The 144,179-nt window shown below is 36.6% G+C and overlaps 6 protein-coding genes, 1 long non-coding RNA gene, 2 other non-coding genes and 2 pseudogenes across 10 annotated transcripts; 4 read left to right on the forward strand and 7 right to left on the reverse strand.

Annotated features, from left to right (window-relative positions):
* The first annotated feature begins 17,294 nt into the window (after nucleotides 1-17,294).
* TRNAW-CCA (transfer RNA tryptophan (anticodon CCA)) lies at nucleotides 17,295-17,366 on the forward strand. The gene has a single exon. It is a non-coding gene; the product is annotated as a tRNA-Trp (tRNA).
* Nucleotides 17,367-17,459: 93 nt separating this feature from the next.
* Nucleotides 17,460-21,494, reverse strand: LOC127788286 (uncharacterized). Its single transcript, XM_052316411.1, has 7 exons — nucleotides 21,328-21,494; nucleotides 21,116-21,205; nucleotides 20,732-20,886; nucleotides 19,607-19,727; nucleotides 18,168-18,287; nucleotides 17,999-18,069; nucleotides 17,460-17,908 (listed from the first exon to the last, which is right to left on the reverse strand). Exons 1-7 carry the CDS (start codon nucleotides 21,445-21,447, stop codon nucleotides 17,644-17,646), a joined length of 942 nt encoding a protein of 313 aa, XP_052172371.1. The 5' UTR covers nucleotides 21,448-21,494; the 3' UTR covers nucleotides 17,460-17,643.
* A 1,799-nt stretch (nucleotides 21,495-23,293) lies between these two features.
* On the forward strand, nucleotides 23,294-31,125 carry LOC127789059 (protein trichome birefringence-like 35). Its single transcript, XM_052317815.1, has 6 exons — nucleotides 23,294-23,561; nucleotides 23,927-24,206; nucleotides 24,357-24,528; nucleotides 24,721-24,917; nucleotides 25,019-25,171; nucleotides 30,678-31,125. Exons 1-6 carry the CDS (start codon nucleotides 23,312-23,314, stop codon nucleotides 31,006-31,008), a joined length of 1,383 nt encoding a protein of 460 aa, XP_052173775.1. The 5' UTR covers nucleotides 23,294-23,311; the 3' UTR covers nucleotides 31,009-31,125.
* On the forward strand, nucleotides 25,180-30,362 carry LOC127789061 (uncharacterized). Its single transcript, XR_008020481.1, has 2 exons — nucleotides 25,180-25,771; nucleotides 25,808-30,362. It is a non-coding gene; the product is annotated as an uncharacterized LOC127789061 (long non-coding RNA).
* LOC127789060 (protein trichome birefringence-like 34) lies at nucleotides 31,081-33,462 on the reverse strand. Of its 2 annotated transcripts, none has more exons than XM_052317816.1 (5): nucleotides 32,854-33,462; nucleotides 32,521-32,692; nucleotides 32,173-32,364; nucleotides 31,919-32,097; nucleotides 31,081-31,549 (listed from the first exon to the last, which is right to left on the reverse strand). In XM_052317816.1, the coding sequence occupies exons 1-5, from the start codon at nucleotides 32,943-32,945 to the stop codon at nucleotides 31,204-31,206; spliced, it is 981 nt and encodes a 326-aa protein (XP_052173776.1). In that variant the 5' UTR covers nucleotides 32,946-33,462; the 3' UTR covers nucleotides 31,081-31,203. The 2 variants fall into 2 exon arrangements, with proteins under 2 accessions (XP_052173776.1, XP_052173777.1); XM_052317817.1 differs by having other exon boundaries at nucleotides 31,919-32,077; nucleotides 32,168-32,364; nucleotides 32,854-33,457.
* A 33,659-nt stretch (nucleotides 33,463-67,121) lies between these two features.
* LOC127788895 (protein trichome birefringence-like 34) lies at nucleotides 67,122-70,453 on the reverse strand. Its single transcript, XM_052317566.1, has 5 exons — nucleotides 69,938-70,453; nucleotides 69,119-69,290; nucleotides 68,805-69,001; nucleotides 68,534-68,692; nucleotides 67,122-67,680 (listed from the first exon to the last, which is right to left on the reverse strand). The coding sequence occupies exons 1-5, from the start codon at nucleotides 70,267-70,269 to the stop codon at nucleotides 67,329-67,331; spliced, it is 1,212 nt and encodes a 403-aa protein (XP_052173526.1). The 5' UTR covers nucleotides 70,270-70,453; the 3' UTR covers nucleotides 67,122-67,328.
* Nucleotides 70,454-105,191: 34,738 nt separating this feature from the next.
* Nucleotides 105,192-108,142, reverse strand: LOC127788098 (uncharacterized; annotated as a pseudogene).
* A 17-nt stretch (nucleotides 108,143-108,159) lies between these two features.
* LOC127788099 (uncharacterized) lies at nucleotides 108,160-109,440 on the reverse strand. The gene has a single exon (XM_052316212.1). The coding sequence runs from the start codon at nucleotides 109,438-109,440 to the stop codon at nucleotides 108,160-108,162; it is 1,281 nt and encodes a 426-aa protein (XP_052172172.1).
* A 453-nt stretch (nucleotides 109,441-109,893) lies between these two features.
* LOC127789381 (small nucleolar RNA R71) lies at nucleotides 109,894-109,998 on the forward strand. The gene has a single exon (XR_008020557.1). It is a non-coding gene; the product is annotated as a small nucleolar RNA R71 (small nucleolar RNA).
* Nucleotides 109,999-131,235: 21,237 nt separating this feature from the next.
* Nucleotides 131,236-132,901, reverse strand: LOC127788100 (protein trichome birefringence-like 34; annotated as a pseudogene).
* Nucleotides 132,902-133,578: 677 nt separating this feature from the next.
* On the reverse strand, nucleotides 133,579-138,570 carry LOC127788309 (protein trichome birefringence-like 34). Its single transcript, XM_052316443.1, has 5 exons — nucleotides 137,964-138,570; nucleotides 137,515-137,686; nucleotides 136,361-136,557; nucleotides 134,263-134,421; nucleotides 133,579-134,161 (listed from the first exon to the last, which is right to left on the reverse strand). Exons 1-5 carry the CDS (start codon nucleotides 138,392-138,394, stop codon nucleotides 133,810-133,812), a joined length of 1,311 nt encoding a protein of 436 aa, XP_052172403.1. The 5' UTR covers nucleotides 138,395-138,570; the 3' UTR covers nucleotides 133,579-133,809.
* Between the last annotated feature and the right edge of the window lie 5,609 nt (nucleotides 138,571-144,179).

Genomic DNA, 144,179 nt, shown 5'->3' on the forward strand with positions numbered 1-144,179 from the left:
CGACTATCGAGTAAGGATAGTCGACTATGCCTTCTGATCTGTCGACTATTTTTGTTCATGAAATTCAAAAATTTCTTCACATTTTAGCAACTGTCGACTATTCAAGTATGTCTGTCGACTATTGGATTTTTGTATTAGAAATAGTCGATTATCAGTTTATGTCTGTCGACTATTCTTAATTTTATTTGTAAAAATAGTCGACTAATCTTTTTCTCTGTTGACTATTGTGTTTCACAGATTTTATAACGGCTAGTTTTTTGTTGCATTAAATGCTCGCCAACCACCCACAACGGTCCAAAATTCAAACATACCCACCATCAACTATAAATAGGTGGTTGAAGATGCATTAAAGGCTGCTGAAAAAACCATTGAATATCTTGAACGATCGTGCCTTCACTGTTACATCGAATTTCATCTTTTTTCTCTCTGTACTCTCATTTAAGAGGCTTTGATATATACTGTTCTATTACTTTTAAGCCTCGTTTATTTATTTAAAGAGAGAAAATTGTAACTAAGAGTTGTACTCTTAGATTCTCTACTTCATTGTTTGTATTTCTTCCTAGCAGTAGCTAGAGGGCCCATTAAATTGGGAGGTTGTACATTGCCTAGTCAAGGACTAGAGGACCTGCTCATATTGAGTAGGGGGTTGATAGTGATATTGGTTTTAAAATCCTTAGTGGATAACTAAGGTAGTGGATTAAGCTTGGAAGGCTGAACCATTATAAATCTGTGTCTTCACTGCTCTTTATACTTTCTCTTTTAAGTTTGCATCGTTGCACTTTTGACTTTGTGTAATCATCAATAAGACCACATAATTATTCCTCTTTACACAAACATATTTTCACTTTCCAAAAGAATTTTTTTTATATACCAATTCACTCCCCCTCTTGGTGGATACCACATCAGCTCAATTCTATCAGACGCCACTCCCAATAACGAGATAAGAAGTTGGAAGATAAGTTAGATTTGATTTACATAAGTGTTAACTTGATAAAATCTGAAAGTTCTTCTAAAGAACAAGAGAAAATCTCTCAAATTTGCCTTCAAAATTCCCCTCTTCTGTACACGTGAATGTATCCTTTTATAGGCAAACATAACCCTAACCTAATCCTAAACCTAATGGGTTTTAGTTAAAACAAAGATGGGTTTAAGTTAAAACAATATTTTAAACCCTTTAAGCGCAAACTGGAATGTTTTAGCCCAACTAAATATAAGTTGAAATAATAAAACTAAACATAGCTAAAATAAAAATTAAGGTTAATCTTATGTTAGAGCCCATGGCCCATTGTATTTGTATATATATATGTGTGTGTGTATAGTCTATGAGTTTAATTAAGTGGTATGTACATATTAAAAATTAGGGTTTTCTTCCCAAGCTTCACAGGGTCCTAAACACGCAGTCCATTTGGAAATAAAATAAGTGCATATTAAGTTCATAGTAATTTAGGCCCAAAACGTGCAAATAATGTGGCATTCTTGTGTTTTTGCCCAAATGCCTTTAATTTTGTTGTACTTGGACTTGAATGATGTTTTTGATATTTTGGCCCAATTGCTCTTGTGATTCCTTCAAGTTGTTCAATCCAAATTGCTTATGAATTTTGACCCAAGTCTCATTGATTAGTCCATTTAAAGTTTCTTTCATCTTTTTATCTTCGGCTTGAAAGTAAAGTAAGATCGTTACGGAGTAAGTATCGTAGTTCAAAATTTTGAATCTTATCTCAATCTCAACGATTGGATAAATGTCAAAATCAAAACAATCATACATAATAAAATAAATCCAACCTTTATATTTCCTAGTTGTTTGCAGATTTGAGCCGTCCAAGCCTTCAATCTCTAAATCGTGATATGTGACACGCATCTGTTGGCGAGGAGAGCAGAAATGAGTGCTAGCTTTTTCTCATTTTCACGGCTTATGTATGGACGAAAAAGAACGATTTTTCAACTCTTGAAAACCATAAAATAATACCATAATTTGGGCAACCCATAAAGGGGTATTTATAGAGCAGCATGGCCTGCTAGGGTTTCCAAAACCCTGGTGGATATAGGCCGACTCATTTATCCTAGTCTAACTAGTAATTAATAAGTGATCCAAATCCAATTATAAATTTAAATAAAATATTTAGTTCAAATCTAATTTAATCCAAATATAATATTTAATTTAATATTTAATAGTGTTCTAAAACGCGGCCTAGGCGACCGCCTAAGCGTTAGGCGGACCTTTGTCGCCCCGAATACATGCAAATCGGCATCCTAAGCGTCGGGCCCAGGTGGCGCCTAGGCGACTAAAACGCCAAAATACAAAATAATACCTTGGCACCATTTATATATATATATATAAATATATTGTTTATTATTTATATATATATAAACATATATATATATAAATCTCTCTGTCAACCAGTACATCTAATCTGTTTATATAAGTTTCATTTGTCTTTAACTTTGATTTATCTAAAACTAACATGAAATTACATCAAAAATTAAAAAAAAAACAACAGTCTGCCTAGGCCCCGCCTAGGTGTCCTAGGCGCTAGGCCCCATTCCGGCGCCCGATTAGCGCCTAGCGCGTTTTAAAACACTGATATTTAACCTAAATCTAATTTAACTCAAATATAATATTTAACCCAAATATTTTATTTAGTCAAAATATTAATTTAAGTCTAAATATATATTATTCCTTAATTGTCACTCAAACAAATAGAAAATTATTAAATTAAAAATTTCTTTTTAATTTAATTAATTGTCATTTTAGGATATTCTTTCCTTTATGACTATCCCTCGTCATATCGATGTTATTACATCTATTTGTTCTTTTTTCGTGAAAACTTACGACGGCACAACTTCTTACCAAAGTGTTTCACTTAACCATACGTTCGCTTTCCTAGTTTAAGTTAGGGACCATACATTTTGTGTATGACTCATTAAGCTTCTGAATATGTTGGCAATATGTCGGTATGAATACATAAGACATGATTAACCTCTAGTAAGGCATCATGCCTATCCAATTATTCAAAAGAATTCATAATCCGTAAATAACCTTTCACGAATATGGTTATCGTGTAATTTGATCATTTCGTCAATGTATCTTATGTGATCTCAAGTCTAGTGATGTGTTACTTCATCATGACCATAGATTTAAAGTGAATATTCATCGAAGGTGCCTTAGATATATCATCCTCTATCAAGGGATAGACGAGTCCCATCTTGGTTATGCACCCATCTCCATAAGCCTTACAATATGCCCAACGATCTCCATGTGCAGCCTTTATCTAAGCCCATTGAAATGATGTCAAAGCATACCGGTCTTCTTATGAGATAACCGTGACAACCTCAAGTCCAAGGATTAGTTATACCCATCTCATATGGGAATTCTATCAACATATAACCAAAATGAATTCTCATGGGGAGTTATGTCCAGTGATATGTTATCCAACATTGGTCACCTATGTACTTGTCTAGGCATCCCCATGCCTATGGGTGTGAGACCCCCATTACTATCACATAGCAAATACATAGCACATACAAGTCTTACTGTAATTGTCAATGTCCATTTTTGATATTACTATGACTTGAGACATTTAATGATGTCTAGAAACTGTGATATATCATCTTACATTTTTATAGATTAATCACAATATACATCATATAGACTTCTATCTAGTTTCATCTGGTCATTACAATAATAACAAGAAACTAACAGAACGATTTCTTGTGAAATTAAATAACTCTTTATTCAATAATAAATATGATTACAAATGTCAGTGTACAATTTGCCCAATTTGATTGGGTTTAGAGCACCTACACTAACAACCTTGTCATTGGTCCACCATGGATGTGCAATGGATCATGGGTGTTGCCTTGTCATCCTTCATGACTGCTACCTTGATCTCCATCATTCCTCTTCTCCTCAAAAGGATTTGTCCTCAAATCATCACCAGCATCTAAAGGAGAAATACTAGACACATTAAATGTAACACTAACATTATACTTACTAGGTAAGTCGAGCTTGTAGGCATTGTCATTGATTTGTGCAATCACTTGGTATGGACCATCTCCTTGTGGTTTTGACTCAGATTTCCTTTTCGTTGGAAACCGTTCCTTGTACAAATGCACCCAAACCCAATCACCTGGGGAAAATATCACTTTTGTATGCCCTTTGTTAACTTGAGTGGCATATTGCTTAGTTTTTCTTTTGATGTGTTGTTTGACCTTCTCCTGTAGTTGTTTGACAAATTTAGCCTTTTTCTTCCCATCCATACTGGCATGCTCCTCAATAGGTAATAGCATTAAGTCTAAGTTCAATAGGTAATGGATTGTCCTTGGCAATCCATGAAGTCGCAAAACTTCCCTGAAGAATAAATCAACAATGTTTGTTGCATCATCGATCTTGTGACATGGTATGAAGTAAGCCATATTTGAAAACCTGTCAACCATAACAAACACAGAATCTCAGCCCTTTTTGGACCTAGGTAAACCCAATACAAAATCCAAAAAAATATCAGTCAAAGGTTCATTAGGTATGGACAAAGGTGTATACAAATCATGAGGCAAAACTTTAGACTTAGACCGTATACATGTTATGCATTTATCACAAATACGTTCAACATCTCTTTTTAGGTGTGGCCAAAAGAAATGCTCATTTAACACCTCGAATGTTTTCCTAACACCAAAGTGTCCCATTAAACCACCCCTATGTGCCTCTCTAACTAACAACTTTCTTAAGGATCCACGAGGAATATGTAACTTATTTTCCTGAAACAAGTAACCCTTATGTCTATAGAATTTCCCAAAAGTAGCCCTCTCAGAAGCACTAAACACATTAGCAAAATTAGAATCATTAACATATAAATCCTTAATGTGCTCAAAACCTAATAATTTTGTCTCAAAAGTAGATATCAGGGCATACTTGCGAGATAATGCATCTGCCACAATGTTTTCTTTTCCAAGTTTGTACTTTATCACATAAGGGAACGTTTTTATGAATTCAACCTACTTGGCATGCCTTTGATTTAGCTTACCTTGTCCCTTTAAATGCTTCAAAGACTTATGATCAGTATGAATTACAAACTCCTTAGGCTATAAATAATGTTGTTATGTCTCCAAGGCGCGAACTAAGACCTATAACTATTTATCATAAGTCGAATAGTATAATGCTGCTCCATAGCTGCACTCTCACCATGCAATTAAAACAAAAAACAAGACACAATAAAATTTTTATATTTTTTTCTTTGTTTTGGTGAGAGTTTTATACTCGTCAATGTACGAGTGCAGTTATAGTCTAAATTTAAATTTGTATTTTCTGGATGAGTCCAGGTCGTCCACTGAGAGATTTATTTATGGCAAAAGAAAAAGAATGTCACACACACGCACAAGCATTTGGACAAATTGGCAACAATATTTTTTTTTTAATAGATTTTTAGATAACAGATACTAGGAAATAAAACATGACAGAAGTTGAAATAAACGCTAAAGGTGAAAATATGAAATTGGATAGCACTTAAGTTAAGACAATTTCAGCACTAACCTGTTGATTCCCAAATTTTAGCAGAAAAGATTAGCAACATTAATTTAACTTCAGATATGAGGGTTTGTTATTAACTGCAATTAGAAATGATATAGTTCTAGTTTAAGCAATCCCCATACATGATATGCGGGATTCTAATTTAGGCAATTACCATAAATCTAATTGCAATTAATACACAAAACAACTAAATTAATCATCCGGGTTTGGGTATGATAGCGTTTCCAGTTCTAGTGACTCTCATACATGGCATGAAAGCTCTAAATTAAGCTTACGCTCCAATCAAAACCTAGTGATTTCTTAATAATTACTACACATCCATACTGGAATTTAAATTAATGTCACTCATTTAAAGTGCAGCTTTCTTTGGGAATCATTGGCGTTGGACACTGTCCTTGCCTTAACTCAAGATTGGATTTAGCTACTCATCTCCATTTAAAAGTTAATTGACAGAAATTTAAATGACGTAATTTAAATAACATAATTTAAATGACAGGAATTAAAATAGCAAAAACTAACCGGCCATTTAGGCGGTGGATAATTAAAAGACAAGAATTAAAATTACAGAAATTTAAAGACAGAAATTAACCGGCCATTTAGGCGGTGGATAATAAAGTAATAATAAATGACATAAGAATTTAAAAGAAGAAAGAAAGGAAATAAGATCACAAGAGAAAACAATAGAGAAAATAAGAGAGAACAAAAGCAATTCTCAAAGAGAGAATTCTAAAAAAATAACTAAATTTTTATTCAAGAATAATAATCACCCTTACAAATGCAATTAAGTGAGTTATTTATAGTCCACAAGATGCAATACAAACCATACAATTTCAATTATTCAACTAGACATAATTATATCTAATGAGCACTCACACACTTAAAGTTAAATGAATTTTAGTTATAATACACACCTAAAATTAAATTGATTTTAGCTAAAATACACACCTAATAGTTAAATGGATTTTAGTTAAAAAACACACCTAATAAAGCACTCATAAAATAAATATTTAAAAATAAAAAATAAATAAATTTCTACAATTGAGTTTTTGGTCTTCATTAGGATTAAAAAAATGCTTTGGTCTTCTCCAAATAATGTCTTCCATGAGCTTACTCAAGTTGAGCTTTAAACATGTGTTGAGCCTTGGGCATGTGTTGGGTTTGAATTCTTCATGGGTTGAGTTTGAATTCTTCATTTTTCAATCCAATTTGAGTTTCTAGGTCACCTTCTTTATGCCTACAAGCAAGCAATTGAGTGTTATTAAATCATATATTATGTATATATTTATATGATATATTATAGGGTATATTATATACTTATATATTATATAGATACTCCATGCATGCACTCCATTGAGTATATGTATTATGTTATAATATATATATTATATTTACATGTTTATTATAATATATTATATTATATATATATTACACATAACTATTCAATTAAATTAATTTAAAATTAAAACGGGGGTTATAATTATAACAAAATTTTACAAAATTAACCATTAATCACTCCACTAAGCTTTTCACTAAAGTTTGTTATAAGTCTCTGTTCCTGCAACAAAACAACCCTTATTCCTATATTAGAAGCATCACATTCAACCTCATAAGTTTTGGTGAAATCAAGTAAAGCAAGTAATGCTGTATAATATAATTTCTCCTTAATCAAATCAAATGCATGTTGTTGCTCTTGATCACATTTGAACCCCACATTTTTTTTTTAATAACCTTAGTTAATGGGATAACTAGTGTGCTGAAATCTTTAGCAAATCTCTAATAGAAACTTGATAACCCATGGAAACTATGCATCTCACTAATATTCTTAGGTGTAAGCCATTTCTTAATAGTCTTAACCTTTTCCTCATCAACTTCAATTCTCTTTGACGTTATCACATAACCCAAAAACATAATTTGACCCGTGCAAAAAGAACGCTTTTTCAAATTAGCATACAACTTTTCTTTCCTTAACACATCAAGCACATAATGCAAATACCTGACATGTTCATCTAGATTCTTGTTGTACACTAATATATCATCAAAGTAGACAACAATAATTTTTTCAATGAAAGCAGGGAAAACATAATTCATCAATCTCATGAAAGTACTAGGTGTATTAGATAAACCAAAAGGCATTACTAACCACTTATATAAACCATGTTTAGTTTTAAATGATGTTTTGCATTCATCACCCCCTTTCATTCTAATTTGATGATGTCAACTTTTTAAATCAATTTTAGAAAACACACGAGATCCATGCAATTCTTCCAACATATCATCTAATCTAGGCATGTGATGTCGATACTTTATAGTGATTTTGTTGATGGCACAACAATCGACACACACTCTCCTTTTTAGGCAAAAGTAGTATTGGAATTGCACATGGACTCATACTTTTCCTCGTGTACCTTTTTTTTAGTAACTCCTCAACCTGCCTTTGAAACCCTTTAGTCTTCTTAGGAATACTTTTGTAAGCGGGTCTGTTTGGAATTGTAGCACTAGGTATGACATCTATTTGATGCTCTATTCCCCTCTTTGGTGGTAGTCTATTTGGGATATCTTCAAGGAACACATCTTTGAAGTCCTGCAAAAGAGTTGTAATTACATTAGTCATATAATTGTTAAGCTCGTTAGTAGAAAGATAAACATCTTTATATAATAACACATACATTTGTTGCTTGGCTAGAAAAGCAGTCCTCACATCACTTTCTTTTGCATAAACACATTTTTTTTTTCTCATTATCTCTGTTTTTCATGACCGACTGTTAGGATTTTTAGCAAGAAATTCTAACTAGTCTTGAAGATTATTTCATATTTCCTTATATTGGTTTCCTGTTTAGTGTGTAATCTTATTTACTAGTTTAGTTGTTAATTGTTATTAGGTAAGAAAACCTTAGCCTTGGTGAACAAGAAAACATGTAAATATGATGTTTGGCTTGTTATTTAAGGTGTGCAAATCACTTATGAAAGACCAATGAGAGATAATAATTGAGTGTAATTGAGACTTGGTTTTAGAGAGAGAATATTGAGGTTTGTAATTGTAAACTTTACTACATAGTGATATTTTTTTTCTATCGTCCTGATGGTTGTGGTTTTTACTTTTAGGGTTTTCTATGTAGATATCTCTTGTGTTTGAATGTGATTTGATATTTTGTTTTTCATCTTATTTTTTCCCAACACCACTCTTTTTTTGCACACTTTCAGTCTCTCTTTCTTTTCTAGTTTCAGCCTTTCCTATCTTCTTTTGTTCACTCTCTTTTTCTTTTCTATTCACTACCTCTCCTCTCTTCTTTTGTTCATTGTCTCTTAATCTCACTTGATCCTCATAAACCTGACTTGGTATTAACGATACAAGAGTGAATGTCCTTCCTTCCATAAAAAATGAATATTTGTTTTTGAATCCATCATGGATAGTCCTTCTTTTGTATTTCTATGGCTTCCCTAGTAACAAGTGTCTAGTATACATTGGTACAATATCACATAGGACATCATCCTTGTATCTTTCAATAGAGAATGATACTAGAACTTGTTTGTGGCTTTACTTTCCCACAATTGTTCAGTCACTGTAATTTGTATAGCCCAGGATGTTTCGTAATAGGTAGACTCAATTTTTTCCACTAATTTGATACTAGTCACATTAGTATAACTCCCCCCATCAATTATTACACAACAAACCTTATCTTTAATATGGCATCTGGTATGGAAGATGTTGTCATGTTGCACTTATTCATCTTCCTTCACTTGCACACTTAAAACACGTCTTGTCACAAGTAATTCGCCATTAGTAGGGTACTTCATATTTTCTTTATCACTAGCATCTTCCAAATGTGGCATTTCATCTTCATCACTTTCCCTTTTGGGCTCTATATTTCCATCTTCACTTAGGATCATAGTTCTCTTATTAAGACATTGAAAAGTTATGTTCCCTCTTCCCAAACATTTAAAGCATTTGATGTCTTTGTTTTTCCCTTGGAATGCCTCAAGCTTGCCCTATCCTGGCTGTCTCTACTATTTTTATGCTTAGTAATGCCGACTTTAGGCTTCAAAGATATTTGATCTTGCTTTTTACCCTAATTCGGCTTCCATGTAAAGGTAGAACTCGAATTGTTACCAAATTGAGCTATGGATCCCTTTCTTTTGAGCTGTTTTTCCACCTTCATGGCCATATGAACCATGTCCTCAAGCTCCACATAATGTTGCAATTCAACAAGATTGGTAATGTCCCTATTCAAATCATGTAGAAATCATGCCAGAGTGACCTATTTATCTTTCTCCACATTGGTTTTAGCCATGATTATTTTCATCTCTTTATGGTAGTCCTCCACACTCTTAGACTTTTGTGTAAGGCCTTTTAATCGTTGGTATAGTTCCCTATAATATGAATTAGGAACAAATCACTTTCTCATGACAACCTTCATTTCCTCCCAAGTGTTCATAGTGTTGAGTCAACTTATTCATATTTATTAAGTTTTGAAAATTAACAAAAATGGTAATTTTAAATATACTAATTGTATTATTAAATTATTTTTTATTAATTTATAAAATATTTTTCATATTATATATATTACCAAAAATATTATTTTTCATTAAAATTATTTTTTAAGTAATTTTAAAATGCATAAAAATTTTATGTAAAAATATTTTACCGTTGTTACAGTAATTCGACTGTTGCTATAGTTTTTTTCAGAATGCTTATAAATAGCATTTAGCTTGTTTTGGAGATAAAGAATTACACATATTGTATATTCAAAGCACTCACAAGGTTCCAAACACTCTCAAGCAAAAATCCAAGTAATCCAAGACTCTCAATGCTTCGTTATACATCCACCGAAGAGCCATTAAGTAAGAGGAGAAAAACATTTCAAGTCTTTTACGACAAATCCAAATTTCTCCAACCATGGTCACAGATTTATTTATTTACATTTCATTGCCTTGTATATTTGTTTTTAATTATTTATTCATTTGTGTCCAAGTGTGGACGAATATGTAAACCTTGGTGAACTAAGGTGAACTAATATGTAAACCTTGGTGAGATTATTGAAATTACAATGGTGGTTGAGACTTTGGGAGAGTGGAGTAGGTATGTGTAGAGATACTGAACTATTATAAATTGTCTTGTGTTTCATTTATTTATTTTTGCTATATTTTGTGGCTTTCATTATTAATTTCAAACTTACATATACATATTTACACAAAAGTCTAATTTATATAAAATTACACAACAAAAATTTTAATTAATAGAAAATTATCAAAAAAATTTAAATACTCAATTCACCCCCTCTCTTGAGTGGTCATTTCCTAAGGGACCTATATATAGGACGTTTCCTATTTCTTCTTACATTTATCACTACTTGATATTACTGAACTATTGCATAATCTACAAACTCAACTGCGACTAACTTCACTTTTTTTCTCTTCGAAAAAGTTGACACTTGAAGACTAACTCAACTCAATTTTCCCATTCAAGGTACATATTAGGATCCGTTTTTCCTTGAAAAGAATGTATTTTCATCTTAATATTGCTATGATCCTTATCTAGCTTATTATCCTATCTTTCTTTATCATTTCAATCACTATAAAATCTATCATTATCATTACCTCTTCGACCATCTTTGATGTAATACCTGAAAAGTTTTGTACTTAGGTGTTATTTTTATTGGGGCAAAAGTGTAGTTTTTCAAAGTTATCAGGCTAAAAGTATAATTTTTAGAAATTTGAGGACTTGATGGCAAGAGTTGAGGGACTTAATAGCAAATAGCAATGTGAACATTGCCAAGTTGTTGGTAGCCGCATTGTGGCTGCCGGCAATGGACGTCAAATCGACATTCGGAGGGAGGTTAGGCCATCATGGCCTAAGGTAAGGTCGTTCAATGCAAGGGGCAACCTGATTGGCCAAAAGATCGATAAAAAATGCCTATAAATAGTTTAGTTTTGGCCGAGGGTTTCATCGATTTTCAATTAAAAAATGTTTGGATCTCCAAGGGAAGGAGAAGATTTTTGGATCTCCAAATGATCGACTTTCATTTAGAAAAATTGATAGAGGGGTTTTGATCTACAAGGGAAGAGGAAGATTTCTGGAGAATTTGAGAGATTTTGGTGTTGGTTTGAAAAGGTTTCGAAGCTTTGCCAGAAAGTTGAGGGTCGTCGGAAAACGCATGGGAATTAGTTGATTTGGGTTGTTTTGGTCGGACTTTCAAGCCACCATGGGGTCCATCATGTTCGGAAGGAAGAATAGAGCAAGAAAGAGAAAGAAAAACAAGAAAAAACAAGGCGAATCAATCCCTGCCCGTTGAGAAGTAGGTTGGAGAAGACGACTGGAGCTCAGGTGCATGGGTGTTGGCATGTAAAGGTAAGAAAAAATAGAAAAAATAAAAAATAGAGGAAAAATGAAAAAAAAAAAAATGGGAACAATTCTAAAACAAATTAGGGAATTTAATTTTTATTAATTTTCCTTGAATTTTGGTTAGAAAAAATATTAGGGCACTAGCCTCGAGGTAGGGCATGAATTTTGAGGAAGCTTAAACAGTTAGATCGAGGTGAGTGGTTTTTTTTTTTTTTTAAAAAAAAAATTATACGTGAAATGATTTACTTAAATTGAGCGTGAATTTCATGAGAGTTGCCAAAATATATGTGATTTATGTGCATCTTGTCATATATGTGCATGTTATATTGCCTCGATAATTGTGATATTGCATTAGACATGAAATTATTGGCATATCGATAATTGTGTCATCCATGTTAACCATGGTGGAATGAGATGTTGCCCTACTAGCATAACTTGCAATTCCCCAATTGAGTTTTATCGGAATGACCGTAGAACTATCCCGTGTCGTGTGTGATTATCAGGATGACTGTTGAAGATTTCGTGTTGGGGCTAGAATGTTAACGAAAGCTACCCTAGGGTGTCGGTTAATTCATGTCCATGCATCATACATTCATGAAAATTATTTTAAACCCTCATTTAGAATATTCATCTTCTAATTTGGATTTTGTTATTGAAATATTCAACGCTCTAGGTGAGATGAGCAGAGGGAAAGGAAATGAGATTGTTGAGATGTGATTGTACTGGTAGTCATGAAATAATTCCTACACCCGTACTAGGAGAAGTTGTGAGAGTCTTAATAATAGGTGGCATGTTACAACTATTTATATGTTAATTTATTTGCTGGATATTGTAATTTTTATGGTTATTGAGAACAATATTGTATAGTTTGATTTCTTTTGCGATTACAATATCCCATCAGGTTTCAATTCTGCTTTCGCAAGTATTTAATTTACCATTCCTTAGTTTATCATTTGGAATGCTAAATATATATGTTTAAGAATTTTTAAATATGGGATTTTAGGAATTTTGAGATAGTGTTGCGAGAAAATATATATATATATATATATTCAAAAAAAGTATCCCAAAATAGTGACACGCCTTGAGAAAACGGGTTGTTATATCTGAACTAGCCCTTACTACCATTAATAACACTATCTTCAGCTTATAAATCTTCCCCATAGTCGACCTCATATTCGTTAGTGTTACCATGTAATTTGGATCTCTCCTTTACTACCCACGTTGCAAATTAGTTATAGCAACATCTTATTTCTCCAATCTATCCCTGATTTCTTCAAACATGATGTTTGTCCTTTCAAATTGTTGTTGCATTGCTTGGAACATGAATGATTCACTCACTATCTCGCCCCTGCCTTTATCTTTATCTTTGTCAATTGATATGTTTGAACCCCGAAATGACTTGTTAGAAAAGACCTCACAACACTTTCTCACATGTTTCACTCCACTTGTGTATCACTCTTTAACCTCATAACATTCTCTCACGTGTTTCATTCACTCATTTATCACATTCTTTAATGTTGGCTTTTCTCTTGTATGAACAACAGATGTGGGATACGAATGGGTAAACACAGAATAAGAATAGGTGACGCGGAATATGAATGAATTTACGCGAAATTCGAACAGTTTATATGGATTACGAACAGTTTTCTTGAAAGGCGAATAGATGTTGCAGAATACTAACAAATTAGAAAGCAGAATATGAATAGTTCATACGATTTTTTTTTTCTATTTTTTTATTTTTTTTCTTTTTTTCCCCTTATTCTAACTGATAATTTGCAAAAACACGAAAAGAACAATTCATACTATCTTTTTTACTTGATAATTTGTGTCTGAGATTACAAATAGATGATGATATGAACGTAAAAAAATACGAATAGTAAGATGATGAAACAAACGATACGAAGACGATGAATCAAATGATATAAATCACAAGATTATGAAATGAACGATATGAATAGCAAGATGATGTGAACCCCATATATCAATATGGCACCCACAAATCAAATCGAAAACAAAACCCCATGAAAGATCAAAATAGATTTATAAAAGACAAAAAAAAAAAAAAAAAAGAACTTTGACTCGATGATTTTAGAGAATCATGAACCAAAGATATAGATGCCATTCCCAAGAATAAGATGAAAATGTGAAAGATAAGTCGGATTTGATTGTCATAAATATAAGCTTGATAGGATCTGAAAGTTTTTCAAAAGAAAAAGAGAAAAGCTCTCAAATTTGCCTTCAAATTTTTGCCCTTTTCTTTACATGTGAATGTAGCCTTTTATAGGTAAACATAACCTTAACCTAATCTTAAACTTAATGGGCTTTATTAAAATAATGTTTTAAGCCTTTTAAGCCCAAACTTTAATGTTTTAACCCAACCAAATAAATAATTAGGGCCCAAAACACGCAGCCCGTATGTAAATAAAATAAGTCCTTATTAGGCCCATAATAATTTAGACCCAAAACATGCAAATAATGTGGCCTTCTTGTATTTTGGCCCAAATGCCTTTAGTCTTGCTATACTTGGCTTTGAATAATATTTTTAATATTTTGGCCTAATTGCTCTCTTGATTCCTCCAAGTTGTCCAATCCAAATTGCTTATAACTCTTGGCCCAAGTCTCCTTGATTAGTCCATTTAAAACTTCTTTCATCATTTTGACTTTGGCTTTTGTCATTGGTCTACCATGGATATGCAATGGATTATTGGTGTTGTCTTGCCATCTTTCAAACTGCTACTTTAATTTTCATCAGTTTCTTCATTCACATGTTTAACGACTAATTTTTGCAGGCATTAAATGTCTTCAACTGCTAGTTAATTCAATCTTAAGAAAAGTCAAAAAATACCAATTCAAGGATGCATTAGAGAGGTTAATGAAGTGATAGAAGCTTACAAGTGATATTATTCTTCTCACTAGTACTTATGCTTTTATTTTTTTCCTCAACCAAGGCTATTTATCTTTTGTATTATTTTGTATAAATCTTGTTGTAATTTTTAGACATCTTTATAACTGAGTATGTCAACTCTTAGATTATTGTTTTTGTATATTGTGTTGTATTTCTTAGAGGTTGTGCTAAATGGCTTATTTGAGTATAAGTAAAGGTTGTAAATTCTTAAGAAGTTAAAATAAATTTTGAAATCTCTAGTTAGAAGATTGAGTAGTGAAATAGGTTGGATTGAGGCGAATCATTTTAAATTTTTTGTGTCTAGCATATTTTGATTGATTATTTCTTACTTATGTTTTATTGTTTTAATATTTATTTGTAAAACCTTCAAAATTTTTAAAATTTATAAATACCTAATTCACTCCCTTTTTGAGTGTGAGATGTTATATATTACACAAATCTCATAGCAAGTTGCTCAAGAGTTTATAAGTTTTCTCAAAATTACACTTTTACATCTTAAGTTTGCTAAATTTCATTTTAGCCATCTTGTTTTGTCCTCTTACCTTTGTAAATTATACCTAAACCTACTAAAATTTGAGCTTTCAATTAAGCCTTAATTTTTTTTTTAGAAATTATGCAAAAACCCCAATAATCTTTGAAGAATTACACTAAGGCCCTCATACTTTGAAAACTTACATCAAATGAAACCTCGTGACAAATTACTTAAAATACCCTCAAATTAATACAAAATTTCTATTAAGTTCATTTTTGTTTATTTGAAATGGCAAGCCTAGATTTTTCAATTTATCTTAAAAATCCAAGATATTACAGTAACGAAAACCACCGACATTGAACTTACTAATCTCTCAAGCTAGTCGTTGTCAACAATTTGAAGTTGGTTTCAAGCCAATAACTAATAGTTAGGGTTGTCAATAAGGTTTGAAACTCAATTAGCGATGGAAAACCTAATTTTATCAGGATTCTTTACTTTTTTTTCTTGCAAATTTCATGATGGGGATCGTTATCTTCTTTGATAAGCATAATAACCCCATCATTGTCGACAGAGTAAAAGACTAATGTACTAATTAATTACTGTTACTACTTTTTAACATCGTTATTTTTTATTCTTTATTGCTTTAGTCGTTACTCCACCAATTCAAAGCCTTATATATTTGTTTGCTTTTCTATTGATGTTGCAACTTTATCTTCTCTATTATTGTAGGATCTCTAATTTTCTTCAACTTTAGGTCATTTCTTTCTCTTTTTCTCTTTTAGGCCACCATGTTGGGTCAATAGAGCTTTTTTAAAAAAAAACTTTTTAATATAATAATCATATGTATTTATTTGTATATATTTCTATAATATTTTCTATGAAAATATACTTAAATGTATATTTTTCTTTTCAGTTTATATATAAATATTTTGAAAATTTTTTCTATAATTAAAATATAAATTATGTAATTTTTTTTTAGTGGTTTAATTAAAATTATGTAATTTATAAATATATTTTAGGTTTGATATATACTTTTTATAATTTAAAACTTGATTTATATTTATAATATAATATATTTTAGTTTGAAATATATGATTTTAATATTTTTATCAAAAAATTGATATATATATATTTGGTTTAGAGAAAGAGATAAAGATAGAGAAGACAAAAGAGCTAGAGGTAATATATCTTGAGTTGAGTTTTAATGTACGGATAGTTTTTGTTATTTTTAAAACATCAAGAATATTTTTTATAATTTGAGTAAATCTCGAGAGTTTCTTTGCAATTTACCATATATAGTTCAACTAAAATGTATTTTAAGGGTATATATATACATAAATATATTTATTAGATTATAATTATATTTTTTAATTAAAACATATTTTTATAATTAAAAATATTAATTAATTAACTTAACTAAAGTTTAATTAATGCCATTAATAATGGAAGGGATATTTTTAAATGAGAAGAGATTTCTTTGTAAATAATCCAAACTATGAGGGATTTGGAATAATTTATCAATTATAAAATTAAAACAAAACTCAAAATTTGGTATATTATTAAAAAATTAAAAGTTTGTTATAAATTAAAATTAAATAAAAAATTTGATATATTATTGAAGAAACTTTAAATTTTTTTTTTTATAAAATTAAAACAAATCCAAAAGTTCAGTATTTTTACATAATTTACCCCCCCGAAAGGGATGAAAACTTAAAAAAGAGGTTTCCTGGCTAATACCATAAAAGATAATAAAATGGCATATAAAAAAATTATTAACAAATTTTGAAGAAAATGCTTATAGAAAAACAAATTTTAAAAATCGTTAAAATACTAATGAAGGAGGAAATGACTTTAAAGTAATAATGAAAAGTAATATTTAAGAAAAACTGGAAATAGCACTATATTAAATTATACTTAAGAACTAAGATATATTAAAAAGAGTGTTTTAAAGTGGTTTATCAAGTGTATTTTTATTTTTCAGATTTTATTTTTTAAAAAAAGATTTCTGCTAAATAAGTTAGTACATATAATATATTTGCGCACAAAACAGCAGAAGGGATCTGTGGCGCAATGGTAGCGCGTCTGACTCCAGATCAGAAGGTTGCGTGTTCGATTCACGTCAGGTTCATTCCCTTTTCTGTTTTTTTTTTATCGTTAAAGTGCTAATCAAAGAACCATTGTTAATTATATTTAAAATTACAATATATATATATATATATAGAGAGAGAGAGAGAGAGAGAATCGAACATAACTAACAAACGTGTTTTCACAATTTATTGATGATCTTTGGTTAAGCATAGAAGAGCTTGGCAAACAGAATTGGAGCTCTCCCGAAAACAATTTGGCGACTACTTACTACCCTTTCTGCTCCTTGCATCCTGGAGCAAGGGAGACACAACTACGGATCATTCTCTGAAGGCATATGCATCATTTACAGTGGCTTCATCTTCCTCTGGCTTCACAAAGAACTCGATGTAAGCTATACGACTGGGTTGCTGGTAGCCAGCAGAGTCGATGTGTGGGTGTGCATTAGCTGCCCTTGCAACAGAAACCAGGTGCTGGATCTTTAACATCCCGCCTCTCCCAATACTCACTTTGCTACCTCTGTTATCCTTTATGACGCTACCGGGTATGTTTGAAGTTGTTGCGTGAAGGAACTTGTACTTGTACCTGTCAAATTAAGGAAGCAAATTGGATAAGGACTTTGAAAGAAGAAGTGGGTGGGTGCTTTACTGCTTTTTTCTTTGGATCAACAGCTACCTGTAGGAGACTTGGCGATCGCAGTGGAAAGCGATCAATAGATCAGTGTTTGCATAATACAGGAAGCCTATCTGCAAGGAAAACAACCTTCAAAACAATGAAAGAAATAATAAAATAGAACAGGTTAGTCTTGGCAACAAATGCTTGGCGTTTTGGAGTCGAACAGCACCTGTAAGTCACCATGGCCTTCACCTCTGAAGGTAACAGAAGGGGGATCTGGTTGTAAAGTTATCTGGATGCTCGATCCTGGCCATTCAAGATCATCAATAGCTTCTTTGAGAGCTGCTGACTGAGAATTGAAAACCATGATTTAGAAAGATTGGCGTTCTAAATTGACTAACAAATATCAGTTCTAATAAGGATATGAAAATAAATTGGCAAATCAGCAAGCATTGTACGCATACCCTATGAGATTTCCTTCATACTGCTTTAAGAAATCAAAGAAACCTAAATTATCAGGATTTCTTCAGGTTGATTTAAATAATTTGTCCAGAAATTTCATGACAATGTTAGCTGCAGGTTCTTTGCACTGGAGAATATTGATATAAGTTTTTTCTCTTGCACAAGAGCACAAATCGACTACGAGGCTGCAGACAGGATCAAATCAAAGTGTTGTCATCAGATATGGTAACAGGAAGTAGTAATTGGAAAGCCTTCCAGACTTTTTTAATTTTATCAGGTTGGTAAGAAGCTCAGTCTGCTGCTGAGAGGGAAAGCAGAAAGAAACAGCCTTGATTACATACTAAAATACTAACTCCCAAAAACAAAAACACTAGAAAATAAAAGCCTCAACTTCAGTAACTGATTTTAACAAATAATATCTTCCCTACAGTCACACATCTTACTCATTCCGGCTTATATATTTTTAAAGGCATATCTAGATCAAACAGCTCAGGTTGAAGATGCAAAGGAACAAATATTGAAAAAAGAACAGCAGGCCCAATAAAAATAGTCACACGAATTAGTATATATTTACTTGAAAATCAAAGAACCTTTACGTACACCTTTAACCGAATCTTTAGATGGTATAGGTAATGGTATGGCACACATGAAAATGATAATCATACTTGCCATGAAATTCTCATGATTTAAGATGTGAAGGTAAATATTTACGGGAGGTGGTATGAAGAACATGAAAATCTCATATTAGGTAAACAGGGAAGGCAAAAAATGTACTTCTAGAGTACGGTTATATAATTGAAAAAAAAAAGGGGGGGGGGGGGGATAGTGATAAAAGAAATTATTGCAACAAAAATGTTGACAAAATGGAGAGCATAAATACGTAGTTGGCATTCACTTCTAAAAACACAAAACTGAAGAAAGATACAATGTTGAAGCTATAGTTATGATAAATTTCTAAGTAATCACAAGAAGGAAGTCTGTCCCAACCATGAGGGTGGCCAAAGAATCAATTTTTGCCTTCTCTACTCAGGATGTAATAAAAATAGAAATAGTCCTGTGTTAAAGCACATTCTTATCTTGCACATCCTATCATGAAACCCACCTATATTCTGGTTAAAAAATAAGGTCCTGAACAGTTATTTATCTAGGCTATTACACGGGATAGGATAAGCCCTGTAATTGCTGCTACAAGGTGAAAAAAAGCACCTTAACAGTAAAACTAAGTGGGGTACTTCCTGCAGGCTCAAAGTTGTAGTCCCATGAAACCATTTCTGGAATCCTTGTTCTGATCTCAGCATAAATGCAACCACCCAACGAATCTACAGATCTAATAAACAAGTAGAAGAAACATCAGAGAATAATTAACAGTAATGCACACAGACAGAAGAAACATAATATCACTTGCATCATAAAAATTTGCACCATAAAAATGTTATTAATAACTCCCAATTACCAGGTCATTTTTAAGTTTTAATTTAGATATTTCAGGCAACCAAAAAAGAAACCTGTTCTTTAAGACTCAACATATATATGGTGGTTTAGGGGTAGGCAGCCAAACCAGTTTTTGTCCAGACCACATTGAACCCAACACAAGTGACTGAGCTAGACAGTTATACTACTCGCATCAATTGGCCACCTAGACTATACATCTATACCTAAGTTATTTCCTGCTTTATTCTGGACCCATAAAGTATGTTAACATGGAAAACAAAAAACAGAAGACTCATACAGGTGGTTCAAACTTATTGCCTAATAAGATCATAAAGAACATTTCAGCAAAAAAGAAAGATTGTAAAGAATTTTTTTCTTTTTTTTCAGCTAGTCTAACAACAAGGCTTTAATGGATGAGATAGATAGTCATTGTTTATAAAAGTTAGCACTTCCACAGATAGTCTAAACAAAATCAAAGAATTAGAGGACAGCTTTAGTGCGCCAGATTTGCTGCTTGGAAGAACCAAAACAACTTTATATCTGAATAATTGTTAAAGCACGGTCCAAACTTATCCAACAATAAAGGTAAAGCTATGAGTGTAATACTGTGACTAATCCTAGGATCTCGTTAACCTTATCTATACAATGAAGATAGACTTGTGAATTTAGAAAATACCCAGGAAACCACCCCGAATGCAACATTGACTGTAAAATAAGCCGCTGCATGCTGTTTAAATCCATTAATATAGTTGAAATACTTTGTCCTGAATATCCAAATAACCAAAAAACCATTTCTTCGAAACTGGAGGGAAAAAGTAATGATTGACGAAATATTGAAAGGAGAAATGTCTCAGATGGAATGAGAAAATGAATTAAGAGAAAAAACAAGGGGACACTTACTTGAGAAGAAGCTGCATATCAGGACCTGGGTACCGTATTTCAATTGTGTTTGAATGTCCAGGGACAGAAAATGTGTTGAGGCAGTCAACGAATAGCCCCAAACTCAGCCCAAAACGAGGCCGTCCGCGTGCACCATACTCGTATCGAATGAAAAGCTGCAAACAAAAATGAAAAGGCCCTTGAAGTTGCCAAGGAAACAACAATTGCGGAATCAATTACACTACTTGCTTACTTTCCTCTCCTCTTTTCCCCAGTGGTCGGTAAGGAAAAGTTTTTACATACATAATAAACCAATCTATTCAAATTTCCCGCATTTTTCTCAGCAACCAAACAGGGAGAGTTCGAACTTCCAAAGAATGAACCGAATGGAGCTGAAATCAGTACCTCGCGCTGTAAATACACTTTGGCCTGAAGACATCTGGATTCCTCAACGATCAAGACGACGCCGTGCTCGGACAATTCCAAGACCGCATCCTGGATGCAAAAGAAACCAAAGAAGGTCCATATCAGATCACGTTGAAAGAGGACTGCGGGGAAATGTTTGGTTCGAGGGAAAAAGTGGAGAAAGAAAAGGGAGAGAAAGAGAGAGTGACCACCTGGTGGCGTTTCCAGCGGACGGAAGTGAGGGCATCGACGATGCCTTGGACGTTGTCCAGTTGGCACACCAGATCCACCGCCTCCGCCTCCGCCTCCGCCTCCACCGCCGACGAGCTCATCCCCTCCGTTTTCCCGCCAATCAAAAACCTTGCCCCCTGCTGCTATTGCGGTGATGCTCAAAAATAAAAATCGAAAATTCAGAAAAAAAAGGGGGGCCCAAAACAGTACTTTACGTCATGTAGATGTAGACTCGAGAAATACTAAATTTTCTTTTCCAAATTATTTACTAATTTTTAAAAGAAAATATTTGTAGAGTTTATGTTTATTAAAAAAATTACTTTCAAAGTTTAACAAAAATATATAGAAAATATCATCCATCTTTACTAAGATGTTGCAGTTACCCCCTATTATTAAGTAGTCATTTAAAATTTCTAAAAATCCTTGCTAATGTTAGCCTCAATGTGTATTAACTTTTCAAAATATGGTGGTGAATTTGTTATATTCATTTTACACTTTTGATAAATAATCAAATTAATGTCAATTTGCTTTGGAAACTATTAAACAAGGTTTAAATATGGATTTTGATGGATAAAGAAGAATTATACTTGCTTGTTAGTAAAATTTGATCCCTTCCTTAATGCCCAATATTTAAAGATATGACAGGTTAAGAGTCTTTTTAAGGATTTAGATCATGTTGTTTGTGAGTTAATATAAAATCAAAATCTTATTGGCCATTTTCATTATAAATAAGGTAAGTAATATGATATAATTGTGTTGTGATGTATTTGTGTAGATACTTAATAAAAATAATCAAATAAATCTAAAAGAAAATTAAAATTTTGTTTGAGTTTTGTGTATGTCTAGTCATGTGAAATACTAAAAATTAGAAGAGTATTTTGTGCACATCTTATGAAATTAGGAGAATACTTTGTGGGTATTTTATGAAATTATAAGCGTGCTCACTATTATTCATTTTAAAAAGTAAATAAATAAATAACTCAAAATCTATTTTTAAAAAACCAAGACAAATTTGTTATTTTGCTGTCTAATTTATCCTTAAATTGACCAAGAGATAGTTTTTACTATGTTCAAATTTTTTTTTTTTTTATAATTGTACTAAATTTCAAGAGCGTTATTTGCAATTTATCTTAAAAAATATTATTCTTCCTTTTGTTAGCCGCTAATCATTGGTTGAATGCCAATAAGTAAATTCCTTAAATGCTAGTAAGGTTAATTTAATTTCTCAAACTAATACTTTGAATGTAATCATGAAGTGTGTTTAGTGACTTTGACGTAGTGATTAGTAGTGAGGTTAATTTTGGATGCTTAAGAGATTTGAAACATTGATTTTGATTGTTAAGAGTGATACTGACAGAGAAAGACTAATTTATAAAAAAAAAAAAAAAAAAAGATGAGATGAATTTAATAAAAGTATTTTTAAGCTGATAATAATAATAATAATGTATCATAAGTGTATTTTATCTAAAAATAAGATGCATTTAATACACCTTAATTGTTAATTTTAGGAGGATGATTAGTATTAATAATTAGCATCAATTGTTAGTTAGTTAGGAGAACAAGAGAGACAAATTTGTAAAGTAAAGAATTCCATTTTAAATAATAATAATAAGAAAAAAGTTCTAGAGGTTGAAGCGACAAATAATAAAATAATATTCAGAATCTAAATTGGGGTTTACTTGGAAGAAGGAACAGTACTGTTACAACAGTAGTAATAATTCCTCTCGTGTACTGAGCAACAGTTGACGTTATGTTAAAAAAAAAAAAAAAGATTTAATCACTCTGTGTTATGCATAATAATAATAATAATAATAATAATAATAATAATAATAATAATAATACATAGTCAACAATAGATTATGTCAGATTGATCTCTTTGATTACAGTGGGGGCCACAAGCGAGATTATTGTCGGGCATGGAAGGCCGGGTGGGGTAGATTACCCTGAGAACTTAGTCAATGTCCGATGAATTTCCTCTTTCCCTGCTCTCTCTCTGTCTCTCTCTTCCTTTCAATTTCTATAATGACTCAGAGATGGCACAAGAAGAGAACCCAGTTGCCTCTGCTTGCACTAGTCTTATTCGTCTTCATACTCTCTACAATTCTCTACAGTGAGAGCAATATCCATAGGATTCACCAAAACCATGCCCACCCTGTTGATCATCATCGCCAATCCACACCTCCGGCAAATTACAGCATCTTGAAGAGACCTCCAGGTTACTCCTCCTCCTCCAAACTCATGAAATTACTTCAAGTTCCTCTTGTTTTCGCGCATAAATACGCACGCACGCACGCACACGCACATAATGTGTGGGTGTGTGTATATACACTTGATCTAGTTGAATGGAGGAGTACTGGGTATACTTAATTTCTTGAGGTCCGTGGTCTTCTTTTGATGGATTTACTTTACCTTTTCTGTATGGGTTTTTCCCTCTGTCTGAATAGCTTGTTTCTAGTATTCTGAACAAATGGATGCATTTTGTCAATTTTCTTGCAATGATTCTTTTGGGTCTCTTCAAAATTTTGTTTGCTTTGGTTTAGTTTGGTGAGATTATATGGATATTTTGGGGTTGTTTTGCAGTGATTTTGGATAGATTCAGTAAATGTAGATCCACCGTGAAGTACAGTGGTCGTAAAGCAAGGTGGGATACTGGGCGGCTGGACTTGGGTCGCCCACAGCTAAATGAGGAAAGCTGTGACCTTTTCACCGGAAAATGGGTTTTTGCTAACTCTTCCTACCCTCTCTATAATGAGTCCGATTGCCCATACATGTCTGACCAGTTGGCCTGCCACAAACATGGAAGGCGTGATTGGGGCTACCAGCACTGGAGATGGCAGCCCGAGAATTGTAATCTTAAGAGGTACTTACATAGGATTCCAAGCACCATAATAGGTCCTGATGGTTCACCATTACGTGTTTCTTGTGGTTTCATCTGTTTATGTTCGTTCTTATTCTACAATTTTTGTTTTTGGTTAATTGGGATTTGGTGTTTGTTTTTGTTGGTAAATAGATGGAATGTGATTGAAATGTGGGAGAAGTTAAGGGGAAAAAGGCTAATGTTTGTTGGGGATTCACTTAATAGAGGGCAATGGATATCCATGGTGTGTTTGTTACAGTCTGTTATTCCGGCAGATAAGAGGTCCATGTCACCAAATGCACCTCTCACCATTTTCAGAGCAGAGGTGAGGAAGTATTTCATCCAACAACTAGGAACTGTAACTTTTAAATAGGCTAAAAGCTTTTTCATATGGTTCTCTGTGGCTTTGTTATGTTCTTTGTATTTCTTAGGACACATTTCAAGTTGGTATAGCTTTGTACATGTTGGCATTCTTGTCTTGTGACTATCAATTCTGATGTATTTTTATGATGTGAAGGAATACAATGCCACTGTGGAATTTCTCTGGGCTCCACTTCTCATTGAATCTAATTCAGATGATCCAGTAAATCACAGACTAGATGAACGGATAATATGTCCAGATTCAGTTTTTAAGCATGCTGCTCAGTGGGAACATGCTGATATACTGGTCTTCAACACATATCTGTGGTGGAGGCAAGGGCCAGTAATGCTGTTGTAAGCATATGAGACCTCAGTCCAGGCTTCGCCCGGCCGAATTGAGTTTCAAATGCTATTAAGAATTGCTTTCTTACTATATTGAACCCACTATTTTGCAGATGGAGTAGTGAAGCTAATGGGGTTTGTGAAGAAATAGATGGGCTGGGAGGCATGCAGTTGGCCATGGAAGCCTGGGCTAATTGGGTGGCCTCTAATGTTGATCCACTCAAGAAACAAGTCTTCTTTGTGACCATGTCCCCTACGCATCTTTGGTAAGAAATCACCAGTGCCCCTCAACTTCTTCCATTTGTTTATCATTTTGATATTTTAATATCTGCACATAAAATTTGCAACTTCGTATAACTGCTTCCATAATATAGGATTGTTGAAGTTTTGCTAGATGCTCTTTTTAATTTCTCATCAACATAAGGTTTTAGGGATAGTTTTTGTTTCCAGTGTTATATAATTGCAACATAAACCAAGATTAGTGGTTCATCTATTGTTGGCATAATCTGTTGTTGATTCTGTTCAAGTTTGCTGACTACTTCTTTGATTTGCAATGTGGAGCATTCAGAGTAGTCCAATGTTCTAATTGCATTAAAAATTGGGAACCTTATATATTACATGGTTGTTTATTTAGATTAGTGCTTTTTGGACATGTGATGATTATGTTGATGGACTTGCTCTTTTCAAAAAAAAAATTGTTGATGGACTTGCAATTGGGGTTTCATTGTTAATGCCATGGGATTTGATTTGTGATGGGAAATATGATTTTGATTTATGATTCATATTTTCAATCTTTTGTTTTATTAAGATTTGATTAGGATTAATATTTAGTAAGATTTTTTACTTTTGGCAAGATTAATATTTTAGTAAGATTTGTTACTTTTGGCAAGATTAATATTTAGTAAGATTTGTTACTTTTGGTAAGATTTGATTAGGTTTTATTTAGAAATATTTCATTTTGTTTTATGATTAACTGAAAGATTGCTTTATTATTTTGAATAATGTTGAGTTTCTCTCTTCTTATTCTTCTTCTTTCTGCATTTTTCCCTTCCTCTCCCCCATCAACTTTGGCATTAGATCTTTTTTTTTTTTTGGTTCCACATATAAAAGAAAAATTGGATTATGAGTTTTCATTAGCTTCAACATTCATCAACTTTTTGGAGCATTGAAAATTTCTGAACAGAACTCAAGTTGTTTGGAAGTCTTTGCAGCCCTAGAAGATCACTGAAACCCATTGCTGCAACAATTAGCAGAAATCAATCAAACCAGAGAGCCATCCTTGCAAAGGCAGTCGCTGAACTGTTGTGAAATCACTGGAGCCACCCGCATAGCTTTTAGAGGAGCTCTAATTGAAGACCTCAAAGCCTTCAACAAAGTTGGAAAGCTAGCCTTGGTGAGCCTTGCTTCAGATTCTCACCAACCTCATCAGCCATCTCCTTAGTTCCTTGCTAGGGCTACTGATAACATTGGCACATGTCGATACCTCTGTTGGATTTAGAAACCTTACTATGATTCACTTCTATAAGAACAGTCACTGGGCTTCTCCTCTTATCAAATTAGCCCTTCAACCTTTTTACTCGATTGTTTTCTTTCTGTTTGCTCAATTTCCCACTTGTAACTAGCAACCCAATTTCAATCGACCACCAGCTTGTAGGGATGGAAATGGGCATGGTGGGGCTAGGGAAGGGTAGCCTTCCCCATCCCCCCGCCTTGACATCCTAGACCCCACTCCATTCCTGCCTCATACTTCAATGGGGGCAAGAAAACTGAACACCAACACTGCCCCCAATGGGGTAGGGTTGAGGATACCTGTTCCTCGAAGTAAATGGAAATCACTAATAGTAATGCAATTCTAATACAACTATCTAAGAAATGCAAGTCTGATACAACTGCAAATTTGACAACTGAAAAAGCTAGTTGCATATTATAAACAACAGTCAACACCACAAATCGCAGATTGTGATAAACAACCAACTTTAAACAGTGTTATACCTTCCAATCAACGCAAAAAAGAGAGAAGTGGGTCAGTTGGTGGGAGAGGATGGGGGGAAGGAGGGTGTGGAGGTCGGCCATTGCTTTGTTGGCGTCGACATAATCTGCTGAGAGAGGGAAAGAAAGAGACAGGGAGATGGAGGTGGGTTGGCCAGGGATGGCGGTGCATAGTGATATTTGAGAGAGACCAAAAAGAGAGATTTCTATGCTTTTGGGATGGGAGGGATGCAATACAGCTATGCTGATCCAGTGAACAATAGTGAGATTCGAGGGATGTGGCCTGCGAGTGACACAACTGTGATTTGAAAGAGAGATGAGAGGAGAGTGGACTGTTGTGGTGCCCTAACTCTAATTACCTAAACATTATATATTATATAAACTGAAAAATACAGTAATTTAAAATTTATATATTATATATAGCGGCGCAGAGCAGGGACAAACTGGGGCAAGCAGGGACTATAAATCCCATCCCCACCCTTCCCCCCCAAAAACATTTGAGGATTTCTCAATCATTGCCTCCTCCTGGTCGAAGGGCATTGACCCCACCCCAATTGGGGCAGGGCCCTATATGGATGGGTCATTTTGCCATCCTTAACAGCCTTAGATCCAATTTCATGCTGAGACCCATCACCACAGTCCAAGCCTAGAATTCTACAGTCCTTCCACTCTTTATTCATTTTTGAGCCAAATTTGTTTAATCCAAGCCCCTAATTAAACAAAACCTATGTTTCTACAAACGCAAACCTCAACTACAACCCAAATCAGAAAACATGTTTCTTTCCATATCTTTGGGATAATTTTCTATTGTCTAAATTAATGTTAATTTATATTGTGTGTTTAGTTTTTCATGGACTTATTTGCCCCCTTAGCCATGTAAGCCCAACTTGTCAAACTTTATTCCCCATCAAAGCTCATATACTATAAATTATCCAAGAGATGAGACGAGAAATACATGCCCAGAATTGAGCTATACAAGCCCAGATTGCAGCCTTGGTCACTGGAGTTGAAGCACTTGAGATGAACCATCACTACAATAGCAAGTATAGGTTACCTCATACGGGCTATAATAGGTATTGGGATAACTATTTACCATACCTCTTCTATGAATCACAAGTTAATGCTAGGTCATCTTTTGCCTGGTATGCCACGTTCAATTGTTTGGTCACAACCAAAGTGTTCTAACTGTGGATCTACTACTCACTTGATTAAAGATTGTGCGTTCATGCCTTTGGATATATGGATCAAAGGAAGAGTAGGTAAAGGAAAAACTCTAGAAGTAATCATCATCATCAATTGCTCCTTATCCTAATGAAGTTAGGGTCTGCAACATGGCATTTATAATGTCAATTGATCTCTAAAAGTCGCATTGACAATACAAATCCATGCAACATAACAATGTGGCAAAATTTTAAGTAGGATGAAACAATTATAGATGTTGAGGAAGTTCTCAAGGATGAAACGACAATAGCATTTGAGGAAGCCCCCAAGGATGATCGAACATAAGCCTAGTTCTGGAGTTTTCCATAAGGAATTCCCAAAACCTCTTTGCCCTTCGCCAGCTCCTTAGCTTTCCATTGATATTGTTTCACAAGTAATCCTTCCTAGTCCGTCTCATCATAAAAGGAAACATATTGAACCTTTGTAGTTAGACAAAGCAATCAACAAACTCAACAAATAGCCTTCAGTTCCCTTCAATTAACCTCTGGGTGGCCTATTCTGTTCCTCCCAACAAACTCAAGCCCCAGTACAACTACCTTTCTGCTATGCACACAAATATAAACTTCACATCTTTTTATTTTATTTTTTATATCAGCAGAATATTTTTGGCAGGGATGGACAGATTCATAGTTTTCTTATTCATTGGGTGAATCCTCCAGGTTGAGCAATGCAGATTTGTGAAACTCTAGGATGAGTTTTTTCCAACTAGGGGAGAATGATAGAAAATGTGATCTTGAATTCTGATTTGTTTTGATTTGGAAATCAGATTTTCAGCATTTTGTTTTAGTAAGTTCTGATTAGGATTAATATTTAGTAAGATTTGTTATTTTTAGCAAAGATTTGATTAGGATTGATATTCAGTAAGATTTGTTATTTTTAGCAACATTTGTTAGGTTTTTTATGATTTGTCTTTTGCCTATAAATTGGCCTTATGGATGTAATCAGAAGAAGCTAAATGGCTCTTTAGCTTGAATTTCTCCTGATTTTTCTCACTCGGCTTTTCTTTTTCTTCCTTTTCTTTCATAAGCTTCTTTCTTCTAAAATGTCTACTTCTCCTCCTCTTCTTCTTATTCTTCTTCCTGCTTCTCTGCTGTCTCTCTACTTTCTGCAATTTTCCCTTGCTGTGCTGCATCAACTTTGCTACCAGAGCATTCTTTTTTTGCTGTTCCACATCAATATGGCTCCATAATGCATATATTGACACCTACTTCTTATAAAAGCATTCACTCTCTGGAAGGGAGAACAAAGTTAAAAAAAAAAAAAAAAAAAGAAGTGTAAAAAGAGTCCTGTTTTTTCATTGATAATGATGGTAATCTAGCTGGCTTTGTGGTACTGAACTAGTTATTGGTGCATAAGTTGCCTGTTTGTAGTTGGCTTTTCTGTTCCTGAACATTCAATGTTATTTAATCATGTAAATATTGGTCAGTGTGCTGACTTCTGTTGCTGATGGTAATAACTTTGTTGCATTTAGTAGAGTTGGGAGCAATAATTTCATTGGATGAAACAATTAAGAGAAGTAACAGAAATCCAAAATTACAATGATAATTGCATTGTTCATAATAATAGGATATCCAATTGCAACCTTTGTATATGCAATAGATCCCTTCCTTGCACCAATCAATATTCCTACTAATTAGTTATCAAAATTAAGGATTGTAAAGCTGTTATGAATGATGTATGAATGATGACAAGTCTAATATTTTTGAACACAATGAAAAACACTTAGGATCCATCATCCTGTCTTCTGTTTACTCCATGTTGAGACTCCCTGTTCCTCGCACGGCATGGGATTTAGAACCAGCATACTGATAAGCACCTTTTTCAGAAAGTCCACTTTAAGCAAAAGGGAGTATCTGTTAGGAATATCTAGATAGGTAGTTTCCTCTGCAATAGAAATGTACTTGTAGATCCACTGGACCATTCTTTCAACTTGATCTTGGTGCCTTTTATCTTTCTTAACAAATTTTTTTCAAGTTCCTTCTTTCTAATTATTATCATGTTGATTATATGTCTGTCTCTGAGAAACTAATTGGAGTGGTTGCATAACCCTTTAAGTTAAAATTTTATGCCCATACTTTCTTGCCAATTTACAGACTGCTGACATTTCTTTTGTTGGCTTTTGACATTTTCTTGCCTTCATGGCAACTTGTTGCATTATGTTTGCTTACATTGAGACGCCGGCAGATTATGTTTCAATGTTTTCTTACATTGACTTGTGCAAAGCGGACACTTTTTTTTTTTTTTTTTTTTAAAGTAAGAAGATGCTATTTTCAAGGCCAGTCAGGGTTGCCTCTCACATATAGCCCCCGTAAAATAGTGGTTGAAAGCAGTCATTTTGGTTCCACAAACTGGTTCGTCACCTCAAAAATTCCTTTATTAGACAGAATGTTTTCTAACTGCTTGTGCACTTTTGTAATCTTCAAGCCCGTTGAAACATAAAGATACTTCACATATATCTCTTTTCTTTTGGAAGGTGCATATCATCAAACAATGTTATTTATTTATTTATTTTGGCCAAGTAACCGATTCTAATTTTTTGTAAACTTGCATTTAATTGTGCAGGAAGCGAGAGTGGGAGCCAGAAAGTGAAGGAAACTGTTATAACGAGACAAATCCCATTACTGACACAGGCTACTGGGGAAGTGGTTCCGACCTGCCCACGATGAACATGGTGGAGAAGGTGCTGAGCAGCTTGGGTTCAAAGGTCACTGTTATCAATATCACTCAACTCTCTGAGTATCGAAAAGATGGCCATCCCTCTATTTACCGCAAGTTTTGGGAGACCTTAAGCCCCAAACAGTTGGCTAACCCCGCTAGTTACTCTGATTGTATACATTGGTGCTTACCTGGCGTGCCTGATATATGGAACGAGTTGCTATTCCAGTTTCTGTAGGTCTGCATATATTTATACATGTATGTATCATGCGACAATATGACTGCAGGGAAAGGGAACAATGTCTTTGGATCATTGAATGAAAATATTTTCAGGATGAAGCATGTTTTCTCATAACATGAGATGTTCCATCGCTAAGCCTTGATAAATTTTCAATGTTCAGTTTACTATGGTTACTGTCTACATTCATTAGTATCAATGGAGAAGGTATGCATAGAGAATTTCATTCCAAGTATCTGGAACTCCCGGAAGACACCAGTGCCCACAATCTGCAAAGCTTGCAGGATTTGACAATTGCTCTTCAGTTAGGGCCACCCATTGCCTTCTGTAGATAGATGGATGGCCATCTTTTCTGTACTCTGAGAGCTGTGTTATGTTGAGAATTTGCACCTTCACGCCACTCATTCTCAGCCTATCAATCGTTGCTTCCACTACCTTCATCATTCTGGGATCAGACATGCTCCCCCAATACCCTTCTTTCAAAATTGGCTCCGTTTCATTGTAGCAGTTTTGATTTGCACCCATCCCCCATTCTTCTCCCCTGCAATTTTTGGGTTCCCCTTGGAAAGGTTAGATGGAGTTATTGCTTATCTTTGGCTGCTGCTAGTATTTCTTTTCTGAAAGCTGAAATGCCCTTGTTTTCATTTTTATAATTAACGCGCTGACTGGGTAAAATAACCTAAATGCTCTTGTTCCGATGTTAACAGTCACAGCCATTATTAAAATTAAAATAAGGGCATTTCAATTATTTTGTCCGGTCAAGAAGGAAACCTCTTCTAGGACTAGGTTTCAAACTTCTCTAGAAATAAAGTCATATATAAATTGTAAATTGCTGAGCGTTTGGTGTGTGCATCCCGATAAATATACCTAGTACGGTCTCGAAACTAAAATTGAGCAATGGATAGGATACCTGAGGTGAGACGATGACATGCTGGCAAAGAACAACTTGGTCTTGGTGAGGTTCACATGGGTCTCCAAGAAATCTGCCCAAGTCTTCAGGCCCATCTCATATCTTCTCAGCATCTCCACATCTTCGAGGGTTCCATTCGATTCCTCTGATGGTCCCGACCTGCAGATTTCGTGTAATCTCTGCATATGAAAATTAGCTGCAGGATGTGATGAAAAAATGCTTTGAACTGGGTTCTAATAGCTCACTTACGAAACCTTAATCTTCGAATCTAGCCACCAGATATAGGAATCAAAGACTAGTATGTCTGAGTCAGTCCAGTGCCTGGCGTGGTTTTCAATGGCCTGAATTTTCACCGTCCGAAAGGGTACATGATGGTGCCATGGATCATCGCAGTTTGATTCAACAAGAAATGGAGCCCAGTAGAAATCAATGGAGGCATTGTATTCCTTCACCAAATTGAGAAGAAATTTTTCATAAACTGCTATTAGTGAGTCTAAAATCTAAAATTTGAGTGTTTCATATCTTAATTACTCGTCTATTAAATTTTGGGAGGCGTTTGAGCATTCAAACAAGAAGGATAGAAAATTGAAAACGGGACTCACTTTGGCTTTGAAGGTGAACAAGGAGCCATTGAAGGTCCTCGATTTCTGGTCTTGAGATATGGACGACTCGACCAGACAAACCATTGATACCCACTGGTTCCTGTTCAGGGAATCCCCAATAAAAACGAGCCTCTTCCCCGTCAGCTTCTCCAGCAATGCTGTGGCATTGAACCTTCAAGAACTCAAGAAACACCAGCATCAAATAAACGAACCGAGGTTTTATGCAGAATGTGATTTATTAAAAGAAAATTCAAAATCGCCATTGTGGCTTCGTTTTCAATCATCTTCCTGCAACCTAATGCACCAGAGAAAAAGAAGAAAGAGGAAAGAGACCTCGGAAGGTCACAGCCATGGGGCTGCCATCTCCAATGCTGATACTTGAACTCCTTTCTCCCAAATTTCTCGCAGGCAAAATCATCCAGCATGAACTGACACTGTTTCTCCCTATATAGAGGGTAGGATTGGTTGTCGAAAACCCATCTGCCCGAAAGCAAATCGCAGCTCGGTGAGGAGCTCTGACTCGTGTCGTTTTGCAGTATTCGCCGGCTGTCTCCCTGTTGTGAGGTAAACAGCAGCGAGGATCAAAGCTCCGGTGAGGATGGCCATGAGGGATAGAAATCTCCATTCAATTGCCCAGGTTGCTGCAACAATCTGGTTTGTCTTTGCCATTTAGCTTGGCCTGCGGTGCTTGCTCTTTTATGCTTACATGAAATAATTAAGTAGTAGTAGTTGAGCTGACAATTGTGGTTGCAAGTTCTTGTCTACGCAACGACTTTATTGGAGACTCACTCACTCTGCTCGCCAGACCGAACGCAACTACGAACAATCAATCATCATAGGTCAATAATTGTCCAGATTGACCCTTGCTTTCCTGTTTGTCCTCGGACTGCACAGCTACTCCATTTAACGTTAAATAATGGTATTAGCTGCATTGCTCTGAAAACTGAAAAAGTAACATCCCCCATCCTAACCCAGTTTTGCTACTTTCCTAGAGAAAGTTATCCAGAAGTATTAAATTGACAAAAATGTCTAAAAATTGCTTCACCACCTCCTTTCTCTCCCCCTTTTTATAGTCATCTCCAATAATCCTCTTTTTTTACCTGTTCGCATTTTCTTGCGTGTCGATTGTCACTGCATCTACTTCGGTAGAGAGAAAAGATGTAGCGGCGATCAACACGCGATAAGCAAGGCAAAAACGATGAAAGAAAAGTGATTAGAAACGGTAGTTGGAGATGACAATGAAAAGGAAAGAGAAGCGGTCAAAAACTTTTGTTATTTTCATCATTTTAACCGCTCCCCCTCCCCCCGGCCGACAAAGTTGCATTTAGCTCATGACTCAAATAAACATAACTGGCGTTGACAACTGACAAAGCACTTGAGAGGTTTTGCTGCTACCATAGAAGATTTTCAAATTAATATTCTCTGTCACAGTGCCTCCATAGGCTGACATGGCAACAATTTTTAGTGCCATTATAATCTCAGTTGTTGGAAAGTGTTAAAAGTCTAATAAAATTTTTAAATGGAACGATATGAAAATTCGATATAAGAACAGCGACAAGTTCTTGAACTGCGTCCTCTGCTGGACCTCCAACTCAATAGAAGTGACTCACAATTAGTTGGAAACTTGACTCCATTAATATTTGTTGAACTTCATTTATTTAATTAAATAAATTAACAAGTTTTGGATTAATTTCTTAACTTATTTAATAAACCAGCAAAGTTTAAATTTTAGGATGTCGGTTTGTTCAATTTAATTTGTAAACAAACTCCTTTAGAGATCCTTCAAAAAAAATAAAAACAAAAATAAAAAAAAATCTTGATCATCCAGGCACATTCCTGATTTACCTCCATCGTGATGAGTTTGGGAATGGATTTGGCGGGAGCGTGAGTGATAGCATGTAATCTAAAAAAAATAATGTTTGTTTGTTGATGATTTTGTTTTTTTTTTTTTTTTAAATTTCTTTTATGTTATTCAAAATTTAAATATAATATTAAAATATACTGATTTTATATGCTTTGCATAAACAAGTCTAAAATGAGTTTTAAATTTAAAACTTATGAAGAGGCTTGTTTGAAGTTGGCTTTTAAAGCTTGTCTAATATAAATGAGCCAATTTCGAGATAAAAGAAAATTCTAAATAAATGAGTTGAAACCTCATTTTTGAGTTCAACTCAATTCTGAGTCTTGATCTTTTATAGGCTCAACTTAACTCGACAAGCTTGCGATGTGGCCCTTTGCTATGCCCCTTTGCTATGCCAGCTGCTCTTCCCAAGCATCTTTATTTTGCTTCCTAAATCATGAGATTATTGATTGATTGATATATATATTTCTTTCTCCATTATTTAGCATAATGTAATTCCTTTTCTTCCATATTTTTTCAAACACCATTGTAGAGAAAATGATGAAGGCGAGGATCCACATCCCAAAGACCAATATTTATATACCTCCATCCCAGATGCCACTATTAGTACAAACACCTCACTGCATTGATACACTGCCCTATCCACTGTTAGTAACATGCCCTAGCTCACCCTTGGACAGTGCAAATGAACCAATCTTGGCTCGCGCCGACTTTCCATAGCCCCTTGGCAACACGCCTTGGGTCCCCACTAACAATATGCCTTGGCGATGGTCCCTACGTACTGTCAGCTTCGTATAAACAATGGCACCTGTTGTGGGTGAAGCATCAAAACGCTACCTTCTTGATTGGAGGGAAATTTCGACAACCTTAGGAGTCCATATGGACGGCTGATGGAAGGCCACATTGCAACCATCAAGGGCCTCATCTCTTTGTCCGGCGCCTCTTGATTGCCCTTGCTCTGCCCGACGCCCTTTTGCTTGTCCTTATTGCTTTTCTATTAATCATGCTCTACGATTAATTGATGGTCATCGATGATGCCTTTATCAGATCCTATCTCAGCCGTTCAACTCTCATATAAATGGAACAGTGCCTCAGGATGGTAAATGAGAAGAAGGAAAATCACAAAAAGAAAAGAGGGAAGAAGGGATATCAATCGGTTGAGGGTTTTGAGTAAGCTTTGTCTTTGATTCATATAGCTTATTTTCTCGTTGTAATCTCTGGTTCTTAGGTTTGCTTCTAATCTGTATTTGATGATTGTGAGGCCATTTTGTTAGGAGAACCATTGATGTACAATTTGTTTATTCAGATCTTTGTAACCCTACTCGATATAGTACAGTGAGCTCTTTCTTACTGAGCTCAACGTAGACGTAGCCCTTTGGGTGAACCACGATAAATTTTTGGTGTCCTCTTCCTATTTTCTGTTCTTTTCGTTCTGATTAGCTTACTGTTTTTGATTGCGTAAATGTGTTAATATTTTCTTGTTCTGCTAAAGTATTTGGATTCTGAAATATCCATTAAGTATTATGTTCTTTGTTGAGTCTTTCGCTCGGTCCAATAGTGGTATCAAAGCCCGGTTTCATAAATCGTGTTATAGGGTTTGAGTTAGAATCTGAGTCATTTGATTTCTGCATTTGGGTGTTCTTTGTTATTTGCTTTGTAAAGCAAACCGAGGCTCTAGGGTTTCTTCGATTCTTGGCCAGTGGGTGTGTGCTGAGAGAATCTCAATCTAGAGGTCTAGGTTACCTTCGTGCAAAGCGAAGATGTCGTCCACCCGATTTGAAATTGGAATATTTGACAGAAAAATGAGACTTCAGTAGTTGGAAAAAGAAGATGTGAGTCCTTCTCTCTCATCACAAAGTGCTGATAGCACTGGAACCAGATGATCAGAAATGTTCTATAGACCAGATTGCTCGAACTGAGGAAATCAGAGAGAAGGCTTACAACCTCATATTTCTTCATCTCGGTGACAGCGTTATAAGAAAGGTAGATGGTATGTCTAACCCTATTGATCTCTAGAACAAACTTGATTATTTATTTTCTGTTATGACTGCTCCTAATCTCGTATATTTAAAAGGCATGCTGTTTAACTTCAAAATGGATACCTCTAAATCAATTGATGAAAATGTAGATGAATTTACTAGATTAGCTCTATTGTTAAGAGGTACTGACCAAGCACTGGGAGACACCAATGAGGCAATGATTTTATTAAATTCTCTGCCTGATGAATATGATGTTGTTAAACATGTATTACATTATACTGGAATAGTTCCTAGCTTAGATCTTGTAATCTCGGGTATTAAAGCAAGAGAACTTGAACTAAATACAACAAAGAAATCTGGTAACAATCTGTTTATGAAAGCTAAAAGTGATAAAAAGAATTACATAGGAAATAGTGATCAATCTAGTGGAACAGGTTTTAAAGGAAAGAAAAAGGATAAGAAGGGAAAATATAAACAAACAAAATGGAAGTGCTACCACTGTAGAAAAGAGGGACACATCAAAAAGTATTGTTATAATTTTATTAGAAAACAGAAACAGGGGGGTAACACAAATGTAAATGCAGGTAGTTCAAACTGTTTAGCTGAAGTTCTTACTGTCTCTAGCTCATCTATTGAAAATGAATGGGTAATGGATTCCGGTTGTTCTTTTCATATGTGCCCTAATAGAGAATGGTTTCAAAACTTTAATCAAAAGGAAACTGGTACAGTTTATATGGGAAATAATCAATCATGTAGTGTACAAGGAATTGGTGATATACCTTTAAAACTACATGATAACAAAGTGAGAATCCTAACTAATGTGAGGTATGTACCAGGCTTAAAGAGAAACTTAATATCTCTAGGCACTCTTGATGAGTTAGGTTTTTTATATAAAGTAGAGAATGGTTTCATGCATGTTCTTAAAGCTGATAATCTAATCATGTTTGACACTAAGAAATATGGTTTGTATATTTTAAATGGTTGCTATCATCCTTCTGTTAATATGCATTCTGCTTGCATTATAAAATTTGATGAGACAGATATATGGTACTTGAGACTTGGTCACATGAGCCTAAAAGGTCTGCAGGCACTGAAAAACCAAGGCTACCTTGGACCAGTGTTTGCCGGATCCTTGGATTTCTGTGAGCCATGTATTCTGGGGAAGCAACACAGGTTGAGTTTCCATCAAGGGACTCACCTGGTGAAGGTATGCCTAGAATACCTGCATGCTGATTTGTGGGGACCTTCCCAGGTTCCCTCCCATGGTGGTAACAGGTATTTCCTTTCCATTGTAAATGATTACACTAGAAAAATTTGGGTATTCCTACTAAAAACCAAGGATCAGACATTAGAAAAATTTAAAACATGGAAGATTTTAGTAGAAAACCAAACTGATAAGAAGATTAAGGTGTTAAGAACAGACAATGGATTGAAATTTTGTAATAGAGAATTTGATGCATATTGTAATTCTCAAGGCATACTTAGGCATAAGACTGTTAGAAATACACCCCAACAAAATGGGGTAGCTGAAAGAATGAATAAGACCTTACTTGAAAAAGTTAGGTGCCTTCTTTTTACCTCAGGTATGCCTAAATCCTTTCGGGGTTATGTCCTTTCAACTGCATCTTATTTAATCAATAGAAGCCTTTCAATAGTCCTAAAATTCAAATGCCCTGAAGAAATGTGGACTGGTAAGAAAATAAATTTTGAATACTTAAGAGTTTTTGGTTGTGAGGCATATGCTCATCAATCTGAAGGAAAGTTAGAACCCAGATCCAAAAAATGTGTGTTTGTAGGCTACCAAGAAGGTATTAAGGGATATAGGCTGTGGGATAGGCATTCAGGTGGAGTTAGGATAATCATCAGTAGAGATGTCATATTCAATGAATCTAAATTCCCTTGTAAGATAACAAACACAGAAGAATCCAATGATAAGAGAAAACTAGATGATCATACTATTCTAGAGGATACTCAAATTCAGGTGGAACAACCAACTGTGGGAAATAACACGTCTGGTGCTCCAGCCTCATTTGGACCAGATTTGGGGAATGTTCCCTCCTCCACTAACCATACCTCTGATCAAGAGGAACAAACAGAAAACCCTGAGATTGAGGAGGAACAAACCAGTGTTCCCCAACAGGATCTTAGTGACTATCAACTAGGCAGGGATAGGAGCAGGAGGGCAGTGAGACCACCCTCTAGATATGCATATTCAGATTTAGTGTACCGTGCTTTGGTTGTTGGGTATGAATTGAGGGATAGTGAGCCTTCTACGTTTGAGGAGGCTATCAACTCTCAAGACAATATTAAATGGCAGCAAGCTATGGATGAAGAAATGGCATCTCTTGCTGCAAATAGAACTTGGGAACTTGTTCCCAGACCAAAGGATAAAAAATTAATCCAATGTAAGTGGTTGTGCAAATTAAAAGAGGGTATGTCACCCTCTGAACCAATTAAATACAATGCAAGGTTAGTTGCAAAGGGTTTTATCCAAAGAGAGGGAATAGATTATAATGAAATATTTTCCCCAGTTGTCAAGTTTAAAACTATTCGTTTAATGCTAGCTGTTATTGTTCATTTTGACTTAGAACTTGAACAACTAGATGTTAAGACCGCCTTCTTGCATGGTGACTTGGAAGAACAAATATATATGGTACAGCCGGTTGGGTATACTGACTCAATTAAACCTGAGCATGTCTGTTTATTAAAGAAATCATTATATGGCCTAAAACAGTCACCTAGACAATGATATAAGAAATTTGACCAATTTGTCTCTAAAATTGGCTTTGTTAGGAGTCAGTATGATAATTACTTCTATTTTACCCTTTATGATATTCCTATTTATTTGCTGCTATATGTAGATGATATTCTGTTAATTAGCAAATCCAAGTCCAAAATTAGTGAATTAAAATCTATGTTAAATATGAAATTTGACATGAAGGACTTAGGGCAGGAATGAACATAGAAAGAAATAGAAGCAACTTCAATTTAAAAATACAACAACATGATTACTTGTTAAAAGCTGTGCAAAGATTTGGCATGAATAATTGTAAATCTGTATCGATTCATTTAGCTGGTCATTTCTTGCTTTCAAAAGATCAGTGTCCCATTTCAAATTCTGAAATCATCAAGATGGAAAATATACCTTATGCAAATTCCATAGGAACCATTATGTATTCTATGATTAGTACCAGGCCTGACCTTGCTTATTCAATTTCCTTACTAAGTAGATACATGTCAAACCCTGGGAAACCTCATTGGGATGCCTTGAAATACTTGTTTAGTTATATAAATGTTTCTGTTGATATTGGTTTGTGTTACAAAAGAATATATGATAATCTTGATCTTATGGGATATGTAGATTCAAATTTTACAGGTGATAAATACTCTAGAAAATCCACTACAACTTACTTCTTCACATTGGGAGGTAACTGCATCAGCTAGAAGTCACAATTACAGCCTTTGGTTGCATTGTCTTCCATTGAGGCAGAATACGTGGCAATCACTGACGCCTTTAAAGAAGCCATATGGCTTCAAGGCCTCCTGAGGGAAATCAATTTACTTCAAAGAAAAGTGGTGGTGTTCTCGGATAGTCAAAGTGCTATCCACCTCTGTAAAAATCCAGTATATCATGAGAGGTCTAAGCACATTAAGATAAAGTTTCATTTTGTCCAAGAACTGGTAACAAATGGAACTGTGATGATTAAAATGGTTTCCATTGAGGAAAATCCAGTTGATATGGGAACTAAGATTTTGACCGCAACCAAGTTCAAGCTTTGCTTGAGTTTGCTGCACATTGATGTTGGTTGATCCTTCAACTGACTAGAGCGATGATGGTAAGAAATTTAAGCATGCTGCACTATTTTTCTGAGTATTGGGTTCATTCTCCTCTTGATGCTTCAAGGTGGAGATTGTTGTGGGTGAAGCATCAAAACGCTGTCGTCTTGATTGGAGGGAAATTTCGGAAACCTTAGTAATCCACGTGGACAGCTGATGGAAGGCCACATTGCAACCATCAATGGCCTCATCTCTCTGTCCGGCGCTTCTTGATTGTCCTTGCTCTGCCCGACGCCCTTTTGCTTGTCCTTATTGCTTTTCTGTTAATCGTGCTCTACGATTAATTTATGGCCATTGATATTGCCTTTATCAGATCCTATCTTAGCCGTTCAACTCTCATATAAATGGAACAATGCCTCGGGATGGTAAATGAGAAGAACGAAAATCGCAGAAAGAAAAGAGGGAAGAAGGGATATCGATCGGTTGAGGGTTTTGTGTAAGCTTTGTCTTTGATTCGTATAGCTTCTTTTCTCGTTGTAATCTCTAGTTCTTAGGTTTGCTTCTAATCTATATTTGATGATTGTGAGGCCGTTTTGTTAGGAGAACCATTGATGTACAGTTTGTTTATTCGAATCTTTGTAACCCTACTCGATATAGTGAAGTGAACTCTTTCTTACTGAGCTCAACGTGGACTTAGCCTTTTGGGTGAACCATGGTAAATTTTTTGTGTCCTCTTCCTATTTTTTGTTCTTTTCGTTCTAATTAGCATACTGTTTTTGATTGCGTAAGTGTGTTAATATTTTCTTGTTTCGCCGAAGTATTTGGATTCTGAAATATCCATTAAGTATTATGTTCTTTGTTGAGTCTTTTGCTCGGTCCAACAACACCTCATATCAAAAAGAGAGATAAAGAGTCTCAAAAGGCCTCTTAGGCTGTTAAACGCTAAGTTTTTTGGGCATATTTCTGCTAAAGCGGATCGGGCCAATAAGGAGTTGGAGGAGGCTCAGATGATTTTGCAAAATCAGCCTTTTAATGTGGAAGTTCAGAATTCAGTGGCTAATTTAAGAAAGAAGGCTAGCTTTTTATTAGAGGCGGAAAGGATGTTTTTTTGGCAGAAAGCTGAGTGTAAGTATGTGCTACTTAGTGACAGGAGCTCCAAATTTTTCCATGATGTTGTTAAAAGGAATGTTAGGCGCAATATGATTCCTATGGTGCTTAAAGATGATGGGGAGGCCACCACTTCATGTGAGCAAGTTGCTGAGGAGTTTATCAGATTCTATAAATTGCTCTTAGGGTCTTCTTCTCCCTGTGAGTCGATAAATTTGGATGTTTTAAGTTCTGGAAATTTATTATCGCAGCAGCAAGCGGATGGCCTTATAGGGGTTGTTAGTGATTTGGAGATCAAGGAGGCGTTATTTGCTATTGGTGAGGATAAAGCGCCTGGTCCAGATGGTTTCTCATCCTGTTTCTTTAAGAAGGCGTGGCATGTTATGGGTGCCTAATTTTGTCAGGCCATTAGAGAGTTCTTTGTTTCGGGTTGCCTGTTGAAGCAGCTTAATCATGCTGTGATTGCCTTAATCCCCAAATCATCTCATGCTTCTTCGGTGGAGGACTATAGGCCAATTTCATGTTGTAATGTTATTTACAAGGTTATTTCAAAGATCTTGGCTGTTAGGTTAACTCCTGTTCTCAATTCTATTGTGGACCATGCTCAATCTGCTTTTATTGAAGGTAGGAGTTTAATTGATAATGTTCATCTTGTTCAAGAGCTCCTAAGGAAGTATAGTCGTAAGAGGATCTCCCCTAGGTGTTTAATTAAGGTTGATTTGCGTAAGGTATACGATTCCATGAACTGGGATTTCATCCGTCAAGTGCTTGAGGGCCTTGGTTTTCCAATAAAGTTCATTTCATGGATCATGGAGTGTGTGACATCTACCTCCTTTTCAATTAGCATCAATGGCAGCATGTGTGGTTCTTTTCAGGGAGCTAAGGGTCTTCGCCAAGGGGATCCCATCTCTCATTACCTTTTTGTGCTTGGTATGGAGTATTTTTCCAAATCTTTAAACTGTGCCACTTCTAATTCAGAATTCAATTTTCATCCAAAGTGTAGCAGGTTGAGGGTTTCCCATCTCGTGTTTGCGGATGATCTTATGTTGATGGCCCGGGGAGATCCCATATCTGTTCAGATTTTGATGGAGTGTCTCAGGGAGTTTAATTCTGTTTCGGGGCTGAGGGCTAACGTGCTGAAATCTAGTATTTTTACTGCTGGAGTTCAGGGGCCTGATCTTGCGGATATTCTTGACATTTCAGGGTTTCAACATGGTAGTATGCCATTCAGATATTTAGGGATTCCCCTTGCTGCTAAAAAATTGAGAGTTTCTTTTTATGCTCCTTTAATTGGTAAAATCTCGGAGCAGATTAGTGGGTGGACTGCTTCCTCGCTCTCTTATGCAGGTCGTGTGGAGCTAATTAGAGCTGTGTTGCAAGGAGCTGAATGCTTTTGGCTCTCTATCCTTCATGTCCCAGCTGCTGTCATTTATGTTATTTATCGTATGTGCAGATTATTCCTCTGGAATTCTAAGCACGCTTTGGTTCCTTGGAAGGAAGCGTGTCTTCCCAAAAGGGAGGGTGGTTAGGGTCTTAAGGACCTTAAGAGCTGGAATTCCAGCCTTCTATCAAAAGTTCTTTGGAATATTCATAGTAAGAAGGACTCATTGTGGGTCAAATGGGTTCATAATGAGTACCTTATCTCTTCATCTATTTGGGAGAGAACGACTAAGAAGGACGACTCCCATTTGTTTAAGAAGTTGCTGGGTATTAGGGATGCCATATGTATGGCTGGAGGTTCTTTTGAGGGTGCTACCCGTATGTTATCTGGTTGGACTGATGCTAAGGGATTAAATTCCAGCAGTGCGTATGATTTCTTTCGGATTAAGGGGCAGAGGGTGCGTTAGGCCTCTGTGGTTTGGAACCCCTGCCTTGTTGCAAAACATGCATTCTTTTTGTGGTTATGTGCCAAGAGGAAAGTGTTAACTAGAGACAAGCTATATTTTCTGGACATTGATCGCCATTGTCCATTTTGTAATGCTGTTGAAGAATCTATGGATCATTTATTCTTCCAATGCTCTCTCAGTTCGTGTATATGGAGCCAGGTCCGTAATTGGATGGGTATGTCTCGTCTTTTGTTGTCCATTCACAGTGGACTTAAGTGGATCTCGCGGGAAGCTAGGGGTAAGTCTTGGCAGAGTGCTGTTAAGCGTATTTGGCCTGGCAGCTACGGTTTATTATATTTGAACTGCCAGAAATAGAATGGTTTTTGAAAACTTGAGGTCGAACTCTGAGTCCATTATTCATAGGATTAAAACATTTGTATACAGGACTATTTTTTCTATGTATCCTTATGTTCTAGTTTAGAATGAGTCTCTAGCGTGAGGCCTTTAGTTTGTGATCTTTTTCTTGGCTCTCGGGTATGCCCAGTGTATACTGTATATTTTGATCTCAATAGATATTTATATTTTGATCAAAAAAAGAAAAAAGAAAAAAGAAAGAGAGATAAATTGGGTATTTATGATTTTTAAAAATTTGTAGAGATTTTCAAAGTTATTATAAAAGTGTGAAATCTAAGCAAAAGAAATAATCAAAATATGCTGGAGACAAAGAAATTTAGAATAATTCAATTAAACTTAGCCTACTTCACTATTCTAGCTTTCCACTAGATATTTCAAAACCTATAGCCTTCTACTTAACCAAATAGACTCTTTAGCAAAATAATAATGAATTACAACCTTCTACTTATACACAAGTAGGCCCTCTAGTACAATAGTTAGGAATTGTACGACAATGAATACAAAAGAAATGATTTGAGAGATGAATCTCTTAATTATAATATCTCTAAAATAAATACACAAAAGCTTAAACAAGATTATACAAATGATATATGTGGCATTTTTGAGAGAAAAATAAAAATATAAGCACTAATGAGAAGAATGAATACAATTGTGAGCTCTTATCATTTCATCAGCCTTTCTAGTGCATCATTGAGCTATAATTTATAAGCTTATCACAAGCATTGAAGAAACTAGCCATTGATAGTCGTTGGGAGCTTTTAAAGTTTGCAAAAATTAACCGTTAAAACATGTCATTAAAGAAACGATCAATAGTTTTACCAAATTGCTCTACAATTTCTTCAAAAAAAATTGAAGTATAGACTATAGCTCTAGGCAAACGGTTAACTCGTTTATAAAAATGGTCGATTGTTTTGAAAACAAGTTGACACCATACAATGATGGTCGAGAATTTTTGAACTTGCATGAAAATAACAAAAAATTGAAATTTGCTTTGTTGACAAATCAAGTGAATGGTTTACTGTTTTTGCTGAAAGGCCTAAAAGGGTCGACTCTTTTGGCATAAAGATCAATAGTTAAAACTTGATTCAACAACCCAAAATACAAAGATACAAAAATGATTGATAGTTTCACTAACATGGTCAATAGTTTTGCTTTCAAATAAACTGTTCATGATATGAAAAATAGGTTGAACATCTTCCACCCATGGGCTTCTACCAAGTCTTTAGAAGTCCTTTGGGTCTTCACCACCTTCTTAACAATCTAATGTGTTGCCCTGGTTGCCTCCAATATGTTTCCTATTTTGTAACTATCTTTGCAAAGGTGTGACGCCCCATTCCCACTTACATGTGTCATTCATGAACAATTACCTGAATTGTTCACCTGCCTAGCTATTTGTGAAGGGCGGACTATGTTTCAACACGAAACGCCCTGGGTAGAAACTAGGTTTCGTCTTCCCTTCTCTCAATCACAGGATTCACTAGCAGAATTGGGCTTTAACCACACGACACTTGGCAAATTTTTTTTATTAAGATGCCCAACCATTTTTTTCTTATTTATTTTAATTCTTTTTCCTTCCAAGAATTTTACCGGGCTCCATAAATTCACAATTTCAATCAACCCATCAATTTATACCAATTTTGGAGGAAAAACTCATAATTTAAACTTTCAAATTTTTTTTTGGCATTTTCTCCAAAATACCCAAAATTCCTTTATTTTTGAAAATTCCCCCGGGGCCCACAATCAACTAAGAATTGTCCCAAAATCCCTCAAGTTTTTCATTTTTTTAAAAAAATTGGCCAGCGGAGCCTGCTGGTGTGCCTGGGGCCCGTACGCGCGCTCGTGCTTGGTCGCACGCTTGCGTATGCCCCCCCAGTGTGTCCCAGCGTGCGCCCGCACGCCCCAGCGCACCTACTTGCTGCTTGCCTGCCTCTCGTGACATGCCTACATGCCTCAAACATTTTTCTTGGCCCTTTTTCCCCAAATTTTTCTAGATATTAATTACCCATAAAATGCATCTTAAACCTACATATTTCCCACAAAATCATTTTTTCCAACACCCAAGATTTATTCCAAAATAAAATTACATCCATGGTCTTAGGCCTTCACAAGCCATTACCAACAATTAAATTACATCATATGAAACACATACAACAAATAGGCTTCCCTAAGCTAATAACCCACAAATTAAATAAAAAACATGCTAAGGTTTCTATAAGCCATAAATTTATAACAAAAAAAATAATACACCATGAGCTTTCAACCACAAGCTTGCAACTTTTCCTTTTTCTTTTGGCATAAGAACAACCTACAAGTTGAGGGTAAAACCTCATGAGCCATTAAGCTCAATAAGGGTGCAATGACAATAAGTATGAACAAAAACATATCATATGATGCCAAATACATGTATGCAACATGGTTAGGGCTTCCACATCCTCACAACCACCTTGGTTTGAGGCTTTAAACTACCCTACCCCACACAACCTCATGGCCATAGGTCCTTGAACACAAACAACATGCCAATGCACACATTTAAAGTTTAAATGCATACTTACAACTTGCAAAGCCACCACTATTGGGGCTATCTCTTACCTCATTCTTTAAATCTTCCAATCTTCATCTCAAGAGAGCTCCCATCATCATCTTCTCCCATCTAAGATGGCATTCCAACAAGAAACTTACTTTACATACAAAGTATACCAAATAAAGAGAAGAAAAATGGGACTTACCTTGATCCCTTACTTATTCTTCTTCATCATTTCCTCCATGAGAGACTTCTTCCTATCTCTCTTTCTTTCTTTATTTTCTTTCTTCAAATGGCTAAAGGAAAACAAGTCTTCCTTACTTGCCATTATATACTACCCTTCTTCATTTTCAAGAATGAATCTATACCATTCACTAAAAGTACAATCCATGTGCTTAAGGAAAACTAAATCTCAACCATTCATTTCAAATAAACTAATATTCTCTCATTGAGAGAACACAAGAAGCACAATCCATGTGCTCTTCTCATTTTAAATCTAAGCTTTTGGATTTTCAAGAACCATCTACCACCCTTGGATCAATTCTTCCAATCCCAAAATTAAACATTTTTCTCATTTATTTAATTTGACTAATTTCACCCTATCACATTTGAGAGACATAAATAATTTCTTTCCCATTTAATTTAATGGGACCATTTTTCATCATTAATGCATGACTAATTTAATTTTTTTTTGGATTTTCTTTTAATCCAACACCATCATGCCTCTCATTAAATGCTTGAAAGACTACTTATCATTTCTTTTTGCATTTATTTAATTCCCTCTTTTATCTTGGACCATATTAAGCTATGTGTCACTCTAAGACACCATACTTGGCTTCCAAGATTCCATCTTAACCATCAATGTGGCATCACCACATTAACTCACCAATTTAGGAAAACATGATTATTTTCTCAAATAATTTAGTATCCACTATTTTCTCATAATTAAATTTCTTTATGGAATTTATTCCAAAATTTTCAAAATACCATTTGTGAATTATTAATCCCATTTATCTCCACATAATACAAAAATGGGAATTTAATTCACTTACATGCTTAATTCCACCTAGGAATTATTTTCAATTTACCAAAATACCATTTTTATTGGACTTTACTATCCAAATTACCAAAATGCCCCTCTCATAGGGCACAATTATACTCAAGATCCATCACATTCTCAAGGGCATTTTTGAAAGTTTCACACTTCCTTTCTCATTCTCTTAACACCAGAAACACTAGGTGTTACAAAAGGCTCGTATAAATAGAGTTCGTGGATGATTCTGTTGGTATTTTATGAAGAAAGAAGAAAAGGAAAAGAACGTACAAGAACAGATTGGGAGAAGGGATGAAGCTAATTATTTTATTGAGCATTGTGATATTTTACTCTTGAGTAATGAAATGGTTTTGATGAATGTCTATATGAAAATCAATATATGAAAATCAATCTATATGGATTTTGTGAATGAGAAAATGAATTTTTAATATATGAGTTTTGAAGTAAGGTATGAAAACCTATAGAAGAAATATTGAGTATGGTTGAGAGTGATTTGAAAAACTTGCTTGTTGAGAGTGATTTGTTTCAAAATATACTTTTGATAATCTCAACTTGCTTTCAAGATAATCAAAATGAGGTTTTAAAAGAATCGAATAAGGATGTATTGAAAATTCAAGTTTTTCTAAAGAATAGTCGACTATCAGGATTTTTCTGTTGACTATGCTTCAAAATAGTCGACTATTTTTTATGTTCTGTCGACTATTTAAGCATCTGTCGACTATTTTAGCATCTGTCGACTATCGAGTAAAAATAGTCGACTATGCCTTTTGATCTGTCGACTATTTTTGTTCATGAAATTCAAAAATTTCTTCACATTTCAGCAACTGTCGACTATTCAAGTATGTCTGTCGACTATTGGATTTTTGTATTAAAAATAGTCGACTATCAGTATATGTCTGTCGACTATTCTTAGTTTTACTTGTAAAAATAGTTGACTAATCTTTTCTTCTGTCGACTATTATGTTTCACAGATTTTATAACGGCTAGTTTTTCAACTCCAACGGTCACAAAAACGGCTAGTTTCTTCTTCAATCTTTATGGATGCTTAAATATACAACTCATGGATGATCAAGGAGAGGCTAATGGGTGGAAACGAGATGATCTAGCAATTGCAAATAATTTTATTCGAGCTTACAGTGTTTGGGCTTTCATTGTTTTATTTTTCTCTCAAAGGCTTGGCTGTTCTATCATTGTAAATTTATTGTTAAGCCTTGTTTTTCATTGTGAGAGAACTTGTAACTAAGAGTGTTAACTCTTAGCTTATCTCTTTCATTTGTATCGTTTCTATTTTCCTAGCTTGTGTAGCTAGAGGGCCCATTAAATTGGGAGGTTGTATTTTCCTAGCAGTAGCTAGAGGGCCCATTAAATTGGGAGGTTGTATTTCCTAGCTTGTGTAGCTAGAGGGCCTACTTGTGTAAGTAGGAGGTTTTAGTGAATTGGTTTAAAATCCTCAGTGGGAGCTAAGGTAGTGGATTAGGCTTGGTTTAAGCCGAACCACTATAAATCCTTTGTGTCTTTTATTCTTCTTGCTTTACATTTGTCATTTCATATGTTCTATATTTTAAATCACTAAAACCTCAATTGGGTTAAAAAGTTTTTCAAGTTTTATCAAGATTTTTTTTAAATATCCAATTTACCCCCCTCTTGGTGTGTGCCATAGCATCTCCCGTTATAACACATTGAGGCTTTAATTTAGAATTTTCATCTGAGAAAGCAATTTCCATTGAAAATTGCAAATTAATTTCCGTTGAAAGATTGCAAAGAGATCGAGAATTTGGTCGGGGTGGTTGGCCAAAGTAGGTTTGAGGTTGCTATGGGTTCTCTATAAATAGAGGGGAAGAAATGAGTAGGAGAGCAAGTATAAATCAGAGAGAGAGAGAGAGAGAGAGAGAGAGAGAGAGTTCGCGAGACAGAGGGCCAAATTCGACCATTTCAACAGCAACTTGAGAGGAGATTGAAGGAAGAGAGATTGAGAAAGAGAGCTTGAGTTAAGCTTGGTCGAGAGAGAGAAAGAGATCGAGAGGGAGAGTTGGAGCGGCCATGGCCGCGAGCAGCAAGCTGCAAATAGTGGCTGGGCGATGGTTGAGCAGGCAACGATGGTGGTGGGCGGAGCTGGATCGCGCGGTGGCGCACGCGGAGGCGGCCAGAGGGATCGTTGGGAGCAGCTGGCGGGCGTCGATGGCAGGAGATGGCTGAGACAACAGCCATGGGCGTGTTATCGAATGGCGAAGCAGCGCTGGGCAGTAGACGCAGAGTTGCTTGGGGCATGCAACGGCGACTGGTGAGCCCGGTGGCATTCGGTGGAGGCCCGGCGATGGCGCGAGGCGGCAGTTGGGCATGGCGTAGGGGCAGTTCGCGTAGAAGTTGCAGGGGAGATGGAGGAAGAAGATGAATAGAGGAAGGAGAAAAGAAAAAAAAAAAAAAGAAAAAGAAAAGAAAAGAAGAAAAAGAAAAAAAAATAGAAAAAATCCCAAAAATTTATGGAAAATTCTAGAAAAATAGGAAAGGGAGATTTATTAATATTTCGGAAATTTTGGCGAGAAAATGGTTTGGGCACGCGTTTTGAGGTTGGGCACAAAATCAAGGCAATGCACAAAAATCGAGATGGTGCACGAGAATCATGGTGGTGCATGAGAATCAAGGTGGTGCGCAGGAATCGAGGATTTGCACGTGTTTCGAGGATATGACACGCATACTGAGGAAGCTTGAGAGGCTAAGTTAAGGTAAGTAAAATTCTCTAAAAAATTTTAGAAATTTAGTAATATTATTTTATGGATTTTCATAGTGAAATATTTGAGAAATATTTAGTTTGGATTTATTGAGAAAAAATAGGAAGAAAAATAAAGAAAATGTAAGAAATTATGAAAAAATAGGTTTTAATACTTATTTAAATAAATATGATGATTGGAATGCTTTGAGGCTTAAGTTGAAGTGTCTTGTGCGAATTTTGAGGTTGACACCCAAATTAAGATGATGCATGTAGTTCGAGGCAAGGCACGATTATCGAGGTATCTCGATAAGCTTTAGAAGGTAAGTGGTTCGACCCTAAAAACTTGATTCTATGTAAATGTTTTCATCATGTTGTCATGTCTTGATGTGAACATGTCATGTAGATTGTATTTACATGTATTAGTGACAAAGTATGTGTGACACCCGTAACTTACTTACATGCTTAATGATAATAATATTCATATAAAAATGTCCGAAGCTTAAAACCAAAATCATATTTCCTTTAAATCAAATAAAATTCCAAGACATGCTTTATGGCATACATATAGGAAAAGATCAGAGTTACACCCTATAAAACATTGTTTCAAAAGGAAACTAAACTTAAATTCTTGAAAAAATCCTTTTCAAACAAGCCACCACGCTCCACGTCCATGTCCCGATCTCCTCATTCATACTCACCTAGGGGGGGGGGACATAAGGGGGGTGAGATTATGCAAATCTCAGTAAGTACAAGAGAACCATCATATGTATTTAAATAAGTCATGACATAACATAACATATCGTATGGAAACACGAGAGGTTCCACCAACTTGCAGGGGTAAGAACCCTCGTGCGTAGCGCTACTGAGCTTCGGTCCCGAAACTTGCATGAACATAACATAACATGAGGGACCACATAACATAGTTCATAGTCATGCTTAAACATCATAAATAGTTCATAATGTACTTACCTTAACTTGGTTTGATGAGATTTGAATGCTGAAGGCTTCACCTTTACAAAAAGCTCGAAGCACTCCCGTCTAGCACGAATTTATCCCAACTTAGAATGAGGAAACTCTTGGCCATGAGCCCTATTTATAGGCTTGGAAACTTGGTCACCAAGTAAGTCACAATCATTTCAAATCTTTTCTAAATCTTTCAAGGTATTCCAATCATTTCAAATCTTCTAAAATATTCTCTAATCATTCCAAATCTTCTAAGATATTCTGCAATCATTCTTATCAAATCTTATCTGAATCAAATCTTATCCAAATAAGATCTTATCAAATCTTATCCAAATCAAATCAAATCTTATCCTTAAAGTCATCATGAGACTTAATCTTTATCTCTAAAGTCCTCATGAACACTTATCTTATCTCTAAAGTCATCATGAACACTTATCTTATCTCTAAAGTCATCATGAGCCTTCATCTTATCTCTAACATCATCATGAGGCTTTATCCTTATCTCTAAAATCATTTGTGAGGCTTTTCTTGAATCTCCCAAATGCCCTTAGGAAAAAGGTTTCAAGAATTACACTTTGGCCCAAACTTTTCAGGTAATTGCACTTAGACCCTTTTCAACTTGGTCCCTAGGCCAATTTTTAATTGCATTTTAGTCCCCGAAGAAAGGACTAATTACGCTAATACCCTTGGTTTTTAGGTAAATTACACTTTTACCCGAACCTCAATATTTACGATTTTGTCACTGGCTCAAAACTGAACCTTTGTCTCAAGGCTTCTATAATCCCTTGAAAGGACATATTTCCTCAAGTATTAGAAGCTAAAATAAAATCCCAAGTATTACATTATATTTTAGTTTAAAAATCTTGGGCGTTACAATCTACCCTCCTAAAAAAAATTTTCGTCCTCAAAAATTTACCTTACTTCTTGTCATCAAATAGCTGGGGATATTTGGATCGCATATCGTCCTCGCGCTCCCATGTTGCTTCTTCAACTGAATGATGTTGCCATAACACCTTGACCAACGATATATCTTTATTGCGAAGCCTTCTATGCAATAATATATCTCACAAAATTATATCTTGTGTCAATATGTTTGGTCTTCGAATGATATTTGGGATCCCTAGTGAATGCTATTGCAGCTTGACTGTCGCAATTCACAGTAACAGAATTCGACAAAACATTCACAATTTCCAAGTGGTTTAGAAACCTCTTCAACCAAACAGCTTCTTGTAGTGCAACTGATAATGCTACAAACTCAACTTCCATTGTAGACAAAGCTACACAAGTTTGTTTCTTGCTACTCCAAGAGATAGCTCCATTGCTAAGTAGAAAAGCGTATCCAGAGGTAGATTTTCTTTCATCTAAATCTCCTCCCCAATCAGCATCAGTATACCTCTCAAGGTGTAGATCTTTTCCTTGATAACAGAGGGAATAATCCACTGTATCATTTAGGTACCTCATTATCCTTTTTACGGCTTTCCAATGGGGTTAGCCTGGGTTTGACTGATATCTACTTACCGTGCCAACTACATAGCAAATATTTGGTCTTGTGCACATCATAGCATACATAAGACTACCCACGGCATTAGAACAAGGAACTCTAGCCATATGTTCCTTTTCTTGTGGAGTTTTAGGACACATCTTTCTAATTAAACCTTCGCCTTTAACAATTGGAGTATCTACAGGCTTGCAATCTTGCATATGAAATCATTCAAGAATCTTTCAAATGTATGACTCTTGAGAAAGAGCTAACAATTTCTTTGAACGATCTCTCTTGATCTTAACACCAAGAATATATGCTTCTTTGCCTAAGTTCTTCATCTTGAAATTGGAGGACAACCGTTCTTTGATACCTAAAAGATACTGCTTATTATTCCCAGCCAAAAGTATGTCATTAACATAAAGAGATAAGATTGCAAACTTATCGTTAGATCTTTTGACATACACACAGTGGTCCCCATCAATATAAATTTCCTCTTCTAGTTCGCCATTTAGAAATGCCATTTTTACATCCATTTGATGTAATTCCAAATCTAAACTGGCTACTACTACTAGGATAAGGCGTATAGAGGTAAATCTTACAATAGGAGAAAAAGTTTCTTCATAGTCAACTCCTTCCTGTTGAGTATATCCCTTGGCTACTAGACGTGTCTAATATCTCTCAATGGATCCATTAGCTTTGCGCTTGATTTTCAGAACTCACTGTTCCTTCCTGACCAAAGGAGGACGATTGGAGGCGGGGCGCGGGCTTCGGCGATGGGTTCGTCCAGGGGGCGGTTGCCATCTGCAAGCACTCCGATGGTCGAGTGAGTAAGAGAGATAGCGTATCAGTGGGTCAGCTATCAGAACATATCTTGGCTCTGAAGAGAGCTGGTTAATATATAGAAGGAGGAGATGTCCTTTTGTATGCATGCGTTGTGTGTTTGTCGGTGATGAGACTGGCTATCCGGCACCGGTGGAGGTTCCTAGGCGGTGGCATGGTGGCGATGGGACCCTCATTAATATGGATGAGATCCTCCATTAATGAGGACAGGGTTTGAGACTGCCGCATGGATATTTAGTGGGATTGCAATGATGCTGTGGCGGGTTGGGGTTAAGCTAAGGTTGGGTCCAGAAGGAAGACTAGATTGGGCCTGAGGAAGGGGCCGAGATTAGGCCTAAACGGTCCACAGCCCCCCAAGTCAGAGGCTTGAGTAAAGAGCGTTTGAGCTAGAAAAAGGAAAGTTCGAGTAAATTTTACTATGTGTGGCAGTTTTGGAGAGTCGGATTAAGTGGGACTGAGGCCGTCGGTCAGGCCGATTTTATGTTCATTGGGATGGTGATTCTGGAGTCATTTCGAGGTCGGTCCGAGATGACTAGGTGGGGCAATATTCTCTACGCACCGACTCACGTCGTGCGTGGCTTCGGGATTCAAAGATGTTCGCCCTAGGAGAGGAAGGTGTTAGCTTGGTGTCGTCCGAGTATGCAGGGCGACTAGCCACTTGTGAGTATGTGTCGGTAGGGCCTTATATTGAAGAGATGTGTCCAGGGTGAAGGATCCATAAACGAGGATACATAGCATGCAATGGAAGCGGTTTTTAGAAAAAAACTTTCCTCGTATTGATTAGAATCTAGGAGACTTACTTTTTCGACGGATTACCGGACGGAATGAAGCAACAGGCGGAGGATGGGCGGGAGCTTCTTCTCGTGGTGGAGACGATGGCTGTCCTGCAATCCTTCGGCTCCTTCGCATCAGAACTCAAAGGCTCTCTTTCGATCTTCCAAAGTATGACTCGAACTCGTGGCCTCTCTTTTGGTGAAGAAGAGTCAAAAATCGACTTGGATGAAAAAACAACCAAGGAGAGAATATAAAGGGAGAACCCTAGGGTTAAAACCCTAGTGGGCCAAACCCTAATGGGCCAAGTCCATTTAATTAATTTTTTCTAATTAGGTTAGCCCAATTAATTAATTAAAAACTAATGAACTATTATTTTATTCTAGCCCAATTAATTATGGACCATTCCGAATAAAATAATTCTCTCTCAATGTAATTCATCCAACAAGCCAAATGTATTAAATAATACATGAGTTATATCGAGCTACCCCGGGGACCAAAAGACAAATTATTCACGGCTACTAAAATGACCAAAATATCTCTGCTACCTAGTAGCTATATTTTGTCATTTTAAGTGTTCCAACTATCACCATATGGTAACACTGACCTTACGAATAATTTTGCATATGCCATGTCTTTGACCTACTAGTGTAATGACGAAAATACCCCTCTGCGTAACACCCATCATTTAGAAAGGAATAATGTACTAACACCTCTCTAAATGATTTCTACCATCCTTAGATCACTAGTCCAATAATCCGTGACTACTCGAATGTACTTGCTTATCACTGGGAGCTACCCAGAAGCACACACTCTTAAGTCACGTTCCCAGGGCCCTGGATTATTTGATTATTCTTGGACAATCACAAGGGGGTGAATCACAAAAACTATCTTGTATTAGTCTGTCTTAGCTAATTAGAAACCATACTCCCAACTCAAAAGGTTATTGATCTTTGATAGACCCCACCTACAGTGAATCTAAGAATATAGCTCTAGGTTCACTAGACCACCAACTAATACTCAAGTATTAGAGTACTCGTCCACGTAGTAGCAGTGATAGACTAGCTCCATGATAATTAGTACTTTGTCATTAGCTTCTATCACAGGTCCACTCTACGCATTCCGAATGCGCTTGTACAATTAGAGTAAACGGACTGTTTACTGGCTAAGGCAAGCCATCCTCCATTAGGATCTATTGCACAATGATCTTATCATGATAGAATGCCCAGTTCTATTAAAAGATCAAGAGTAATATTTTCTTGCTTATTAAGTACCCATGATTCATGCCTAACTGTGAAGAACGAGCCATCACATGAATCACTTACTTAATAGCATGGACACTTTTCCAACAATTAAATGCAAATAATATATGTGCCATAAACTGAATAAAAGAAACATCATTACCATAAACTAAACAAAACGTGTCTTTAGGGCATACATTTCCAACACAGGGTATGGTCGAGTTTTTGCTCATCTGTGCTATCTAGGTTTAAGAAGGAGAGGTCGCGCTTTTCCTAGTGAAGCTGTTGGATATGCTTTTTAGGGCTCTAGCCATAGTTGGACTCTGACTTTTGCAGGGTGAAGATTGATCCTGGCGGAGGGGAAAAACTCCTTTGATGCGTACATCGTGCAGGACTTTGGGATATGGATTGCTATACCAAAAATGGTGTGCCGTCGTAAGTGTGCGTGGCGGCTTTTGATTTCCCTGAGAACTTGAATGCACGATAGGTACTTGATAGGTGGCGTGCCCCTAATGCTCTAAGTGTCTGATGGCGTTTTTCTTTCCTTTGGATGCGACGTGCGGGTTAGTTTAAAAGGTGCGTTATTTTCCCAACCTTTCTCTTAGATAAAGGCAGTTTCTTGCTTTAGAAGAAGAATGTCGAGTGTTAGCCGTACTGGTCATCAAGGGAATGCTACCGGCGATGTCGAAGGAGGCCCCACTTTTCTGTCTGTCGGTCTAATATCCTCTATTGTCAGGCCTACTCTTTTGGCTGCTCATGATGAGGGGCAACCGCCAACTGGGAAGTGTCAGAGGGGTGCCGGGGGGCTGAGTCATCTGCTGGGGTGCCATCTATGGGTGCGTCTGATCCCTCTGCCTTGGGGAACCATCAGGCGGCATACCGTCGAATAGAGGATCGGGTTTTAGGGATTTTGGCAGAGTCATCGGGCGGTGGAGTTCGAATTTTTCTTGGAGGCTACTGCCCTCCAGCGGTCGCACCGAGAGGAGATGGAGCATATCCAAGAGGCGGTGGAGAGCAAGGCGAGGGAGAAGGTGGCCAAGGAGATGGTTGACCTGTATTAGCTACTAGAGGAGTTCGAGGCGTCGCAAACTTGTTGCTAGGAGGTCATAAGCCGCCTTGGCCGCCAGCGTGAGGATGCTAGGGCGACCCTTCGTGATTCGGGGGCGGAGGTTGCCTGCCTGCGAGCGGCGCTCTAGGCTACCCAATTGATGGTAGAGGCTGGCAGGACTTTGGTGTTGGAGGTCACGGATGAGTATCTGGAGGACTATGAGAAAGCTCTTCTGCATGTTCGGACTTTATTCCCCAGCCTAGACCTGCAGCCTTGCAAGCTGTATATGAGGGTTGAGGGTGGCTGTCTTGTGGACCCAACCAAAGGGACGCGGGGTTAGGACTTTGGGGGAAGCTCCTGAGGTCAGTCGAGCTGGGGAGGGTGCTGTCGATGATGTTGAATCCCTAGTCGAGCTGGGCTAATTCGCTCTTTTATTGCAGCAGTGTAATATTTTCTTGAGTTTTTCTGATCTTGTGCTATTGTGACTTTTTCGCTACCTTTTGACTTTCCATTCGTGATGGAATGTTCCATTTCTCTTTCCGTAAATTTTTTTTATTGAGCCGTGGCGCTTGTTTGCGGACCTGGTGGCTCTTTGAGTTGGATAGTTGGTGCCCAATTCTAGGATTCGGGGTGTCAACCCAGTGAGTTTGGTAGAGGTTTGGAGGGGCTGTGCGTGCAGCGCCAGCTTTGAGGTTATAAATGAGGCGATGTTTTGGTGTTGAACGTATTCTTTTTTGGTAGGAGGCTTCGTCCTTCGGGCATTTTATTAGTACGCAGGGGCGTTGATTGATCAGGGCGGGAGCGGTGGAGCTTTTCGTTTTCTGTTATAGGGATCTGACTATATTGATGGTGTGATTTTTCAGAGCCTAACTGTATTTAATTGTTTGGGAGATGGTTGGGGTATTCGGGCCGTCGGGCGATCGTGCTTATAAAAGGGGAGGGGAAAGCTCTGGGTTTATTTGTGTGTTTGCATCTTCGCTCTAAGAGACTAGGGAAATGTGGTTAGTGTTTGACGATAGGAATTTTGCACCCAGGTGTGGTACTTTCGTTGATGACCCTATGATCGGCAACTTCCTGAGTGGTACAGCGGGAGCTGAGAGATCTGTGGTTGAGTGTGTTAAGATGGGGACAGTACTAGGATGGGTGAGACATGTTGTGTGTAGAATGGGTGATGTGGCTTTCTTGGAGTTCAACTTTGGTGGAAGCATTATGTTCCGATGTCCAAGGGTTTGGGCTATTAACGCCAATATTATCAGGTTGGAGTCGGGGATCATCTGCCAACTCCAAGGTTGAAAGTTGGAAATGCCGGGATAGCCTAGGTGGCAGGTTGTCCCGGGTTTTCATTAGGAGCAGCGGCCGTGCTGGCAGAATTTGACCCCTTTGAGAGTAGGATGTCAGCAAGTACAAAATGGGTCCAATCATTCTTTGGCAGTTTACGGGGAAAGTGATTACTGATGATCTAGAGGAGCGCGTTATGCAGTGACTTTCGTTTAGCCCTACTTTATCCATTTGCTTATCCCCTGTTAAGCTTCCAGGCATTTGTATCATATGATAGATGTAGAGTGATATGCCAGTGTAGCATAAGATTATTATAGATATGAGGCTTGTAATCCGATGTAAAGTTTTTTAATGGAATGTAAGTGTTTTCTGGGTACCTTGTGTCCTGATGTAAAACATTCTAGTGTCAAACCAAAGGAAGCTTGGGGTTCGGCGTGCTTGTCTGTTACAAGGAACGACTTTAGGGTCGGACCGAGGGAAGCTTGAGGTCTGGCGTGCCTGTCTGTTACAAGGCACGACTTTAGGGTCGAACCGAGGGAAGCTCGAGGTCGGGTGTGCCTGTCTATTACAAAGCAAGACTTTAGGGTTGGATTGAGGGAAGCTCGAGGTCCAACGTGCCTGTCTATTACAAGGCACGACTTTAGGATCGAACCGAGGGAAGCTCGAGGTTCAGTGTGCTTGTTTATTATAAGGCACGACTTTAGGGTTGAATCGAGGGAAGCTCGAGGTCCGACGTGCTTGTTTGTTACAAGGCACGACTTTAAGGTCGGACTGAGAGAAGCTCGAGGTCTGGCATACTTGTCTATTACAAGGAATGACTTTAGGGTCAGACCGAGGAAGCTCGAGGTCTGATATGCTTGTCTGTTATAAGGAACGACTTTAAGGTCGAACCAAGGGAAGCTCAAGCTGAGGTCTGCGTGGGGCGGACTGAGCATGTTGATCTGGGTCCCAAGCACAGCTTAAAGGAGGGCCGAGTCTGGCTTAAGGTCCTGTGTGCTTGTCTGATACAAGGCGTGGCTCGATGGGCGGGGGCAGGCTCGGGGTGCCTAGATCAATGACGGGGCTGTGCCCGAGGTCACCGCGGGGTGGACTTACCATGTCGGTCTAGGTCCCGAGCACATCTTAAAGGAGGACCGAGTCTGGATCGAGGTGTTGTGTGCTTGTTTGATACAAGGTGTGGCTCAATAGGGCCGAGGCGTGCTTGAGGTGCCTAGAGTAATGACGGGGCTGTGGCCGAGGTCTACGTGGGGTGGACTGACCATATCGGTCTAGGTCCTAAGCATGGCTTAATGGAGAATCGAGTCTGGCTCGAGGTCCTATGTGCCTGTCTGATATAAGGCATGGCTCGATAGGGCCGAGGCGGGCTTGAGGCACCTAGAGCAATGACGGGGGCTCGCACCTGCATCTGAGTTTACTTCATAAAATGTGAAGTTTTTGGCATACCTCGTTACTTCCTACTGCTTCGGTGGTGGCTTGCTCGAACATTTTTCCTTGCTTCGACATGCTCACCAAGTGAGTCGGGGTTGCAGATGGCTTGCACTGGGCATTTAATTGATTAGGTAGGTCTGGGGTGATGATGACATGGGATTGCGTTGGGACTTATTGGGGAGTGTGGGAGAAAAATCTGTGTTTTCGCAAGGGACATAATGAGTAATAAGTTACGACGAGTAATGAATGGAAGCAACTGTCTTATTTAGCAAGGGGTATAATGATAATGAATCCCTAGAAGTATGGCTGCTTGGTCGGAGCGTGCTCTCCCTCATGCCACAGATTTAGCTAGGTGGCGAGCTCTACTGCTGATATTGGTGGGGGCGACGCTCGTGCCACAGATAGCTTGTTCTGGGCAGGAGTCTGGCTCTTAGAGGCGGAGTTCTATCTCAGGTCGATGTTGGTCATTTGCTGATCGATATTGTTTTTCTAATCTTACCGTGTGCACGCTGGAGCACGGGGCTTGGCCGTTTGTCCTTGCCACTTGACCATTATTCTTGGGAGTGCTGCTTCCCCTACTATCTTTACTAGGCTCAGGACTCTGAATCTTAACACTGTCGTGGTAACATTATCGATCCTATTTTTGGTTGGCGTGAATGGTTCCGACCGTGGTGTCTGTTACTGGGAACTTCATAGCTAGGTGGGGAGTGGACATTACTGCGCCTAACTTGTTGAGAGAAGGGCGGCCAAGCAGCGCATTGTATGGTGTTTGACAATCAACGATTAGGTATCGAATGTAGATTGTCTTTACGAGGGGAGTTGTCCTGAATGAAGTTGGTAAGTCGATGTAGCCCTTGACGCCTACTTGTTCCCTTGAGAAACCGATCAGATTTCCGTCGAATGGTCTTAGTTTCCCTTTAGGGATTCCCATCTTTTTTAGGTCGATAGGTACATCAGGTTGGATGAGTTGCCCTGATCTATAAGGACTTTCTTCACCTAGAAGTTGGTGGTGATAGCCAAGATTACCATGAGATTGTCGAGGTTTTAGTCAGTACCTTCGAAATCCTCTTCGGTGAAATAGATCGTAGGGTGGTGGGGAATTCTCCGTGGTCTATTTTCGGTGCTATTTATGGACATCACCACTTGGAGATGTAATTTTCTTACCGAGCTTGATTCTCCTCTGCCTACAAGGCCTCCAGAGATGGTGTCAATAACCTCGGCTATCAGGTTTCCTAGAGGTGGCCCGGCATTTTGCCTGTCGACTGCTTGATGTCGCGTTTGAGGGCTACGGCTCCTTTGCGTTCTCGGATTTCCTTGGGGGGACCGTCTCCGGTTTGTGCGATAAACGTATTGACGAAGGTAGTCCTCCCTAACCAACCTCTCTATTTGGTCCTTTAGGGCGGCTCACTCTTCGATCTTGTGTCCGAACATATGGTGGTAATCACACCACCTGCTAGTGTCGGCATTACCGCGAGTGGGTCGTTTTTCACTGATATCCAGGAGAGGGTTGATCCTGGTGTTGTAAACTTCTCAAAAAATTCGGTCTCGCCTTGTTGTGAGGGGAGTGTACGCGTTGTAGTGTGACTGGAGAGGCTCGAGGATCCAGGGTGGTTCTCTCCACCCTTTGTTGTGATCCCGGCTTTTTTAGTTTTGGTGGGGGTCCCCCTTGTGGCCGTGTTGATGCTAGGGAGGAGGTCCCTATTGAAGGGTTGGTGGCAGTTGTGCTTGCAGCTCGGTTTTTGCGTGTCGGCGGCTGAGGCTTCTTCCATGTTGATGTACACCGCCGAGCATCTTCTAAGATCGGCTAGGGTGGTGGGGGGCTTTCGAGCCAATGAATTTTTGAAGGGACCTCCTCTTAATTCGACCGTGATGGCATGTAGGGACACTGCAGGGTTGAGATCTTTGATTTGGAGAGCTTCTTGAAAGAACCTGGTCTTGAACGTCTGTAATGGCTCGTGCTTGCCCTGTTTTAGGTTGATAAGGCTAGCCGAAGTCCTACGGTGGGCTCGACTAGTGAAGAAATGAGTAAGGAAATGGGTGGCTAGCTCGGAGAAGTCATGGATAGAATTCGATTCTAAGGATGAGAACCATAACATAGCTGATTTCCTCAGGGTATTAGGAAAGGTCTGGCACATGATTAGTTCCAAGCTTCTGCTTATCAACATGGCAACGCTAAAGGTGGTAAGGTGATCTTGGGGTCGGTGGTGTCGTCATAGGGTTCTAGGGCGTAGGGGGTGCGAAAACCATCAGGTAAGGGGACGATCATGATGAACTCGGAGAAGGGATAGCTGTGGGAGTATAGGGACGCAGAAGGTGAGGGAACATGGGTATGGGTAGCTTGGTGGTGCTAGTGGCGACTGCCTTTTGCATCATAGTCAGTTTGCTCGTTGGGTTGGTCACGCTGCTGGTTTTGTGTTAATTCGGCGACTCGATTCTGGAGCCGATCGACTGTTTGGAGAAGGACCTCTATGACAGTCGAATTTTGTGGAGGGTGATCGGGGTTATTTGGTTCTTGGGCGGGGGCACTTCTGGTTCACACCATGGTGTGGCTGGAGGTTAGTTCGAAAGGCTGTTGGTGAGCTTAAGGGGTAGGTAAGTTTTACCGGGCCCCACAGTGGGCGCCAGATGTTCCTTCTTGATCAAAGGAGGATGATCGGAAGTGAGGCGTAGGCTCCGGCGACGGGTCCGTCCAGGAAGGGGTTGACACTTGCAAGCACTCCGACGGTCGAGTGAGCAAGAGAGATAATGCATCTGTGGGTCTGGGATCATAACATACTTTGGCTCTGAAGAGAGCTGGTTGATATATAGAAGGAGAAGATATCCTTCTACATGTATGTGTCGTGTGTTTATAGGTGATGGGACTGGCTATCCGACACCGATGGAGGTTCCCAAGCGGTGGCGATGGGACCCTCATGATAGGGTCTGAGACTACCGCATGGATATCTAGTGGGATTGCAATGATGTTGTGGTTGGTTGGCGCTAGGCCAAGGTTGGGTCCAGAAGGAAGATCAGATTTGGCCGAGATTGGGCTTGAGGAGGGGGCCAAGATTGGGCCTGGACGGTCCACCCATTTATTTCCAATAGCCTTGCAATGATTTGGAAGATCAACTAATGTCCAAACTTGGTTTGATTTCATTGAGTCAATTTCTTCTTCCATTGCTTTTAGTCATTTTTCTTTAGCAGGTCTAGAAAGAGCCTCTTTGACAAAATTAGGTTCTTCCTCATCTTGTGGGTAATTAGAAAAGCTTCACCTTCAACATCGAAACGACGCCGAGGTATGTGTCCACAACTACTTTTTTTAATTTGAGGTTCACCTGAAATAGATTCAGGAACTCTCGTCTCGCCCCCACTTAGATAAGATTCCCTAGATACATTTTCACGTAAATGTATTAGACGATTTTGAACAATGAAATCATCCCAATCCTCAATTTCATAAAGAGACAAATTTTGATTTATCTCTCCCTAGCAAGGAAACTCTTTTTTTAAGAAAAAAACATCTCGAGATTCAAACTCGGTAACACTCCCACTTGCCTGATCACCAATAAAAACATATCCCTTTGAGTGTGCCGAGTATCTTACAAATATACTCTTTTTGCCTCTTGGACCCAACTTTCCATGTTTGTGAGAAGGATCATAAACATAAGTTGTACATCCCCAAGGTCTCAAATGACTAAGATTAGGTTTCCTTCCAGTCCATAACTCATATGGGGTAGAAGGTACAAATTTGGAGGGTACTAAATTGAGTAGATAGGCAGCTGTTAACAATGCATCACCCCAATAGGTGATTGACAACTTTACCCCTGCCATCATTGACCTAACCATTTCTAGAAGAGTTATATTTGTTCTTTTCGAACACCATTTTGTGATGGAGTATATGGAATGGTCAATTGACTCTCAATTCCTTTTTCATCACATAACAATTTAAATTGTTCAGACAAATATTCACGACCCTTATTGGTTCTTAATGCTTTAACTTTTCTATCTAATTGATTTTCTACTAAGTTCAAATATCTTTTGAAGCACTCTAAAGCTTTTGACTTATGAGAAATCGAATAGATAAAGCCAAAATGAGTATAGTCATCAATGAAAATAATGAAATAAACACCTTAATGCCTGACCCTAACATTCATTGGACCACATATGTCGGAGTGAATTAAATGCAATGGATGTTCAGCTCTAATCGCTTTGCCAAATGGTTTTCTTGCCATTCTCCCTGCAAGACAACTTTCACAAGTTGGTAGATTCACTTTTGCAACTTGGTCCAATAAGCCTTCTTTTGCTAATCTATCCAATCCATGTTGTCTAATATGGCCTAATCTTGCATGCTATATATTCTCTTCTTCATGCGAATTTCTAGAAGAAATAATAAGGGAAAAACTTTTACTTTGTAATTTGCTACATGAAACATAATCTACATCAAGTACAATTAAACCATTTTGCAAATTACCACAACCATAATACATTGAATTTAAAAATAGTTTAAACATCGTGTCATGGAAATACATAGCAAAGCCAAAATTAAGAAGAACAGGTACAAAAACAAGATTCCGTCGAATTTTCAGTGCAAACAATTCATCTATAAAAACAAGGTTTGACCACCACACATACACAACTTACATGTGCCAATGCCTTTAACTTCAACTCTTGTATTGTTTCCCACATATCTACTTAGTTCCACATGGTATTCAACGATATTTGACGAAGGAACTTCTATCTCTTGCTACATGGTTTGTGGCTCCTGAATCAACAGTCCATGAAGGATTAGATTTAGTCAAGAGTATTGAACTTAAAACATATATATCATTTGAAAATACATTTACGGCATGTACATTTTTTGGTTCATTGCACTTACATGCAAAGTGCCCCTTGTTGCCACAATTATAGCACTTTACACTCGCCATGTTCTTCTTTTTTGAGGGATTGTGAGCCGGTCCCTTACTCTTGTCATGGTGACTCTTAGATTTTTCAGAACGAGCACCTTTGCCTTTCTTTGGGACATTATTCCCTTTCTTTCCTTTGTAAGAAAACTTATGCTTAAACTTAGAAGTGCCTTTGGAGTTAGATGCCATCATGTAGACATTAGTATTAGGTCTAGAGGCCTCAATGCGGTCCTCTTCTAACTCCAAATGGCGTGAAGCATCGACCATTGTCTTTATGTTCACGTTATGAGTAAGGTAAATTTTCATATGCTCCCAATTATGGGGTAGGGATGGGATTTGATAACAGCTTGCACTTGCTGTTCATCAGAGAGGTTCACACCAGCATCTTTGAGTTCATTGACCATATTGGTTATCTCTTTAAGATGCTGCCTCATGTTATGGTTTAGGCATTTTTTGTAGGTATCAAACTTGATAGTTAGTTGCCTTACCTTTGCAACTGAAGTAGCCTCAAACTGCTCTTTAAGAGCATTTCACATTTCATGCGCCAGCTCATACTTTTTGAATTCTCGCATAACATCATTCTCTATACTGCTAAGCAACGTAATACGAGCAGTGGAGTTTTTTTTCTTCCACGCATTGTAAGCCTCTCTATCCTTCTTATGTTGTGCAGTGGTTCCTTCAGTAGGTTCCACCATTGCTTGACTTAGAGCTTTTGTTGACTCTTGTTCTTCAAGGACATATTGGATTTTCATACTCCAGATTTCATAATTATCCCAATTTAATTTTTTGGCTCTTATCAAATCAGCAATTATATTCTTTGAAGAAGCCATTGTCAAGGATAATTTACACAAGATTCATTTTATTAATACCATGCCTTACACATATTTACTAAATAAAATTAATAATAAATATTCAACTAGATACAGGGTCGAAAGTTCACTATGTTCCCAATCATTACCCATATTCCAATTGTCCAACTAATGGGAATTTTATTTTTCTTTACCCCAAAAACAAATTTTGAGAACATTAAATTCCATTTAATAAGGAATTATAGAAACATATTTAATCACAAAGATTAAATAACTAATAATTGAGCATGCATATTTAATCACAAAGATTAAACAATTAACATTAAGATATGCACATTTAATCATAAAGATTAAACAATTAACACAATTTATTTCATAAAATAAAATAATAAACACATAGTTTAGAAATTTGTTATAAAAGCAAAATAAACTAAATACATGGATTGAACAACACATTACTCAATAATTCTAATCATACGAGGAATTGTATGAATGACATCATTGAAAATGACTCTAGGAGTTCTTTGAGCAATATCACTAACAATATCAATTGGTAAGCTACTTGGGTATAAAGCCATTGCAATTTCTCTTCTTCTATTTGCATTTAAGAAGAAACACAATGTCCCACAAAAATTTAGATGACTATATTCCCAAATACTAGCTATTAATTCCTTGTTATGTGACAACAATGTGGTAAGCAAAGATTGATACTATGCTTCTTTAGTCTATAACCCCCTACAACGACAAATATAAGTTCTTGCATCCTGTCACACATAGTGATGATGTGCTCATGTATATTTTGCCCTTCCATCATTCGATAGTCATCTAGTTTCTTTTTCATTTCCATAACTTGGGCTATTTGGGCAGTAGTTTGGATGATTCTTGGGATTCGTACTCGTGTCATTTTCCTAAAAATGAATAAAAGGAAAAATAACAAAATAAGAATTTGACAAACAAATTCTTTAAACAATTATGTACAAAACAAAATATATGTTATGAACATATCCACTTATGGTTAACTAATAACCTCAAAACAAATGCAACAATAAAGTATTTATTATTAACTAATAATAATATTTATTTTATTTTATTGTTAACTAATAACAATAAACATTTTATGAATTAAATTATCATGAAAATAATTAAGAATTTTAATTTATCAGCTATGCCAAACAACACAACCAAACAAACCCTTAAGGCCAAAATAGCTTTATGTAAAATAGAGATAGCCAAACAAGGCCTTAAATTCAATTTTAACTTTATAGTGTGTAACTTCAATTGCAAGTACATAATCTAATTTGAATTTGCATTTCAATTTACTTGCATTCCATTCCAATTTTGCTTTAATTTCAAGTACAACACATCTTCTCTCTCTCAGGCTTAAACAGAGACATACAAAAGCTATTCTCTATTTAATTATTTTATGTTACAGAGAAAGTGGGTTTCGCGTAGCAACGCCTTTGTTTTTCTGCTTTGTCGTTTGCAGTCACAAAAAATGCAAAGAAAAGAAGCGGACAAGAAGCAACGACAATCATCCTCATGAAGAGAATAACTGACAAACTACTCTTCGCCAGATATCCGATATTTATTCTAATTTTGAATGCATACATACAACCACACATCTTCGTACAGAAAAATACATATTCTGTGTGTATGTGAATACATCTACTGAATGTATATGCACAAGTGTTCCCACTGTATGTATGTATTATGTATATATATCATTCAACACAGACATATATACACATATTACAACCATAAAACAACTAAAAGATGTTCCGATACCAATGTTGGAAATAATGAAACAAATAAATCATTAAATCTAACTAGACTTACCTGGTTGCACAACGGATATAGGATCAACGGTTAAATCACTGGTGTAAACGAGATCACAGTGGATCTTGTTTCTATCCACAGCCTAAGTGCCTTGTACACGAAGAGAGTTTTCTGTCGAGAGAGTTTTTTCAATGCGTGTGTATTTTTTTTCTTTACCATTCTAATAGATATACACGAGTGGACCATCTACCCACTTCCTTTCTGAATGGAGGGAGTGGTATTTAACTATCGTAGCAATTTTTTTTTCTGCAACTGTTGTCCAGATTTGGATCTGGATCTGGATCCGAATTTGGTGTTGGATCCAAAATCCATGATGGACAGATCTACCCAGGTACAACTCAGATTTACTTCAGGAACGTTTTGAGAAATGATAATATAAGAACTGATTTATGATTAATGTTAAAATGTTAGGTTCGATTCTAACTTCCGCATTTAATGTTTATGATGATTCTCTTTCGAGATAAATGTATAAAAATTTTAGGATGGATAAAAGGAATGATATAGTTTAGTTTTAAATAAAAAAAAATTATTATTTCAGAATTGTCCTAAAGTATATCACGCCCCAGAAAATGGGGTGTTACAAATGGGCTATTTTTTAATTGAAGAGTTGATCATCTCCTATTTAACCACATTGCTTCACAGACTTCCGCTTCCACCGCCATCTATCAGGGGCTTAATTTGGTTTATAGACTTCCGCTTCCACCGCCATCTATTAGGGGCTTCACACTTCTAGATCGAGCTTTAATAATATTTATCCAGCTTCTGGACAATTGTGCACAACGTGTTCATCAATTCTCGTTTTTATTAGGTTTCTTTTTTGTTACAAAGTCCATATATATATATATGGATACGTGTTTAAATATAAATGATGGTTTTGCTTTGGCAAAATTGTTGCCTCTCAAGTTCTTAAATTCGAAAGATTTTACAAGCCTCGAAATTAAGCATTAAAAGCTGATCTGCCCTTACTCAATGAGTTTATTTATTATGAAAGATAAAGAAGGTAGGCATAAAGGATCTGATTCCAAACGTCAGGGACCCCAGGGAGGCACCAATGCACACAATCAGCATAGCTTGTGGGGTTTGATTTTTGCTCTTCAGTTAGAGGCACCCACTGCCTTCTATAAATGGACGGGTGGCCTTCTTTTCTGTACTCTGAAAGCTGCGTTATGTCGAGCATTTGTACCTTCAAACCTCTCTTTCTTAGTCCATCAATGGCTTCCTCTGCTACTCTCATCATTCTCTTATCTGATCCATATCCCCAATACCCTTCTTTCATAATTGGCTGTGTTTCGTTGTAGCAGTTCTCAGTGCTAGCCTTCCCCCACTCCCCACCCCTGCATTGTACATATATTCCATTCTCATGCTACCCATAAATCGGAGGATATATATATATATATATATGCATGGCAATTTAACCCAATAATAATAATAATAATAATAATAATAATAATAATAATAAAGGCTTACACCATACCGTCCTTTCTATCCTAACAAGAACCAAAATTTATATTTACCTCTAAATGGTGGAGCGATGGAGTGAAGTGTCCACTGTCTTTGTTGGGTGACATTTCACTCAACATGGCAAAATAGGCATTTCACGCATTCGGTCTACCATTTATTTAAATAAACAAGGAACAAGTTATTTTAACATTAATTCAAACTTTATCTCAAAAGTATGATAACATATTGTAAGTATTCTTACTATATGATAAAAATTCTTATTGTATTATATATAGTATTGATTTATTAGGAATAAAATTTGGCTAAATACATATTTTAACCCTCTACTTCTACATTTTTTTTATCTAGATATTTGAACTTTTTATTTTTCTCAACAACACTCTTAAACTTGCAATTTCATATCAATTGCATTTCTGAATTTTTTGTTATATTAATTACACTCTGAAATTCATTATTCTCAATAAATTTGTCAAAGTGTGTAGTTGAATTGAAATTATATAGTTCAAAAGTATAATTAAAATAACAAAAAGTTCAGGAGTGCAATTGACTCAAAATTACATAGTTCAAGAGTATTTTTGAAATAATAAAAAATTCGAGTGTTTAATTAAAAAAATGTGCAATTAAACGAGGTAAAATATGTATTTGAGAAATAAAACTCAAATATTCTTTTAAATGTGTAACGAAACATAGAGGTATATATGTATATATGTAGTGTTTGTATTGTACCAAAGATGAGTGGGAGACATGGTCATGAAGTACAACTGGGTTCTGGAGCGGTTGACATGAATGTCCAACCAGTCGGCCCACGTCCTCAGCGCCATCTCATAGCTTCGCAGCATCTCTACTTCTTTGGTGATATTGTCAGGCCTTTCCAGCGATCCCCACCTGACCAATCAATCAATTTAATTACAAATTAATTAAACAGATAGATATGTGTATAACGAGATGAATGATGTGATAATGAGTAAATAAAAAGTTAGAAAGAGTAGTTACAGACAGGAGCTTCAAGACAGGTCTTCTCCACCAAAGGTAGGAGTTGAAGACGAGAATGTCGGCATCAGTCCAGTGCCTGGCGTGTTTCTCGATAGAGTTGATTCTTACGATGCGTTCTGGGAGGCGGTGGCTCACTGGGTTATCGGAGTTCGATTCCACAAGCAATGGCGCCCAGTAGAAATCAATGGAGGCATTGTATTCCTTCATCATCATCATCATCATCATCATCACCATATATAAAAAACAGTTACATTACTAAAACATTTTGTAAAAGGAGGACTGATATGTATAGGAGAATTGAAACAGCAGTATACTGACAATGGCCTTGAAGGTTAACAAGGAGCCATTGATGAGCCTGAACTTGCGGTTTGGTGGAATGGCCGAGTGGACCAGACAGACCATTGAAACCCACTGGTCCCTATTCAGGGAGTCGCCTACAAACACCAGCCTCTTCCCCCTTAGCCTCTCCAGCAGCGCACTGGCTTTAAATCTTTAATTTATATACAACAAATTTCGAATAATTAATTCACTTCCTTCTTATATATAGTACATACATGAGATTAATGCTACATTAATTAATAGAACTTGGGTGTGCTATGTGTATAAATACGTAATTTCTACACAATCTTTTAACATTAAAAGATGTGTCTTAATTGACTCATATCTCGGAACGGAATAGAATGTTATCAAAATTTCTGATGATTATTTAGAAAAATGGAAGTATGACATCATTTTACATAAACATTTGCATGAATATCATGTTTATATTTTTTTTGATGATTTTGATATATAATTGAAAAATGATCGTGTTTATACTTCAGGCATCAAGAAGTAAAGAAAGAAACTTTAAATATATATAGTGGTTTATAATTGTCCAAAGCATAATCTATATACTATACACAAATGGATTTTTTTTAAGAAAAATGATGCAATGAGAATAGTGTATAATTTCTTCACGTATACAATGAGAATAGTGCAACTTTTTGCATTCTTTTGGTGATCTTTTATATAAAAGTTCTATAATTAAGAACACGATCATACTCTTTGCAAAAATGCTATCAACGCATTTGTAACAATAACGGTTTTCAATTTATCAAACTCCTAAATAAATGTGGAGAGAGAGAAAGAGAGAGAGACCTTGGAAGGTCACACTGGTGTGGTTGCCACCTCCACTTCTGATACTCCAAGTCCTTTCTCCCGAACTTCTCACAAGCAAACTCATCCGACATGAAGGGACATTCTTTCTCTGTGTACAGAGGGTAAGACTCGTTATCATAAACCCACTTGCCGGAAAAGAGATTGCAGTTTGCCAATGAGTTTGAAACCTTTGCCTGATCATCCAGCATCCACACGGTTTCTCCTGCAAGATAAACTGAGGCAACTACAAAGACAAAGAGGAGGGCAATGAAGCAATGGAAGCTGCACCTTATCCCCCATGTTTCAAGGACTATCACCACTGTCTTTGCCATTAAGCTTCCCTACTAATTAATTAGCTGCCCCTGCCCTTGATGGCTTCTCTCTAATCACTGCATTATATGTATAGCCATGGGAAGAGAGCATACGTTGGGAATTTTTGGCTTTATTTTGTGTAGGTGATGAGCAAAATATGTAACTTCTATAATAGTGGCCAGCTAACCATAAGATGCTCATGATTGAATTGAGCGAAACACCAAGATAACGTATCTTACTGGCCTGGTAGCAATTTGCAGGTTGGTGCTTCCTGTACGGCTTTGTGCTGTCTTCTTCTTACCCAAAAGGAAAAGGAAAGGAAAAGGAAAGGAAAGGAAAGGTGAGAGAGAGAGAGAGGTGCTTAAGATATATTATGGCAAGCAAAGTCGTGGGACTAATTTGGGCTTTTGGTGTTGCTGCTAGTATAAAATAAAACTATAGAGCTACTTTGCCGTATGATACAAAGGACAACCTGAGAGCTTAAGCAAAGGCCCTTTCTGTTAGTTTTTTCCTTTCTTTATAATTGTCTTCTTTTTAATTTTTTTGGTGAGGGAAGTATTTGAACAATGAAGCATCAGTTGCTTATATTTCTATTCTGTTTGACTTTGTCAAAGCACAGCAACTTACGCAATAATCTACCACAGTAGGTATGGTAGTTGGCATTTCCTATTCTAAAGTTTGTTGCCCACAATGAGGCCCCAAAGAAGAACCATTAAATTTCTAATGGCGTCAACCTCTTGAACTAGATTTTTCAGGTTTCCAGGGTTGTCAATTCGTGAATAATTCTTATGATCTATAACACAAACAAAATACGTTAAAGCTAGGAATTGAAAGACGCATGTATTGGAGATTAAGAAATGAACTTGATCCATCTTCTAACAGGTTTAGGGTTTTAGAATAGTGTGTTCAAATCCACCAAAAAGGTATTGAAAAGATTGTTCGAGGTTTTTTTATTTTTTTTTTCTTGACATTCATTATAGTTGTCACCCTCTATGGGGCAAAAGTATTGAGGCACGAGGCTTCGAGCCAATGCACAAAAAGTCTTTAGGCAAGCTATTGATTTTTTCTGTCAAATCTCTTTTCTTTTCTTTCCTCCCGTAGCTTCTTCTTTTCTAGAGCTTCTGTTACTCAACTTGTAGCAACAAAACCTATAGGTTTCTTCAAGAGAGAAAAACAAGATGAGAAGCTGGACAATATATGCAGCAAAAGGAACAATTGAGAAGAAGAAAGTGCAACGGCAAAAAGAAAACCCCCATAACTGTATTCATATATTTTCTTTTTGTATTTAGAATACGTTAGGCAAGAGCAGTTAGACTAAAACAAACAAGACCACGTCTTCATCTTTTTAACAAAATATATCTTTTGAAAATATGAATCACCATACTTTTACAATCTTGCTTCCACCAAGTAGGGCTATCACAATCTAAATACAAAATATCTTAAATTACTTGAAGTATTCCAGAAAAATCTTACCTCTACACTCCTTCATAAGATTTTTCTTGGAGACTCCAAGCCTTCTCAGAAACTCAAACTTTCCTTTAGGATAGCTTTGGTCATTATATCTGCAATCTAGTTCTCAGAATTAGCAGTTTCAGGTCATTTAGTCATTATTATTATGTGTGGCATTTTGTTATTAATTGGTCAATGCTTTTGAGAAATTATTTGTGATATTTGAAAAGTCAAAAAAATAAATGAAGTTATAATGTTGTGGAAAAATCAAAACAAGAAATTGTGTTGAGGTTGAAAAGGCAAAGTAAAAAGGGATTACGATTTATATTGAAAAGTCAAAGTAAGATGGGATTATAGTTTATGTTGAAATGTCAAAGCAAGAAGGGATTATAATTTATGTTAAAAAGTTAAAATTGAACTGGGATATGAAAGAAAAGGGGTTGTCCTGTATGTGTATATGTGTATGTATATGTGTATATATGTATATGATATATGATACATTATATTAATAAAAAGTGGTTATTTCATGATATATATATATATATATGCAAATGTATAAATAAAAAAGGAGAAGTAGGTAATTAGGAGTTTTGATGTGAAAATGAGTCTTCTTCTTCTTTTCTTATCCTTTCTTGCATTGGTTTCCTAAGGCTATAAGAAGGGCGAGAGTATAAACCATAGGGTATTGGAGTTTTCTCTCATTTTCTATGGTTTCGAAGCCCTTGGAGGTGGTGCAAGTTCCAACATTTATGCTTCTTTTTCCAGCATCTCAGTTTCGCCATCTTCTTCCTTTATTAGCTCCATTCTTGGTTCGGTTCGCTATATTTATATCCATCAAAGGCAAATTCTTACTTCTTTTTTTGCTTTCATATGCAAGTTCTTATATCTTTTTCCTTTTGATGCAAGTTCCTAAACCTCTTTTTCATGTCAGAAATTCATTCATTTCATTCTGGAATGTTTGTATTTGGGAACTCTTATTTTTGGATAGATTGACCATGTTGTATTCTTTGGGATATAACTTATTGTGGTTATATTTGATTTGAAATTCACTTTTTTTTTTCTAGGAATCTAGACATCATAAGCTTACGTGAATTATTTAGCTATGTTTTGAGCCCGTAATAGCCCTGTGAATCACTGCCTAAATCTAGAATTTTATTGTTTCTGGGTAAACTGACATTGCTTCAGTTTTTGGGGTATAACCTTTTGTGATTATATTCGATTAGTAATCCACTTTTTTTTTCACAAACTAGAGATTCTTAACTTCAATTTAGCCATATTATTCGCAGTATTTGGCTAAGTTATAAGCATGAAACAGGTCCTTGAACTCACTACTTCTAATCTGGAATTTCTGGAATTTAGCTTATTCTATTCCTTTTTTGTGTTGGTTGCACTTCTTATGTTTGATATTATGGTTCTTGCCTACGCTATCATGTTTAATCTTGTTGTTCTTCCTAGATTCTTAATGAAACTTATTAAAGGCTTCATGGTGTTTTGGTTCACCCTATATTTCCTAAGGAATGATACTTTCTTGATTAGTTCCATGCAAGACTTTTGTTATCTTGTATGTATGTTGTATCATGTGCGTATTGTTTGTGTTGCAGGTTCATGCTGGTGTTAAAGTGTTCATTCATTATTTGTATGTTATGGTTAATCATTATTAGGGGTAAAAGTATATATATTCATAAGCATGATTATGAGTGTATTACATAGCCATGTGTGAGCATGTGTTTGGGAATATTTTTAAGAGTATGGTTGTGCATGCATACAATCATGAATATTCTTTGAGATGTTTATGTGTGGATGATAATTATTTTGTGTGGCAGACTATATTCGAGGGGTACCCCGAAGCTCGGTAGGCATTTACCTGATACAAGAGAGCTTCGGCTCAGATGTTACAGCTTTTATGTCGAAAACTCAGTAGACACAAGTCTATATAATGTGAGGAAGGACTTTTGTCCACAGATTGATGGTTACATTGGCAGATACTTATGTTGGCCTATGGGCTGTACGTGGGCATATATGCATGGATATATTTTTATATGATGTGGTGAAGCATAGCATGTGTAATACCTGAGAAATTATTAAGGGTATAAATAATATTTGATGAAGGGCATAAATGGAATTTGCGAAAAAATGAGACTATATAGAGTACACTAACGCAACTTTAGACGACCGAATTAGTCAGAGAGAATACCCTGGACCCTAGATAGCCAAGAAAAATGGTATAATATTGACAAGTAATACGAGGTATGATTTATGGCACCGAAAGAAATTGGATCGGGAACGGTTCCCGGTACAGCTAAAAAGATAGCTGTGATTTAGGCTAAAATACCGAATTAATGTAGGGGCAATCGGGAAGTCAATGGAACCCCGAGGAAGTTCATATTTGGTATGTAGAGTAACCCTTCGGTAGTTTTTGGAAGAAACAAAAGGGTTGTAGCCAAAACGAAGATTCGGGCCTAAGTGCAGTTTTTCGAAATTGACAGAGGGAGATCGAAACGATATTTTTTCGGAATTTTAAAGAGAATGTTTTAGGATATTTCAAAGGGTTATAAAAGTCTTTAAAGAGAAGTTCAGTTTTTGAGCTAGGGGCAAAATCGTAATTTTTGAGGTTCGGGTAAAAGTGTAATTTACCTAAAAATTAGGGGCATTAGCGTAATTAGTCTATTTTTTAGGGACTAAAATACAATTAAAAATTAGTCCGGGGACCATGTTGAAAAGGGTCTAAGTGCAATTATCCAAAAGTTTGGGCCAAAGTGTAATTATTGAAACCTTTTTATTAGGGGCATTTGAGAGATTTAGGAAAAGCCTCATAAATGACTTTAGAGATAAAGATGAAGCCTCATGATGACATTAAAGATAAGATGAAGGCTTATGATGACTTTAAGGATAAGATTTAGACAAGATTTGATTGGATATGAATTGATTTGGATAAGATTTTATTCGGATAACAATGATTGCAGAATATCTTAGAAGATTTGGAAATGATTGCAGAATATCTTAGAAGATTTGATAATAATTATATAATATCTTGGAAGATTTGGTAATGATTGTAGAATGTTTTAGAAGATTTTGTAAAGATTATATAATATATTAGAAGATTTTGGAATGATTGCAAAAGATATTAGAAGATTTTGGAATGATTTACAATGATTGCAGAAAATCTTAGAGGATTTGGAATAATTGGAAAAGATTTTGGAAGATTTGAAATGATTGCAGAATATATGTTTCTTGGTGGCTAAGTTTCCAAAACCTATAAATAGGGGTTCATAATCAAAGGTTTCTCATTCAAAATTGTGAGAAGTTCGTGCTAGATAAGAGTGCTTCGGGTTTAGTGGATAGAAGGCTTTTTAAGCATACGCGAAGCATCACACGCGCAGAGCACTTGGGCAGCACGTGAGGACGTGTAAGGAGGTGGTTTGGTTAAAAGACTCGAGGAGTTGCACGAAAATTGAGATTGAGCACAAGATTCGAAGTGCTTTGAGTTTCGTTCAAGGTGAGTGTTCTACCGAAAAACTTGGTTTTAAGTTGTGAGTGTTTGCCCCCAAAACTTGATTTATTATGCTCGTTCTATTTGAACATGTGGTGACTTCATGCAAAATGATTTTGTGCATTGAAATGGTAACCGGTGACGGTTGATTTTTATGAGGGAGGTTCATCCCTAAATGTTTTGAACTGGTGCATTGCATTTTATAAAATATTGTTTATATGATGCATTGAATTGTGAAATATGGCATTGTCTTGAGTTTTGTGTGTACGTATGGAATGTCAGTCTCGGATGTTGTCTAGATAGTGTAGGCATAATTCTCCAAGGGCGTGACGGAATAATAGGGGTATCTGATGCTGGTGTGCATGTCAGGATAGCCGCCTTGATTTCCGTGCCAGACCGTTTGGTCAGGGAAGTTGCACTAGGACGACTAGGTGGTCCATACAGTGTTGTTCATGTGGGATGTCAGCCTAGGATGTTGTTTGGATAGTGTAGCCGTAATTCTCCAAGGGCGTAACGGAATAGTAGGGGTATCTGATGCTGGTGAGCATGTCAGGATAGCCGCCTTGATTTTCGTGCCAGGCCGTTTGGCCAGGGAAGTTGCACTAGGATGACTAGGTGGTCCATGTGAAATTTTGGAGTTGGGATTATATGGTGGTTCCTAGATGCTTAAGGTGGGAACGTATTCTGGTGAGATGCGTTGGCAGCCCCATTTAAGCTAGAATCGCGTTGTGTGGTCGAGTCGGTATGGTGGCATAGCTTTTAGAGATATTGCTCTTTTCCCGTGGTAGGGTTAAGCGCTGGGGATTCTCTTGGGCTAGGGCTTACCGGGTGTATTGGTTTATTTCATGTCTTGCATTCATTCATGAAAAATGTGATTTTGAACTCTCACTTAGATGATTTAGCATCTAATTTAGACCATGTCCCTGGAATATTCAAACGTTCTAGGTGAAGGTAGCGGTGCGAAAGGAAAGGGAATTGCCGAGGAGTGATGGTGACTAGATGATAGTTTACATTATGTCCTTTCAGTTATGTTGTTTATTTTGAGAATGTCATATAAATGTTGGTGGAACTTTATATTATAAATAAAGTGGTTTCTGTTATGACCTGTTAAGGTTCGATCTAGCTTCTGCATTTGTGTTGGTGAACCTATCTTAGTTTATTGATAGTTCATAGTTGATATACTGAGAAGGTGTAACGGGATCTTCGGGGAACGGTTTATGTTGAGTTTCTGTCGTTTATTTGGAAAAAAAAATATATTCCCGGAATCTTACGTTACGTAACGCCCTCCCAAGAATTGGGGTGTTACAGTATGGGTTCATTAGATGTAATGAGTAATTCTATATTGCATTGATTCCTATTACTTCACGTTTCCTTGATTCTTATTGGTTCACATTTTTTTTTTCAAATTATACTTGCTGAGCCTTATGCCTCATACTTGCTTTTGCATCATTCCAAGTAAGGGGAAAGTTATGGATGAGGGTGAGCCCAATGAAGCTTGATCCTTAATGGGGTAGATTTGTGTACAAAACCTTTCTTACTAAGAGATCTTTAGGGGACATTTTCTTTTTCTTTTCACTTAGAGTGCAGAAGGAAACAATTTTGTTTTGTTATGCCAGATTTTATGGCATCTTCTAAGGATGATGGGTAGTTAAAGCCAAATGTGAATGATTAGATGAGTTGTGATTTAATTATTATTTATTTTTCTTACTGCTGAATGAGAAAAGTTTTGGGAATGTTTTATTTAAGTTTATATCTATATCAACTGGCGTTTCCTCTTTGATTTCCTGGTTGTGGGATCTCCGAGAGTGGGGTCGTTAGTAGTTTAGAGGGAATATGCAATATAATGAGATAAGAATGAGTTGAGATTAGGCAAACAGTTTTAAAAGGAATGGGTTTCTCTCAGGGCCATAATAATGACAGGAAGAGGAAGTGGGAAGTAAGTGTAGTCAGAAATAGAGGGGGAATCCCTCTATGTAATATTTGTGGCAGGAGGCATAAGGATCCATGCCGTTTTCGTAAGGAAGCTTGTTATCTTTATAGGCAAATTGGGCATACTCAGAGGGACTGTCCTTGTAACTTGGATGTGACACTTACCCAAGATGACTTGTTTTTGATGTTGACGAAAGGGTCATAAAGTGAATTATTATACACAACCACCCTAGTAGGGAGGATAAAGGCCAGGAAGACAAGGTCAGAGACCTAATTAGAGGCCTACAGTGCCCAAGATGCAGGGAGCAACTCCACAGATGGCATTGCCACCGGCATAATGCCCTGCTGCCATTGACAGACCACATGTCTAGGGAAGGGTGTTTACTCTATGAGCAGTTGATACGAAAAGAGGGAATGACACTATCCAAGGCATTCTCTCCCTATATAATATAAATGTTCGTGTGCTATTTGATATAAGTTCTACGCATTCTTTTATTGCACTGCATATTGTATGTCATATTCCTATCCCTAGGACTTTATTGCCATATTATTTATATGTGACTACGCTGGGGGATGTGGTAGTGATGGGTAACGAAGTATTCAAAAATTACGAGATTAAGGTGCATGACAGGGAACTACTTGGTGATTTAGTAGTGCTTTATATAAAGGACTTCGTCCTTATCTCAGGTATGGATTGGTTGTATTGACAATATGCTATGGTTGATTGCCAACTGAAGGTGATTCATTTTGAAATACCCCAGCAGCCAGCCATTGTGTATCAAGGTATCAAGTTGATGAATTTTACTCCAATGATCTCGATGATGAAAGAGGTGAAATTGATAAGTCATGGTTGTGAGGCTTACCTAGCTTTTGTGACAACTGGTATGGAAAATAAGGTAGAGTTATCGGAGATTCTAGTGGTAAGAGATTTTCTTGATGTGTTTCCGAATGAATTGCCAGAGTTACAGCCTTAGAGGGAGATTGACTTCTCGATTGAACTAATGCAAGGTACCCAGCATATTTCTAAAACTCTTAACAGGATGGCTATAATGAATTAAAGGAGTTGAAAACTCAATTGCAAGAATTAATCGATAAGGGTTTTATCTGACCTAGTGCATCACCTTGGGGTGCTCCGGTATTGTTTGTACTAAAGAATGATGGATCAATGAGATTGTGCATTGACTATTGACAACTAAATTAGGTGACAATGAAGAATAAATATCCATTTCCACCCGTAGATGACTTATTGGATCAACTTCGAGGAGCTTTGGTCTTTTCTAAGATTGATTTGAAGTTTGGCCATCACCAGGTATGAGTTAGAGAATAGGATGTTTCGAAAATAGCTTTCCGTACCCGTTATGGACACTTTGAGTTCGTAGTAATGCCATTTGGATTGACAAATGCCCTAATAGTTTTCATGGACTTGTTGAACTTGGTCATCAGGGAATATCTGGATTGCTTTGTCATTGTATTCATGGATGATATCTTGGTTTATTCATTGAGTCCAGTGGAGCTTGATCCTTGATGGGGTAGATTTGGGTACAGCACCTTCCTAACTGAGATCTTTGGGGAACGTTTTCTTTTTCTTTTTATTTAGAGTGCAGAAGGAAACAATTTTATTTTTTTATGCCATATTTTATGGCATCTTTTGAGAATGATGGGTGGTTAAACTCGAATGTGAATGATTAGATGAGTTATGATTTAATTATTATTTATTTTGCTTATCTGTTGAATGAGAAAAGTTTTGGCAATGTTTGATTTAAGTTTATATCTGATCAACCTTTTTGGCACTTCCTCTCAGATTCCTAGTGGCAACATCTCCAGGAGCGGGGTTGTCACAACTGAGAATTAATGATCTGTTATTGATTTTCAATTGTGTATCTAATTCTTTAATCGAAGGTGACAAAGTTTCTTGTGCATTAGTGTCAGAGATTTGTCATTGAGTGGAACCATTTGGAGTGAGAGGTGGGAATGCTCTCTGTATGGTCTCTACGCAGTGGTGTATGGAGGCAGATGCTCGCCGTGATATTGAGAGATGATTAGCTCATGTGTGGGAATCGAGGAAGCTTAGTGAAAAAAATCCCTTTCTAAGATTGGAGGTTTTCAAATAACTTAATGCTTATTTATTTTTTGACATATGCTCAGAAATTTGACGGTGAAATTGAATTAATAAATGATTAATATTACTTAAAAAAGATTATTAATTAATTGAGAGAAATCCACCATCACATGCAAGTAATTATAAAATATTGTAAGGGTATTTTTAGTTTTGAATCTGGTTGAATAGATAATTATATAACCCAGTTTAAATGAAATCTAAACCTAAATGCATTCATTAATTAGTTTTTTCCCATAAAGAATTCATTTTTTCATTTATTTTTTTTATTTATCTGATTAATTAATTAGTTCAACTTAGGCTAAATTAAAATTATTTTGATATTGTGATCTAGTTCTTGTGGGATTGACATTCGTTTCATCACTATATGCATATTTGACTAGGGTACACTTATCCAAATTAATTGTGCATAAATCACACATCACCTATTAAGGAGATAAATGGCGATAGATAGAGTACAGTGCCACAATGATAATGGTAGATCAACAAAGGCGATAATTGATCATACCATGTCCAACAGGGTATGGTTTCTTCTTTCAGAAACACCACTCAGCTGTGAGGTTGTAGGAGCAGACAACTAGGATATAATGCCATTGGTCTCGAGGTAGTCATTAATTATGTACTCAAATATTCTTCACCTCAATCCGATTAAAGTATTTTAATACTCTTTCTGATTTGATTTTCTACTTCAGTCTTAAACTCTTTGAACCTTTCAAAGGCTTCAGACTTATACTTCAACAAGTACACATAACCATACAACAAAAAATCATCGATAAAGGTTATGAAGTAGTTATAACCACCTCTTACCATTACAGAGAATGACCCACAAACATCTGTGTGGATTAGACCTAATAATTCACTATCTCTCCCACTTTGTTCAACAAAGGGTAACTTGGCCATTTTGTTGAATAGACAAGATTCACAAGTTAGCCTCGATTTTGAACCTATTGGATCAATTAATCCTATTTTGGCCAATTCTCTAGTCCTTCTCTCATTTATACGGTCTAGTCTAAGATGCCATATGTGCTTAAGGGTAACACCATCACTGCAAGAATGCTTCCCACTGCTAGTGGATGAAACAATTACATCATTTTGTTTGACACTTTCATGCAACTTTAATATGTAAAGACCATTCACAATAATGTCCATGCCAACTATCTCATTACCATAATGAATATGACATGCATTGTTAGAAAAAGATAGTTTATAACCATCCTTAACAAGTCTAGGAATGGACATTACATTCCTAAAAGCATTTGATAAAAATAAACAGTCTTTAAGAGTCATTACATGCTTTGAATGGAGAGTTACAAAAATTGTCCCTATAGCTAATGGCTTTACAAGAACTCCATTTTCCACTCTGAGGACAACTTCCTGCTTCCCAAGTAACCTACTCTTCTCGAGATCCTAAACCTTGGTTCTCCAAGCTCTTGACCCTCGAGTTGGAGAGATAGACCGGGAAATTCCTCTTCCAATGCCCATCTACCTGGCAATGTAAGCACTTTCCTTTTAATCTCTTCTCTTTTTGCTTGCCCTTGGAAATGTCCTTCTTTGGCCCGAGCTTATTCTTCTTGTGGGAATGACTCTTTTTCCTCTTATAAGTCTTAGATGATGAAGCTATCTAAAAAACTTCTTGCCTTTTCCACTTAATTTGGGCTTGGACTGTTGTTAACATGTTTAACAACTTTGGGAGTGGACACTCAAGCTTGTTCATATTAAAGTTTAGTATGAATAGGGTAAAAGATTTTGGGAGCAATTGAGGAATAAGGTTAATCTGCATCTCAGCATCCATGTTAAATTCCAACACATCAAGTTAACCAATCAAATTGATTATCTTTAGTTCATGGTCTCTAACATCAGTGCCTTCTTCCATCTTAGCTCTGAACAACTATTTAGATATCTCATATCTAACAGTCCTACTATTCTCTTTATAGAGCTCCTGAAGATTCACAATCATGCTAGCTAGGTTAGTTATGTGCTCATGTTAATGTTGCAACTCATTACTCATGGAAGCTAATATATACATCTTTGCCCTCAAGTCCTGCTCCTTCATCTCTTTCTAGGTAACCCACTCCTCCTCACTTGACCCCTCAGGGAGAGAATCAGGGACATGTCTATCCAAAACATCAAGAATTTTCTCCATTCCCAAAACCAGTTTTAGGTTTTGAAACCAATATTTAAAGTTAGGTCCAGTTAAAGTGTTTTTGTTCAAAAGACGTTTGATGGGGTTTGCAAGTGCCATTTTAGAAAAATGCTATAATAAATAAATGACCGATTGTCAGTTTGATTTAATCTTGCATATCCATTCAGTTTTAGTCTTAAACCAAATGGTAACTCCTACTCATTTTTTTCGAATCCCACACTTCCCATAGTGGAAAACGTGAATCCTTAAAGGGACTTATGGTGGGTGATCAAGTTCTCTCCTACATGAATAACCCACAAAACTATGGTGGTTTCTTAGGATACGCACATATTTGAGTAGACAACTCTTGCCTTTCACATCTCATGTGAGGTTCGATCTCTGAACTCCATACCATCCGTCTGTAACACTATGGTGGTTTCTAGAATGATGATATGGTTAGATATGACCTATTGCCTTAGTCAATGATCCACTTGAAGGTCTATGACCACAACGCTATGGTGGTTTCTGTGCCATATTTGTGTGGGCACACCGACAACATCACATGCTTAGATATGCATCGATCTCCTCTCATGAAATGCACCCTCCCACTTATGGGCAGGCATAGTACACTCAATCGAGTTGATGATCACCTACGACAATGAATGACCAACGATAAATCTTATTTACCGTATTTAATATTTGTTTGCACAATTTGGGAAGATTTCGATCATTATTTTAAAGGTCTCATTTTGCACATGCATTTAAGTTTTCCTATTATGTATCTCATACGTACATAACCAACTCATGCATTCAAAATAAATCTAAATTTATTTTGGAGATTTCACTTTGCAGATACATTAAGTTTTCCATCATGTATCTCATACATAAATAAACTCCTGCATTCATATTGGATGATCATGGACTTTTATGCTTACTAATTAAATTTGAGCCTTTGAACTTAATTAATAGCATCATTTAGGGATAAGAACCAACACCCATCTCATGGGTAATTGTAATACCTCGAGAGCCCTGGGTCAAGTCCAAAAAGGGACTTTAGAAAAGTTAGTATATATATATCGAGGATAGTAAGGAAGAAACAACACCAGTTGGATACCTTTTGAACTGAATGTGGATAAAAAACTCTCGGGTTGAGCGTGCTTGAGCTAGGATAGCTCAGAGATGGGTGACCCCTGGGAAGTTCGTATAGGCCCAATAGAGTAAGTTGATCCAATCCTTCTTATCGCTCGATTCAGGATGTTACAACAATAATCTCTCTCTCGGCCTTCTTGCTCCTTACAGTCACCAACTCTTGATGGCTTCATCTTTATTTTACATAAAATTTTGTACTATACAAATTTTCTACGAAAATGAAAAATAACAAGGAGACTTATGTCTCATTACAGTTCGAAACAGAATGAATTAAATATATTTACAGACCATCAAATACCTGTAACATTCTTTCATTCATCCACATAAACATATTGCATCAAGTCCATGATCATCTATTCATTCAATCTCATTGAATATAATGGTGTTTTAACATAAAATCCATGTTAATGTAATATGCATCATTGTTTAGGCTACTGATATCTCATATCATGAGCATTAACCAGTTTTGTATCATAGCAATCTTATTACATCAAAACAAAAATTGAAAAGCACCTGAAACTTTCTACCAGTGCCTAAAACGATCAACCATTTTTGGGTTTCATGAAGGCCAATCAATCGTTCTAAAGAACACGTCGTTAGCCTCCCACTAAAACACCAAATGATCAATAACCTAATAGCATCGGTCGATTGTTTCTAGGTTGCTTAGACTGGTCGACCATTTTCTCAAAATTGTTAACCGGCTCCTTACTAGAGGTCTTCCAGTTTACCTTTGGTCAACAACTCTACAAGGCCAAGGCTGAGAACTGTTGACCGATGGTAGTACACTGTCGATTGTCCCTAAGAGACATAGAGTATTTTCTACTAAGAGAGAGGGTTTCATCTATGCTAAAAGGAGGTGAGAAAGGTAAGGGTTTTCAAGACAAGGAGAAAGCTTAGATGGTTCAGATCATGCAAAAGAGGGAATTGAGATAGTTGTTTTAAAGGGCTTTCGTGGGAGAGTTTAAGATGGAGGCCAAGGCTAAAATCAATAAATAGACAAGGAGAAGATGGAGTAGTGAGGGAATATTAAGGAAAATGGAAGGGAAGGAACCCAAACTTGGTAGAGAAAGGAGTCAGCACATAGTGGCTACATGATTGTGCATAAAGGAAGAAGCCAATGAGTCGTTATGGAGGAAAGAGCTAGACTAGCTTCACAAGGGAGCTAGAATGAAGTTTTTAGGAAGGGTTCATGGCAGCAACTCAACGATACGTAGTGTAGTGAGGAAAAACCTAGCTAGGTTTGCTCTCACAAGATTCAAGTGTAATGATGTGCCCATAATAAGGGATGCTTATCAACGTTAAGTGGATTATTTGCTTTCACAAAATTATTACACAAAAATAAGTTTTTTTTTCATTTATTCAACTCATTTTTCCCTAAATTATGAGAGAGAAAAAAATGGAATGTTGTTCAAAAATGGATGAGAAGTATTATCGTTTAATTTCATGCCATCCTGCCATCCCAAAAGGGGACAATTTTCCACTAAGGATGGTTCTTTGCTACTTTTATGATAAAACTTTTATTGTGTTTTTGTTTAAATCTGTGTTTTATTTTCTTTGTTTGTTTATAATCATAGAGTCCTATATATATATATATATATATATATATTAGACCGTACTGATCTATTGGGCTGGGGACCCACAGCTTGGTACTGAGTCCAAGCCCCAGACTAGATATCAGTGCAAAAAGCTCGGATAATCTTTTCATTTAGGCCAAGATCCTCGTGCCAGTAATGAATTCTATCAACCCCAAACAACTCACAAGCTAATTCTCATCAACTCATAATCTTCATCAAATCTCGGATCCTCGAGAATTATCCTTATCACTACCGCGTATCTCGACCCTCTATCTTCCCACGATGACCGGCAATACGCAAGGCACCCCCATCTCTATATAAACCAATCTAATCACAGGTCAAGGTATATTCTTTTTGAATCTTACCAATAATTTGACATTTTGATTATTCACTAACTTGAGTGTTAGAGTGCTTGTAAATGTCAGTTACCCCACCACAAGATTGTTGTCGAATCGTGATATTCTACCGTCATCACAACCAGTCCGATCAATCTTGTTCGACCGGAAGGAATATATTGTTAGGGATACAGAGAGTATAGATACGTACGGTATATAGAAAAATAACTTGCTTGATACAAGAAAGTAGTTTAACCGGCTACGATACAAGAAACATATACTATATACTTGACCATTATTATAACAGCTGATATTCACGGTAACAAGAGCTTATAATTAAATGAACAACAACAGAGGTTACCAGACTAAAACAGCAAATCAGAGAAGATGGTTGAACAGCATTGCTCCCAGCTGGAATGACAAGGAATCAGGAACAAACTTCTGGATCGTGGAAGAGGCAGGAACAAAAGTAGGTCGAGTCGCGCTTTGCGCTATCCTGAAGACAGTTAGTGCCCTGCACCGGCGGCAAGCAGACTATGGCGACTGTCTCAGCAGGATGAAACGACCTCTCCGGTGAACGGCAGCCACGAACAACCGGAGCTAGCAAAACTCAAGACGGGCTCACTCTCAGTGATGAAAAACTTGAGAATACCAAACTCTACCAAAGCTCAAAGAAAAGAACTCGATATGAGAGATAAAACTTGAGAAGATATAACAATGTGAGAGCTTGTGAAAGCTTGTGAGAGCTCGTGAGAGCTTGTGAAAGCTTGTGAAGAATGGAAAACTTCACACCAATATATATAGGCACCCACCAAACTTGGAGACCAAGCCAATCAAGAAGTGCTTGGAGACCAAGTATTTCTAGAAGAACTTGGCGGCCAAGTTGTTCTAGAACATCTTGGGGACCAAGCAAGAAATAAAAAATAAAATTAAAAATAAAACCACACACACACAATCCAACAATCCCCCACATGAGTGTGTGTGCACTAAAATCATAGAAAACGACATGGATTCACTGAGAGCAAATAGACAAGTTATGCATCAACAAGGTGTCTTTTGGACTTGAACCTTCCTTAGTAAATGTCTATCGAATTTACCGAAGAAATAGTGAGACTAGCTCTTGAACTATCCTTTTGAAGGTAAATCGAGACAATAGACATCACACACAATATGTCTTAACCCATTGAGTTCTATACGATTGTGTCCATTTTGGTCCTAGACAGCATCCTGGGTTTCATGAGAGTTTTAGAGAACCCAAGCCATTGAACAGTTCTCATAGAAGCGACCCCACTTCTACTCTCATATAGGGAAGCATTGACTAAGAGTACCCTGTCACTACTCCTCTTATATCAAGATATCAACCTTCCCTTTAACATCGACAGGACACACTCTTCAATTTCTGAGACATGGGGAGAAACTAAAAGTTTCATGGTGTGTCAACTATGACTTATTATAGCCAGTTGGCCAATTTAACCTAGATCTTGGGATCTCCAGTCAACTAGGTTTGGTTACCACTGGAAAAGTCATTTTAAAGGCTTTAACCCCATTCCCTTCGATGTAAATTTGACTTGCTCACGAGTCACTCCTTTCGTCAAAGGATTAGCTAGATTTTCTTTCGACTTTACATAGTCAATGGAAATTATTCCATTTGTGAGCAACTCTCTGACAGTGTTATGCCTGCGCCTAATGTGTCTTGACTTTCCATTGTAGACACTGTTCTTAGCCCTCATTGAGGCAGCTAAGTTGTCACAATATATGCAAATGGCGTTAACAGGCTTTGGCCATAATGGAATGTCTTCGAGGAAATGGCGTAGCCACTCAACTTCTTCACCTGCTTTGTCCAGAGCTATAAACTCTGACTCCATGGTTGACCGTGCTATACACGTCTGCTTCGAAGACTTCCACGACACAGCAGCACCACCTAGAGTGAACACATATCCACTGGTTGATTTAGTCTCTAAGCTATCGGAGATCCAATTAGCATCACTAAATCCTTCCAGTACATGTGGATATTTTGTATATTGCAATATGTAGTCCAGGGTGTACCTCAAGTACCTAAGTACCCTGACCAATGCATCCCAATGGTCATGCCTAGGATTGCTCATGTATCTCGCTAGCCTGCCTACAGAGTAGGCAATGTCAGGTCTAGTACAATTCATGATGTACATCAGACTTCCAATAATTCTGGCATATTCCAGAGAAGATACACCTTCATCATGATTTTTCTTCAACTTTGAATTTGGATCAAATGGAGTAACTGCTGGCTTACTCTCGAAGTGACCAAATCTTCTCAACACTTTCTCTATGTAATGCGACTGAGAAAGAGCATACCCTTTGGAATTTCTTATTATTCGAATTCCAAGCATAACATTAACAAGACCGAGGTCTTTCATGTCAAAGTGTGAGTTCAACATTTGTTTTGTGGATTGTATGACACTTCTATTCGTGCCCATTATCAACATGTCATCCACATACAGGCACACAATGACACATTCTTGGTTTATGTTTTTCACATAAACACATTTATCACACTCATTTATCTTAAATCCATTTGATAACATTGTGTGATCAAACTTCTCATGCCATTGTTTAGGCGCTTGTTTCAATCCATACAAAGACTTTACTAGTTTACAAACTTTCATTTCATGTTCCTTTACGACAAACCCTTCAGGTTGTTCCATGTAGACTTCTTCTTCTAAATCTCCATTCAGGAATGCTGTTTTTACATCCATTTGATGTATCTCCAAATTATATAACGTTACAATAGCAATCAACATCTTGATAGATGTGATTCTCGTCACTAGAGAATACGTGTCAAAGAAGTCTTGTCCTTCTTTTTGACGATAGCCTTTAGCTACCAACCGAGCTTTGTACTTATCAATAGTACCATCAGCTTTTAATTTCTTTCTGAAAATCCATCTGCACCCAACTGGTTTACACCCAAGTGGCAAATTGACCAATACCAAGTGTTGTTTTGCAAGATGGAATCCATTTCACTATTAATAGCCTCTTTCCAATAAGGAGCATCAGGAGGTGACATTGCATCACCATATGTTTGCGGCTCATCTTCTAACACAAAGGTTAGGAAATCTGGGCCAAAGGAAGAGGCCTTCCTTGCCCTTTTGCTTCTTCGAGGCTCGATGTCAATTTTCTGCCCATCTTGGCCTTTTGAAGAACTTGCTTCATGAGTTCTCTTGGAACCACTTGCACAGGGTTTATCTCCCTTAAAAGGGAAGATGTTCTCAAAAAACTCCACTTCTATAGATTCCAGAACAGTATTAACATTAACGTCAGGAATTTCTGACTTTGTTACCAGGAACCTATAGGCAGCACTATGTGAGGCATAGCCTATAAAGACACAATCAATAGTTTTTGGACCAAGTTTAGTTCTCTTAGGTAAAGGAACCTGCACCTTGGCCAAACACCCCCACACTTTCAGGATTTTGTAAGAGGGTGTCTACTATTCCACACTTCATAAGGCGACTTACCAGACTTCTTATGTGGAATTCTATTTAATATAAAATTTGCAGTAATCAACGCTTCCCCCCACAAATTATGGGGTAAACCCGAACTATTTAACATGCAATTTATCATGTCCTTCAAAGTTCGGTTCTTCCTTTCAGCTACACCATTTTGTTGTGGTGTATAAGGTGCTGTCGTCTTATGGATTATACCATGAGATTCACAAAACTCAGATAGAGCCAATGATTCATACTCACCACCCCTATCTGATTTGAGCACCTTAATTTTCTTTCCCAGTTGATTTTCAACTTCTACCTTGAATGTTTTAAAAACATCAAAGGTCTCATCTTTACTGCGTAGTAAATATACATAGCAATATTTACTACAGTCGTCAATAAATGTGACAAAATAATTCTTTCCACCTCTAGTGGGAGTACTTTTCATGTCACAAACATCACTGTGAATTAGGTCGAGTAATTCACTATTCCTTTCCACAGATGGAAACGGTTTTCTTGTAAACTTTGATTCAACACAAACTTCACATTTGTGTCTCTTATCAATGTTAAAACTAGGTAATAACCCTAGATTAACCATTCTTTGGAGGGAACGATAATTGACATGTCCTAATCTTGAATGTCAAACATCACACGACTCAACAATATAAGTAGAAGAGTCATTCTTATTAATCTTCTTAGGCACTTGGGCCTGTACATTCAACTTGAACATGTCATCATCTAGATATCCTCAACCCACATACATTCCCCCCTTGGTAAGAGTAAATTTATCAGATTCAAAAATGAGTTTAAACCCATTTTTGTTCAGCAGGGTTCCAGACACCAGATTCTTGCGAATCTCAGGCACATGCCAGACATCTGTGAGGGTCAGGATCTTCCCAGATGTCCACTTTAGCAGTACCTTGCCCTTTCCTTCCACAGTCGAGGCTGCGGCATTTCCCATGTACACCTTTTTGGTGCCATCCATTTTCTCATAAGTTGAGAACAAGGATCTATCCTTGCAAATGTGACTTGAAGCACCTGTATCGATCCACCAGCCTTTAGCGTTATCAACCATGCAAACTTCAGTGATGACTGCAACGAGCTCATCATCTTCCACCATATTAGCATAAGAAGGCTTAGACTTGCGCTGGTTGCTACCAGAGCTTTGACCCTTCTTGTGTCTGCAATCCATAGCCCTATGGCCTATCTTACCGCACACCCAACAGGTGCCTTGAATGCGTTTGTTGGTAGTAGACTTCTTTGGACCCAGTGATCCGTTTACTCTCTTGCCTTGCTGCTTCTTAGGCTGAGATTTGAGAGCCTCAGCTAAGTGAGCCTTAGCTTCAAATCTGTCTGAGACTTTATCTCCTTTGCGATTGTCTTCTTCAATACGAAGACGAAGAGCCAGATCTTCCATAGACAACTCCTTGCGCTTGTGCTTGAGATAGTTTTTTAAATCCTTCCATGAAAGTGGCAGCTTCTCAATCACATCAGCAACTTGGAATGGCTCATTGATGACCAATCCCTCGCTATGCAAATCACTAATGATGATTTGTAGTTCCTCCATCTGGTTGACCACCAATTTGGTATCAACCATCTTGTAATCCAGGAACTTACCTACTAGAAATTTCTTGGTGCCAGCATCCTCAAGCTTATATTTCTTCTCCAAGGTCTCCCACAATTGCTTGGAAGTAGCATACGCTGTGCAATACACATTGTACAGCGGGTCGGCCAAGCCACTCAGAATATAATTTTTACAAAGAAAATCTGAGTGCATCCATGCCTCCCTCGCACCCACAGTCTCTGTTGTCATATTCTCCTCCGAGACAACGGGGCAATCCTCTTTGAGGATGTGGGCTAGATTCAGTGTGGTCAGATAGAATAACATCTTCTGTTGCCACCTTTTAAAATCTTCACCATTAAATGGTGGTGGCTTCTCCACATGTGGGGTTGGCTTGGCCACGTCTGAACCGAGCCCTTGCATAGAAGCTGTTGCAGAAACAACGGCAGTTGGTGGGCGTAGACCCGGGACAGCAACAGGGGGCGGGTTTGAACCCGAGGCAACACCAGCAGTAGCAACAGCACCGGAACCATCAGCAGGAATAGGGGCATCCATATTTTCTAGACTCTCTTACTAGCTGTCTTCAGATTGTTAGGGATACAGAGAGTATAGATACGTACGGTATATAGAAAAATAACTTGCTTGATACAAGAAAGTAGTTCTAACTGGCTACGATACAAGAAACATATACTATATACTTGACCATTATTATAACAACTAATATTCACGGTAACAAGAGTTTATAATTAAATGAACAACAACAGAGGTTATCAGACTAAAACAGCAAATCAGAGAAGATGGTTGAACAGCACTGCTCCCAGCTGGAACGATAAGGAATCAGGAACAAACTTCTGGATCGTGGAAGAGGTAGGAACAAAAGTAGGTCGAGTCGCGCTTTGCGCTGTCCTGAAGACAGTTAGCGCCCTGCACCGGTGGCAAGCAGACTATGGCGACTGTCTCAGCAGGATGAAACGACCTCTCCGGTGAACGGCAGCCACGAACAACCGGAGCTAGCAGAACTCAAGACGGGCTCACTCTCAGTGATGAAAAACTTGAGAATACCAAACTCTTCCAAAGCTCAAAGAAAAGAACTCGATATGAGAGATAAAACTTGAGAAGATATAACAATGTGAGAGCTTGTGAGAGCTTGTGAAAGCTTGTGAAGAATGAAAAACTTCACACCAATATATATAGGCACCCACCAAACTTAGAGACCAAGCCAATCAATAAGTGCTTGGAGACCAAGTATTTCTAGAAGAATTTGGGGGCCAAGTTGTTCTAGAACATCTTGAGGACCAAGCAAGAAATAAAAAATAAAATTAAAAATAAAACCACACACACAATCCAACACATATATAGTTGTGGGGCTCCAGGATTTTGATTGTGCCTCACATTCAAATCTCAGAACCGCTGTGGATGCGTTTATAAGGGCCCTACTCCCTAGCAAGTTGGTTGTATGTTTATTATAGGAGTATGATCGATTTAACCGTTAATTAATTGCCGCCAGCTAATCGCATATCCTATTCCAAGTTGCTGTCTCTGAATGACCATTCACTGATTTACACACACACACACACACACACATCCTTATAGTATATAAAGGCGATAGATATCGTACAAGTGCCGCATGCATTTGAGGGTGGGCAAAGTGTCTCTCTTCGGATGCATCCACTTGAAGCAACCCAACAGACCAACCACATGGCCTGATTTGAGGTTTAGTTAATCATACATCAATCGTCCAACCCATCACAATCAATTAAAACATTAAATTGTAAATCAATTGAAGTTAATAACAAGTTGGAGAAAATTCTTTGCACAAGATTTGAGCTCGACATAGAACTTGCCACTAGGACAACAGATTAGTGACAAAGCGTCAGCCTTACCAAACTATCAATTTAATGGCTACACCAAATTTATTAATTTTGTTTTATGAATTAATTAGTGACATAATGTTTGTCGCAATAGACAGAAACTATTAAATGTCTTCAAAGTCTCGTTGTACGTAGTGGACAAATGTTGAATGTTTTATGAAGAAAATTAAAGCTCTTGGACGCACAAGAGAAGAAGACAAGTTTCGTTTGAAAAAATATTAAATATATGAATCTTAATAAACACTTCTCACTTTATAGAAAAAGGTAGGATCAAGAACCAGATTGTATTTATATAAACAAGAGTCCTACCATCATGCACTCTAAAGTCTCGACTAACCAGGGACAAATATAAGGGAGCGAACGAAGTTAATTTCCCGGAAGGCCCACAAAAGCAATAGTAATCCCTAGAACCTAAATAAAACCCCCCAAAGACATCAAATGGTGGCATCAGCACCCTACTCCCTTAAACATAAATCTCCATGCTGGGAGACCACCGCACTTCAAATGGGAGGCAACAATGGGGCACCAAACTGCACCCACACCAAACACACCCAACTATTTGGACTAGGGGTGTGCTAAGTTCGAGTTAACCAAACTGAATTGATAGAAATTATAGGCACCCTTAACTAGGGACCCACAAAAAGATGACATATATGCCAAACCAATTAAAAGCATCACACACAACTTTCTTTTATTGACAACAAAAGCCACACTCATACATTTTTACTCATAGACAAACACAATAGTGTTTGCATGCCCACATAAACAAACATAACTCAATATTACACATCACAATAGGGTCCATAAACCCATCATATCCCCTCAGGGATACAACCTAAAACATGAACAAGCACAACTTAGTTATTACACATCACACAACACCCCTCAAGGACCTTTTGATTGAGACAGCTCTCTACACACTACTATCCCATAAATCCTAATTCACTTGGCTCTCCCTCTATCTTACCCTTACCCTTACTTGGAATGATGCAAGCAAACATGAGCCACAAGGCCCAACAAGTATAACTGAAAGAAAGTGAGCATAAGAGTCATGGGTATCAAGAGGCAAAAGAGTCATGAATATCATTTAAAGTATTTTCACATGATAATAATGATGAAACATGCATCCATTTTCATATGCAATCATAACATGGGACCAAAGTCCAAAACTATGGGACCAAAGTCTATTTCATAACCTTGGGACCGAAGTCCATCTTTGAGCCGAAGCTTTCTCTGCGGATATATCCTGCGGACTCGTCCGTTGCGCACATAATAAGGCCTTTACATATTTTTAAAAACCATTTCCATGCACATGCTTCATGCATCATCATAACATGCATATTTGTAATAACTTCTCATTAATAAGTGACATGTGATTAATGAAGTAATATGCACAATAGGGTAACATTCATGCAAGACAACATCAAACCATTGCATGTCCACAATAAAACATCATTCCCAAAAAAAGATAGGGTGATTCAAAGCCCTATTTGAGACTAGGAGGTATAAATAGGAACCATAGAATAATTCACTAGGAACGGAAAATAACTTGTAAAATGACTCGTTAAGATAAAAGCATAAACTTGTAACAACAAGGAATAGAGAATAGAACTTTCATATTAATAAAAGACTGAGATCTTGCTTCTCAAATGAACAAAGAGGAAGAAGAACTTGTAAATTAAAAACATGAACTTGAGAAAAGAGGAACTAAACTTGCAGTTTAGAAGATTAAGGAATGAGAACTTGCAAAATAGTAATAAGAACTTGCCTTAAATATTTTCTTAATTCTTGCAGCGTACCGAGGTTGCTTTTGTCACATCCCAAACTCACACAGCCAGAATTTCCCTTAATTCTTCCAAAATTTTTCCTAATTTTTCCCCAAAACCTTCCCCCCAAAGTCTCTCATTTCACTCAATGTCATGGCCTATTTATAGACCAAGTGGTAGTGGAAATGTAAAAGTAACATGGGGCACAAAACAATTAGGTTTGGACAGCAAAGGGGGTGGCTGGACGCGTGGCTAGAGGAGCCAGCCACATGGGCGCACAAAAAGGCCACGCAAGGCCCTGCGTGGCCGTGGGCATACGACCTGCATGGCTGTGCGCTTGTGCGTGCCTGGCCCCCATGGGGCCGCGCGCGGGCACCTTAAAACGGGGTCGTTGGCACCTACCTTGCTGGGAATAAAAATTCCCAGTTTGCTCTAGCCAAGGTTCAAACCCGAGCCTCCCACCTGCACACGGGCACCTCAATCGCCTGCTCTAGCCGCTCCCTTGGTATATAAATTGCACAAATTATTTTTAAGGTGAATCCCGTTTCCAAAATTACACTTTTACCCCAATAATTTCTAAAAACTTGCAATTGTCCCCCTCAACTTAATTACAAAATACACCCATTTCTCCATTAAATTCATCAAATCCACCAATTCTCAATTAATCACAAATAATTGTTTCTTTTTATCAGAATGCCACATATTTAAATTAAATCACAATTAAACAGGTCATTACAGAAATTGTCAATTCAATTCGATTCAGTTAGTTTGATGAAACAAAACTAACCAAATCTACTAAAGTATAAGACTATTATTTTGAACATAATCTATATATATATATATATATATACAATCTAAAAGTTTGAAAAGTGAAACCCTAATTCTAATGCAAGCACACCCCTACCGCCTACCCTTTCTCTGCAACTGAAAGACTACAACTAATCGTCACGGCCTCTCTTCTCTCTTCTTGTCTCTTTGTTCATTTGTCATCATTAAGTCTTTATCATCTTTATCTCTTTTCTTGTTAGTCTGGTCCTCACATTCTTCGTCGTCTTTGAGTCTTCCCCATTTCATTGTTTCTCCGTCATCTTCGAGCACTCTAGTTGAACCAATCCTTTCGTTGTCTTCATCGTCTCTAATCCTCACTTCACCGACTCTCTTATCATTTCATCTCTTCATGTATTTGTTTTCTTTGAGTCTTCATCATCTTTGTATCTTCTCTTGTCAATTTGGTCCTAACACTCTTCATCTTCAAGTCTTCCCCCTTTCATTGTTTGTTTGTTATCTTCATGCACTATAGTCCCTTTGTTGCCTTCATCATCTTTAGTCTTCAGTTTCTTAGACTCTTTTATCTTCTCTTGTCCCTTCATCTATTCATTGTCTTCGAGTCTTTGTCATCTTTGTCTCTTCTCTTGTTAGATCGATCCACCCCCTCTCTTCAAGCTCCAACAGTCTCTACAATTCCTTTCTTACACAAAGCAGGAAAATAGGCCCTCATCTTCTCTTTTAACCTTTCTTCTCCTCTCTATATCTTCTCATTTTTTTGTCTTCAAAGACGCAAGGCGACCTAGTTTCATGGTTTTCATTTAATCTATATGGTTTTTAAGTTTTCATTTAGAATTGTTTAATGTTTGATTAGCTTATTGAACCAAAATTTTCTTTTGTAGGTTTGATCTATTCAATTTCCCAAAAACTTTAGTTAGTTTAGTTTTTGTTGGTTTCATTTTGATGATATTTTAATGACAAAGGTTCACTTTTATAAGTGAACTTAAACTATTTTAATAATGAATAAATGAATGAATGAATGATTTTAAAAAAACTAAAAGTAGTATGCCAAAATGTAATTATTGAAAATTGATAATGCTTGAATACATAAATCACGAAAATATAAGTAATATTTGAATACTTTAGGTTTAAAATAGATGCAATCAAATTCTTGATATTTAGAAGATAAATAATTTAGTACTTGAGGTTTAGATGAAAAGGTAAATGAGTATTTGAGGTTTATAATCAAGTATTAGACTTTCAATAACAAATACTCGAGTATTGGAACGAACTAAAAAATAATACTCAACTATTTTAAGAAAAAAATGAGAGTATTTTTTATGCAATCAAAAATACTCGAGTATTGCACTATAGCACAAAATGTACGCAAGTCTCAGTCTCAAAGATATTGGACTAACAAAGAACAATTCTCGACTACTTGAAGCAGTCCATAAAAAATACTCGAGTATTGAATTTTAATACTCTATTACCTAAAGTTAGAAATTGAAATATGAAAAAATGTATTGCACGATTCTCGACTACTAGGTTCACGATAATCGAGTATCAGAAACCCTCAACCAAAAATATCCAAGAATCAAGCCATTGGAAAGCAACCATTTCAACTTTTATCTTTTCAAATCTTCATCTAACATCTCTCTGATGTTATAGGTTGAGAATTTTGAATTTCAAATTATTTTATGTGATCAAATGCCAGATTAGGTCATTTTCAAAGATGGGGAACATGCTCATGTACTTGCTCCTGACAGGTTTGGTACAAGATCATTTAACCAACCTTTCTGCCTATATAAGGACGAGAAAAATAAAGCAAAAGTTGAGAAGAGCTTGAACGAAATAATCTAAAAGAACAAGAGTTTCATATTCATTCTCCTCTTACAATTCTCTACAACCATTACTACCTAGAAAATAGAGCTTAATTGTTGATCATAGAATCCTCCCAATATGCTTATTGTAAAACACCTTGAGTGTTATCCTTTGTGAGGTTTTCTTGTATTGAGAATGTATATATCTCACAAATCTTCTTCTTAAATTGTAAAAGCGAGGGGTTATTGCTTCAACTCTAAAAAGCATTTGTATTAGGTGTTAGAGCTTGTAAAAAGCATAGGGAAGATTATGCTTAAGCTTGTGTAAAAAGTATAATATCACTAAAAAGATATTGTATAGAGGATAGTGCTTGTCTCTTCAAAAGCACTCCGTTAGTAGATTTAGAATCCTTGATGAGGAGTCAAGGTAGTGAACATAGGCAGGTTGCCAACCACTGTAAATGCTATGTTATATTTGATTGATTTCTTCTTTCTTATTCATCTTTGTTACATACTTTAATCTTGCAAAATCCCATGAAACACAAATTCACTCATTTCATAAGTTTGAATACTTGATTGCTTTACTTAATTTTATTCACAACAAGAAATATAACATTTAGCTACATATTTTTTAGCTACGTTTATGAAAACGTATCATATACGTAGCGAATAGTTCACATTTTATTATGTTTTTAAGTTAATGTAGCTAAATCTTTCAAATATTGGATGTAAAACTTTATGTGATAAAAAAATTTTATTAGCTACGTTTTAAAACGTCGCCAATACCTAAATGATAAGACAACGTTTAGAAAATCGTAGGTAATTATAGAGCGACCAACCAAAAACGTAGTTAATTCTATCATTAATATTAGTTATGATTCTTGAAACCTAGCCTATACTTTCATATGAATTATCTACAGTTTGATTTTTCTTTTAGCTACATTTTAGAAAACGTAGTTATAGTCACTTCGATTGATTTTCTCTTTTTTTAGCTATATTTTCGAAAATGTAGCTAATAGTCATTTTATTCTTTTTTTTTTTTTAGAGGAAAGATAGGCAAAAGCATTGAAAATCACTACAAGAAATACGGGATTTAGCGACGAATTTCTAGCAATGCAAATTTCCTTTACTATTTTGCAATTGAGCAGCGACAGAATCACGACGAATTACAAAAAAAAAATAAAAATTCATAAAATTAGAGATGGAATAGTGACGAAACAATATTTCATCTCTAATTTAATAAAAAAACATTAAAAACAATTTTTTTTTAAATTTTTAGCTATAGAAAATTTATTCCGTCCTCAAATAATTTTTTTTTTATTGTTTAAATTTAGCGACTGACGAGAAATCCGTCGCTAATTTGAATTTCCAATTTTATTTTTTTGATTTTTTAGTCAATTAATTTATAAATATTTAAACTTGAGATGAAAGAAATTATTTTTAAAATAAATTTACAAAATGTCTCCTTATTTCTTATTGAAGTATTATCATAACCATTTATAAACTCTCTCAATGCTCGTTTTCGTGCATCAAACTCTTTATTGTTTTGTTGATCATCGCTTGACCTCTTTGTATGACAGTCGTATATTGCTAGTTTTAAAAATTAATTACAAGTTTTGCATCATTATTTTTTTGTGAAACTCGAGATCTACCCCGATAATTTGTAGATGCTCCGCGGTCTTCGTTTAATGTAATTCTTATTTATAGAAAAAATTAATTATTTAAAATAACAAACTAATAATAAATAATCAAATATATCAAACTAATTTATTATAATTATTATTAGATTTATAATATAATTATATTTTTAAATAAATATTAATTTGAAATGCAATCATTTAAATTATTTTATTATCACATTTTAGATAATTACAATAAATTATTATTTAAATTATTTAATAATTATCATAACTTAAATTATTTTGTTAGCTCTCATAATTTTTAAATTATATTATTTTTATCAATTAAATAACTATTAATATTATTTTTATGAATTATACTATTTATTTTCTAATTATTAAATATTTTAAAAAAATTAAGTGAATTAAAGAGGCGGGAATCTGCCCGCCTCTTTTCCTAGCCAACGCCTCCCCAAATCACAGTCAATCCCTTCTGTAAACCCTCCCTTTCTCCTTCTCTACCTTTCTCAGGCTCTTTGCCTTTCTCGCTCGCTACTCGCCCTCTTTTGCTGCCTTGCCCTCGTCACTCGCGGCTCACCCTCGCCCTCGCTCTAACCTCTCGCTCGTTGCCTCACCCTCGCCTCTAGCTAGCTTTCTTGCTCGCTCGCGGCTCGCCTTTGCCTCTCGGTAGGTAGCTGGGGAGGTCCTCTTGTCTCAGTCTCGCACGAATACAGTCGGGTATGATACATCAATGAATTTGATTTGAAATTCTGATTTTGAGCATGATTGTATGATACAACATATATTGATACTAGGATTTAGGTTTTTAATCCTTGATACTACGATTTACGCTTTTGGTTTTACTTGTAATGGCATTGGCTCAATTTATATGTTTTATGTTATCGGGGTTTAATTAGTTGTTAAGTCGTCAGGTCTAGTTTGTTGGTTTAGAAGAACGCAGCTAAATGGTGGCCAAAACATGTATGTATATTTATTTATGTATCTTTTGGTGCACACGCGCATGCTTGTGAGGTCTTGAGTTAGTATGCTTCAATTAGTCTAGGATAAGACGAGGATGCTTGCAGACGGTTTGTAACAAAACAGTGGGTGGATGCGTATCTAATGGAATGCAATTCAGTGTGGGCGTGAGTATCACAATCTTTACAAGAGTAAGAGTGATTAGGGAACACAATTGTTGATTGTTAGAACATCTTGGGAGCAGGTTTCAACCATTTATTATTTTTGAAGTTTAGCTTACACGAAAATAAAAATGAAAAATGTTTCTGATACGAAACGGAAATGTAAAAATATACATTCTTTTTTTTTTAAAAAAAAAAACATAAATAGAGTTCGAAACGAGAATGAAAAATATTTAAAAATTGAGGAAACGGTTCCGTTTCCATGCAACATAGTTTGAAGCTACTTAATTATATTATCAATTTTCCTCCCATAATTTGTTGAGTTAATAAAAGATCGGCCAAGTTGAGATAGCGAAAGCTGTCCAGGAGGCAGTTCAATTGCACCCTGAATATTGGTTTCAAGGTTATGGTTCAACTTTTGAAACTGTCGCTGTAATATTTGTATATGCTATGTATTTGTCAAGTGAGAGTTCAATGGAAACACAAACAGTAACCAAATAATTGACTGGAATAAACGAGTCCATAAGCTCCATAAGTGCTGATTATTACTCAAAATGGTCCTACTTCTTAGCCAGGAGTACTTTTCACTCTTTGACTTGCATTTATTAGATATCATTGAATTGGCTGAACTAAAACTCAGAAAAAGAAAAAAGGATTTGTTTGAACTAATTTTGCTTGTCATCCTTGCAGTATGTGTTAATTATTTACACTGTTAAATAATTCAAATGACTCAAAGGATTTTTTGACTTGCAGTGTGTGTTTTATTAAAAAGATCACATTATGTATAAAATGTTGGTTAGGATTGTAATTTTATCCCTTTTATCCATTTTCACAATGTGATCTTTTTAGGTGGTGTTCTTTATATATGCAGGAATTGATTGTCATTGATGATCTTTTGTCTGCTTTGATTGGAGTTGAAGGACGATACACTTTGGTCAAAAGAGTACCAAGGGAGGGATGATAATTATCAGTGTTATCTCAATTTTATTAATATTGAATTATATTACATTTTCATTATAACTTCAAAATTTTTTAATCAATAGAGTCAAACGAATTAAATGGGGAACAGTGTGATAGGACTATGCTATATAAAATCACTCATTTCAAGGTAGGGAAGGGATGGTCTTCTCAAGCAACAGAAGAAAATTATGTACTTGAGAAGTTTTACTTATTTTCTTATATTTTGATATATGTGTTAGTTAAATTCATTTATTATTTGTGCTTACAATTGTACAAGAATAATATGCAAGCGATAATGGAGAAATTAAAAGAAGAAGTTAAAGAGCTTAGTGCGGATGAGGTATGTGATCAAGTCCTTGCACTCAATCTAGTTATGTTAATGGACTAGGCTATGGTCCCAAGCCAAGTGCATGTACATCCACAAACCAAACAGTTATTAGAAGACTATAAGAGGAGAATAACAATTTAAAGACTATAATAGAAGTTGAAATTGTTAAAAGTGAAAAAACACATACACAATTGGTAAAACATGATTTATTTTTTAGAAAACTGCTTGGAGACAAGTATGATGACTTCGTTGAGGATGAATGGTAAGATTCTTAAAGTTTTATGTGTTGTGTTTGCCCATTATTTGTGTTGACAACTTGAACATTGAGATGTTGAAATGGTCATTAGTGTGTTTTAATGACTTGAACATTTGTAAATATTAATGTGTTTATATTTTTCTTATTTTGTGACTTTTGTTTCAATTTCAATGGAATTCATATTTATATTAATACAAGTTAAATAAATGACAAAAATACATAATCGTCGCAAAATAGGTAGGGATATTGCCATATTTTTACTAAAATAAATTAGCTATTATTTCAAGAAAACATAATTAAAAGGTTTTTCATGCCACAAAAAAGATAAGCGTAGCAAAGAGATTTATTAGTAACATTTGCTACATTTTTTACTGAAATGTAGCTAAACATGTTCATTTCATGACGATTTTGAAAATGTAACTAAATGTTTTAGCCAATTTTGGTTGCAATTTTCTCTAGCTATGGATAACAAAAAAAGAAAAAAAAAACGTAGTTAAATATTAATGTAATGCAACTAGGTTTTTGTTACATTTTTTGTGACATTTCAAAAACTTAGCTAAAAGTTCGTGACAATTTTGAAAACGTAGCTAAAATTTCTGCTACGTTCCAAAAAATCATAGCTAAAAGTTCTAGCTACGTTTCCAAAATCGTAGCGAAAAAATTATGTAAGGCGTAAAATGTCACTAATGACTTTTTGCGACGAGGCTTTTGTGACGTTTCTGGTGACCTATCTTGAACTTTTGGTTATAAAATTTTTTATAGCAAAAACTATTATTTCTTGTAGTGATTATTTCTATATTTTACTCATCACAAACATATCTTTCATTATTGTTTGAGGGAAAAGCAAATATTTTCAAAAATCCAATTCATCGTGCTCTTGGATTGCCTTATTACTTGGGCCAACAAGTTTGGTTATGAAGCTCATTTTAGTTTGTTTGGTTTTTAAAGTTCAGTTAATTCAAAAAATCGAGCCAACCAAATGCTAATCCTTAATTTAGACCATCACCTCTATGGTCTTTGTAATGGCCCGCCTCCCAGAGCCCCCATGCACCAAGAGGATCCATGAGAGGGTTATTACTTAAATGATACTGTCCTACTTATTCTATCTTGTAAGTGGACGGATTGTGACAAGTAATATAGTGATGAATAGAGTGTCATACCCACGATGACTAACTTTTGACGTTTACTCTAACTAATTTAACCTTAACCTAACTCACACATTAACAAAGACTTCAACTGTAATGAAAACTATTTTACTAATAAAAGATGCAAATAAAATAATTTCTTTGATTCAAAAACTCTCAAAGTTAAGGTACTAGGGTTTGTGAATCCACCGTCGGCCTTCTATGATTCAACTATTCATTACTCGGGTCTTGCTATTCCTTATCTTAGGTTGAAAATCGATAATCCAATTACAACCAAAAGCCTCTCTCGATGGTCATTCAGTTCTATGTATATATATGAGATTAACTATCTCTAATTAACCTTTGAACATATAAACATGCATTCAATCACGGAAATCATCACAAAATGATTTCATAGGGCATAACAGTATCTCTACCTATTATAGGACCCTACGTTGTTTGCTACCATGTCTAATCCGTATTGAATCTCTCGAAAGCAATACAAATCAAAAATATGTTCCAATGGTGATCAAGCATCAAAACAACATTATGAACATAACAAACAATCAACCTGAATAGATAAGAAAATAGCAAACCGAATAACTTTAAATCAAACGATTAGAAGTCGAGGTTTCATCATTCACCCTAGTTAGAAACACTTAGCAATGCATTCTTGCAATCAAAAGAAAAAGAAAAGACTTGGAATCCATAGCAAAGAATTGAAAAAGAAAAGAAAAATACAACCCAAGTGTCTTCAATCTTTCGTCCGCTTCTCTTCTGTGCCAAAAAAACTCCCAAAACCCTTAAGAATAAGTCTTTATATAATGGTTTTTAGGTTATTAAAGTCGTGCATAGTGAAAACTCTCATTTTTCATTGATTTGGACGGAGATGGGCTGAAATCGAGCTTTGATTTGAAGTTCAGAACGCTACCGCAGTCCTACCGCAGTATGCTTGTTGTTGTAGACCCGTGAGCTCTAGATAACAATTCCTAAAGCGGTCCTACAGCGGTATGCATTCTACTGTAGGACCGTGAGCTCCAGAAACTAAACCTTGTAGCAGTCCTACAGCGGTATGCATTCTACTGTAGGACCGTGAGCTCCGGAAACTAAACCTTATAACGGTCCGACAGCGGTATGGATTCCATTATAAGCCTGTTAGCCTTCTTCTTTGGACTCTTACTTTATCATCTTCCACATTTTTGGCTCTTGATACTCTTTTGCTTTCTTTTGCATCGATACCCGATCATGCCTCCAAGCTTTATTTCACTCCCATCATGCACCAAAATCACTCTTTTTGCTCAATGTCCACTTTGCATGTAACGTGTACCTATATTGACAATATTAAGCCCAAAATGAGCAGAAATCATGTTCATTTAATACTTAAATGCAAAGCTTGGACAACTAAATAAGAGTGCAAAATATGTTGATCAAATACCCCCAAACTTAGCCTCTTGGTAATCTCGAACAAGATTATCACTCACGCACACATTAGATAGCCTTACCATTAGTCTTAGATTTTGGTATCTTTTAAAATTCACAATGAGTTATCAAGTAATACTCCACCATAGTTTTTGGACTCATTCCATGCCCGACGTGTGTGTGTGCATAGTCGGATTCTTTATCATGCATTAGGTTGTTGCTACCCAACCCCTCAATTGTCATGTTTTCCTTTCCCTCTTATGACTTGGACACCACCCCCAAACTTAATACCTTTATTCAATCCCTAGGTATGTTATGGTTTCTTTTTTTTTTTTGTAAGTCTAGTTGGGTCCAGCTAGAGATAATGCTACCTCAGTTTGTGAAGAGTCTCCTTAATTTTGAGTGCTTTGACATTCCAACCTCTACCAAGCAGTCAGACCCACTAGTTTTCTTCATCCCTCACAATATAAGTGTCAGCACAATCATCTTATTTTTATTTTTTTTTTAGCAAAGCCTCTCCCTATTAAGCTTTCTAGAAGAACCTTGTAGCGAGCTTTCAGCCGATGACTCCCAAGTCATCTATGCTTGCATGGCCTCCAAGATGGGACCGAAGTTGACTCCTCTAGGTCAGCGTCAGGGTGGTGGTCTCATTGCCGGTGGTGCTTCGGGTTCCATGTACTCCTCAGCTTCATCTTTTTTCTTGGCCTCTACTGCTGTGTCTTGCATTCGAGGTGCATGTCGATGTTAGGCAATTTGAGTCTGGGACTGTCGGATAGTGTAGAGATTGATTAGTATGGGTTTTGTCCTGTCAAGCTCAGATGTGGATGTAGGAACTTTGGCTTGCTTGCACAAGGCCGAGATGAGCGCTGGAAAGTAAATCCTCTTCTTACTACCCTTGGTCAAGGTGAGGGCGACGATTTGTTGGAAGATACGCTCGCCAAAATTCAAATCATGTCCAGTAGCCAATGCATAAAGCAGTTGCATCCGTGGAGGGTATATCTCAATCATGTGTGAGGATGGAGCGATGTTGAAGGATAGGATGTAATGGAACATCTTCGTCTTGAGGTTGAGCTCGTTATGGAGCACCACATTATGGTGTGGCCACACTAGTGGAATGTCTTCATTGAAGTAAAAATGAGCCATTGATTCCAGTCTTCTATGTCCGAGAGATCTGTCCCTGATGGTACTTGATAAAAGTGTTGAATGATGTCAGGACTGAATGGTACCCACACTCCTCGCACATATGTATGGAAAGCATGAGTTTCCTAATCTTCATCGTCACCTCCAAGGATGTTATCATTGAAATTGGCAAGGAATTCTCGAACCACGGAAGGATAGATCTTGTGAGTCTTGGCACAAAGCTTGCTCCACTGCTTGGCATGAATTACTTTAGAAACACCGGTGATCTCAATGCTAGCAAGGTCAACTTCCTGCTCCCTGTGGAGAGGCCATGACTCTATCACTCAGGCCCTTTCTTCAGCTTTGGTAGTGAGATAGATTGGATATGAGGGAGGATCAGCTCGCGGTCGTTTGGAAGTGTTGGAACTCGTTGCAATGGTTTTACCTTTGTTTGCGGCTAGAGTGTAGCGAGTTTTGGGTGCCATCTTTGCTTGGGCTCGTTCCTGGAAGCACAAAATCAAACATGAGAATAAATAAGAGAAATAAGCAATGATTTCTTTGTTTGTTTTATTATTATTATTATTATTATTATTATTATTATTATTATTATTATTATTATTATTTTTGATTTATTTATTTTGTAAGAAATAAATATTTTGGAGAAGCCAAAGGTGCCACAAGATCCCCCCAAACTTAACTCATTCCATGCCCTCAATTCATAGTGCAATGTGTGTGAAAATGTGTGGAAATGTGTGGTTGGGGCATTTTAGTGAATACTTGGTGGGCATGCTGAAAGAGAAGAAGGCAAATAGGGCTTAGGATATACTGAAATTCCCCAAATAAAAGCACACCAAAAACACCAACCACAACATTTTTTCTCCCATGCACAAATCAACTCAACATCCATTTCCACAAGAGAGTATCAAACCGCACAAAAACATTAAAATGATTACACATATACCTTAAATGAGGAAGTTGGAGAGAGAGGAGAAGGGAGATCCTTGAGGGAAAACTTGGGAAAAATGGGGAGGGAGCAAGCTGGGAATGTTAGGGGAGGGTGGGGTGAGGAAATTTTGTAGAGGGAGAAGAGAAAAAGAGAGCAGGGGGGAAGGGTTTAAAACAAATGGGATGGGGGGTCAGCCTATTATGGCCGACCTGTACCGCGGTTCGGCTGTGGCCTACCCGCGAGCCACAACAAGCATGTTGTGGCGCGGTCTGGCCGTGGCATGCATGCCGCGGCTCGACCGTGAGCAGCAACGAGGCTGTTGCCTCGCGCTGTGGCCGCGGCATGCCATTGCGCGAGCTGCCCCTCCCCCCCTTAATTAATTTATTATTTTTTTTAAACAAATTTTTTTTATTTTATTTATTTATTTATTTTCATTGATAAAGCCTAGACTCTAAATGTTGAACTCTCCTAATCAAGGCATTCTTTAACCTAGTACACAACACTTTAAAACAAATGCAAAAGAGAGAAAATAAAAGGAACAACAGCAAATAGAGATGAAAAGATAGGAAATTGGGTTGCCTCCCAAAGAGCGCTTGTTTAGAGTCATTAGCTTGACTGTGCTGCTACTCATTCCGGATTGCTCAATTCGGTGGATGTCTTTTCCTTGGAAAATTCCTCCCCTAGATATGGCTTGAGTTGTTGTCCATTCACCTTAAAAGTACCCTTGGTGTTGTGAGTGACATCAACAGCGCCATGTGGATAAACTTTGGCAGCAGTGAACGGCCCAGACCATCTTGAGCGCAACTTGCTGGGAAATAACTTGAGGCATGAGTTGAATAACAACACTTTTTGCCCCACCTCAAATTGTTTCCAATGAATGTGATGATCATGCCATTTTTTGGTTCGCTCCTTGTACAACTTGGCATTTTCATATGCCTCCAACTGAAATTCATCTAATTCATTTAGCTGCAATAACTTCTTTTCACCGGCCTTCTTTAAATCAAAATTTAGCTTTTGCACTACCCAATAGGCTCGATTCTCCAACTCAACTGGTAAGTGACATGCAATACGGTGACATCCCAATAGCCGTCTTAAATGTAGTGCGATACGCCCATAGTACATCGTCAAGTTTTTTCGACCAATCTTTACGAGATGCATTCACTATGAGCTCCAAGATCCTCTTTAGCTCTCGATTTGAAATCTTCACTTACCCACTTGTTTGGGGATGATAGGGAGTAGCAACCTTGTGTTTCACCCCATATTTGGCCAAAAGAGCGTCAAAGTATCGGTTGCAAAAATGCTTTCCCCCGTCACTTATTATGGCCTGAAGAGTACCAAAATGAGTAAAAATATTTTTCTTGAGGAAACTCACCATGGCTCGGCCATCATTAGTGGGTAAAGCAACAGCCTTGACCCACTTGGAGACATAATCTACTGCTACCAAAATATAAACATTGGTAAATGATGGTGGGAATGGGCCCATGAAATCAATGCCCCAAACATCAAATAACTCAACTTCAAAAATTCCATAAAGAGGCATCTCTTGCTTCCTTAATATTTTTCCTGTCCGTTGGCACCGGTCACACTTCTTTACCAATGTTTGAGCATCTCTAAAAAGAGTAGGCCAATAAAATCCAGATTGAAGGACCTTTGCTGCTGTCTTTGTTGCCCCAAAATGTCCACCATATGGTGAAGCATGACATTACTCCAGGATCAGTTCCATTTCTTCTTTCGGGACACATCTCCGAATTACTTGGTCGGCACTGCGTCGATAAAGAATAGGATCCTCCTAAAAATAATACTTGAGATCTAAAAAGAACTTTTTGCGTTGATGGTAGTTAAAATCTGGTGGCACAATATTGCTTGCAAGATAATTCACATAATCAGCAAACCAAGGTGCCTCTATGTCGTTGGCCTTTCTTTCAACCATAAGAAGTTGTTCATCTGGAAATTTTTCGTTTAGGTCCTCAGTTGCTGTTTGCTTGAAATTTTCCATTCTAGAAAGATGGTCGGCCACCACATTTTCACATCATATCTTATCCCTTATCTCCAGATCAAAGTCTTGAAGCAATAGTATCCATTTGATCAACCTTGGTTTCGCATCCTTCTTTGCAAACAAATACCTCAAGCCTGTGTGGTCAGTGTACACAATTACTTTTGACCCAATGATATAAGATCGAAACTTCTCAAATGCAAAGACCACTGCTAGTAACTCTTTTTCTGTAATAGCATAATTCAGTTGGCCATCATTGAGAGTTCGACTAGCATAGTAAATAACATGGAAGATCATATCTCTCCGTTGTCCCAAAACGGCCCCCACTGCATAATCATTAGCATCACACATGAGTTCAAATGGAAAGTCCCAATTTGGTGCCACAACCACAGGTGCTAAAATCAATTTCTCTTTGATCCTGTTGAAAGACGTTAGGCATTCTTTTTGAGAAGTCAAATTTGGCATCCTTCTCCAACAAGTTTCACAGTGGCTTCGTAATCTTAGAGAAATCCTTAATGAATCTTCTATAAAACCAAGCGTGTCCTAAGAAACTTCGAATGCCCTTGACTGACGTTGGTGGAGGTAGTTTCTAGATTACTTGAATCTTTGCTTTGTCGACCTCTATGCCCCTAACTGAAATCCAGTGTCCTAACACAATTCCTTCTTGGACCATAAAGTGACATTTCTCCCAGTTCAGCACGAGGTTTGTTTCTTCACAACGCCTTAGAACAAGAGTTAAGTTCTTTAAACACTCGTCAAATGATGAACCAAAAACTGAGAAATCATCCATGAATACCTCAATAAATCTTTCCACCATATCTGAAAAGATCGACATCATGTAGCGTTGAAATGTAGCAGGTGCATTACATAGGCTGAAAGGCATCCATCGGTATGCAAATGTGCCATATGGACAAGTGAATGTTGTTTTCCCTTGATCTTCCGGGGCTATTGGAATTTGATTGTATCCCGAGTAGTCGTTAAGGAAACAATAGTGGGAATGGCCTACTAGACGCTCCAACATTTGATCAATGAATGATAGGGGAAAGTGATCCTTTCGGGTTGCGTCATTCAACTTGCGATAATCTATGCAAACTTGCCACCCTGTAGTTGGTTGGACTGGAATAAGCTCATTATGTGCATTCTTTTCCAATGTGATTCCTCCCTTTTTCGGCACAACCTAAACAGGACTAACCCATGCACTATCCGATATGGAATAAATAATCCCAACATCAAGTAATTTCAATACCTCAGCTCTGACCACATCTTGAAGATGGGGGTTTAGTTGACGTTGATGTTACACTATCGGCTTATAAGTTTCTTCCATGAGGATCTTATGCACGTAAAGGCAGGGACTAATGCCTTTGATATCTGCTATAATCCATCCAATAGCCGACTTGTATTCCCGAAGCACATGAAGTAATTTATCTTCCTCGTCTTTGTTGATAGAATTGGCAATGATAACCGGAAGAGTAGAGGATTCCCCCAAATAAGCATAACAAAGATGTGAGGGCAGCTGCTTCAACTCAAGTTTTGGTGCTTGTTGAATTGAAATGAGTGGCTGAGAAGGGTTGATACCCAATTCCATGTACTGTCTTCCTCTTCTCATGGGTTTTGAGCCCTGCAAATACTGCACACGATGGTAGTTGAAATTGAATTTTCATCTTGTGAGTGCATGATGCATGCCTCCCAAGGATCTGCTGGATGCTCCAATTTGAAAAATTCCTCTACTTCTCTATCCATAATATCTATCTGGAAGCACGAATCTGATGAGCTAGGTAGTTTGAGTGCCTTAAACACATTGAAAGTGATTTGCTCCTCATTCAGCCTTAACATTAATTGTCCCTTCTGCACATCAATGAGGGCTCGTCCCGTGGCTAAGAAAGGTCGCCCCAATATGAGTGGAACATCCCTATCTTCTCCCATATCCAAGATGACGAAATCAGCAGGGAATATAAATTTATCCACTTTCACCAAGATGTCTTCGACGATTCTGCGTGGATGTTTGACCGATCTATCTGCCAATTGCAATGACATCCTTGTAGGCTTTGCTTCTCCTAGCCCAAGTTCCCTGAAAATAGAATAAGGCATTAAATTAATACTAGCACCCAAATCACATAAGGCTTGTTCAAAATATAAACTACCAATAGTATAAGGGATAGTGAAACTCCCTGGATCCTTCAATTTTGGTGGTAACTTATTTTGCAATATAGCACTGCTCTCTTTTGTCAACATGACGGTCTCATGCTCATCCAACCTTCTCTTATTCGAAGGGATCTCCTTCATGAACTTTGCATAGCTGGGCATTTGGGCTAAGGCATTCGCAAACGGTATATTAATATGAAGTTTCTTGAATACCTCCAAAAACTTCTCAAATTGCTTATCCATCTTGTGCTTACGCAACCTTTGACAGAATGGAATCGGAGGGACATATGGCCTTACTGGTAGTGGCATCACCTTCTCTTGGAGCCTTTGTTTGGCTGAAACTTCTAGTTTTTCTTGATTATTTGGAGCTTTGGACTTATTTGATTCAGTTGCTGTCTCTTGAACTTTTGTAGTCTCTTTCACAACTCCGGGCCTCTTAACATGAATTTTCGGGAGTTGTACCCCGCTCCTTGTTGTGATTGCATTTACTTGCTCCTTTGGGTTTACCTCGGTGTTGCTAGGCCAAGTGCCCAGTTGTCTCTCTATTAGGATTTTTGCTAGTTGCCCGATTTGATTTTCAATATTCTTAATAGCTGCGTCAGTCCGGTCACTTCGTTCTTGAAGCTTCGAAACCGCTTCTTCCCATCCTCCTTTTTCCCCCTGTGGTCGCCCTTGTCTTGGTGGATTTTGTATGTTCTGAGTATTACCATAAGAGAAATTAGGATGATTCCTCCAACCCATATTGTATGTTTGTGAGAATGGGTTATTTTACTGCCTTGGGAAATTTTGCTGACATAGGAAATTTTGAGCATAGGCAGCTTGCTCCGTGAATGGTGGATTTATGAGCAACGAGCATTCAGACGATGGATAAGTTGCTCCACAAGTTTCACATATGGGGAGTGACCCTTGCACCATATTAACATTAGAAGAATACTTTAAAGCTTCCATCTGCTTTGATAGTGCATCAATCTTGGCCAACATCAACGTGTTAACATCCACTTCATGCACTCCAGCTACTCTTTTATGTGAGCTTCTATCTGGGCACATGACTAACTGCTCACTCATTGTCTCAAAAAGGTCGTGAAGCTCCCCGGCTGATTTATTATGGATAGATCCTTCTGCTGTGGAATCAACTGCAAAGCGACTTTGAGGAGTGAGTCCAGCATAGAAAAATGATTCTGAGCTGGTAGTGGAAAGCCGACTCGGACACTTTCTCAATAACTCCTTGAATCTCTCCCATACTTCATGAAAGTTTTCAGACTCAGCTTGCTGAAAAGTTGAAATCTCATGCTTAAGTTTATTAATCTTGGTCGGTGGGAAGTATTTGAGTGTGAACTTCTATACCAAATCTGTCCATCTAGTAATACTACCCGATGGTAGTGAGTCTAACCATTCTCGAGCCCTATCCTTTAGAGTATGAGGTAAAAGGCGCATCTTGAGTGCCTCTTCATTAATTCCTTGATACTTGAAATTCCCACAATACTCCAGAAACCGAGACAAGTGATAGTGCGAATTTTCCTCGCTCATTTCATAAAAGGGTATGTTGTTGGCGAAGAGATTGATCATGTCCAGCCTCAACTGAAAGTTCTCATACCCGTAGAGAGGATAGATTATGCTTGACCGGTTCTCAATCACTGGAGGCATCATGAAGTCCCCCATCAAAATGTCTCTTTCATTGACTTCAACGGGCTACGCTATTGGAACAAGCTGGTTTGCGTTGTCACCCATGTTACTTAGTTGCTTTTCCCTCCTTGCTCTTTGTTCATGATGCCTTTGATGGAACATTCTTTCTATCTCAGGATCAAACTCACAAATATCCGAACGTTCTGAACGGCTGATGCATTATCTCAAAACCTACACACACACAAATTGAAATAGCTCACCCCAAAAAAATAACGAAAACAAAATTTAACAATTAAAGGTAATATCAATCAAAGCAATAATCAAAATAGCTAGTCCCCAGCAACAACGCCAAAAACTTGTCCTGCTTATTCTATCCTGCAAGTGGACGGATCGTGACAAGTAATATAGTGATGAATAGAGTGTCGTACCCACGAGGACTAACTTTTGACGTTTACTAACTTTTGACGTTTACTCTAACTGATTTAACCTTAACCTAACACACGCATTAACAAAGACTTCAACTGTAATGAAAACTAATTTACTAATAAAAGATGCAAACAAAATAATTTCTTTGATTCAAAAACTCTCAAAGTTAAGGCACTAGGGTTTGTGAATCCACCGTCGGCCTTCTATGATTCAACTATTCATTACTCGGGTCTTGTTATTCCTTATCTTAGATTGAAAATCGATAATCCAATTACAACCAAAAGTCTCTCTCGATGGTCATTCAGTTCTATGTATATATATGAGATTAACTATCTCTAAGTAACCTTCGAACATATAAACATGCATTCAATCACGGAGATCATCACAAAATGATTTCATAGGGTATAACGATATCTCTACCTATTATAGGACCCTACCTTGTTTGCTACCATGTCTAATCCGTATTGAATCTCTCGAAAGCAATACAAATCACAAATATGTTCCAATGGTGATCAAGCATCAAAACAACATTATGAACATAACAAACAATCAACCTAAATAGATAAGAAAATAGCAAACCGAATAACTTTAAATCAAACGATTAGAAGTCGAGGTTTCATCATTCACCCTAGTTAGAAACACTTAGCAATCCATTCTTGCAATCAAAAGAAAAAGAAAAGACTTGGAATCCATAGCAAAGAATTGAAAAAGAAAAGAAAAATACAACCAAAGTGTCTTCAATCTTTCGTCCGCTTCTCTTCCGTGCCTAAAAAACTCCCAAAACCCTTAAGAATAAGTCTTTATATAGTGGTTTTTAGGTTATTAAAGTTGTGCATAGTGAAAACTCTCACTTTTCATTGATTTGGATGGAGATGGGCCGAAATCGAGCTTTGATTTGAAGTTCAGAATGCTACCACGGTCCTACCGCGGTATGCTTGTTGCTGCAGACCCGTGAGCTCCAAATAGCAATTCCTAAAGCGGTCCTACAGCGGTATGCATTCCGCTTTAGGACCGTGAGCTCCAGAAACTAAACCTTATAGCGGTCCTACAGCGGTATGCATTCTGCTATAAACCTGCTAGCCTTCTACTTTGGCCTCTTGCTTTATCATCTTCCACATTTTTGGCTCTTGATACTCTTTTGCATCGATACCCGACCATGCCTCCAAGCTTTATTTCACTCCCATCATGCACCAAAATCACTCTTTTTGCTCCATGTCCACTTTGCATGTAACGTGTACCTATATTAACAATATTAAGCCCAAAATGAGTAGCAATCATGTTCATTGAATACTTAAATGCTAAGCTTGAACAACTAAATAAGAGTGCAAAATATGTTGATCAGATACCAAATAATAACACAAGTTAAACACACTCTCAACCCTTATTGAAACTATACTTTTTCCTTTACATCACATAACTCATAATAAGCATCCTTAGATAACTGATTACAACGTGAGCCCACCTGGGCTTACATAATATACCTCCATCTCACAAACATAAAACATTACTCTTAACAAAAGCACCATGACAGCCAGGATCTAGTTTCGGGAGGGCTTTGCACTTACTACCATGACTCGACGGTCTAGACCCAAACCCTGTTGAACAAATCTGACAACTCAGACAAATCCCGAACCTGGAATGATGGAAAGCAAATGTGAGTCAAAAGACTCAGCAAACTCTAGAAAGAAAGGATGAAGGATACAGACAGAACTCTTCCCATAACATCTCATGCAATTCATGCCAATGCAACGTCATGTCATGCCATACCCAATACTTGCCTTATTTTCAGATGCATAAACATATAATAAACTTCACATAAACGGTCCTTAGGGCCCACATCAAACACACATTGGCACCTAAGTCCAATTACCATTTCCCTTACATGTCGTCTCCTGTCACTTTCAACATAATCTGTTGCCGTGGGTCTCACCCAGGGTCTTACTGTTGCCGTGGGTCTCACTCCCAAGGTCTTTCTGTTGTTGTGGGTCTCACTCCCAAGGTCTTACCGTGGGCCACACCCACCACCCATACTCAACACTTAAAACTGCGTATTCTCACCATGCAGTGCAACACATAAGAAATGCAATAACTTCTATAACATAAACATGATGACAAGGCCCCCATAAACCAAGTATCCGGCCATGCTACGCCCACATAAGAATTCACACATGTGATATGCTCTAAATGCTCCGGCTCATCTAGAGTATCCAAGTTGGCTCTTAGACCAACTGGGTTATGCAAATGCTCACACACCCATCACACACAAAGCATATCCCAGCAGTGAATGCAACCCAGTCCCTATGCACCACACACATCATGATATACACAAACCAAGGCGGGAATCTGGCAGTACTAGCTCTTCTAGCTCGTCTAGTGCTTATCGTAACAGCCGATAATTGACGCCCATACATCCAACCATCAACTTCCAAGACCCACGATTGACAGTCAATGACTTTGTACCCCATACCCTTAGGACACACACGATCAACATTTAATTCATAACTTTTAAACTTAACTTTACATAACATTTCTCTATAACTCTTCATGTACACAACCACATAAACATAATAATACTGTTCTCATTCTCATCTCTTATCGTGTTGAAGGACCATTCACTTTTCCCATTAAACCCTTTAACATAATCCATAATCCATACCGACTCTTCTAAGAATCTAACCTATCAGGTTCGGCATCATTCCCAAAGAAAGCGGAGCGGTATGAAGCTCCGTGACGGTCGACATGAAAGACACCAAGACATCATTGCTTAGCTCATTCCATTAATAATAAACTTATTAATAAAATATAAGTCATACGGTGGTTACCACACGGATTATTATTATTAATGCGTGGAACCGAGTCACGGTGAGGGAGGGAATAAAATATGAAAATCCACGAAGACTTTCACGGGAAATAAAGAACACAAGGAGAGGGTTAGGAACTTGCCTTTATTTGGCTGATTCTTGCATTTTCTGCGCTCCCGATGCGAAGTAAAACGTTCTATATAAAATAACATGTTAATGGCTTGAATTAATTAAATTTAACCGCATAATCAATATAATCTAGCCATATCAATTCCATAATTTAAACATATAACATTTATGCTAATTTTACTCACTTACCGGTATATTTTTGGATACCAAATAGCCTCAAAATCAATTATTTTCTTCCATTTTTCTTCTATTTTCTTCCATTCCTTCACTGTTTGTAGCCCCTCTCCTCTCTCTATTTTTCTCTCTCTGGTTTGGCAACAAAAAGTGGTCGAATTGGCCACTGGAATGGCCAAAATTGGCCTTTTAAAATGCAGCAAAATGTTGCTTCGTGAGCAAGGCAGAATGGGCGGCCCAGGGGCCGCCACGTGGCGTGCTCAGCAGTGATCATGCGTCCCCACCGCCCCAGCCAAACGACGCCGTTTTAGGCGTCCTTGCGCTGGAAAAAATCCAGCTTAATCTCCCCTATCGCGCGCATACCTCCAACCCTCGTGCATTGCCCCCACACGCGTGCTCGCAGCCAGCCAAGCTGGCTACCTCTTTGCTTAATATATGCCATCAATTAATTTTATAGAAGCCCTCAGCCCTTTTTTCCAAAATTACGCAATAGCCCCAGATCTTCTGAAATCCAACACTTTCACCCCGCACCACATTTACCCTTATTACACTTACACCCATAAAATTTTCAAAAACCCACTAATTTAATTTATTTTACTATTTTCATAAATACTCTCAAATAAAATAATCAATTACCTTAATTATCCATTTCCTCAAAATAACATAAATAAACATTGTCTTTTAATTCTTTAGATATTCCATAATGACTTCAAATATCAAAATTAATAATTATTATTTATTCCAAATTTTGAGATGTTACAGTCTTTAAACACTTTTATGCCTATATTAGACTCATTCAAGGGTTACAAGATAAAATTATATCACAACAAAAAATAAGAAAGAATCATAAAAATGGGAAAGCTCATACGATGTTCTAAAAGTTAAAAGCATCTTTTCAATAAAAATAAATAAATAAATGTCAAAAGATAGTGAATATCAGAATTTTAGTGCAGGAAATGCATAAAATAAAATGATGGAAAATGAAAAGTTTGAAATTTTAATATTTTAAATATTAGTTTTCCCTGAAATTAAACATAATATAAATTATGCATCATTAATGGATAAAAAGAGATCTTAGCTTCCCTGTAAATCTAACATGGAAGGCCCTAACTTAATTACAAGCGAAGACTATATATATCCAACATGGGTTGGATCCTAGTTTGGCCACAAATAAAAAGTCAAAGTTGGTTAATGGATGAGCCACCGACTTACCGCCAGTAGGGTGTTTGTGAGTTCAAGGATTTGATTATTTTTAAAGGTCACTTTTTCCAGTCCTAGCTCCAAATATTTGGACTCAAATCAAAATATTTTAATAAATATTTGGACCTAGGACTGGAAAAAAATAAATATTTGGACTCAATAATATAATATAATATTATACTCACCACTCAATATAGCATTTGATATACTCAGTAGACAGTTCAGATATGAAGCAGACTCAAGTGATAGATTCGAATAAAAATCTACGAGCCAGTATCTAGGTTAAGTGCATATTTAGATAGGCTGAAATCTACAAATCAAGAGAAAAAAAATAAAAAAATAAAAATAATCGGGAGCTCTGCAAGAAAAAACAAAATAGTGGCCGAATACTGAGCGACCACCACTTGGTCATGAGAAGCATGGGTGAGAATGTGAGTGATCCAATTAATATTTTAATCTTTTGTTGGTTTTGATGATAAAAAAATAAATTATTTATATCTTAAATCAAAGTATATAATTTGCAAACAAAAATCAATTTCAAATGTTTTGTTAAAATGAAAACTAGATGATCTATATTCTTATATACGGAGATTTGTTCAAACAAGTATTATGATGAATCTCCTAAATGATTTTCAAAAATTAGTTTTGAAACCATTAATTAAAATGAAACAATATTTTTTGAAGGCAAAAGGATCATTTTTATGTTTTTGATAGATCAATATTTTGTCTTTAATATAATTTTGATAATAAAAAATCAATTACATTTTTATGATGAAATTATTTTATTAATGGTTATTATCTTGATACTTCAAATTACTTTTATATAATCTATTAAGCACCAAAATTAAAATCAATTTCATCATGCATTTCAACGTCAAAAATCTTGTAATAAATCTCTTAATGACATTTGAAATGTTATGTTTCTATTTTATCAAAATTGTTGAATTCAATGTCAAAATATCTTGTGATAAATTTTTTTTGGTATTTAGAATATTGTGTTTTTTATTTAATTAAAAAATATTGAATGAAAATTAGTTTCAACAATATATTGTCAACAAAATCTTGTGGTAAAATTTCTTGGTGATATTTGAAATGTTGTATTTTCATTTGATTAAAAATATTGTACCAAAAATTTTAAAAGGGTTTGAAAATAAAACAAGTGCAGTTGTTGCCTTCAAGTTTTGAACCCTTGTCACTAATCAAGCCCAAGACTTAAGTAAAAATAAAGAATCACTCCAGCTAGAAGCTATCTTTCTAATTTAAGTGCTAAAATAAATTATATAGTAAATCGAATAGTTTCACTTACAAATTGTCAACCAATTCTTTTCCATCTGTTGATCAATAGAATCTTTAACTTTAAACTGTTGACCATTTTTCATATTTAAGCTATCTGGTCGACCGTTTTATTGAATCTATCGATCGTTTTTGTCATAGAATCTCTCTAATGGCTAGTTTTGTAGGTCTAACGACTAAAAAATGACTAATTTCTTTTGGGATGTCTATAAATACAACCCATGGACGAACTTGAGAAGACTAATGGATGAGAATAAGCTAATTTGAGATTGCAAATTATTTTTGAGCATACAAGAGTTTGTGTTTTAATTTTTCTTTCAAAGGCTTTGTACTTAATTTGTTTCATTTGATTCAAACCTTGTATTTTACATTGAGAGATCTTGTAATTAAGAGATTTATCTCTTAAATTCTCTTTTTATTATTCAATTTTTGTATTTCCTAACTTATAAGCTAAAGGGTCTACTTATGTATAAATATGAGGTTTGTAATTTATTAGTCTTGAACTAGAGAGCTTACTTGGGATCAGTAGGAGGTTTTAGTAAATTGATTTAAAATTCTTATTGGGAGTTAAGGTAGTAGATTATGCTTAGTTTACGCTGAATCACTATAAATAATTTATGTCCTTTTATCTTTCTTATTTTATATTTTTTAAACTTTGCATTTGTCATTTTGTATATTTTATGTTTTAAATCACTACAACCTCATTTTGATAAAAAAGTTTTCAAGTTATATCAAATTTTAAAGTAACCTAATTCACCTTTTTTTGAGTGTGTGTCATAGCATTTTAAACCTTTCACCAACTTAAACAAGCATCTAAATGCATCAAGCGGGCAACGTGAAGTAATAAACCTAAGGAGAATCGAGTGCCCACTCGGTTGTGGCCAATTGGCCCAAGAAATTGAGTGCCCACTTGGTTGTATCTCCCAAGCATCTCACAAGCCACAACCCATTAATTCAAACCCATCACAAGTGGCCACTTGGTAACACCAATTGAAGTTCATGTGCAAAGTTTTTATTATTTTATTATCACCTTTGCAACGTCAATCCAAGCTTTGAGACAATTGGAGTTGAAACCAATTAATTAATTAGTTTTATGGAGCTTGGAGATCAATTGAAGTCCAGCAAGCGTTGCACGTAAAGCCACAATTGAAGCAATGCATTGGATTATTGAATTAAAACTTGTGGCAATTGGAGTGAGGATTGAATTAAAGAAGCACGAGTTGCACAATAAGGAATCAAGAGGTGGTTGAGAGGGCAACACTCGTTGCAAACTGAGAAACCTCCTTGATATGGCTGAAAGGCCTCTCGTTTCTTATCATGACCTTTAATCCTTAAATGTTCTTCAAGCCTTGGGAGCTTTTCTTGAAGTCAACGGACCTTTTCGAGTCAAAATGCAAAAGCACATAATTAGATAGAAGAATTGAACCAAGTGGCCTCTTGGTTTTACATGGCCTCATGGTCAAAAATGCCCTTCAACCTCGAGAGCCTCCCTCAAAGTCAACAAATCCTTTTGAGATGTTCTTTGATTCGAATATTCCAAGAAGATAAGCAACAAGCTATTAAGAGACCTAATGTAACGCCTCATTTTTCGAGCGCGTTAAAACTCAAGACAATTCTGGGATAAAATTTTTTTTTCTTAAAACTATTGCTAATTCATATCACTCCTCATATATATCCCAAAATCTCCATTTATTTATTTTCAAAGAGAATCATCATAAACATCAAATGCGAAAACTAGAATTGAACATAATATCTTAATATTAATCATAAATCAGTTCTTACATCCTCATTAACAATAATTAAGATTATACATCATCATTTCTCAAAACATTCAGAATTCAAAATAGCAGAACTTAAATACATGGATTACATAACATACATTCAACTCATCATGCATTTTGCTAAATGCCATTTCATTCCTCATTCATCATCGTTTCTGCTATAATCTCCATCTGGAATGTTTGAATATTCCAGGGACAAAGCCCAAGTTAGATGATGAATCATCTAAGTAAGGAAACAAAATATTTAATGCTCGTGCATGTATGCAATGCATATAACATCATAACTCTCATATTTGGGTCGACTGCATCTTAAGATTACCCGACATTTTTCTAGTCTCCTTGTCAGACTGGGGTGTATGGGTGCACCCTTAGCAAAGCAACAACACCAGTACCTAATCCCAAACTCATGCAACTTATGACCGTGAATCTAATCATACAACTCATCATATGCATATTTCATAAATCAAAACATGTAAATGCAATCTACATGACATACTCATATCAAAGCATGACAACATGATAAGATCATTTACATAAAATCGTATTTTGGAAACGAATCACTTACAAACTAAATCCAGTTGGAAAGTACCACTTACCTTGCAAAAAGATAATTTTGCCCCTAGCGTAATTTTGCCTCAAAATTCGCGTTGGACTTCCAATCGTACTCAATTATGAACCTTGACATATTCTGGGCATCATAATTACTTAAGAAAATCAAATCTCTAATTTTCTTAATTTCTCTCATTTCCTCCATTATTTCCTCAAGATTATGAAATAAATAGCTTCTCATAAAATTTTCTCAATTTCTCTTCATAATAATTCCTAAAACAATATTCCTAAACCCTAGAAATTCCCTCATAATTTTCAGAATCCATGTTCTATTTATTTATCATTTTCTCTTTAATTTTCAACCATCTATTGCCTCAAAAATTCATAATAAATATCAATCATACATTTCTCTTCTAATTTCATTATAAAAAATTCTAAAATATCATTCTCATGTTTCTGAAATTTTTGAAGAAATTTTCAAAAATAACTCACCTTCCCACGGAGTAATTTGGTATTTTTTTATACTACGACGAAGTCTCGATTTGCATATCCCACAATGTCTTCTGTCATAAATTTTCATACAAACTACTAAATTTAGCCTATAGGATTTTTCTAAGAATTTTTTGATATTTTTCTCTATATTTTATTTTTTTCTATTTCTTTCTTTCTCTTTTTCAAATCTCTCTCTCACTCTCAAATCTTTCTTTCTTACAATATTTCTCTTTCTAATTCAAGTCCTACAACCTTTCAATTTCTCTTTCTATTTATAGAAGGTTGAATTAAGATTAGTATAATTATAATGACCCACTATCTTTAATTATTTTGTCACATTTCTTAATTATTTTTCACTAAATATCACTCAAAATATTTACTTATTTGTCTACACCCTATTTTGTCTCCCACATTTCTCAATTATTTCACCTATTATATTTGATTATTTGTCCACACCCTACATTGTCTCCCATATTTCTTAATTATTTCACCCATTATCTTTAATTATTTTGTCACATTTCTTAATTATTTTTCATTAAATCTCACCCATAATCTTTAATTATTTGTCTACACCCTACTTTGTCTCCCACATTTCTCAATTATTTCACCTATTATCTTTGATTATTTGTCCACATCCTACTTTGTCTCCCATATTTCTCAATTATATCACCCATTATCTTTAATTATTTTGTCACATTTCTTAATTATTTTTCACTAAATTTCACCCATAATCTTTAATTATTTGTCCACACTCTACTTTGTCTCCCACATTTCTCAATTATTTCACCATCTATCTTTAATTATTTTATCACCTTAATTATTTTTCATTAAATTTTCTTTTGAATAGATTATTCTTTCATTTAGTTCATTAATTTTAAGTCAATTTCCTTAGCCTAAGTAACTCTAAACCCATTTACTTAGCTCACTAATTTTAAGCCCATTTACTCAGGCTTTTCTTTTTCAACTTAGCCCACTAATTCTAAATCTATTAGTTTTCTCAATTATAATCTCTAATTGATATCAAATATCTTAAACACAAAAAAAAATAATTATTATTATTCTCAAAATATTAGGATATTACACATAATCCCACGAGGACTTTGAAATAATTGAGATAAAGAACCCTCCATGAGACATTTTACAATAAGTGTTATCCATTAGAATTGGAAGTCATCCCCAGCAATTCAAGTCTCAACCAAATTAAGAATAATCATTATAAGTGTTATCTATAAAGAATCATAATTTAATTAGGATTACTCCATATTCCTCTATAAATAAGAGACCTACCTCCTCATTTAGGTACACTCACTCTCATACTAGAATTCTACTTTTACGCTCAAGCACTCAAAGACAGACTTAAACAATGGAGGGTTTGCCAGGAAATAGTCTCTCGTGCCTCTCACAGTTTGTTGGTTTTGGCAGATCACTCAATTCTAGAAAGAGGGCACTCGATTCTCCGAGGGCAATAGGTTCTAGAGGGGGCAGTTGGTTCTCAAAGACCTTTCAGTTCTTTGGGGTCTCTCAGTTATTTTTGACCTCCCATTCATCAGCAAGCAACTACTCACCAATATCAGAAAGTTATCATCCATCATGGCCACTTGATCATTTTGGGCCTCTGATTAATTTGGAACTCTCAATCATCCTTGTCAAAAGAACAAGAGTATTTTTTTCCCCCCTTACAAATCTATTGTTGTATTTTGGCAACAACAACCTTAATAACCCTAAAATACATAAACTTCATCCTACATTGCAAATTGTTTTGAGGCATAATTAGTTAACTCATTGTGTTGTGATAGATAGTGTGACTACTTCTACTTGCTTAGCGTGCTAACTGCTAAATGGTAGAATGCAATGTGGGGCAAATGTTTTTTAAGTGTTTTATATTCACTGTTCATATCTTCATTAATTATTCAATGCAAAGATGCAAACCACAAATGTTGTGTTAATTACTATTCTTTTCCAGAATTTATATAATTAAAATTTGAAATGACTATTGGAATTGAGAACTGATCCAAACCAAGTTTTATTGGCTGGGTTAGTTCGATTCTACATGGGACATTATATTAAAATGTCGTTTCCCTCCTATTGAGTTGAAGCATTTTGAATTACAAGATAAGAAACACATAACTGCATGTATGTTTCACTCAATAGAAATACTATAATCATCCCAAACCTTAACTAGGAAAACTGGGCAGGCTTAGCAGATCTTCATACTTGTCTTCATTTAGGACTTGAGTGCTGAAAAATATAAGAATAAAGCAGCTCATTCCAAACATCAGGGACTCCAGGAATACACCAATGAACACAGTCTGCATAGCTTATGGGATTCGCCAATTGTTCTCTTGATAAACGCCCCCACAGTCTTCGATAGATCGATGTGTGCGCATCTTTTCGATACTCTGAAAGCTGTGTTATGTTAAGTATTTGAACCTTCAAGCCTCTTCTTGCCATCTTGTTGATTGCAGCTTCCACCATTCGCATCATTTTGGGTTCTGTTTCACTTTCATGATGCCCCTCTTCTGTGAATGGCTCTGTTTCATTGTAGCAATTTTCTCCCTTACCCTTTCCCCACCTTTCACCCCTACATTAATCATATATTGCACAGAACAAATTTTAGTACAACAGTAATGGATAGTTTGATCTTGTTCATATATATATATATATATCAATGTATACGTTTGTGACATGTTGAGTATAGAAAGTGAATCCTGAATTTTGGTTGAACTTACTGCAAAATACCTTTCGTGTGTAGGCGACATGCTAAGAAAATAAATCTGTGTCTTGGAACGATTTACTGGATCTCCAACCAATCTGACCATGTGGTTAGAACCATTTCAAAAGTGCGTAGCTTCTCGACTTCTTTGTAGATCCTGTTTGGGCTGTCGAATGATCGCCACCTGATCATTCTCCAAGAATTTAAATCAGGATGGATGAGAAAACATTCGCTTGTTTGATTGGAATGATGCAAGTAGAGAGACTCCAAATGGAAATGTTGCACTTACAGGACCTTAAATTTTGTCCGCCTCCACCACATATAAGAATTGAAGACAAGGATATCTGCATTTGTCCAATGCCTGGCATGGCTTTCGATTGCATTGGCTCTCAAGACCTGCTCGTCTGAGAAGTGATGGTGGACAGGATGATCGGAGATTGATTCCACAAGATATGGAGCCCAATAGTGGTCAACTGATGCATTGTATTCCTTCAACATTAATGGAGGACCCCTTTAAAGTCAAATAGTGGTTCCTTTGTTATTGTGGAATGAAAGGTGAGGATGGTGCTGCTTAGGAGAATGTTGCTTTTTATTTATCAAAAAAAAAAAAAAAAACAGAAGGATTATATATGAATATCTTGACTCACATTGATCTTGAAGTTGGTTAACGATCCATTCGGGGTCACGGATTTCAGAGCGGGGGAGATGGATGACTCGAGCAGGCAGACCATTGAAGCCCACTGGTTTCGGATCAATGAGTCCCCCACGAACACTAGCCTCTTGCCCCTTAGCCTCTCCAGCATTGCTATGGCATTAAACCTTATTATGCCATACAAAATTATGCTAAGATGACCAAGAAAGAAAAAAAATCAATTTCATAAACAGAAATGCGTCTATGAGAGAGAGAGAGAGAGAGAGAGAGACCTGGGAAGTTCACAGCCATTGGGCTGCCACCTCCAATACTGGTATTTTATATCCATCCGGCCGGATTTTTCACAAGCCACCCCATTGAACAATGAAACGAATGAGCAATGGTTCTCTTTGTACGGAGGATAAGACTTGTTGTCATATACCCATTTGCCCGAAAACAGATTGCAGTTTGATATTGACTTGGCTCGGCTTTTCTGAGTCTCCTGATCATCCACCCATCTTCTGCTTTCTATGGTGAAAGAAGCAACAAGGAGGAGCAAGATCGTGGCTAGAAGCGTGGCTAAAGAATTAAACTTGCCTCGAATTGTCAATGTTTAGCCAGAAATGAGGTTTGGCTTGTGCTTGTCATTTGACATTGCTCTTGCTTCAACTTTGATATTGTGATCAAAAAGCAGTTGCTCAACCATGTGGTTGCCTTACTACTACAACAGACACCCTTCTATTAGGCTACATCTTATCCATCTAAATTTTCATGTAAGAAATTGGAGTAATTTTTTTTACCTTTTTCTTTTGGTGCTCGAAACCGACCTAAATTTTCTTCTTTTATTGGATAACTGTATCCAGTCCAAGTTTCTCTGAAATTTCTTTTGTTGATCTCTATTAGGAGAGATTACTAATGCTACACTTGTAACGCTTGGGAAGGGTTAACAGTTTGTAGTTGAAAGCTTTAATTTAAATTATTTAAAGACTTAATTGAACTTTAATGAGGCTTTTAAACACTTTCAATTAAAAAGTCAAGAAGATGAAATTGAGAAGTAACAAATGAAAATTAAATAACTTATGCCAGAAAAGCAATAATAGTAATAATAATAAATGAAGTATGCAAGATTTGCAGGATTTACATCCTTCCACGTCTTGTCTGCAATTGTGAATGACAGGAGCTAGAGATTACTCGTCACTTGATCCACTCTAATTAATTTGCCTTGAAGTGTCGGATTCCTACTCTCAAGATTGCATTAAATCAAAATTCTGCCTCCTTTCCAAAGTCCTCTGGAACATCCCAAACAAAATGGGCTCTCTTTGGATTAGGTGGATCTATCATCACTATCTTTTTTTCTCATCTATATGGGAGCGGCCGACTAAGAAATATGACTCGGCTCTCTTTAAACGACTGCTGGATATTAGGGACATGATATGTCTTTGATAGGGGTTAGTTGTTGTAGCCATTTCTTTATGGGCTAGCTAGGTTCATGGGATTGATGTGTACCTTCCTACTGCATATGATTTTTTTCACCCTAAGAGTCAGATTAAGCCATGGGCATCAGTGGTCTGGAGCTTGTGCCTAGTGCCGAAGCATGCATTTATTCTCTGGCTATGTGTCAAATACAGTCTCTTGACAAGAGACAGGATCACATTTCTTAACATTGATCAGTTTTGCCCAATGTGCAATGCTGTGGAAGAATCAGTCCGTCATTTATTTTTTTAATGCCCCTTCAATTCGTTTGTTTGGGCCAGTATTAGGCACTGGCTTGGTCTTTCTAGATCGATGTTTACAGCTACTACGTGGATCCTCTTGGCCAAGCAAGCTAAAAGGAGTTGGCCTTGGCAGCACGATTTATTTTGTGTGGGACGCTCGCAACCGACTTATTTTTTAGGGCATGACCCCCAATAAAGAGAACATCATTAGTAGGATCAAAATATATGTATACAAAGTAATGTTTATCATGTATCCCTATGTTTTAGTTCATTTTGAATCTCTAGCTTTGGGTCGTATGTAATTGGCTCCATGCCTAGTTTTACTTGGGGTTGCCCAGTGCGTTCTTGTACAGTTTGTTCATATTTATACATATTTACCTTTCCGATCAAAAAACTTATGCTTCCTTAATGCAGCTGAATATTGTAAACCGTTCTTCTCATTAAAGACCTGCTAATGAAAATCTTCCCAGGATAGGTCTGTGAACTATCCTATAAGGACAAAGATGTAACCTGAAGGATCCGGGTAACTAATGAAAAACTGTCCTCAATTGCTGCTGTTAGAGGCAAAGGTCTCTGAGGTCTCTGTTCATAGTGCAATCGAGAACAAGAGATTAATTTGTGATCGAGAACAACAATTCTAATAACTTTGCAGTGATTGACTTCAATTTGAATGCTTGGTTACAATAGTTTAAGCCACTCTTAACTTATTAGCAGAGTTATTTTACAGTTGTGTCATAGCTCACTGGCCTAGAAGTTAAAACAAAAAGAAAAAGAAGAAAAAAGAAAAGTCTCATTACTTCTTGAAGAGGGATTTGATGAACTTGATGCAATTTGTTTGAATGCTTGTTGCAATAGTCATTAGTTTTGTTGAAATTTCCTCGCCATTTTAGTATTCTTGGGCACTCAAAGGAAATTACCCATATTTTATTAGGTCTTGCAGTTTACAAGCTTTTAAATTCTTCTTTCTTCAAGCAAATCCTGTAGCAGCTCTCTCAATTCAAATTTGTTATTTTGTTATAAAATTGAATGTTGTGCATTGATACACAAACCTTAGGGTATATACAAGAATGTTTCAATCACAGATTCACGATGAACAAAGAAACAGGAAGCCTCATCAATCATTCATGCATAATAGAATGGAAAGAACAGAAACGTAAGAGCAAAAGCAGACACAAGAATTTTTACCGTGGTTCACCCAAAATAGGGCTACGTCCACGTTGAGCTCTGGTATGGAAAGCTCACTACACTAACGATTGAATCAAAGAAATACACCCTTAGAAAATCCTCCCAATCTATCTGTACATACAGTGGTTCAAGAAACAAAAACTTGCCCAATAATCACTCAATACAGATTAAGAGGTAAAACCCTATCGAACCATATAACTTATGAAGCTATACAAACATTTACAGAGAATGAAAGAGAAAACGAGAGGCAAACCAGAAAACCCTAGGTCGAAGACGAAGGCTCTCCCTCTTCTCAAACCCTCTTCACTTTCTTTGATGATATTTTGTCTCTTTCATCTTAAATGTCTGAGCGGTCCATATCCCGAGGGGGAGATAAATAACGATGATGGAAGGCTGGGATCAAAGCCTCATAAAGTATAGATAAAGGGCTAGGATCAGATCGTGCAAGCACGATAAATATTCCAACAAAAAAGGAAGACGGGCAAGAGAGATTGAGAGGGCTAGATAGAGGTAACCGGGCGCCATTAGAGAGCAGCTGATGGTTGCCACGTGCTGCCCTCCAACGGCTTCCACATGGCATGCTGTGGTTGCTGCACGTGGCCCTCCAACAGCTTACTCTTAACAACATCGTTTGGAGCTTCACGGACAACAATCTCCACCTTGAAGCCCAAACAGAAGGTGATTCTGAAATTCTCACAATGTGCAGCATGCTACAATCCTTACCTTCATTGTTCTGGTTGATTTGATCAACCAATTCCCACGTGCAGCAAGTTCAAGCAGTGCTTGAACTTGGTTGCAACTAGAACTTTTGTTCCCATGTCAGCTGGGTTATCTTCTGTAGGCACCTTTAAAATACTCACAGTGCCATTAGCTATTAAATCTCTAACATAGTGATACTTTACCTCCACATGTTTGGTCCGTTCATGGTATACCGGATTTTTTGATAGGTGAATGGCACTTTGACTGTCTGAGAGGACTACCACTTTGCTTTGGAGCAAGTGGATATCTTTGATTAATCTTTGAAGCCATATAGCTTCCTTAAAGGCATCTGTCACAGCAACATATTTAGCCTCGGTGGTGGACAAAGCCACCAGAGGCTGAAGTTGGGATTTCCAGCTGATACAATTTCCACCCAAGGTGAAAAAATATGCAGTTGATGACTTCCTTGAATCCCTATCACCTGCAAAGTCAGAATCTACAAAACCCACAAGATCAAGAGTATCAAATCTCTTCTTATAGCACAGGCCAATGTCTATAGATCCATTAATATACCTTAACATATATTTCAATGCATCCCAATGAAGTTTCCCCGGATTTGACATATATCTACTAAGCAGAGATATTGAATATGCAAGATCAGGCCTAGAACTAATCATTGAATACATAACAGTTTCGATTGCATTGCCATAAGGGATATTTTCCATTTTAACTAATTCTGAATTGGTTGTAGGGCATTGAGATTTAGATAGGGCAAAGTGACCAGCTAAGGGAACTCCTACAGTTTTACAATTTTGCATACCAAATCTTTGAACAACTTTAATAAGATAGTCATGTTGATGAATTTTCAAAGTTGATTTACTTTTTTCTCTCTTTATTGTCATTCCTAGGATTTTCCTAGCAGGTCCTAGATCCTTCATATCAAAATTAGTGTTTAACATTAACTTTAATTCACTAATTTTATCTTTAGACTTACTTATTATCAGAATATCATCTACATACAGCAGTAGATAAACAGGAATGCCAGAGATAATGAAGTAAAAATAGTTATCATATTGACTTCTTTCAAAACCAATCCCTAGGATAAAGCTATCAAACTTTTTATACCATTGTCTTGGGGATTGTTTTAATCCATATAAAGATTTTTTCAGTAAGCATACATGTTCAGGATGAGTTTTATCAATATAACCAGTTGGCTGAACCATATAAATACATTCATCAAGATCACCATGCACGAAAGCTGTTTTAACATCTAATTGTTCTAATTCTAAATCAAATTGAACAACAACAACAAGCATCATGCGAATAGTCTTAAATTTTACTACATGTGAGAAAATTTCATTGTAGTCTATACCTTCCCTTTGTGTAAAACCCTTAACAACTAATCTAGCTTTATATCTAAAGGGGTCTGAGAGAGACATACCTTCCTTTAATTTGAACAGCCATTTGCACTGGATTAATTTCTGTTTCTGTGGTTTCTGGACCAATTTCCTGGTACCATTTACCTTGAGGGAGTTCATTTCCTCATCCATGGCTTGACGCCATTTAACACAGTCTTTGGAGCTGATAGCTTCCTCATATGAGGTTGGCTCACTGCTCCTCAATTCCTTTCCAGCAATTAAAGCGCAGTACACTAGGTCAGAGTAAGCATACCTTGTAGGGGGTTTAGAAACCCTCATGCTCCTATCGCGGGCTAACTGATAGCCACTGAGATCTTGGGATGAGCTATGATGCTCCACCTCAATCTCAGGTTCATTTTCTTGTTCCTCTTGATCATCATCATGATCAGAGGTGTTTTCATCATGGGATATAGGTAAGGTATCATTCGACTAATTTTGCTCAAGTGAGGCTGGGACAGCTGGCAGGTCATTACTTCCTGCTGGCTGCTCCACCTCAACCTGAGACCCCCCTAATACAACAAACTCCTCTAGGTTTTGCTGAGAGTTAGTTTCTTTTAGGTTGAAGGTCTTATAAGGGAAAACATTTTCATTAAAGATAAGATCTCTACCGATTATGATTTTGACTCCAGTAGATTCCCTATCCCATAACCTATATCCCTTGGTACTTTCTTGGTACCCAACAAGCACACATTTGATGAACCTAGGTTCAAGTTTACCTTCTGACTTATGAGCATAGGCTTCACAGCCAAATACTCTTAGGTAATTTAAATTTAGCTTCCTATCAGTCCATTTTTCCTCAGGGCATTTGAAATTTAAAATAGTAGACGGACTTATATTTACTAAATGGGCTGCAGTAGATAAAGCCTCATCCCAAAAAGACTTAGACATGTTAGATGTGAATAATAGGCACCTTACCTTTTCAAGTAGGGTTCTGTTCATACGTTCAGCTACCCCATTTTGTTGGGGAGTATTCCTAACTGTTTTATGTCTAAGTATACCATTATCATTACAAAAAGTATCAAAGGCTCTACTGCAGAACTCAAGGCCATTATCAGACCTAAGAGTTTTAATTTTCTTATCTATTTGATTTTCTACCATTGTTTTTCAAGTTTTAAATTTCTCTAAGGTTTGATCTTTTGATTTTAATAGAAATACCCATACCTTTCGAGTAAAATCATCTACAATAGATAGAAAATACTTGTTACCACCAAATGTGGGGACTCGAGAAGGCCCCCATAGGTCAGCATGAAGATATTCCAAGCATGCCTTTGCCAGGTGAGTTCCCTTATGGAAACTCAGCCTGTGTTGCTTACCCAAAACACATGGTTCATAAAAGTCGAGGGACCCAACATGCACTGTTCCAAGGTAGCCTTGGTTTGACAGTGCCTGAAGACCTTTCAGGCTCATATGGCCAAGTCTCAGGTGCCATAGATCTGTCTTATCAGTATTAGCTATGTAAGTAGAATGAATGTTAACAGGGGAAGAATAACAACCATTCAAAATGTACAAGCCATTTTTCTTAGTCCTAGAAAAAATAAGATTATCATCTTTAAAAACATGCAGGAAACCGTTCTCTACTCTATATGAATAACCTAATTCATCAAGTGTGCCAAGAGATATTAGATTTCTTTTTAAGCCTGGTACATACCTTACATCAGTTAAGATTCTAATTTTATTGTCATGCAATTTTAAAGATATGCTACCTATACCTTAAACACTACATGACTGATTATTACCCATGTATACAGTACCAGTTTCCTCTGATTAAAATTTTGAAACCATTCTTTATTTGGGCACATATGAAAAGAACAACCAGAATCCATTACCCATTCATGTTCAGCAGATAAACAAGATACATTAAGTACTTCAGCTAAACAATTAGAGGTTCCTACATTTACATTTGTATTTTCCCCCCTGTTTTTGTTTCTTAATGAAATCATAGCAATACTTCTTAATGTGACCCTCCTTTCCGCAGTGATAACATTTCCATTTTTGTTTACCCTTCTTGTCTTTCTTCTTACCCTTTTGCCCTGACCCATTAGTGTGATCATTGTTACAGGTAAATGATTTTTTCTCATTCTTACTCTTCACAAACAAATTATTTCCAGACCTTTTAGATGTTCCTAGTTCCAGTTCTCTAGCTTTAATACCCGAGATAACAAGGTCTAGACTAAGAACAATGCCAATATACCTTAATGCATGCTTTACTACATCATAGTCATTAGGTAAAGAATTTAACAGAATCATAGCTTCACTTGTGTCACCTAATGCTTGATCAGTACCTCTAAGCAATAATGCAAGTCTAGTGAATTCGTCTATGTTTTCATCCATTGACTTAGATGTATTCATTTTGAAATTAAACAACATGCCTTTTAAGTATACTAAATTAGGTGCAGATATAACAGAGTATAGAGAATCTAATTTATTCCATAAATCAATAGGATTAGACATACCATCTACCTTGCGTATGACAGTGTCACCAAGGTGAAGGAAAATGAGGTTGAATGCCTCTTCTCTTACCTCATGGGTCCTTTCAAGCTGATCAGGTGACCATTTTCGGTCATCAGCTTCCAGTGCTATTAGCACCTTATGATGAGAGAGCAGAACTCTCATTTTCTTCTTCCAGCTCCCAAAATCGCCTTTGCCATCAAATATTCCGATTTCAAATCAAGTAGACATTATCTTCGTCTTGCACGAAGTTAGCCTAGGTGGCTCTAGACACTGATGAAAATTAACACAGCAAACTCCTGCTGACAAAAGGTTCTCAGAGAAACCCTAGACCACCCGCCAATAGATGACAACCCTAGAGATGAAATAGACTGACCGATTGACCTTGCAAACCCTAAGCGCCGATTTTAAAAACACGGCTCTGATACCACTGTTGTGCACTGATACACAAACCTTAGGGTATATACAAGAATGTTTCAATCACAGATTCACGATGAACAAAGAAACACGATGAACAAAGAAACACGAAGCCTCAACAATCATTCATGCATAACAAAATGGAAAGAACAGAAACGTAAGAGCGAAAGCAGACACAAGAATTTTTACCGTGGTTCACCCAAAATAGGGCTACGTCCACGTTGAGCTCCAGTATGGAGAGCTCACTACACTAACGATTGAATCAAAGAATACACCCTCAGAAAATCCTCCCAATCTCTTTGTACATACAGTGGTTCGAGAAACAAAAACTTGCCCAATAATCACTCAATACAAATTAAGAGGCAAAACCCTATCGAACCATATAACTTATGAAGCTATATAAACATTTACAGAGAATGAAAGAGAAAGCGAAAGGCAAACCAGAAAACCCTAGGTCGGAGATGAAGGCTCTCCCTCTTCTCAAACCTTCTTCACTTTCTTTGATAATATTTTGTCTCTTTCGTCTTAAATGTCTGAGCGGTCCATATCCCGAGGGGGAGATAAATAGCGATGATGGAGGGATGGGATCAAGCCTCATAAAGTATAGATAAAGGGCTAGGATCAGATTGTGCAAGCACGATAAATATTCCAACAGAAAAGGCAGACGAACAAGAGAGATTGAACGGGCTAGATAAAGGCAACCGGGCGCCATTAGAGAGCAGCTGATGGTTGCCACGTGCTGCCCTCCAACAGCTGCCACATGGCATGTTGTGGTTGTTGCATGTGGCCCTCCAACAGCTTATTCCTAACGACATCGTTTGGAGCTTCACGGACAACATTGATCATTGTAAAAAATAAAAGATGTAAGCATAGAGGAGCTCGTTCCAAATGTCAGGCACTCCCGGAATGCACCAGTTTACACAATCAGCATAGCTACTAGGATTTGCTAACTCTTCGCTTGTCACGTGCTTCCATTCCTTCTTGTAAATTGATGTGTGAGCATTTTTCCAGTACCCTGAAAGCTTGGTTATGTTGAGTAGTTGCACCTTCAGTCCTCTTCTTCCCAATTCATCGACCGCTGCCCCCAATGCCCGAGCCATTTCAAGATCTGATTCACTACTTCCTCGATATCCCTCTCCTGAAATTGGCTCTTTCTCATTGTAACAATTTTTGCCACTAGTCCTGCCCCATTTTTCACCCCTGCAATTCATAACTCACTTAACAAATCCTCCTTCTAATATGGTTTCTCGTAAAATAGTTAATGTGCAACACATAGTTGTCAAAACTATTCGATGAATCATCCAAATACGTTCTCTTTACAATTTGTAATCTAATTTTGGAGAGAGCCATACCTTTCGTGCATTTGTGACATGCTCACAAAATATAATTTGGTCCGGGTGCGATTTGCATGAACATCTAACCAGGTCTTCAAAGCTATCTCATATGCTCGTCCCATATCGACTTCTTGGTAGATTCCAGCAGTGCCATCAGATGATCCCACCTAATGAATTCAAGAACTGTATAATGACATATTCCATGAAGAGTTTCTGACCTCTAGATCAAAGTTTTGAATGCATTCTTATTGTTCAAATGTGTACTTACAAAACCTTAAGTTTCAGCATTCTCCACCAAGCGTACGAGTTGAAGATGAGTATATCTGCATCAGTCCAATATCTGGCATGCTTTTCGATTTCCCGGACCGTCGCCTTTTGTTCTGTTGACAAGTGATGGAAAACAGGGTGATCAGAGCTTGATTCCACTAGAAATGGTGCCCAGTATTGCTCAATTGAAGCATTGTATTCCTTCACTGATTAACCAACAGTTTCAGAGTCCATTTTCAAATTACAAGGTTTTGTTATTTTGGACAAATGGAAGGTTACAATCAACTTCCTTCGAAAATTTTCTTGGTTTTGGATAGCATTTTTGGTGAACAAAATATTGACTCACCTTGGCATGGAAGATGGCTAAGGAGACATTGGTACACACAGACCTGAGGGCAGGAGGGATAGATGACTCGAGCAGGTAGATCATGGAAGCCCACTGGTTCCTGATCACTGAATCCCCGACGAGCATGAGCCTCTTATCCCTTAGGCTCTCCAGCATTGCTATGGCATTAAACCTTGTTACAAATAAACAAGAAAATTTCCTTCGACACATGAAAGACAGAGCCAAATATAAACCTTATAATCATCTGCTTTTTGTGTGTGACAAAGAGATCAGAGGTTACCTTGGAAGATCACAGCCACGAGGCTGCCACCTCCAGTTTTGGTAGTCCAAATCCTTTCGCCCTGCCTTCTCACAGGCGACGCCGTCAAACTGGAAGAAGCAATGCTGCTCTTTGTACAGAGGATAGGACTTATTATCATATACCCATTGCCCTGAAAACAAGTTGCAGTTTGACAACGAGCCGCCATGGTCTTCTTTTGAATTCTGATCATCTAGGAATCTTCCACTTTCTCTACTTATGTAAACAATGTAAAGAACCAAGACTGCAACAAAAAGAGGCATTATTACAGAATGAACTCTCCATTTTAATCTTCTTGTTTTGACAACGAGCTGCCATGGTCTTCTTTTGAATTCTGATCATCTAGGAATCTTCCACTTTCTCTACTTATGTAAACAATGTAAAGAACCAAGACTGCAACAAAAAGAGGCATTATTACAGAATGAACTCTCCATTTTAGTCTTCTTGTTTTGGTTACTTTCTGATTTGTGCTTGCCATTAATTCAAGGAATTTTGCTTTTGCTTGTTGTTTGGTAGTAAATAAAAGCAATGAAAACCATAATGTTGGACAATTGTAACCAACAGAAAGGGAATGTGTTGTGATATAATTTGTTTGTTAATTAACGACGATGTCCTTTCAGTTTGAATAATAGAATCATCATCTTTTCCTTCTAAACTTTCTGGTAAGTTTTCATTCATTTTTGGAACTAAATACTGAAATCCAAGTAATATTTCTCAGTCTATTCACACACACACACACACACACAAGTATAATTGATGGTTCCATTCTATTTTTCGTTGCTTTAAAGCTAACCCTTCTGTTTTCCTCCTAGACTAAATAGGTGGAACTAGCATTACAGACGTGTAACGAATAACAAAAAATAATTAAACTTTCAAAGGGTCCTGAAAATGTTGTTTAAATTCAATAAATATTATCTGTGTCATTTAAGTCTCCATTAAGAAGACTTGAATTTGAAATTAATGGTTGAAGTTCCGTTCAATATATAATCAAGACAATGGTGAAACTTCCATTGAACCACCAAAAAATAAATCCATAATCTGCTAAATTGAACACAACAGCCAGATGAGGCTACTACAACTAATAATTACGAATGACTTAAAAAACACTTGACCTAATTCCAAACCTTCTGCATACACACAATATAATCTTATATACTAAAATCAAATGAATTCAGTTCTGAAGAATGTATGATTGGAGAAGCTCATTCCATACATCTGGGACCCCGGGAAGGCACCAATGGGTACAATCTGCATAGTTTCTGGGGTCCGATAACTGCTTCTTAGTTAAAGGGCGCCATAGCTTCCTGTAAATTGATGGATGGCCGTCTTTCCGGTACTCTGAAAGTTGTGTTATATTCAGCATTTGCATCTTCAAACCCTTTTCTTGCAATTTGGAAACCATGGCTTCTACTGCACGCATCATTCTAGGGTCTGATCCATGTTTCCCTCGAAACCCCTGGATCGATATTGGATTAGTTTCATTTAAGCAAGTCTGATGTCTCTGCATGCCCCATTGTTCGGCCCTTCATGCAGTTAATGTTGAGAATCATCAGTGGCATGCACTAAACAAAATCGTTTTCAAAGATATATTGTAAGTAGAAGTTAGGCTACGAGTATAACTTACTGATGGTGAGTGGCTGACATGCTAACGTAAAACAGTTGCACTTTGGAACGGTTGACGTTGATGTCCAACCAGTTTGACAAAGTCTTCAGAGCCATCTTGTAGCACCTGAAGGCGTCGACTGCCTTGTAGGCTTTATTAGGGCTTTCAAATGATCCTTTCCTGATCATATATAGTCCAACAAAAACCAACTTACTCTTGCAGATCTTTATATTGATAGGAGAACAATAAAATATTCTCATATTATAAAAAAAAAAAAAAAAACTATAATTTATCCAGGTCTTCAATTTTAGACCCAATTTTTATTTTTTTAGAAAAGTACGTATCATACTTTTATTTAGGTTAAATTATATTTGTTGTCGCTCAAACACAACAATACAATTGTAATGAGGGATTGATTTTCAAGTTCCAAGAATTCTGCAAAACGAGAAATAATTAGAGGGCACAAGACGTTCTCTGTGCAAACACAAAAGTTATTAGAGAGCTATTTTGCATGATAAAAGTGTGTTACTTAAGAGAAGTGTGCAAACACAAAAGGATTTCTAACTTTTCAAGATTGGCACAGATCCTGTTTATCTCTATCCACCACAAAATTTTCAGAAAAGCTATAGGAACTATTTACTGGACAAGCTTGGAGGCTCTGGGAGCCTCAATCGACAAAGTCTCCTGGGCTTTTGGGAGATTCATGGGACTGTTGATGTCAAGTCCCTCCTCACTCTCATCTGTTCCCGACTGCTTAAGATCTCATGTCAATCATTTTAAAATTTTTAGATACTTGATTTTTCTATTAATTTTCCACAGACAATACCAATTATTATCACTCAAACACAATGATATAATTTGTAATGAGGGCTTTGTCTTTAAAGCTCCAAGAATTCTGCAAAACAAAAAAGGCACATATCATTTGCAATGCAAATATTTTGATGCTTAAGTTAGATCATTAGAACGGATTCTCCTTTATTTATAGTTAAAATAATTGGAAACTGATAAGGACTCATGACTTTTCGGGATTGGCATGAATTCATTTATTTCTGTTCATTACACAATTTTTGAAAAAGATCTTGGAGATATGTTTACAAGTCTCTATTATAGGAATACCCTATTGAAGACTCCAGACCTTGCAAAACTCTCTTAGAGTGTCTTAGTCCTCTATCATGAGAGTCACCTAGGAACCTTTTTATCTAAGAAAGTCTATTGAACGTTTATTTTGTGTCTTTTTTCTTTCTTGCCCCTTATGCTTTGCTCTTAGCTTTTGGGCTTGAGCTTTATGACCTTCATAAATGGGCCTAAGCCCTTATCTAAATCAATATTGCTAGTCTCTAAACTTTGCATTCTATAAAAAATTGCTCATTGTATTTTAATTTTTGTTACTAATCAGTAAATTTTATTTTTTGTTAAAATTTAATTTCTCTTTTAATTTTTCATCAAATTCTATTAATAAAAACTAGTGTAATATAAATTAATTAATATAACCTCCAAAATCCCTTGATTATGTAATTTAGATTAATTTTAACATCAAGAGATATTAGGGTTTATATCAATGTATATCACATCAGCTTTAATTTGTTAACAAAAATTGATTGAAAATCAAGAAAAGAACTACATTTTAACAAAAAGAAAAATTCAATATCCGTAGTGATTAAAATCAAAGTAAAATGACTAGTTTATTATAGAATGCAAAATTTAGGGATAATAATGTAATTTACCCTTTTTTTATTTAATTTTAGTTATGACCTTCCATTTGTCCCTATTAAATATTATTATTGATATGAACAATGATGTGAAAAATATATCTCCTATTATACTCTTTTTAGTTTTTTTTGTGTATTGTTATTCATTTTTTTAATCAATTTTTTGGCATTTTATACAATGGCGGAAATAATTGACTTGCTATGTCACACTTTAATAGCAATATCTAACAAGAAAAATGATGGTCTATAATTAGAAAACTAAATAAGAATAAGATACTACTATTGAGAAAAAGTAAAATTTTAATATATAAAATTAAAAACAAACTTAAAACCCAATCTATTTTAGTAATTAAGCCAACTAAATAGTGAAAAGAAGAGTTTGGTGGACATAATGATGAGAATGCACTTACAAGAGCTTCAATTTTGGGGTTCTCCACCAGAGATAGGAGTTGAATACAAGTATATCAGCATCACCCCAATGCCTAGCATGCTTTTTAATGGATTTAATTCTGACAATTTGGTCCCAGAAAGAATGATTTGATGGGTTATCAGCGTTTGATTCCACTAGCAATGGAGACCAGTAGAAGTCGATCGACACATTGTATTCCTGCATGCATTGCATTAGCCAACAGTCAGCCATTAATTCCATCAGAAGGTGACAATATTGAAGAATATTATGTAATTGGAAATTAATATTATTTCTACACTAATTTTGATATTTTAATATGACATTAATTTAGAAAATTATCAAAAATGTCAAATTTTAGTGTCTAAGTAACATTTTTGATAGTGTTAATTCTTTTTTTTTTTTTCTTTTTTCATGGACTTATAAATAGCTGTTATATTTTGAAAAGAAAAGTATTAGCATGCTTGTGTAAACAAAGAGAACACATCTCCACAAGGGATCAAATGTAGGACACAACATGCTCTAATAAAACGCATAGCCAAACTAGCCCTAATTGACATGCTTGCTGGGACTTTTGTCACGAAGAAAGCCCCAAAATACAACATAAGAATCCCAACAGTAATTAAACTAACAAAGCTAAAATAAAACCACTAAATATTTTGGTGCTAAATTTGGTAACTCAAGCAACTTTAGTAACCTATAAATGTTGTAAAGGGCGGAAAACAATAATAATTCCTATTTCATATATAATGAAAGGAAACGTTCACTGGGCATTAATTTTCATTAACTTGTATTTATTTTGGTTCATTGGTAAAACATTAATATCATATTCAAAAGTATATATAACCGATTTTCTTTATTCGTTACATTATGTTCCAAAGGGGCATAATGTAACGCTTGAAGGAAAGAGTAGTGGTACATAAAAATTCTATTCTATATCAATTAATATAGCATTACCCACCTTGCAAAATGTAATATAAGTTATATAAGAATTGTTATTAAAAGATTTCACTTATTATTACAATATTTTAATTATATATATATATATATTTAAAAAAAATACTTTACTAAGGTCATTAAAGCATGCAAGTAATTTATTTTTTTATAGAAGGTTGGTTGGTTAGAAGGAAGGAAGGAAGGAAGGAGTTTTTTACTCACAGTGGCCTTGAAAGTGTACAAAGAGGAATTCGATTTCCTGTATTTGAATGGTCGAGGAATTGACGACTCGAGGAGACATATCATTGAGACCCATTGGTTTCTGTTTATGGAATCCCCAACGAACACCAGCCTCTTCCCCCTCAGCCTCTCCAGCAGCGCTTTGGCATTAAACCTATACATACAGACATGCATATATATATATATATAATCAAACATGAAACCAATTATATATCCAAATCCCCAAAACACAGTAAACTATTCATCATAGCCTCATGCTAAACCTAAATTTCATGCACAATAAAATAACATTGCATTTGCTTTGCCTAACCCCAAGAGTTAGCTCTTTAATAAAAACTTGTAATTATCTCCTCACTATCAGAGTTTAAATTTGCTTAGTGCGTATGTATCGGACAGAGAAAGGGAGAGAGTGAGAGAGAGAGAGAGAGGACCTTGGGAGATCACAGCCATGGGGCTGCCACCTCCAATGCTGATAGCTCAAGTCCTTCCGGCCATACTTCTCGCAAGCCAAATCATCATACATGAAGCGGCACTCTCGGTCTTTATACAGAGGGTAGGAAAGATTATCGAAAACCCAGTGGCCAGAAAACAAATCGCAGGCTGGCGACGGCGGCGGCGGCGGAGGAGGCGGAGGCGGAGGCGACGGCAGAGGAGGCGGCGGCGGCATTGCCGGCGATGAGACAGGAGCCACATTGTGGCTCTTGTTCGTCGTCCGATGGTCCACAACCGTTGCGGGGCAACCTGTGGGGTGGTGATAAACGGCGAGGGTTACGAGGACAGCGCCGAGAGCTATGAAAAGGCTCTGAGACGTCCATCTGATCAGGCGAGAACCTGCGCGGGCCATTTTTCTTCTCTTTGCCATTGATTCCCTCTCTCTCTGTCTCTCTCTCTGTGTTCTCTGCCCTTTGGTTTTATGTGTTGCGCCCTCCCGGCTTCTCTTCCCTTCCCTTCTTATGAACTCTCTCTCTCTCTCTCTCTCTCTCTCACACACACACACACACACACACACAATGAATTCATTCAAATTGGTTGACCAGTCTTACTCTCTCACACAAACACAATGAATTCATTCATATATGTAATTGGTTAACCTGTCTTCCATCACCGAGTAGTTTTTGGTTTGTTGGGAGAAAATTTGTAGTAAAAATTAGAACAATAGAACAATAATTATGGAAAAAAAAAAGTTTTATTAATTAATAGTCAATTGAATTATAAAGACGTTCATTAAATTAAATCCAACCTATGTAATATTAGAGAAATAAAAAGTCAAAAGAAACCAGCAGTAGTAGAACTTTGTTGGATTTCTCTGTCCAAATAACCAACTGCTTCGATAAAAGGAGAACCCATTAGGTTCCTTCGTCAAAGTCTAAAGAGAATTATAAATCTCCATTGGCTTGAAAATAGAAGCGATTGTCGCTGAACTCCATTCTTAGGTTCAATTTGTAAAGACGTTCTCTAAAAATCAAATGCTATCTACACTATAAGAAAAATGCATTTTAGCGACGAAATTTAGTGATAGAATTATTCTGTCGCTAATTAGCGACGGATAGCGACAGAATTTCAGTCGCTAATTTTTTTAAATATTTTTTAAATTTAACGACGAAATTAGCGACGAAAATCCAATCACTAAAAATAAAAAATATTAAATACAAAACATTAAAATTTAGCGATGGGCTCAACCCTGTCCCTAAAAAATAAAAAATATTAAATAAAAAAATTAAAATTTAGTGACGGGATCAACCCCATCGCTAAAAATTAAAAAAATAATTCAAATTTAGCGATAGACTCGACCTGTCGCTAAAAACTTAAAAAAATAAATAAATAATTCAAATTTAGTGACAGAGTCAACCTGTAGCTAAAAAATAAATTAAAAAAATTAAAATTTAGCGACAAGCACAACCCCGTCACTAAAAAAAAATTAAATAAAAATTAAAATTTAGATAAAAAGAATTTAAATAAATTTAAATAAAAAAGAAAAAAATTAAATAAAAAAATAAAATTTAGCGACGAGTACTCCCGTCACTAAAAAATAAATTAAAAAAATCAAAATATAGCGACGGGTCAACCCGTCGCTAAAAAATCAAAACAAGTAAAAAATTAAAAATTTTACATTTAAACATATCATAATAATTTTTACTAACATTAATATTAGTAAAAATTAAACTAATAATTTTTAAATATATTACAAATTAAATCAAAATAAAAACATAAATTTTCACAACTAATATAATAATTAATAATGAAATAAAATTAAAATTAATATTCATTTCCCTTTACTAACATTAATATTAAAATTAATATCATTAAATAAGTTTGAGAAATTTTGATGTATAAATATAATTTTGAAATATTTGTAAGAGAATACTATAAATATATTTTATGTGTAACAATAAATAAGAAGGCTTCCTGATCGGTTGGCTCGCGCGCAAAACTTGGTCATGATAGGTTAGGGGTTCGAATTCGGTAGAAAGCTTGAGAATAATAGCTAGGGTAATATCCCAGTGTTGCCACGTGGCGAGCAAAGGTGCAGCCACTTGGCGCACATGAGGGGGGCTTGACGCGCGTTGAATTTTGAATTTTGGGGTTGAATTTAGCGATGGAATTAGCGACTCGTTAAAAAATAAAAATAAAAATAAATAAAATTTAATAAAAAAAATTAAAATTTAGTTACAGGGTTAGCCCCGTCGCTAAGAAATAAAAAGAAATTATATAAAAAAAATTAAAATTTAGCGACGGGCTTAAAAAATAAAAAAATTAAATAAAACTTAATAAAAAAAATTAAAATTTAGCGACGGGGTCAACCCCGTCGCTGATTCCGTCGCTGATTAGCGATGGGTACAACCTCCATCGCTGATTCTGTCATTAAAAAATACCCGTCGCTAAATTTCAGTGACGCCCTTTTTAGCGACGGAAAGGTACCCGTCACTAAATCTGTTGCTAAAAAATTTAGCGACGAATTTTGATGTTTTAGCGACGGAATTTTCCGTCGCTAAAACACTGATTTTTTGTAGTGCTAGGTTGGATTAATCATGAAAATAATATAATCTTTTTCACAAGTTTATAATTTTATTAAATTCTTTTAATTTTGTCAATTATGTCTAAATTAATTTAATTGAGTTTAATTTTATCCAATATGTGAAATCGATTTAAAGAATGTGTTCATATTGATTTGGCATGCTGTGTCATATAATAATTATATTTTGTGAGATCCACATTATTATTATTATAATACAACAATTGAAACTTGTTTGTTTTGGGATAGCTCAACAGAAAATCGACAAAATCAAGTAGAAGAGCAGGGCCAGCTCAAAAGAAGTCATCTGAAGGGGGTCCTACAAAAGGGTGGCTCCAGAAAGGTCATTAGGTTTCTGAGGCCATAGAATAGTTTTTCGAGAGAGTTGTTGAAGGGTCTTTTGAAGGGGTCTTTGAGAGATCTTTGGGTATTCCAATCTGCAAGGTAAATTATAGTCAAAAGGCGTGCGAGGATCTCTTATGCGTGGGCCCTCCGATGCCCAAGTCAAATGTGGTCATGCTGCAAAAGGATGCAGGTGAAATACGGATAAGTGTCTGATGGTGTCTTTTGAAAAGTGGGAAGTCTTTGGAAGGGTATGTGCGAAAAAGTTAGAGAGGCCTTCAAATTCACCAGAAGGATTCGGAAGATAAGGGGTCAATCGGTATTTATGCCCCTCAAATGGCTAGGATACGTGGTAGGCCTAGGCACATGGCATAACCTTTCGAGTGAAGGTATTCGACTGCCATTGCGTTAAGCTTCAGGAGGAGTAAGCTTGTGGGGAGGCTAGTTCTCAAAAGGTCTTCAGAAGACAACTTGGGCCTTCGAAGCTAGCCCCCCACTTTGTCCATTTATTTATTTATACTTATAGAAAAGGCAAATAAGAATATATATGAAGAAAATTTTGTATTTTAATTTGTTGGATTTTCTTTAACTGATTTGTGTTATAGGTATTTCTCGCACCACTACTTATGGGCTGTGCACAACTTAGCAGGCCAGCCCAGTAGTCAGAAGCCCAATAAGTCCAAGGTCGAGCTCGTCAGAACAAGGTCACACTTCGCTGAGACCCGAACTCAGACCGCGAATCAAGCAAGCTCAAGCGAGCTCCCAACGATACTTCCAGCTCGCTGGCCTAATCATCTAGCTCACGTAATAACAATACCGTAGAACACCTGGAGATAAAGACCCACCTACTTTATCTAAAGCAAACCAGATCCCTGGTAATATGGAGCTCACCCCCAGTTTTATGGGATTGATAAGGACATCTTGTCTCCATGATGTCATTCTTCCACTTTTGAATTTTATGCAATTATAAACACCCCTCACTATAAATAGGGGTAAAAAATACCATTGTAAAGGGAGAATAACAAGAATAATATATTGTTACTCTACCAGAATACTCATAAAATAATCGTGGAGTAGGCATTGTTATGGCTGAACCACGTAAAATTTCCTTACGTATCGTCTATCTTTGCTTCTATTTTTGTTCTTCCGTTTGTGTTTGAGCTTATTTTCTCATTACGGGCCTACGAATCACGATCGACTAATTCTAAACATCGACATTTTCGAAGCTCGCAAGGCCAGTGACGGCACACTAGGACCCAACTAGGAATGACCCTTTGTCATTGAGGAAGACTTAGGGAATGGAGCATATCACTTGGTAAATATGGATGAAGTTATTCTCCCACGTGTATGGAATGCAGAGCACTTTCGTCCTTACTTCTAATAAGTGTAAATGTTCTTACTTATGGCCAACATTTTGTTGCAATTAATTTTCATAATTCTGATTAGAATTTATGAATTTTTATCCATTACACTTTATCCTTATTGGTATTTGATTGAATATCTCTAAAAAGAGAGGTTCAAAAACCATGGTTTGCAAGGTGGGCCCCATTCAACTTAGCTACTGTGCTATGGTTTGCTGATTAACTGAGCATGCATCTTGGTCCCCCTTCAGTTTGTGGCTTGCAAGCTGAGAACCATTCATCTTGACTTAATGTCATTATTTGGCACCTACTGAGTAACCATTTCCATTATTTGAGCTAAGGGTTTACTAGCTGGGGTCCTTTCATCTTGACTCTAAGTCATGGTCTACAACCTACCTGGGTGTTCCTCCCTCGGCTTATTGAACTTGCAAAAATCCATGGTATGCTAGCTAGGATTAGCCCATGATCCACCTGGGCATATAGCTTGGCAATGCAAGTTGAAGGTTCACTAGCTGTGGTCCTTTTATCTTGACTCAAGTCATGATCTGCAACCTAACTGAGTGTTCCTTCTTGATTAATTAAATTTGTAATAAGCCATGGTATGTTTGCTGAGATCATAATACGATCTATCCGGACATATATCTTCGCAAGGTTTTCATTATAATCCAGATATCATATCATTGGGATGTGTCAGCTGAAGTTTGTCTTAATTTTCATAACTATGGTTGTTCTCGACCTACTGAACACTCATCCTAATTATCAATTATTGTGTTCATCAATCACGAGTTGTTCAGCCGTAGCATATTAGCTAAGATAGCAAGACGCTCTACCTAGATGTATATCTCGACAAGGTTTTCAATATGATCTTGTTAAGACGTGTTATCTAAGGGTTGTCTTAATTTGCCTAAGTATGGTTGATCGCGCCTTATTAGACATGTATTGATTAATGGTTATTATGTTTATTGTTGATGAACTATTTTAAGCTTGCTAAGTTGCGAGTTGGGAATCCTTTGGGTTTATCTTAACTTATGCTCGAAATATTCATTCTCAATTTATATTTCTTAAAGACTTCTTCCAAGTTATACTTCCGAACTTATCCTGATATGCAGAAGCTTTTGGAGCTCGTTTTTAAAGTTAAATCATAAAGAACAATTCAAGTTGTATCGCAGAAGTTGTCTTAGTTATCTTATTTAAACTTCGAGTCTGATTGGCTTGAGTTCGTTGCAAAATTAAAGCAAGAGACACGAGTTCAGAAATATTCAATTTCATTGATAAAGATGCTTGTGTTACAAAGCAAAAAGAAAACAAACAGAAGACCTAACTAGGGGAGCTATGGCTTGTTAGACCTCGGCGTTATCGGCTGCCTCGACCTCGACATTGGCGGCTGGCGGCACGACCTTGCTTTGTCCAGCGAGGTGGAAGCCTTGGCATCCTTAGCAGCTTCAGCCGTAAACCATTTCACCTTCTCGACGGCCTCATCACCAAAGAAACAAAGTCCATCTCTAGATGCTTCAACCATAAGGTGTAGAGGAACTCCGAGTAGGTGTTGGATATGGTTTCTTCATTGTGCCTAGTCTATTCGAGCTTCCACACCCGCCTTGATATCATTGATGGTCGTATCCGCCATCCACGCGCAGTCTTCAACTCGAGTCTCGGCCAGCTTCAGCTCGTCTTAGGTTTTCTACAGCTCCTGCCCAGCCTTATTCAACTTCCCTTTAAGATTGGAGCTCGAAGTCTGCCATAGGGCCTTCTCACGGTGAAGCTCCTTTTCGAGATCCTTATTTCTTTGTTGCGCATCTTGCAACTTCATCTCGAGGCCATCGACATTTTTTCGAAGCTTGGCAAGCTAAGACTCATTCTTCCTCTCGAGCTTTTTTATTTCCCCCTTGAAGGCGACGTTCGCTGCCTGGAGCCACCCCTCAAAATCCTGC

This window comes from Diospyros lotus, chromosome 13 (genome assembly GCF_014633365.1).
Source record: "Diospyros lotus cultivar Yz01 chromosome 13, ASM1463336v1, whole genome shotgun sequence".
Lineage (NCBI taxonomy): Eukaryota > Viridiplantae > Streptophyta > Magnoliopsida > Ericales > Ebenaceae > Diospyros > Diospyros lotus.

Coding starts and splice junctions, on each gene's coding strand:
- LOC127788286 (XM_052316411.1), bottom strand. CDS start 21,447: ATGAGCTCGTCGGCGGTGGAGGCGGAGGCGGAGGCGGAGGCGGTGGAT. Junction 19,728..20,731: donor GATATGCAGCTTCTTCTCAA/GTAAGTGTCCCC, acceptor CTTGTTTATTAG/ATCTGTAGATTCGTTGGGTG. Junction 17,909..17,998: donor GATCGCCAAGTCTCCTACAG/GTAGCTGTTGAT, acceptor TTAATTTGACAG/GTACAAGTACAAGTTCCTTC.
- LOC127789059 (XM_052317815.1), top strand. CDS start 23,312: ATGAATTTCCTCTTTCCCTGCTCTCTCTCTGTCTCTCTCTTCCTTTCA. Junction 23,562..23,926: donor CATCTTGAAGAGACCTCCAG/GTTACTCCTCCT, acceptor GTTGTTTTGCAG/TGATTTTGGATAGATTCAGT. Junction 24,918..25,018: donor CAAGGGCCAGTAATGCTGTT/GTAAGCATATGA, acceptor ACTATTTTGCAG/ATGGAGTAGTGAAGCTAATG.
- LOC127789060 (XM_052317816.1), bottom strand. CDS start 32,945: ATGCTGGATGATTTTGCCTGCGAGAAATTTGGGAGAAAGGAGTTCAAG. Junction 32,693..32,853: donor CATGGCTGTGACCTTCCGAG/GTCTCTTTCCTC, acceptor GAGTTCTTGAAG/GTTCAATGCCACAGCATTGC. Junction 32,365..32,520: donor TGTTCACCTTCAAAGCCAAA/GTGAGTCCCGTT, acceptor AATTTGGTGAAG/GAATACAATGCCTCCATTGA.
- LOC127788895 (XM_052317566.1), bottom strand. CDS start 70,269: ATGGCAAAGACAGTGGTGATAGTCCTTGAAACATGGGGGATAAGGTGC. Junction 69,002..69,118: donor TGTTAACCTTCAAGGCCATT/GTCAGTATACTG, acceptor ATGATGATGAAG/GAATACAATGCCTCCATTGA. Junction 67,681..68,533: donor ATGTCTCCCACTCATCTTTG/GTACAATACAAA, acceptor TGTACAATGCAG/GGGTGGGGAGTGGGGGAAGG.
- LOC127788099 (XM_052316212.1), bottom strand. CDS start 109,440: ATGGGTTGGAGGAATCATCCTAATTTCTCTTATGGTAATACTCAGAAC.
- LOC127788309 (XM_052316443.1), bottom strand. CDS start 138,394: ATGGCAAAGAGAAGAAAAATGGCCCGCGCAGGTTCTCGCCTGATCAGA. Junction 136,558..137,514: donor TGTACACTTTCAAGGCCACT/GTGAGTAAAAAA, acceptor CAATGCATGCAG/GAATACAATGTGTCGATCGA. Junction 134,422..136,360: donor ACCCCAAAATTGAAGCTCTT/GTAAGTGCATTC, acceptor ATATATGATCAG/GAAAGGATCATTTGAAAGCC.